At 47.6% G+C, this 110,677-nt stretch overlaps 5 protein-coding genes across 9 annotated transcripts; 2 read left to right on the top strand and 3 right to left on the bottom strand.

Moving 5' to 3' along the window:
- Positions 1-10,679: 10,679 nt before the first annotated feature.
- Positions 10,680-30,123, bottom strand: LOC121460359 (endogenous retrovirus group K member 24 Gag polyprotein-like). Its single transcript, XM_041670707.1, has 6 exons — positions 29,985-30,123; positions 28,115-28,197; positions 21,732-21,825; positions 19,779-19,919; positions 16,052-17,288; positions 10,680-10,790 (listed from the first exon to the last, which is right to left on the bottom strand). Exons 5-6 carry the CDS (start codon positions 17,186-17,188, stop codon positions 10,680-10,682), a joined length of 1,248 nt encoding a protein of 415 aa, XP_041526641.1. The 5' UTR covers positions 17,189-17,288; positions 19,779-19,919; positions 21,732-21,825; positions 28,115-28,197; positions 29,985-30,123.
- On the top strand, positions 30,086-44,012 carry Tgif2 (TGFB induced factor homeobox 2). Of its 3 annotated transcripts, XM_041670302.1 has the most exons (4): positions 30,371-30,507; positions 34,554-34,779; positions 43,491-43,590; positions 43,708-44,012. In XM_041670302.1, exons 2-4 carry the CDS (start codon positions 34,588-34,590, stop codon positions 44,010-44,012), a joined length of 597 nt encoding a protein of 198 aa, XP_041526236.1. In that variant the 5' UTR covers positions 30,371-30,507; positions 34,554-34,587. The 3 variants fall into 3 exon arrangements, with proteins under 3 accessions (XP_041526235.1, XP_041526236.1, XP_041526234.1); XM_041670301.1 differs by lacking the exon at positions 30,371-30,507 and adding an exon at positions 30,086-30,168 and having other exon boundaries at positions 43,491-44,012; XM_041670300.1 differs by having other exon boundaries at positions 43,491-44,012.
- An 8,139-nt stretch (positions 44,013-52,151) lies between these two features.
- LOC121460125 (respirasome Complex Assembly Factor 1) lies at positions 52,152-62,054 on the top strand. The gene is made up of 4 exons (XM_041670303.1): positions 52,152-52,449; positions 53,889-53,992; positions 60,607-60,736; positions 61,539-62,054. Exons 1-4 carry the CDS (start codon positions 52,336-52,338, stop codon positions 61,578-61,580), a joined length of 390 nt encoding a protein of 129 aa, XP_041526237.1. The 5' UTR covers positions 52,152-52,335; the 3' UTR covers positions 61,581-62,054.
- Positions 56,190-77,455, bottom strand: Sla2 (Src like adaptor 2). Of its 3 annotated transcripts, XR_005976038.1 has the most exons (9): positions 77,363-77,441; positions 75,424-75,559; positions 72,229-72,328; positions 71,806-71,892; positions 71,017-71,120; positions 64,387-64,536; positions 63,491-63,623; positions 57,102-57,239; positions 56,190-56,306 (listed from the first exon to the last, which is right to left on the bottom strand). XR_005976038.1 is itself a non-coding variant. In XM_041670299.1 (8 exons), the coding sequence occupies exons 2-8, from the start codon at positions 75,518-75,520 to the stop codon at positions 62,908-62,910; spliced, it is 789 nt and encodes a 262-aa protein (XP_041526233.1). In that variant the 5' UTR covers positions 75,521-75,545; positions 77,363-77,455; the 3' UTR covers positions 62,834-62,907. The 3 variants fall into 3 exon arrangements, 2 of the variants coding, with proteins under 2 accessions (XP_041526233.1, XP_041526231.1); XM_041670299.1 differs by lacking the exons at positions 56,190-56,306; positions 57,102-57,239 and adding an exon at positions 62,834-63,025 and having other exon boundaries at positions 75,424-75,545; positions 77,363-77,455; XM_041670297.1 differs by lacking the exons at positions 56,190-56,306; positions 57,102-57,239 and adding an exon at positions 62,834-63,025.
- A 634-nt stretch (positions 77,456-78,089) lies between these two features.
- LOC121460385 (protein NDRG3-like) lies at positions 78,090-110,182 on the bottom strand. The gene is made up of 13 exons (XM_041670746.1): positions 110,061-110,182; positions 107,584-107,646; positions 106,678-106,738; positions 105,446-105,532; positions 99,815-99,871; positions 89,600-89,703; positions 88,637-88,702; positions 88,482-88,533; positions 86,425-86,472; positions 81,714-81,749; positions 80,828-80,879; positions 80,008-80,213; positions 78,090-78,177 (listed from the first exon to the last, which is right to left on the bottom strand). Exons 1-12 carry the CDS (start codon positions 110,141-110,143, stop codon positions 80,032-80,034), a joined length of 891 nt encoding a protein of 296 aa, XP_041526680.1. The 5' UTR covers positions 110,144-110,182; the 3' UTR covers positions 78,090-78,177; positions 80,008-80,031.
- Positions 110,183-110,677: the final 495 nt, after the last annotated feature.

The following is a 110,677-nucleotide window of genomic DNA, read 5'->3' as shown; positions in this document are numbered from 1 at the left end:
CTCCTCCTGCCTGCCTTTGCCTACCAAATGCTGGGCTGATAGGCATGTACTGCAGAGTGTGCATGTGCACGCTCTAAGACATGCATGTGGAAGTCAGAAGACAATTTCCAGACTGGGTGCTCACCTTCCACCCTGAGGCAGCAGGGTCTCTTGGCTCTGTGCTGCACTGTAAGTCCAGGCTAGCCCAATTTCTTCCAGCTACTTCTGTTTCCTTTCTCACCACAGGAATTTAGGAACTACAGAAGCACACCTAATTTTTTTTTTTTTTTCGAGACAGGGTTTCTCCGTAGCTTTTGGTTCCTGTCCTGGAACTAGCTCTTGTAGACCAGGCTGGCCTCGAACTCACAGAGATCTGCCTGCCTCTGCCTGGGATTAAAGGCGTGCGCCACCACCGCCCGGCCACACCTAATTTTTTTGTTGTTACTTTAATATGGGTGATGGACCAGCCCAACTCCATCTCTAGATTAAAAGTCATCTTGTTACAAGATCAAAATAAGCTTTTTCCTGTTTTCAAGTTTGGATTTGACCAAGTCTTGACTAATTTTCTGGAATTTGACATGACCTATAACCTAACATCCACCCTGATAAGATGTTTTGCCAAATAATTTTGAGATGTTTTGCCAAGTTTCTATGTAACCAAAAACCATTGGAAATCCTCTAGCCTTGCAGTTTTGGGGGCTATATAGGCCCCACTTTTTCCTATGTTCAATGCTATTTTCTCAAACACTGCTTTAAGGAGATAGCCCTGTGTCTTAGGTAGGGTTTCTATTCCTGTGAAAAGACACCATGACCACAGCAACTCCTATAAGGAAAACATTGACTTGAGGGAGTGGCTCACAGTTTGAGAGGTTCAGTCCATTATCATCATGGTGGGGACCCTGGCAGCAGGCGGGCAGGTGTGGTGCTGAAGGAGCAGCTGACAGTCCTACATCTTGCAGGCAACAGAAAATTGACTCTCATAACTTTTCCAAGACCTCCTGAATACGGCATTTAAAATGTTTACAGGAGAAAGCTTCCTGTGATAGAAGGCGATCCTAAGGTCTCCAAGGAAGACAGATGGGGCGCAGACCGCGACTGTGGTGACACCAACCACTGGGGAAACTGCTCCAAGCCTTGCTTTTGGCCAGGTCCTGCAAAAACTGTGGAATTATTGGGTTGACTGCTCTTTTCTGCCTAAGTCAAGGTGGATCGATTTCCCCAAGTTCCTCATCCACAGGAAAATCTCTCAGACCTTCTGTACCTGGGAGCTGAAGGCACATGCTCAGTGCTGACCTGTGTTGATACATGAAGACTGACCTCTGCCCCCAATGAAATCACCCCTAGAGCTTAGGGTAACCGTCCAGGTAATGGCAAGTCTCTGCTATTTTAACTGATAGACAGGGCATTTGGATTCTCCTTCCTGCTCTAATGTGTCCTTCTCAGATCTCTGATGGTATTGACAGCTAACTCTAGCTTCTTCAACTTAGCACCAGGCAAGGTGTTTCAGTTAAAATCCAGGCTTACTACTCTAGAGCTATTAGGTCACCTGACAAGAAAGGCAAACTCACAGGCAGGATGGTCATACTAACAGCTTCACATGGAAGGATAAACAGGTCTTAGGTGTAACTTTTACTATTTAAACGAACTCGCTTTGCAAAGACTGTTCTTAGTAATCAACCACTGTGTCTAATGGGAGATAACTGGATAAAGATTTTAAGTTTTGTATGTTGTAAAGATCTAAAAACAGTTTTATATAAATGCAAGTTATAAATATCTGAGGCTATAAAAGCTTGAATAAACTGTAAGGTTCTAAAAATGATTTAAGATATATAAATACAGGTTAAAAAGGTATAAAATGATCTAAAAAAATTCAGATTTCTTTCTCCTTCTATGCTATTGTTATATGGAGATTTCAAAAGTCCAGAGTTTAGCCGGGTAGTGGTGGTGTACACCTTTAATTCCAATACTCAGGGAGGCAGAGGCAGGAGGATCTCTGTGAGTTCGAGGCCATCCTGGTCTACAGAGTGAGTTCCAGAACAGCTAGAGATACAGAGAAATTCTGCCTCGGAAAAAAAAATGTCCAGAGTTTTACATTGATCAATGGAATTCTGATGAGCATATCAATCTCAAGTTCAGTCTCCTTTGCTTGTCTTCTAAGGACAGGCCCAAAGATACTTCTTATCAGGCTAAAAACACCCCTGCCCCATCTGTATGCCCCACCCTCTGGACAGAGGAAAGAATGTTTGTGCTTTTGAACCTAAAGCCTTAGCTTCCACTGTGACTTGAAGGCATGCAGCTAGTCCAGTCGTTTTACAGATACCTGTTGGCAGCTTTTTCTACAATGTGAATTTCAATATTAATTATAACAATGGAAACAATAATGTATCTAAAACTTTGATCTTTTTTAAATTTATTTATTATGTATACAATATTCTGTCTGTGTGTATGCCTGAAGGCCAGAAGAGGGCACCAGACCTCTTTACAGATGGTTGTGAGCCACCATGTGGTTGCTGGGAATTGAACTCAGGACCTTTGGAAGAGCAGGCAATGCTCTTAACCACTGAGCCATCTCTCCAACCCAACTTTGATCTTATTTATAAACTTAAAGGTTCCTATAAACTTCAGGAAATCGCAACTTGAACCCAGCTGGCACAGATCAAATGGACCCCAGATAAGGACTTGTGCCAGGTCAGTCAACACCTATGCCTATCACCTATTCCTGAGGAGAAAGCTCCAAATGTAAGATTTCCCCTTAATTTCCTTAACTTTAGCTTCCCTAGGGTATATCTGTCTCTGTAGACTTCTTGGCTGGTAGACACCATCAACTTCACACTACAAACTGCTGAGTCCTGCCTAGGCTCGGGCTCAAGTCCTGAGATGGGGAAGGGGCATCGGCGCAAGGAAAAGTAGGACCAGCTGATGGACTGCACACAGGCTGTCCAAATAGCTTGAGCCACCTTTATTTATACTTTAACAGAGCTTGTTCTACCACGTTTACATCAACAGTTTTATTATTGGTTTCTATTTTTGACTTCTAAGAATTACATCATAGACACTGTGGGTCTCTGTCCTCCTCAGGGATCATTGGCCACAGGTCCACAAGAGAAAAGGGAACAGATGCAGCAAGCAGGGATTAGACAGTTATGAGTACGACAGAAAGAACCTTCCAGAGTCAGCTTCAGCGAGACAGCTCAACTTTATTCCAGGGAGTAAGGGATATACAGACAGGGATGGCAGCTGGGGCATCACCCATAGGTGCTCATAGCGTGTTTCATTTGCATTTGACAGCTCAGTCCTAGAGCGGAACACTTAGTGACCATAAGGGCCGCAAAGGAAGAGCATCTGCAGGGAAAGTGTCAAAGGTCACGCCTAAGATAAGTAAACCAGGCCAGACTCAGGGACAGACTCCAGATAAGGTCAAGCAAAGAGCAGGAAGCCCTACTGGGGGAAGGGAGTCTTCCATTTTGCTCAGAGAGCTGTCCCGACCTGGAGGATTGCCACTTTAAGCAGCAAGACCTTCCAACAGTCTTCAGAAAAGCCTCCCTTGTTCCCCTTTATGCTTCCCCAAACATATTTTACCATCCCCTACATAACCTCATTCTAGACACATAGTTCAGCATTTTTTTTAAAGCTTCACTAAATTTGAACCAGGCACAACACATGGCAGCTACTTGCAGTTTCAAAGTTAAAGGGCTACAGACATGAGGATAGTTTTCTAAGGATAACGATACTCAAACCCAAACAATTCTTTTGTGTTAAGTTACGCTTTGATATAGTTCCCTGGTCTACAAGAGGGTCCTACTCGTCTCGTTCTTTCTGTAAAGGGCGGACTCCGATAAGGAACTTTTCCCATCCCATCATCCGGTTCTTCTTCCACCAGTGTAAGCTCCTGTGTATGGCAACCGTAGATCTGCCCCTCCCACAGTTTGCACTGCAGTTTTTCCTCTTGCCGCATACCAGGTCCCACCATTGATTCCATATGCTTGGTATCCAGGGCCCCTAACCTCAACAGTGGGCACTGTGTGTCCCCGAGGCCTTTGCTCTTTTCTGTGTTTGCATCACCTTAATCTCCTTCCCAGACTGTGAGACGGGGCTAATGTTCCAGGTGCTGTCTCCTCATCTGTGCCAACATTTCCTGCCACTACTGTTGTGAGTCCCTTTCTCCACAAGGTGATGCTATCTACCTTTCCCTTAGAATAATTATGATAGCCTCTACTGAGTCAGAAAAGTTCCCAGGATTAGGAGTTGCAGTTAATAATTCCAGATAAGAAATTTGAGAAGCAGTCGCCCTGTGCTAAACCTTAGGGGAAGATATTCAAGGAAGAATGGAATTTCCAGGAAAAATTTACAGCTGTCGTAAGTGATAGAGTGAAGCTAAAAACCGCCCAAAGAATCACCAACATAAGGAAAGAGAGAAGAGTCTGCCAGCTGCAAATCCAGCTGTGTCCTGAACTGCCCTGAGGGCCACTGTCCTTGCCAAGAATAGACCATCTCTGCAAGATTTGCTTCACAGAGACTTGTTGGGCAGGCAGGCGTTCATACGCTGATCTGCACGGCTCCCAACACATCCAAGCGGCTACAAAGCCTGGACTTGCTGAAAGCTGATGTGAACAGTCCAGCTGATGGGAACAGTCCAGCTGATTGACAGCTCCCTGTTTCTTTAGCTGGGTCAGCAAGCCAGATGCTTCTGCTGAGCGCCCCACTGCCCAAGTCACCTCCCAGCCTTTGGCTATCATTTCAGTCCCAATTTCAGCTGAGAAGCAGTTACAGAAGAGAATCTATCTCCCCTTATCCTCAACAAAGGCTGGAGGTTAGGGCCTATGTAAACTCCCCGGCAAAGGATACAAAATGCCCACTGACTCCCTCACTGTCAGAAAGATACCTCTTAAAACCAAATAGACCACAATCTATCACAAGAGATAGATTCGTTAGCTGAGATAGTTCTGCAATATGATAAGGAACGTGACTGTTCCATGCAAAGAGGAGAGGACAGCTTTAGGAAAAATGCATTATTACTCAGGAGGCAGAGGCAGGTGGATCTCTGTGAGTTCGAGGTCAGCCTGGTCTACACAGTGAGTTCCAGGACAGGCTCCAAAGCAACAGAGAAATCCTTTATTGGAAAATCAAAAAAAAAAAAAAAAGGAAATAAGATGTATTCTTTCTATACTAATCAATCAAATGTAATTAGAGACCCTAGCCATGATACAAATTTTGTTTCTTGACAAGTAAGAAATACTAAGATAATACCCCCACCCCATGCTGGCATCACCAATCCACACAGCAGACAGAAAAAACTGTTCCCTAACAAGGATTTGAAAGGGACACTTTAGCCAAGTGGGAAATGACGGACCAGTCTGACTCCATCTTAAAATTAAAAGCTATCTAGTTACAAGGTAAGAATAAGTTCATTTACATTTTCTGTAAAACTTAGGTTTGCCCAGGTCTTAACGCATTTTCTGGATTTGACAAGTTTCCATACTCTATACACTAACCTCCACATTGATAAGATGTTCTGCCAAGCAATTCTGAAATATTCTGCCAGGTTCCTATATAGCCAAAACCCCTTGGCGATCCTCTAGCCTTGCAGTTTGGGGGCTATAGAAGCCCTACTTTTTCCTATGTTTAATGCTATTTCCTCAAACCATGCTTTAGGGAGATCGCCCGGTCTGACAGAAAATAAAGCTTGCTTATGTTGACTAACAGAATCTGGGAACTGGTCTTTCCTCCTGTTCAGTGGATTTACATGGGTTCTGGGGATCAAACTTGGCCTCGGGCTTGTGGCTAACACTTGACCCACTGGGTCATCTTCCCTGGCTACTGAGAGAGCTGGAAGCTGTTGTTCCTCCAAGATTCAAACATTCCACCCTACAAGAAGCTCTTTAAGCAAGAAGGGGAAGCATTCAAAACAGCTTCAGTGAGTCCCTGAAACTGGATTCACTAGATTCCTCCCCGCTAGAGTAAGCGATAAAAACTGCGAGCCCCTGGAAGGAAGGTAAGCCGCTAAGGTTCTGAGATTAACCAAGCCGCAAAGCGGAGTCTGAGACCAGCTGCTTGGAACAGACAGACCAGCTGTGAGCTGCCAGGGACGTTTAGACCAACTGAGGCACCGGAAAGGACGCTATCCAACCTGCTGAGCTTCCTGCGAGCTGTGCAGTGTGCTCCAGGTTCCCAGCTTTTGTCATCTGTCACCCCTGCTGGCGTAGGCTTTGTTGACGCAGCTGTCTCTAAGTTGTTGCTGCTCCTGTAAGTAACCCCAATAAACTCACTGGTTCACCAGGCTGGACTTTGGTGAGACCTGTACTTCTGTCTGTTGTGGGTTCCCTATCTGGGGTGAGTAGATGTGTGTCGGGTGTCCCCAGGAAAGCTGTGTCACACAACAGAAGCCAGTCTGGGCTATGTGAGACCCTGGTCTCAAAAATGAAAGTGAGCAGCGAAGAGAGGAAGGCAGGCGTTTTGAACTGGGAGGAAAGAAAGGGAAAGGGCAGTTCTAAGTTGAAGCTTTGTTTTTTTGTGGCAGCATCCCAAACTCCATAGCTAACATATGTTCAGAACGACTGGTATTCATTGGGGGGGGGGGACAGATTAAAAACAAACCACTTCATGCTGTCACATTGTCAAATGTAAAGCAAGAGACAATACCAAACCCTGGCAAAGATGAACAGGAAAGGAATCATCTCTCAGTGGCAGTGGGAGGAAAGCCTGCATTGCAGCCAGGCATTTAAGTACAATTTAGCACTTTTACATCCATCACATGCAGGAAGAAACACGGCTGAAGCGGGGAGCTGGAACCTATGTAATGTCTAAGGACACAGAGGCAGGGGGATTGCTCACAAGCTCCAGAACAGCTAGGGGCTGTCATGACACCCTATCTCAATCAAATCAAATTAAAAGTAAAAACCAGCAAAGAACCATGCTTTCTTTCCCAGATGTAAACGGTTACTTGAGAATCTCCCAAGCAAGATAAGGCTGTCTATAGTCAAAACACGTCTGAACTCCTTAACTCCATACAAGAAGAAAGTTCTTTAGAAACCTTTTAAACAATCAAGCCTCAGAAGCCGCCAACATGGCACATGCACTTTTACTGAGACATTTAAGCAAGACTCCTAAGGAGTCCACACGCGTGTGCATGTGCCCTGTCAGACACCTGTGCTGTCACGTGCGCTGTCCCAGGTGCTTGCGTGTGCTGTCACGTGCGCTGTCCCAGGTGCTTGCGTGTGCAGTGTCCTGTTCCCCAGGTCCCCTCTCACTTGATCTCTCCACCTCCCCCAGCACTTGAGAAGTAGAGGCAGTTCAAGGTCATCCTCAGCTATCTAGGGAGTTGGAGGTTAACCTGAGCTACAAGAGATCATTTCCAAAATCATCCTGACCATCATCACCTAGAGCTCCACAGGCCGACAAAGCAAGATGAATCTCCTGTTCCTGATGAAGTGGAAGTCTCCTGAATTAAAAAAACAACCCAGGAAATATAGAGAAAAGATTACCCAATTAAAAAAACAACAAACAGGGGCTGGAGAGATGGCTCAGTGGTTAAGAGCATTGCCTGCTCTTCCAAAGGTTCTGAGTTCAATTCCCAGCAACCACATGGTGGCTCACAACCATCTGTAATGAGGTCTGGTGCCCTCTTCTGGCCTGCAGACATACACACAGACAGAATATTGTATACATAATAAATAAATATTTAAAAAAAAAACAACAAATAATAAGGTGGTATTTTGTTTGTACTTTAATAAATAAAGCGAGCCTGGAGATCAGAATGCAGAGCTAACCACACTGGTTAGCAGCCATGAAGCCAGGCAGTGGTGACACACACTTTTAATCCCAGCATTTGGGAGACAGAGAAGGAGGATCTATGTGAATTCAAGGCCACCCTGGGCTAGTGAGATTGAATCTATCTAAAAGAGAAACAGAGCCAAGCAGTGGTGGCTCACACCTTTAATCCCAGCACTAGGGAGGTGAAGGCGACGGAAGTGGTGGCTGAGCTGGGAGAGGACTGTGAGGTGGGAGCAGACCGGAGCCCAGGATAGACAGCATTCAGCATGAGGACTTGTGGAGACAGGTCACCCATGCGTCTGAGGATTTCGTAGAGGTAGGAACTAGTGCTTTGGCTGCTCTCCTTCTTAGATCTTTCACCTTTCTCCCCCTACTATCTGATGCCAGGTTTTCATTACTAACACCAATTAAAATTCGTGCTACAGAACGGTGTGGTGGCCACGCCAGGGAGGCAGGAAAATCAGAAAGTCAAGGTCATCCTTAGCTGTAGTAAGTTCAAAACTCGCTTGGAACATGAGACCCCATCTTTATATCAGAAACAAAAACAAACAAACAAAAATATATTCTGGTCTGACGAAGACTACCGTACCTCCATGGTTGGGGCCCAAAAGAGCTAACAGAACTCACAAACGTTCCAGTCTCTCTAAAAACGATGGTATCTGCCAACATTGTCAGAGACCCTTAAACAAGGAGGGTCAAGAGCCCAGGACCAAAGCACCCAGGGTTGAGAGTCTTGTTGCTCCACATGTCCTGTAACACAAACTTGGATGTATAGCTCTGAAGAAACAACCCTGTGGAAAACAGTAAGTTTTTGGCCAAGAGAATCCAGGAAGTCAAAGAAAAACGTTGGTGGGGGTGGTGGGGAGTGAGGGGTGGGTTGGGGGGCTGCAGAGATGCTCAGCAGTGAAGAGCATTGGCTGTTCTTGCAGAGGACCCAGGTTCAATTCCCCGTACCCACACAGTGGTTCATTTCCATCTATCTATAACTCCAGTTCCAGGGGATCCAGTACCCTCTTCTGACCGCCAAAGGCATCAGATATGAACTTAGTACACATACATACAGACAGTCAAAATATTTACACATAAAATAAAGTCAATAATTTTTAAAAATTTAGGATAAACGCCAGGAACAGATTACCAAAAGATGTAGGTTATCCTCGCTGAGAGTTTTTACTTCTAAGCCAGAGACCAGTCAAAAATAAGAGTCTTTCTTTTTTTTTTTTAGAGAGAGTTTCTCTGTGTAGCTTTAGAGCCTGTCCTCGCCCTAACTCTGTAAACCAGGCTGACCTTGAACTCAGAGATTCTCCTGCCTCTGCCTCCCAAGCGCCTGTACTGCACAGCTATAAGAGTCTTTAACATGAGGAAATAAATGGTCAAGCCTTGAAGAAAAAGAGAGAACCTGAAGCCAACATGGATCTCCCGAAACCCCTGGGACAGCCTTGCGATGCAGTAACAAAGAAATTACAGGCATGATGGAGTTCAGAAAGAGCAGGAGCCGTGCAAGCACAGAGCTAGGCAGTAGAAAGAACTCACTTGCCCGGCCCCCTGCTCCAAAACAACAAAGAAAAAGAAAACAGGGACCTAAACCACTTCCTTAACTAACGCCCACCCTTACCGGCTCACACAAGCATGGAGATGCCTCCTGAATTCACACACAAGGAGGAGCAAAACCTTGAAGCCAGGGGAGCACAGTGAACAGGATAGAACTGGGGGGCGGGGGGGGGGGGGGATCAGCGCGCTGGCCTGGTGCATGTCGGGTAAGTGCTCCACCATGGAGCCATCCCACTGTCCCAGGCGCTTAGATAATCTTTCTGAGGCTCAGGTTTCATCTATAAACCAAAGATCTCTCTCAACGGGTACCTCACACAGCTGTTAGCAATACTAAATGAAGTATATTTATTCGCCACAACTGTGGTGGTTCACGTTCAACCCCAGCACTCAGCAGGCCGAGGCAGACAGATCTGTGTGAATTCCAGGCCAGCTGGGGCTACAAAGCGAGATTCTCCCCCGACTCCATCTCAAAAAATAAAGCAAGCACGAAGGAATATCCATCTAGGACTGGCAAAAAAAGTAAATGTACCGTGGGGTGGAGAGCTGCCTCGGTGGTTAGGAGCACTGGCTCTTCCTCCAGAGGAGCCGAATTCCATTTCTAGCACTCCTAACCGCAAATACAATTCCAGGGAAACCCGAGGCCCTTTTCTAGCCTCGGAGGGCAAAAGGCTCACATGTGAGGCATAAGCCTACACGCCGGCAAACCACACATACACATTAAAATAAATGTACAAGGATGCTGGAGAGATGGCTCAGTGGTTAAGAGAACACACTGCTCTTGAAGAGAACCAGAGTTCGATTCCCATCATTCACACGCTAGGCCGCTCAAAATTACCTGTAACTCCAGCCCCAGGAGCAGCTGATGCCTCTGCTTTCTGAAGGCACCACTGTCAGTATGGAACAGACCCACACACATATACATAAGTTAAAGAAAGTCCTTTAAAAAAGTGAAACTCGGGCTGGAGATGGCTCAGCGGTTAAGAACATTGCCTGCTCTTCCAAAGGTCCTGAGTTCAATTCCCAGCAACCACATGGTGGCTCACAACCATCTGTAATGAGGTCTGGTGCCCTCTTCTGGCCTGTAGGAATACACGCAGACAGAATATTGTATACATAATAAATAAATATTTAAAAAAAAAAGTGAAACTCATCAACAAAACCCGTTCCAAAACAAAAGGCCTCTGTGAAGAGCAGTCATCCTAGGTAGCAAACGTGCTGAATTGGCCGGCAAAGGGAGTTGCAAATGACCCGACGCGTGCGGGTAAGAAGGACCCGGAGCAGCACACCTTTAATCCTAGCACTGAAGGCTGAGGAAGGAGGGGCAAGAATTCAAAGCCCATCAGGGTTACATGAGACCCTGCCCCCAAAACACAAGGCTATTACCAGACGTGGCCACTAGGTGTCGGCCAAGGACACTGCATAAACTGGTAGCCTTGGCCACAGAATTCTGAGCTGGGTTGGTGCACCAGCTTCCTCTTTCGACTCCAGTCCTAGAAGAACCCTATCAGAAATTCTCATGGTCCCCCACACTCTCTCAGAGTGTGACGACAAGAGGTGGTACCTGCTGTTTTCCCGCATGCCCCCCATACCACGTTCTGTCTTACCAAGGGCCCAAATTCGAAGCCAAGGCCTATGGGCTGAAACAATGATTCCCTTCTTAAATTGTTCATGCCAAGTGCTTTGGCAAAGTAACACAAAGTCTGACTAACAAAAACTTGACACTAAAGACATGAGGAAGACACCACTGGGATGACCTAATAACCTGATCCACCAAGCCTCAGACCCGATCCGTGCTGAGTATTTGGAACAGTTGGAACTGTGAGCCAGAAAAGCCAGAGTGTTGCAGACACATTACATTCTGTCCATGCCCTGAGACTTTGTAGGAAGCTGAGTTTAAAGGTGAGGACATTCCAAGTCACCCCAGCATGCAGGCTGTGGCCCTGTCATCCAGGTCCACGGAGAGAATACAGAGCAAAGAGAGCAGAGCCCCCAGAAACCACCCACCAGTCGGAAAAGCCTGTGTAAGGCTGGGGACAAGGATAGTGAAGCAGTGTGGAGAATGTTAGGGTCCGAAGATCACCCCACAAAGTCCACCACTCACACATGCAATCCACACAAGGAATTCTGCCCCAAATGTAACAAAGGCGCCCCCTGGGCCAGGGACTGTGGGACACAACCTGTCACTGCTCAGCAACTCCAGAGGGGGCACCCCTCAGCTAAAAGGAGAACCCCCTAGGGTGTTTTGGACACTGCACATTTTTCCACACCCTCCCATGATGACCATACCTCTCAATGGGCTGGCAGTGAAGGGACTTGGGGACCCTGGGGTACACATCACCATCATCTGGTGTAGGAGGTCCTTGTGTCTATGTGTTGTTTTCGTTGGTTAATGAATAAAGAAACTGCATTGGCCTTTTGATAGGGCAGAATTTAGGTAGGCAGAGAAAACAGAACTGAAGGGCAGAGAAGCCATGGGTCCTCTTCCATCCTCACTGAAAGTTTAGACCCAGTTCCTCCATCAGCAGAACAGGAGAGAACACCCATACTACTGTCTGCTCAGTACACTGGAAGGACCTAGATGACACCCAAGGCTCCTTCCCTCCAGTCAAAGCCAATGTCACAAGCAATCTTGTAGCAGTAGACCTTCTGCCATCCCTATCTTCCTGTTTTGAAGACCCAATCAAGTCAGATCAGCGGAAACCTGCATTGATGAGTCTTTTTTTTTGTTTGAGACAGGGTTTTTCTGTAGCTTTGGTGCCTGTCCCAGAACTAGCTCTTGTAGACCAGGCTGGCCTTGAACTCCCAGAGATCCGCCTGCCTCTGCCTCCCAAGTGTTGGGATTAAAGGCCTGTGCCACCACCGCCCGGCCATTGATGAGGTCTAGATTTGTGTTATGCCTCCTGTCTGCGTACAGATCCAATTTTGGAGACTCTACCAGAATTTGTTTCCTCTCTTCTATAGTGACAGAGACCTAGAGCAACTGGTAAACAGCATCCCAGGTTGGCTGATGTAGAGCGGACAGAAACTAACAGGTCAAAGAGCATAGTGGGTTTCTGAGAAAACTTGGGATTCTGTAGCTTCCAATTGTACAGGTTGCTAGTGGAGAAAGGTCAATGGACCAGCTTCTATCATAAGCATCAACTAGAAGGGTCCATGATTGACAGGGGAAGAGTCAGCTTTAGCCTGGAGGCTGCTCCATCCGTGAGCAGGGACATGTTTGGAAGACTTAAGTTCTTCCTTCACTCCCTGCCCCCAATTCATCTTTGGTCCCCCTCTGTGCAGTCGACTCTTCAGGTGGGCTCTTGTCTTGAGGTCTCAACTGTGTGAGGGTTTAAAAAGATAACTAGCTAGAGCTAGATTTAGTCTTTCTTAGGTCTGATTCTTCCTTATTAGTCTTTTCTTTATATTGGGAACAGAAATGCTTACCCTGCCATTGCATATTGGAAGTACAACTTTACATGGGATTGGAGCCTGTAAATCTCAAAAGAGACACTGAACTTTTGTACAAGGCTGGCAAAAAAACACCAAAAGATGTTGGGGCAGGCTGACCTGTTGAACAGTCGTCACCTGAATAGGGGAATGAGGACTAAAAAAAGAGATAAAGATGGAATCAGGAGGGCTCTCAATACTGTAGCAGCCCCAAGTTTACTTCATATAGCCCTTTTATACCCAGAGCAAAAGACCATGGTTGAAGGAACAAATAAAAAGCATAATCACCTCCCTAATTCACAAGATATCTAGAAACCATGCCTTTGGCCTCGAGGAGGAAAACATCTAGTGACCATACCTTTGGCCAGACATCCTGCCATGGACCAGCTCAGGGGAGGCACTCATACCAAGGGAGAAGCAGTATCTTGGTACACAGGAAGGCACAAGTTTGGCAAATGACAGACAACACACAAGAAAGTAGTTGAAATCTCCTGCGATTTTACTCTATTCATGTTTTGATTATATAGTATTCAAAGAACACACCAGAAGGTCATGTATCATTAGTTGGCACAGTATGAAAGCTTCTTTTAGTCACATCAGCGATTTATAAGAAAAGTGTATTATCAGGGACAGGTGTTAGACATAAAACATCCTTAGAAGAGGAAATCTTGTCCTTGGGAACGTAAACCTCAGACAAGTGGTCTCATCTTATGAATAGAAAGTGTCTCATTGTTATCGTGGCCCTTCCTCTTTCTAACCCTTCATCGCATCTAGTGACCAAATATGCCTAACAGCTCTCTGCAACAGTTGAAATACTTTTTTGTACCTCCTTATGCAGCAGAAACCATGGGGGTTGGGATCTAGCAAGCCTATCCATAAAGTTCAAAGTATAACACTGTCCATCAACATTAACCCATCTATTCCCTTGCTCATCATATAACCTGTGTACAACAAGGGTTCTGCTGTAGTCTTATATATTACCATACTGTACTTTCCTATCCCAGAGCTGTTCCTGAAGAGATAATCCTTGTCTTGTAGATAGACTATCATTATTATAAAAGAGATTTTTCCCAATTCACCTCAGCAACAGTCACTTGAATGCCATCATGCCAAAATCTATCCGTGGCATACTGCTCACGAGCATCCACATTCAAAAAATTGTAAATAAAAAGGGCATGATTTATACATTATATGCTGAGTGAGGATATAACTCATTTTTTTTATTAAGTTGTATCTTAGATTGCCATGCGATCGTTCAATAGTACCTCATCCTTGAGGATTGTAAGGAATGCCTGTTTTATGCTCAACTTACCATTGGGTAAAGTAAAATGCTTTACTAATATATACCGATCTATTATCCATTTTCATTTTAGGAATCCTCATATAGGAAAAACATTTTAAGCAATGAGCTATCACCAGTTTGTGCAGTGGCTATCAAGAAACTTGAATAGACTGTCATTTGCACATACTTTAGTTTCCCAAATTCTGAACATGACTAACATTCATTTGACATAAATGATTAGGAAGAAGGCCTCAAGGATTTACCCCTAAGAAGGCACAGGCAAATACTATGGGCATATATCACATTCCTTTACAATCTGATGAGCAACTTCCCTGGTAAGATCAAATTGTTTTCTTAAATTTCTGCTATTATAGCCGGGCGGTGGTGGCGCATGCCTTTAATCCCAGCACTCGGGAGGCAGAGGCAGGCGGATCTCTGGGAGTTCGAGACCAGCCTGGTCTACAAGAGCTAGTTCCAGGACAGGCTCCAAAACCACAGAGAAACCCTGACTCGAAAAACCAAAAAAAAAAAAAAAAAATTTCTGCTATTATGATGAGGAAGGGCATGAGACTGTTGAATCAATTCTACTTGGGACAAGGCGGACCATCTGTATTAATATTATCAGCCAACGCATTACTGTCTGCTAGAGGGCCAGGAAGATTAAAATGAACCCAAATATGGCCCACAAAGCAGGGCATTGTTTCTTCCTAACCCCATCAGGTAGGACATCTGCATTGGGGCTATACAAATACATTCCCATTTGGCTCATAACATCTTGACCCCACAAATTTACCAACAAGTGGGGGGAAATGTATGGTGGAAAAGCTCCTTCATGACCTTCTTCATCTTTCTAGGGAAAGCCCAATGCTACTTTGCTCAGGACTCTGAGTCTGGCCAATCCCTTGCAGTTGTGTAATAGAATCCATCTTTGGCCACACTGAAAGCTATTGACTGGCAGTAATAACACACACCTGCACCAGCACCTAGAAGGTCAGAAAAGCTCTTTTCATTTATAAACAAAGTGAGTTCTGGGCACTGTGAACCAACAGGCATCAGATGAACCAAATCTAGCCTCTTCTTTTACCTCTTGAAACTTGATTTACTGTTTACACTTGGGGAAGTAAAATTAATTGTGCAGATTTCAAGCCCTTCTTTACCACAGAAATTCGATTAGGCAAGTGGCTCATAACCTTGATTTCTCCTTCATAATCAGCATCAATAACACTGGGAGCAACAAACCCCGTGTGGTGGTACCACTCCTCTCCATCAATAACCCTACAGTGCCTTTTGGTAAAGGCCCATAAACACCAAAAGGGAGGGTTTGCACGCCCATTTTGGGAGTTAAAACTGTGCAGAGCGAAGAACTGAGATCCAATTCTGCACTGCCGAGGTACCTTTTCCTTGCAGAGGAACAGACTTCTGAAGCACCCCACAACATTGTCTCGGGCCCTGGGGCAAGCCCCTCTGCCCCCTTCCCGGCAGTGGATTCCCATGGGCGTCCTTCTTTGATCTACATTCATTAGCCCAATGTTTTCCTCTCTTGCATTTTGGGCACAATCCGGGTTCCTTCTTTGTCCCAACACTTTTTCTCTTATCAGGACATTGCTTGACCTTGTGCCCCATCCGGCCACACCCAAAGCAACTTCCAGAATAGCCCACAGCTCTCCCTTTTCTCAGGCCTTGATTTCTTTGTTGGAAGAGAATATCCTTAACTGTTTTTCCCTGTAATGCAGCAGCCATAGCTAACCCCTGAGTATATGAAGGCCCAATATCTGAGCAAAGTCGAATATAATCAGAGATGTTGCCCTTGTATCTATAAGGTCTCAAAGCAGCCTGACAGACAGCATTAGCATTTTCATAGGCTAGCACTTTGACAAATCTATCTTCTGTAACCCCAATTAACCTGCTTGTTGCCTCCCTTAACCTAGAGACAAAGTCCTGAAATAATTCATCAGGTCCTTGTCTTATTTTTGACAAGTCCACGGTGCGCATCCCAGTAGACGGAAGCCTATTCCAAGCCGTCTTGGCAGCCATCTCTACCTGGGCATACGCTGCCAGATCAAAATTTAACTGCTGATCTGTTGTCTGATAAATGCCTTCTCCGGCAAGCATATCAAAAGTAATGGAACTTTGCTGGGCCTGATTTCTTGCAGCTGTGGCTTCACATTGTTCCATAAATTCAGCTTTCCACCATAGGTAACACTCTCTTGACAGGCAAGTTCTGGCAATCAGTTTCCAATCCCCAGGGGTCAAGATCATTATAGTTATGTCTTCAAGCAGACCTATTGTAAAGGGTGCAGTGGGCCCATAGAGAGAGCATGCCATTTTTAATTCCTTTAGTTGTTTAAACAGAACCGGCATACGCACCAAAATAATATTGCCCTGGGCATCTCGCTGCTCAATCACTTGGAACATCTCAAACCCTTGCATATCCTCCCCTCTGCTAGCTGCTTCTTTAACACTAGCTTCCAGGGGAGACATATGACTAACAGTGAGTGTTTGCCATACCCTGGGAAGTCTTTGCACCACAGATGGCTCCCCAGGCGGATCTAACCCAGCCTTGACAGTAGTAGGAAGAGGAGTGCCCTTCTGAGGAGAGACCTGCAGACTCTCCAGTTTTTGTGAAAGGGAAACCACTAAATTCCTCAAGCCCTTCAGCTCCTCCTCAATCTCATCACCGAGTTTCTGCCCTTTGACATTCACAGTCTGAATCTGGGGAGGTGAAAACTTCTCATTACTGTACCCAGTACGTTCTTCCTCAAACTCAGCTTCAACAGGATCAAACTGATCATCATCCAACAATTCTGTAAAGGTGTCCGCATCCAGGGGCCCCTTCAGCAGCGCAGAGGGTTTTGTTTCACTTTTAACTGTTTCAGGAGGAAACACCTTCTGCCCTTCAGGGTGCAAATTCAAACTGTCCTGGATAAGTGCCCACAGACTGGGAGCACCAACTGAGACCTTTCCAGGCCCATGCTTGTTAGAATGCTGTTGGATTTTTGCTCCAATTCTCCTCCATGTGTCTGCATCCAAGGTCCTGTGCTTGGAAAACCACGGGCACACCTGCTCGACAAACTCTAAGAATTCTTGAACTTGCTGCTGCTCCACTTTAGCTCCTCTGGCTTTTAAAATATCTTTAATCAAATGTATAAACAGCTGTCTACTATTACCCTGCTCCATGTTTACAATTTTGCTCCAATCACTTGCAGTGTTCTTCCTGAGGTTCCACGGGTGGGTGCCACCTATCAGGACCAGCAAGCTTGTCAAACTGAATAGGGGACTGAGGATTAAAAGACAAAAAAACAGAAGACAGAATTAGGACTCTCAGTGAATATGCAGCAGCCCCAAATTATTTCCTCACAGCCCTTTTACATCCAAAGCAAAAGATTTCCTTAACATGGTTCAAGAAACAAACAGGCATACTCATCTCCTGAATACTCAAAAAACCTAGAAACCACACCTTTGGCCAAACATCCTGTTATCTGGTCTTGAGGAGCAAGAATAAGCTTGAACTCTCTTACCTTAGGTTAAGATGGGATGGAGTTACTGTGGGCTCCCACAAGATTAAAAAGATGTTGGAGGCACTTGAATATGAACTAAATGTATTTTGCATAATAAAACTGCCATGAGTTTTTTTAAAAAACATTTATTTATTTATTTATTATGTATACAATATTCTGTCTGTGTGTATGCCTGCAGGCCGGAAGAGGGCACCAGACCCTATTACAGATGGTTGTGAGCCACCATGTGGTTGCTGGGAGTTGAACTCAGGACCTCTGGAAGAACAGGCAATGCTCTTAACCTCTGAGCCATCTCTCCAGCCCCTGCCATGAGTTTTTAAGGTAAAATATGATTTAAACATGAAGTGTCTCCCAATCAGGCTTATGTATTGAATACTTAATCCCCAACTAGTGGCACTAGATTCAGGAAATCTTAGGAGACAGTGGAAGAAGCCAGGTGGTGGTGGTGCGCGCCTTTAATCCCAGCACTCAGGAAGCAGAAGCAGGTAGATCTGCGAGTTGAAGGTCAGCCTGGTCTACAAGAGCTAGTTCTTCCAGGCAGGTTCCAAATCTACAGAGAAACCCTGTTTCAAAAACCAAACCAAAGGAGACAGTGGAAGTAGGTCATGAGAACACAGCTTCAAAGTTTATCTATCCTTGGTTCCATGTCCCTTTTTGTCTACATCTGCTATGCGAACCTTAGCCACTTACTCCCAGTATCAACAGAGTCAAGGACTACGAAACTGAATGTCTGTAATGACTTCCTCTGAGAGGGAGAAAGAGCGAGAACAGAGTCCAGCCCTCAGTTCTCAAATCTGCCATGTCTGCGGGCCCTAGACCTCTCCCTCTTGAATGACCACCAGCCAGTTTGAAGACCAGACTACCAGCTGCACCAGATCTGTACCAGGGCTCCCACCCCTACCTAGCACCTGGGCTTTATGTGGATCACCATGATTATTCTTTCTTTAAAATCTACATACAGGCTGGGCGATGGTGGCACACACCTTTAATCCCAGCACTGGGAGGCCAGAGGCAGGCAGATCTCTGTGAGTTTAAGGCCAACCTGGTCTACAAGAGCTAGTTCCAGGACAGGATCCAAAGATACAGAGAAACCCTGAATTGAAAAACGAAAACGAAACAAACAAATCTACATACAGAAACATTAGAGAGTTTGAGTCACGTGATATTATGAACAAAGCCCCCTGACAAGCTTCCTGTTTCTCCCCAGCAATGCCTCACATCTACCCAAAGGACGTTTTTAAAAAAAAAAAAAAACAGATGGTTGTGAGTCACCATATGGTTGCCGGGAATTGAACTCAGGACCTTTGGAAGAGCAGGCAACGCTCTTAACCGCTGAGCCATCTCTCCAACTCCCCAAAGGACAGTTTTAGGACACTTGTCTTTGTCTTAGTCATGACAGCACCCTGACCAAAACCTTCTAGAAGTTTCCTGCTCTAAGCATAGATCTAAGTGTTCTTCACCTTTGAGGAAGAAACACACTTTGGTTAGACAGGTGGCTCAGTGGTTAAGAGCACTACCTACTCTTCCACAGGACCCAGGATCAATGCCCAGCACCAGTCACCCTTAACTCCAATAACAGGGATGCCAATGCCTTCTTGTGCCCTCCTTGGAAACCCACCCACGTACATGCATGCAGGCACACACAGGCACAGCCACCCCTTTGGGGGAAAACAAAACTCGGATCAAAATTGGTCTTCAGGAAAGGAATTCAGAGCTGGAGAGATGACACGGAGGTCCTTGCAGAGGACCCTAGTTACACTCCCACTATCCACATTGGAGGTTCCAATCTGCCTGCATGAAACTCTGGCTCCAAGGAACAATACACGCATGGCATAAAACATACAAATACACATAGATTAAAACAAACAAACAAAAAATGGACTCTTAGAGGCTAAGAGAACTGGCTGTACTTTCAGAGGCTCTGAGTTCAAATCCCAGCAACCACATAGTGGCTTACAACCATCCATAATTCAATCTTGTCCCTCTTCTGGCCTGCAGACAAAACACTGTATACATAATAAGTAAATAAATTAAAAAAAAAAGTCAAGTTTCTCAAAACAAATAACCAAACAAACTCAGTCAGGCCTGGTGGCACACACTTTTGATCCCAGTTCTGCAAAGGCAGAGGCAGGCAATTCTGTGAGTTCAAGGTCAGCAAGACCTAAAGAGACCCTCCACCAAAATAAGTAAATAAACAAAACCTAAAATTATCAAAAGGATGTGCAAAAGAGATAAAGGGAAACTCTTACCTTAACCGACTGTCTATTCAGATGCAAATCTTTAGGATGTCTCCACCTGGGGTGTTGAGAAAGCAAAGTCCTTAGTCAGCAAAGAGTGACCGTGCTTAAGCACACAAGCGCCCGTAGCTCACTGCAGACACACTTCACCATCTACTAATTAAAAATATTTATTTATTTGTTATGTATACAATATTCTGTCTGTGTGTATGACTGCAGGCCAGAAGAGGGCACCAGACCTCATTACAGATGGTTGTGAGCCACCATGTGGTTGCCGGAAATTGAACTCAGGACCTTTGGAAGAGCAGGCAATGCTCTTAACCACTGAGCCATCTCTCTAGCCCCACCATCTATTAAATTTATAACCAAGCCAGGCGATGGTGGCATATGCCTTTAATCCCAGCACTCGGGAGGCAGAGGCAGGCGGATCTCTGTGAGTTCGAGGCCAGCCTGGTCTACAAGAGCTAGTTCCAGGACAGGAACCAAAAAGCTACAGAGAAACCCTGTCTCGGAAAAAAACCGAAACAAAAAAAATTATAATCAAGAGAATTTATTATTACTTTGTCTTTGTCCCAAGCAGTTTTAGTGCTTTTCTTTTTTAGAAAGGGGCTCTCTTGTTCGTTTTCCGGTCAGGGAACCAAAAAAAAAAAAAAAAAGAAATGGGCTCTCTTGCCATGTGGGCTGACCTCGGACTATACAGATGATGACTTTGACTGGATTCTCTTGCCTCCACCAGCTGAGTGCTGGGTTACTGGCGCTGTGCTGGGAACAGAAGCTGGTTCTTCAACACCACCAAGTGAGCTACAGCTTTCCTGCTGTTTTCTTTTTGAGACAGGGTATTACATAACTCTGAATTCATGATCCTTCTGAAGCCTCAGTCTCCTAAGCTAAGAGTGCCTATCTTTAAACACCGTCATTTTCCCACCTAAGTTCATAAGATCAATACCTTGTTCTTCAACCCAGACAACCACCTTCATTTTCAGATTTGCTTTTCCTAGAGTTTTATTTGAGAGGGTCATACTGTTTTGCAGCCAGCTTCTTTAGCAATCCATAACCTGTACACATTTTCAGGGTATTTTCTCTCCTATGTGCACTGGAACACTTCCTCTGCCCTTCAGTGGGTCGTTTATAGCCTGGAGTCTCCTATGACTAGGCTTCTATGAACACTCTTGTGTAGGCATATGCTTTGACCACTTGTCTGTGGTGCTTCCTGCCATTCCGTACAAACAGCTCTCTGCTGTCAAAGTGACTTACTGCTGAGCACCCTGTTTCCCGTGAGACACACACACACAGTGGTCTGTGAAACAAGACTGCAGTCACTGCAGGAAGCCATAAATGTAACCAGTAACCCTGACCACCAACATTCAATAGTGCAATGTAAAAATGCTGTGGCCCCACTGGGTAAGTAGCCATGGTGGGTGAGGGACAGGGATAGGAGTGGAAGAGAGAAAGGGGGAGGAAGGAGGCTTGTCTCTTAAAGGGACAGGACAGACCATTACAAATAGGGTAAGAGCTAAGCATTTTTCTTCATTCACTTATTTACTTATTTGTTTGTTTGGTTTTTTGAGACAGAGTTTCTCTTTGTAGCTCTGAAGCCTGTCCTGGAACTCAGTCTGTAGACCAGGCAGCCCTCAAACTCACAGAGATCCGCCTGCCTCTGCTTCCCAAGTGCTGATAATAAAGGCTTGCGCCACCAATGGCCAGGCATTTATTTATTTTTACTCTGATTTTTTTCCAACAAGGTCCCATGGATTTGGCCTCAAGCTTATATAGCTGGGAATGATATTGAACGTCTCATCTTCCTGCCTCTGTCTCCAAAGTGCTAAGATTACAAGCACAGACGACTGGTTCTGGAGTTCATGCACGCCAGGCAAGCATTAAGCAACGGCACTTCATTCCTAGCCCTGTATTTTTTCCCCTCTACTGGGAACCAAGGGCCTCTCACTCACACTTGAGGCGAATTACCTGTCAGGACAGCCTTGGGAGGAAACAGCATTGTTATTCCCAACTCCTGGATGGGAAGGACCCGAGGAACTGGTAGAAGCCTTCCCTGAGTTTGCTGGAAGACTCAATCAACATTCATGGGCTTTTTACACCTTGACTTCAATTCTGCTCCCATAAATAATCCAGATGGCCAAGAAATGCCATTACCTCACCCACCCTAAGCAGACAGGCAGAGACCCCTGCATGGCGACTGTGGAGGAAGACTGCTTGAGCACGCAAGTTACAAGCTGGCTTTTCTAAAACTAATAAAAATACAAACACGAAAACCAAAAAAGCCCCACATGGATAGTCAGAGGGATGGATCTTTCTTGCCTGGCTGGTTACTCCCCGAGCCCCCCCCCCCATCACTAACTTTGGCCAAGGAGGGCACTAGAGCCTGAATCTCAAGGGCCCAAGGGAACAACGACAAAAACAGTAAATGGCTCTGTGGGGGGCAGAGGGTCTGCTCCAGGGAGGCAGGAGGCTGGACAAAGGAGGAAGACCGGAGCCTAGTGACAAGGAAATGGGTCTTCTGAACGGGAGGGGTTAGCCCATGGTACAGAACTGAATTTTAAGATCCTGGACAGGAGGGTACTGGTTAGGAAGGGGAGGTCTATTAGGGTTAAGAGTTAAAGGGTTGACAGAGACGTGAGGACATGCCCCAGAGGCTGGGCTGGCAGAGTGAAGAGGAGCTAGGACCTAAAAGCCCATCTCTGTTTATTCCATTTATTTTTATTTTGTGTTTGCATGTGTGTTAGGGCCATGAGGGACCTGTGGAGGTCAGAGGACAATTTAAGAAAGTCAGTTCTTTCCTTTCACCATGTGAGTCCCGGGATCAAGTTGGTAAAAGGAATTTTTACCGTTAGTTGTCTCACTGGCTCCCAATCTGTTTAAATACCATCTTCTCCCACTATTTAGAGCACGAGGAATGGGTCAATACAACAAGAGATAGAAGTTTAAAAACTAACTAAATGCACCTGCCAGGTGTGGGACACATGTTTTAATAGCAATACTTAGAAAAGATCAGCAAGAAGACTGGGCTACAGAGTGAGTTCCAGGCCAGCCTGAGCAATTAGTAAGACCCTTCTCAAAACCCAAGACAGCTGGAGTGGGAGCTGGCTTGTTTGTCAAGAATGCGAAAAGCCCTGTGTTCACTCTCGAATACAGCATAAATAAAATCAGACGTGGGGCAGACGTTTACAGTCCCAGCTCTAGGGAGGTGAAAACAAGGAGGAAGAGAAACTCAAGGTCATCACTAACTAAGGAGTGAGTTCCGGGCTAGTGTAGGCTACCAGTAAATTCCAAGACTTGGAGGCAGAGGCAAGAGGAATGCCTCAAGTTCTAAGCTAGCCTTGCCTACATAGAAAGTTCCAGGTCAGCCAGGTCCACTCAGTAAGATCCTGGTTGAAGAAAAAAAAAAAAAAAAAGCAAAGAATAAATAAAACAATCTTAAACAGAGCTCTGTGTAGTCAGGCTGCACTTGCTCTAAAGTTAGAACAAATGTGACTACTTAAAGTAAAAAAAATTGCATTTTTTAAGCCAGCAATAGTACATGTCTTCAGTCGGGCACTTAGGAGGTTGAAGTAAGAGAATCCTGAGTTCGATGCCAACCAGGATTAAAGGCAAAGGCACTATCTAAAAAGGAAAGGAAGCAGGCTGGCAGGCGCCTACCACAAAAATCTCAGAAAGCAACGAGTATCATCATCACCATTCCTGAGACAGTCTCGTTTATGGCTCTGCTGGCCACCAAAGATACACCCTCAAGTCCTCCTCCCAGACCCAGCTCATAGGACTATCAAAATACTCCTACACATCTTTTAACTTCTTTTGGGGGGGGGGGTCATATTTTCATATCCTCATTCTCTCTCTGCCCTCCCTTTCCCTTCTCTTTTTGCTGACAATGCTAGAGACCAAACCTATGCAGTTAGGCACACCTTCTATTCCACAGAGGAAGCCTCACCTTGCTGCCCAGCTGGCCTGCACTCCTCCTTCGTCAACCTCCTGAGATCAAATCACAGACACACACATATAATCAAGCCAACTGGACATACTTTTAATGTCCTATGATGGTTTTATAAGATTGTGTTATATTGAAGCAGTGAAAATAATTCCACCTTTTTTTCTACCCTTTGTAATTGCATGTGCTGTGTAACTGTGTGCCTAGCAGAAGAAAACTTTTGCTTTTTAGTAATTATTGTGTAAGAACAAAAGTCTAGGGCTGGAGAGATGAATCAGTAATTAAGAGCATCTGTCTGCTCTTTCAGAGGACCCGTGTTTGGTTCCCAGAAGCCACATGAAGGCTCACTTAGGTCTGGAACACCAATTCCAAAGGCTCTGAAGCCTTTTTGATCTCTGTGGGCACTGCATGCACACAATGTATAGACATGCACGCAGGCAAAGCAGCCATAAGCATAAAATATAATAAATCTTAAAAAAAGGAAAGAAACCAAGTCCTAGAGTGAGTGGGTGGGCTGACACATGCCTGCAATCCTAGCACTTGGGAGGCGAAGGCGGACAGTCAGAGGCCAGCTACGCCTACGCAGCAACTTCAAGGCCAGACTAAGTGAGTGACAGCCAATCGCAGAAGTTTTGTTGGGTGTTTTTGGTTGAGTGTCTTGCTCCCCCCCAGGACAAGTTTTTTTTTTTCTGTGTAGCCCTGGTTGTCCTGGAACTCACTCTGTACACCAAGCTGGCCTCAGACTCAGAGATCTGCCTGCATCTGCCTCTCAGGTGCTGAGATTAAAAGTGTGCACCAGCACCACCATACCAGGCAAGAACTTTTCAAAAATTAAATTCTAAAGAAAAAAAAAAAACATACTTCTTCCATTTTTATTTGTATTTCATGCCTAGAATAATTTTCTACAGATTGGTTTCTAAGTCAAACACTCTCAAATTATTTTTATTTTACTTATAATATTTTATTTTTATTTTATATACACTGGTGTTTTTGCCTTCACGTATGTATGTATCCTGGAGTTACAAGCAGTTAGTTGTGAGCTGCCAAGTGGATGCTGGGAAACGAACCCGGATCTTCTGGAAGAAGTGCTCTTAACTGCTGAGCCATCTCTCCAGCCTCTTAAACTCTTTAAAAAACAATAACTGCAGCCTCCATAAATAAGTCAAAACTAAATGTGTTCCTAACTCAAGCTTTGGCTAGTTCAACAAAAATGTCCAGGGCTGAATGAAGGCCACCAAGCAGAAAAGAACACCGGGAGAGAAATCACAGCAGACAAAAGCAATGGCTTGAAATGGTTACAATGAAAATTTCTAAACAACCAGAGAGCCAAGGCCAAGTGGTGGCACGCTACCCGGACTGGATGGATGAAGCCCCTAAAAACTGTCTCACCAAAACCTAAGAGGGCAGCTATTGCAGCATCCAGTTCATCTTGATGATTACAATAGTCATAAAATATGTTACAGTTTCAAAAAAACAAACAACAACAAAAATAAATAAAAGCTTTCCCGAAGTCACTTGAGTCAGCAGTGCCCTTACAGTACAAAGGTCAGCCTGTCACCACTATCATCCACATCCAGTGGTTTTCCACTACTCTACCATCTATGTACCCTTTGTACTCCTTGGTCATACAATGAAAGGTGCTTTAAGATAGAGGATAAAGAAAAACTAATAGCTGGGTTTGGGGGCACAGGACTTTAAACTCAGCACTGGGGAGGCAGAAGCAGGAAGACTCTGTTGAGTTTACCCTGTATAAAAGAAAACAACAAACCCTCATAAAAAACAAAGACAGAAAACTACCAAGATTCTTACTGCAAGCTGTAATCCAGGTTAAATGCCAGAGGCAACAAAGGACCAGTTACCACAAAAAGCCATTAAGAAACGCAAGGAGGGTGCCTGGAGGGCAGGGGCTAAAGGTACAGCAAACACGCGCAAGGCCCTAGCCTCCATCACCAGCGCCACCAGGAGACAACAACAGAAAAACAACAATAAAACGAGATGTGCAGGCCCGCAGTATCAGCACTTGGGAGGTAAAGAGGCAAGGGGTCCTCTCCTACGCAGCAAGTTCAAGGCCAGCCTGGACTGTAGACTCCGTATAAAACTACGAGCACTTACCCTCCAAAAGAGAAAACTTTGATATTAATTCTCTGACTCAGGAGCCTATTCCTACTTGACTTCTACAGTCTTGCTGGGGGTGCTGACAGGCACGAGAGAATGCCACAAGGCTAGAGCCAAAGAGGAACACGTGCTTCTCTCTCAAAGGACCGAAGTTGCATTTCCAGCACCCACATCCGGTTGGTTGACTAACTTAGCTCTGGGGAAATCAAGGCTTTTCTGGCCTCCATGGTAACTGCACTCACATGCACAAACCCACATTCACACACATACACACATTTTAAATAGCAAATAAATAAAGGTAAGTGAAAAGTTTCTGCGCCCCGATAAACCTCTCCGCCGACACAATAATCCGAATCAGACCAAGTCAAACCGAATTAGAAACAGCCCAGGTTTAAAATCAGACCAAATCAAACCAAATTAGAAATAGCCCAGGTTTAATAAATACCAGCGCTCCTGGGTGCCTTTGAGTTCCTCAGAGAGAAGAGAATGGAAGACCGGAGAAGCACGTGTTTGTTCTCTGGGGGGCATCTTAAATACCCTGAGGGGGTGGTCTTGACCCTCCCTGGGGAGGGGTCATCGTTTGGCGGGCTTTCTTGATCCTCCCTAGGGAGGAGTCGTCGTTTGGCGGGCTTTCTCAGGGGTGGAGTCTGGACTGATGCAACTTCCAGGGTAGGGGACTTGGGAGGAAACTTCCACCATAAACCATAAACTCCTTTAACCTCAGTACTCAGGAAGGCAGAGGCAGGGGGATCTCTGAGTTGGAGGCCAGCCTGCTCTGTATTCCAGACAGCCAGAGCTATATAGTGAGACCATGTCTCAAAACAGCTTTCTCTAAATCCCTTTAAGGTTTATTATTGTGTGCATAGATGTTTTATGCGCATGCATATCCATGCACGTGCATGCAGTGCTCTCGGAGGCCAGAAGAGTGTCAGATAACCCTCAAGTGAAATCCTGTCTCAGGACAGGAACCAAAAACTATGGAGAAACCCTGTCTCGAAAAATCCAAAAAAAAAAAAAAAAGACCAAATAAATAAAAGGAAGAAAGAAAAATTAAATAGGGGCCCAACACGATAGCTCACGGGTAAAGAAAGGGGTCTTGACGCTGAGCCTGGCAACTTGAATTCAGTCTCCAGAGCCCTGCGAATTATGTTCTGACCCCCACATGCACCCAAACACACTAAATACACACAAAAAATGCTTAATTAAATAGGGGCTTGCATGTGGCTTGATGGGAGAAGACTTGCTTGCATGCAGGATCTAGATTTCACCGAGGCACCAGGGGTGGACGCAGGGAAATTAGGATAAGTGAAGACCCAACAGCCAAGTGAAAGCTAACCGCATGTGACTGACCAACAGCACAGCAGACTCTTAAGACGCAGTTCAGTGGAAATCCACAATGAGATAAAGACAACCTCGGTGTGCGCCACAAAACTCAATCCTGAAGATCTCTCCTTCCAGGGATGCAGCTTCTCCATCTGTTTTTGTTCTGAGACAGGGACTCCTGCTCTATAGCACTGGCTCTCAACCCCCTTGGGGCTGCACATCAGATTATTTACATTACGATTACTAATAACAATAAACTTGCAATATGAAGTAGCCATGAAAAACTTTTATGGCTGGCAGTCACCACAACATGAAGAACTGTATTAAAGGGTCATAGTGTTAGGAAGGCTGAGAACCACTGCTCTTGAGCTAGGACTGACGTTGAACTCACGATTCTCCTGCCTTTACCTTTGGACTGTAAAGGAAACCAAGTGGATGGCTTCCTTTTTTGGTCGTTTTTGTTTTATGGAAGTACTGGGTATTGGCCTTATGCATGAGCAGAGCCCCAACCCTAGATGCAGCCTTTTTTTTTTTCATTCCTCCTTTGAGACAAGGTCTCTCTATGTAGCTTTGGCTGGCCTGGAACTCACTAAGTAGACTCTCAGAGATCCACTTGCCTCAGCCTCCAAGTGCTGGGATTAAAGGTGTGCACCAACACGCCACACACATACACATACACACACACACACACACACACACACACACACACACGTACGTATGTATCCACACACAGTATACATGGTGCTAGGTTTCAAATTCACGTGTGTTAGAGAAGAGTGCATGTGACAAAACTAGATGAGAGCCAGGTGTGCAGGGCACAAACAGAGTCCTGGCACCCAGGTGTGCAGGGCACACACAGAGTCCTGGCACCCAAGATGAAGTGGATGAGCTTAAGCCCAAGGATTCCAGATTAGACAGACAACATAGCAAGACTAGCCATCTTATTAAAATAATAATAACAGTAACTTACCATCAGGCATGCTGAGCCATGTACAGCATGCTGTCTGGGAGTCTGAAGCAGAATGTCGTTGAGCTTGGGAGTTTGAGGCCAGCCTGGGTAACAGTGACATTTTGTCATAAACCAAAACAAACACCAGTTGGAAAAAGTTTTCTTGTCAAAATTATCAACTAGTCTGGCCAAAGCCCTTCTAGGCACAACACTATAACCATATCTGGCTTAGAGCACACAGATTTACACCGTGACATTTTTCAGTGGCTGACAATAACCATCCAGATCCCAGAAGAGCACCCAGCCGTAGGAATCTTCCAGAACAGAGCTGTGGAGAATCACCTCAGGCGGGCTTTAGCTTCGCAGTGAAGCCTCCTTAAAAACATTAAAACCCAGTGGGATCCCGCCTGGTGTAGCAATGCACACATCTCACTCTGTATTTACAGACAAGACTGACCCAGCAACTGTCAAGTTCACAGTATATTTAGACTTGGGAGTTTGTTTATGTGAAATTCAGACACAGAGCCAGACTCCCTCACAACAGCCAGGTACCCTTCCGTGAGGGTCAGGGAGACTTCAGAGCTCTGCCGCAGCTGAGCAGACTTGGGAATACTGGCCTAGCAGGGCTTCCACTGATGTAATCTGTGGGGAGTTCTGTGTGCTTGCCCCTGGCCACCAGGGGCTCCTGCTCCATAGAGAAGAGATAGATGGCTCTCTTACCTGCTGCACTCGCTTAGCAGCTAGGAACCAGGTCTGATGAGACCACTTTCCCTAGAGGTTCCTGCCTCCAGCACACAGCTAGCCTAGTGGCCAAGGCCCATTAGGTTTTACCTTGTTTACCCAAGTCTCCCCACTTCCTTCACTGTCTCACAGGTCCATGGGTGGAATACCACTTAGCCAAGAAATGGCTGTGCCCATCTCTGGGTTTTGGCTTTTCCGTTGGTGAAAAGGAGGATCCTGGGAAATGTCAGCGACATTTTAGAAGGGCAGCAGCGTGGCATTGCTGGTAGATAACGTTTTCAGTCAGACTGGCTTCCATGAAACTTAGGATTTCACACTCTATCACCAAAGCTTAGGACTTTCTGGGAGGAAAACTTAACTTTTGCCCCCAAAGTTTCTGCAACTAGAGTACAATTTAAAAAAAAAAAAAAGCAAAGCTGTTGCCGGATGTTGTAGGGACAATTGTAGTTTCTGTCGCTTAGGTAGCGGAAGCAGCTGCACAGATCACAAGTCTGAGACCAGCCTGGGACCCCAGCTCAACAGTAAAATAATGATGGTAAGATAATTAAAGAAAAAGAAAAACGAAAGACTGTTCCAATGCTGTTGGTACCAGCACAAGGGTCTCAGGTTTCTGGGCCTATACGACCACAAACCCAGAAAAGGCCTCTCTGATCTGGAGTCAGGGCCCGCCATACTTAGGTAGAGAGTCAAGAGACAACCGACTGTCGGGGAACTTGCAGGCAAGGAACGCATGAGGGAAAAGACACCGGCCTGGACCGCTGGAAGAGTCTCGGCTCGCCTTCCGGCTCCATCTAAGGCTAGCCACCAACGGAAAGGCTCGGGCTCCATCATGAGACCCACCTGGGCCAGGGCACCGGCAGGTGTGGTAAGGGTCGGCACCCAGAGCCTAACTGCGCACACCTCCCAGTGCGACTCGCTGGTCGCCTCAGCCGCACTCCTGGGCGCAGGCTGCACCCGACCCGGCCGACCCTCGGCGCTAGGCCCGAGGCTTAGGGTTTTAGGCAAAGTGGCCTCGCCCCCCCGCACGCGACCCTACGGACTGACAAACCCACAGGTCCCCGAGCAGCTGGGTGTTACATCTCCGCAGCTCCAGAGCCTCAGTTTCCCCAACCCCACACGGACAAGCACCCCGACGAGGGAACGAACTTACAGAGGTCCGGGGACTCGCACCCTTTGTGGCCTGGCAGCGCCCCACCCCCAGCGAGGCGCACACAGTAGGCGCTCCGGAAACGCTCTCCGAAAGGAGGAGCGGGCCACTTCCTGCCCCCGAGCTGACTCCTGGAGTCCGGGTCCCACCGCTCCGCCCCCGGCCCGGGCCATGTGGCATTCCTAAGGTGGGTGGGCGCAGGAAGGAGGTGCCGCCGGCCCGCCCCCTCCGGCGCGTGGGAGGGGCAAAGCCCCCCGGCTCCGCGGACCCGCCCCCGGGGGTGGGCGTAGCTGGCCACGCTCCGCACAAAGTTTGTTTCTGCCTCGGGGCGGTGGGGGAGGGTGCGGCGGGCGCGGTGGGAGGAGAGGGGATCTGACGTCAGGTCGCGAGGTGCTTTCCAGCCGCGAGCTGTCAGGCGGGTGTCAGACCCGGCAGGTACGCGGCGCGCTCCCCCGGCGCCCCCCGCCCCGGCCGGGCCGTCCAACACCCCCTCGCGGCCGCGTGGGCCGGAAAGTCGCCGGGGAAGGTGAGTGCGGGGTGCTGGAGGGCTGGGGACGAGGGCGGGGGCGCGCGGACAACTTGGAAAGTTTCTTGGGGCGGCTGGGCGGGGGAGGGGGCGTCGTCCCGGCGCGTGCGACAGTGGGTGTGTGAGCCCGGGGGTGTGTGTGAGTCCTGACCGCTGAGCTCTGGCGCGGGATGTCCGGGGGAGTGGGTTCTTTCGGGATCTTTTGGGGGGAGTCGGCTCCCAAAGATCCCATCCTGGGAGAGAGCGGCCGGTGCCCCGCAGCGGAGTGAGCGCGCGGGGAGCGGGTTTGTTTGGTTTCAAAAGTGCACGTTGCTAACCGCCGGCTGCCCCCCCCCTCCCCTCGGCGGCCGAGCTGGACCGGGGGCCGCCGAGTGACAGCTGGAGGTGGGGGCCGCGGGCGGGGCCCCAACGAGGAGGGCTGGGGAGCCCGCGCGAGTTCCCCTTTCCTTTGGAACAAAGGAAAGTCTGTCTCCGAGGCATCTGTCACTCCCGGGCGGGCCAAGACTGTGGGACTCGTGGGGCTGGCGACGCGGAGAAAGTTTGTGCGCGCCGGGACCCCGGGGCCAGGCGAGGGGCAGTCGAGCCTTCTGCGGGGGCTGTGCGCGTCCCCGGTGCAGGGGGGCGGCCAATATGGAGTCTGGGCGCAGAGCTGGGGGGGCGGCGCGGAGGTTGGAGCCCAGCCCCCTCTCTTCCCCTCCCCCTCCGGGCTGAGTTCGGAGCACAAAGCCGAGCGCGCACGCTCCGACGGCCCCGCGCCCCAAGAGTCAGCCTGCGCGGAGTACCGGGGAAGGGTTTGGGAGCCAAACTTTTTCCTGCCCCAGAATGGACACGTGAGTTTTTTTTTTCTTGCAGAGTTCCCCCGGGCCAGGTGGCGGGCCGGCAGAGGAGCTGTTGCATGCTTCGTGAATCTGGAGGGGGCGGGGAGTTATGAGGGGTGAGGGTGCCTTGAGCGCGGGCCGATTCGGTGGCGCCCCATGAGCCATGTGCTCCGCTGCGCCTGGGCCGCGGGGGAGGTTGCGCGCTTTGTGTGAACTGCTGAGAACTTAAACCTCAGTGTGCGGCCCGGGGGAGAGAATCTGGAGCTGGGAGAGTTGTCAGAAAGTTCCTGTGGGAGTGGCTGCAGCAGATGGTATGGTGGGAGTATGTAGGAGATTGCTTGGGGTGCAGGGTCCAAGAGGTGCAGCCAATAACCCAGTTAGGGTGAAAGCTGATGGATGACTAGTATGATGACGTGCGTGCTCCTCGGTCGGAGAGATCGTGGGTGGGCAGGTCACTTGGAGTTCGTGGGTGGGCGGGTACAGGAGTTAGGCTAATCTTAAGAGTCGTTGTAGTCGTTGGTCCTAGGTATGGAGTGTAAATTGTGTGCGTTCGTAAAACTTGGGGAGCTTGTGGGATGTGAGCAGTGGGTCGGGTCGGTTGTTTGAGCACTGTTAAACTTGCACGGCTAAAATCGAGGCATTACTGGGATGTGTTTGTATGGGAAACCTGCAGGCGAGCTTGGGGTGCAGGATGCAGAGGTGGAAAAGTTCCCTCTGAGGGGTCCTCCTCTGGCCTCACACTGGGAACTCTGAAGACTGGATTCTTGGCTGGCAGCCAGAGTGGAATTTGTAAAGATGACCTTCAGTAAACTTTTCACAACTGCCAGGGCTGCATCCCTGAACTGCTGTCCCAGCTGTCCTGGTGACTGAAATGCAATGTCTGCTCTCAGAAAGCAGACCATTTGTGATACTTTGAGAAACAGTACCTCTGAGCAGTGCCCGGTTCGCCTCCAGGTGGCCTGGCTGAAGGTAGACCCTTCCCTCGAAAGTCTGGCTTAGCCAGCCCAGAGATCTGGGCTCAGGCCCAAGTCGAGGAAACAAAACCTGAGCGATGCCAGACTCTGTTGGCTAGGCCTGCTGGGGAGCTGTTAAAAGGCAGAGAAAGGGAGGAGCCTTGAGATTCTGGCACAGCCCTAGCCTAGAACTTGTGCTTTTAAAATGTAAATTTCTTTTGCTTTTGTGAACAGGAACTTTGGTGGAGGAGCAGCTGATGTGAGCTATCTAGGCAGAAAACTTACTTCGTTGAACAGGGAAGGAAGGAGGGCTTCAGATTCAGAGAAAGGAGGACACCTAACTAGGATCACACAGCACAGCGGAAGCTGAAGCAGGGACCAGAGCCACACCTCATTGCTCTGGATCTGAGACCCAACCCCCCGGAGAGGGTCTAAGAACCAATCATAGGAATGACTCACTACTCCCTGCACTCCACAGTAGCTGGCCGCAGGACCATCGTGAACAGTTTCCAGGCCTGCCTCTAGGCCTTGGAAGGAAAACTACCCGATACTAAATACTACTTTATAATTTTTTTTTAGTATTTTCAGGTTTAATCTTTCTAAACTTTATGTGTATGAGTGTTCTGCCTGCACATACGCATGTGTACCTCAGAGGTCAGAAGAGGACACCTCACCCCTGGAAGTGGATTTATGGATGATTGTGAGCTGCTGTGTGGGTGTGGGGAAGGCACAGCCCCAGAAAGTCAGTTTTAAATAAGAGCAAGCTGGGGGGGGGGGGGTGGCGCTGGAGAAATGACTCGGTGGTTTTAGAGCACTTGTTCTTGCAGAGAACCTGGGTTCAGTTCCCAGCACAGACACAGGCTCACAACCATCTGTAACTCCAATTCCAGAGGATCCTCCTCCCTCTCCTGGCCTCCCAGAGTACTGCATCTGTGGTGCCCAGGCATATACTAGGCAGAACATCTATATGCATTAAAGAAAAGAAATAAAACCTTGGGAGGAAGAAAGAGTAGTGTAAGAAGATAATATTGATCAAAGAATATTATAGTATAGGGGGCTGGAGAGATGGCTCAGTGGTTAAGAGCATTGCCTGCTCTTCCAAAGGTCCTGAGTTCAATTCTCAGCAACCACATGGTGGCTCACAACCATCTGTAATGAGGTCTGGTGCCCTCTTCTGGCCTGCAGGCATAGACACAGAACATTGTACACATAATAAATAAATATTAAAAAAATTAAAAAAAAAGAATATTATAGTATATAAAATTTTAAAATAAATAAAAACAAAGGCTAATGCCTTTCTGTCCCCCCAGCCCTAATTAACTGCTAATCCAGCCATGTTGTAGCAAGCACCGAAGTGTACTCTCTTTTCTAATTATTTGTTTTATATGTATGAGTGTTTTGTCTACACATGGGTGCCCACAGAGGTAACAAGAAGGCATTGAATCCCCTGGAACTGGAGTTACAGATGGTTGTGAGCTACCATTTGCGTGCTGGGAACTGAAGCAGGTCCTCTGGAAGAGTAGCCAGAACTCTCAACTGCTGAGCTATTTCTCCAGTCCCACTGTACTCCTTCTTATGACCAGATAATTCATTTGTCCCGCCATCTGTTGAAAGTCTTGATAGTTTCCACCTTTTGGCCGCTGTGAACATTTGTGCACAGGCGTCAGCATGGCCCCGTGTATGTGTTTGAATTCAGGGTCATGTGGTAACTCCTGGTGCCTTTGGCAGCTTTCTTAATCTGCTCCCTCATGTATAAAATGGTAAGTTTCTCCTTATTACCACAAGAGGTAATAGTAAGTTTCCAGGACAGCCTGGAAAGCAGAATTCAAACTGGGCATTGACAGTGGGGAGAGGGGGAGCAGAGACAGGATCATGATTTCAAGACCTGCCTGGCCTTTTAGTGAGACCCTGTCTCAGTGGAACTACAGTGGAAAGCTGTAGTCCTTTAGAGTCCTATTCTGTTTTTTTTTTTTTTTTTTTTTTTTTTTTTTTTTGGTTTTTCGAGACAGGGTTTCTCTGTGGTTTTGGAGCCTGTCCTGGAACTAGCTCTGTAGACCAAGGAGGTGCCACACGTTTGAGTAGTCCCTTTCTTTGTTCCATGAATTGGTATTTAGTGTTTGTCCTTCCTTGCTCAGCTTTGCTGAGCATCCATCCTTGCTCAGGCTATGGTAGTGTCCAAAATTTGGAACTCTGACTAATTTTTATGCTGGTGGATTCGTTAGGGGACAGGCTTAAGTGGTAATGTTATTCCCATCCCCTTTGTCACTTGCCCTAGGCTCCCCAGAGGTCCAGCCTAGCCCCTAGGCACCATGTCGGACAGCGACCTAGGTGAGGATGAAGGCCTTCTGTCACTGGCTGGCAAGAGGAAGCGCAGGGGGAACCTGCCCAAGGAGTCGGTAAAGATCCTCCGGGACTGGCTGTATCTGCACCGCTACAATGCCTACCCTTCAGAGCAGGAGAAGCTGAGTCTCTCCGGACAGACCAACCTCTCGGTGCTGCAGGTAAGACAGGACCATGCACTAGTCTCTAGCTCCGCCCTTGCTCCCCTGTGCAGGAAGATGAGAACACACAGTCAAGTGGGGTCACTGCAGCTGGACTTGGCTGTTGGTCTTCTGAAGGGATAAGGAATTGTTACTAGTGCCATTGCTGACCTTGAAGGTGGGAAGGTGCTGAGCAGCTGAGATTCTATGCAGCCCACTATGCTATGACTTGATTGCAGGACAACAGGGTTCTGCAGTGGGCTCAAAGATTGAATTGAAGGGACTGAAGAGATGACCCAGTGGTTAAGAGCACTTCCTGCTCTTCCGTGGATCCAAGTTTGATTCTGCACCGTTATCAGCCAGCTCCAACTGATGCAACGGTTTCTTGCCTCTTGAGGCTCACATACTCCCATGAATAATTTTCTTTTTGTTTGTTTTGAGACAGGGTTTCTCTGTTTAATAGTCCTAGCTGTCCTGGAACTAGCTCTTGTAGATCTGACCAGCCTCAAACTCACAGAGATCTGCCTGCCTCTGCCTCCCAAGTGCTGGGATTTAAGGTGTGCGCCACCACTACCTGGCTAATTTTGTCTTAATAATAATAAAAAAATTTTTAAAAATTGAGCTGGAGGTAGACAGGTTGGTACATACCTATGATCCCAGGAAGAAGAGGACCCTGATGTTTCTCTCCAGTGCCTGGTGGAACTGTTCGGAGGAACAGATTTTGGACTGGCTATATAAGAACCTTTGTAAACAACACACAGGCCACACTCGAGATGTTTGCTCTTGAAGTAATGTCTCTTTTTAGTTGTCCTGTTGACCCACAGAAGGCTTTGCTCTGTTTCCATAATGCTGACCTGCTCAGGACCTTACCTCCCTAGGAGATCATGCAGTGGGCCCTTGGCCTGGCACCAGGGACTTGTCCCTGTCGTGCTGGCTTCTCAGTTCCTTTCCTGAGCCAGTAGCTTTCCTCCTGTCCTTTCCTCCTTTCTCCAGCTCACTGGCTCCCTCCTTCCTCACTCCACTCTGACCTTGCTACTTCTTTCCCAACTCTTATTCCTCCTTCCTTGAAAAGGCGTGGTAAGCTGTCAGCCTGCAAAATTCAGCCTAACCTAGTGGCTAGCCCAAGTCTGTCCTGAGACCGGGTCTGGATTCTTAAAGGGCTGGTTGGCATCCTACCCCTTCCTAAGAGGACTCTGGCCCTTAGCCAGGCTGCTATTGTCTCCCTCAGCCACATTTCCTCAGCTGACAATGGGAAGAAGCTTGGAGCATTCTCAAGATTTCCAACACCGTTTGGGGTGCTTGCCTCTCCTCTCGTTCTTGTCCTCCAGGGGTTCATAGCCAGGGCACTCTGCACCATGGAACATTTCATATTTACATTCTGGGCTCCTTCATTGGGCCCAGCTCCTATTTCTACCATACCTTAAGGAGCATCTAGTCTGCAGGGGGAGGGGAGCAGTGGGGTACAGATTGATGATTCCTGGGACAAAGGCAGAGGAGACAGGGGCAGAGATTGGGGTCTCCCAGTAGGAACCCCTCGGAAGTGGCTTTGAACTTACAGGCCCTAGAGGCACATAGGCAAAAACAAAAGGCCTGGAACTTGAGAGCAAAACTGCCTAGACAGTCCCCTGGTCCCCCTGCCTCCTGCCTTTATCCTTCAGTCACAGAACTACAAATCTGCTCATGCCACACACAGGGACCCCACTATCCTCATGGGATCCAGACTTCAAAGCACCCCAGCTTCCTTTTCACTTCTTCCTGGGACTGGCGTCTGGTCATGAGCATCTGGGCACATTTGTTTCCCCCTGGCAGGGTGCTTGTCTTGCGGACGCTCTGGCCTGCAGCCTGTTTTGAGTCATTGCTGACATTCCTATGCTCCTCACACCTGTCCCTGTCAAACCACTTGTCAACTGTATTGGAACTGCTTCTTGTCAGGGACACTAGTTCTCAAACCTGAGGGATGTCCTGCCCCTTTTTGGGAAATTGGGCTGAGTAAGGCACTTGCCTAGCGCACCAAAGGAACAGGGTTGCCCAGCATTGCATGAAAGAGCTGTTCTTGTGGTCCTGCCTCCCCTCAAGATATTAGCTTAAATCATTCTTACTATGTCCTAAGTGTGTACAAATACAAAACTGACTTAAAAACGTTCAATTTTGTTCTCATATATAGCTATAAAACTAATTTTCCAAAGTAGGAAAACAAAGAGCAATGAAATTTCCCCTAACTGCTCTGTGTATTCTGTCACCTGCCCCTGCTGTGTCATTGACATGATGTGCCTACTCATGATTAGCTTGGAGAGAAAAATCAAAACATCCTTGTAAAGACCAGTGGGTTCCCTAGGACCGCAGCATCCAAGTACAGGGCAGGGATCAGCCACTGGATCCCAGTGATGGCCACCTGTTCTGGACTATACTGAGAGTCAGGGACCAGTGGAGACCATCAGGCAGTCCCTGAAGATGCCTACACTCAACCCACATTAGCCTCAGAAGTGTGCTTCTCAAGACTCAGCCTAAAGTACCTGTGTGAAAACTGTCAGCTCCTGGCTCCCTTTTTCAGAGACTTGATCCCATGCGTTCCCTTGTCATCGCTGACAGATCGCCTGTCACTCAAGACAAAATCCTATGGCTCCTGCCAGCCTAACTCCCATCACTTACCTGGTTACTATAGGTCTCTCTGACCCACATTCTGGCTGTGTACCAATTACCACACTCCTTACTCTGACCAGGGAATCCCAACCTCTAAAGAAGTCAGGTGTTTCCACAGAATTGGGGCATTCAGATGGCAGAGTCCCGAGGGGGTGGGGAGCAGAGGCCTTAGTTTTGTTGTTATGGCTCCACCCTGGGTGGTTTTGATCCTTATCTGAATGGTCAGTAACTGTGGCTGCAGAAAATGGAATGTTCAAAGAGAAAATGTCGGAGCTCCTCAGTCACAAATCCCCAGATGTCCCTGTCCGTATTCGCTTTCAAAATGTCCTTTGCTCTTAAGGAGGCTTCCAAACTGCCACTAAGCCACAATCCTTGCCCCAAAGGAAGAGAACTCAGATGCACTCACCACTGGCCCCAACAGGTGTCTGCAGCCGCCAAGCTGGTTTCTTCTCCAGGGAGCTTCTCTTTTGATTGTCTCTTTTAACTTGCCCTGGAGCCATGCATTAGCAAGTCAATGAGTCATGTAAGTAAATGGTTTGCTGGGTTTTGCCCTGAGCCAGGCAATTGGGAGACAAACCCTAAAGAAGATCTCTTGTGGAGGATTTTCACTGGTCCTTTTGACAGTTAATACTCAGTTATTGGTTGGACTCCTCCAGGCTCCTGTTTACTGGACTGCCTGGAGGGTCCCAGCTTCACCACCACCTGGTCTGCACGGGAGGTCTCTGTGTGCTGAAGGCAGCCAGGCAGGCTCCTCCCTACTAGGCCCTCCCTTCATTTCAGTCTCTCCTGAGCAGCAGGCCCCTGGTAATGCCCTTGGGTAATAGAGGAGCCTATGTGAGCCGGATGGAAGGTGTGGCTTGACCCCCAGTACAGGTAGACACTGTATGTACTGTCCTCACCAAGCTGGGGCTTCCACAGGCAACATGTCGCCTGTTCCCAATACCCTTTGGTGTATTTTTTGAGCTTCTGTGTGACATTTTTTTACTTGAATAAAAGAACTGTCAGCACTCACAAGAACAGGTTACACCAGGGGAGAAACGGATGTTCCTAAGCCTGGATAACAGCTCTCTGAGGCCCTTGTTTAAAAACATGAAAGCATGTATTGTCAGATGGAGGTGGTGGCTCACATCTGTGATCTCCAGAAGGATTGCCACAAGTTCAGGGTGGCCTGAGCTATAGAGACTCTGAGGGGGAAAAATGGACCTAGCAAGTTCTATGGGCTACATAGTGAGACCCATTTTTAAAGAGGTAGGTAGGTAGAGACAACAAAAACAGCTTGTCAACTCCACCTCGTTCTCCCTGCCCCAAATCCATAAGCCAGATAGGAAATAGCTATTCTAACAGATTTTTTTTTTAAATCTCTTCAAGGAGTAGGTGTGTAGGGCAGTGGTAGGGCACTTAACTAATATGCATGAAGCCCTGGGTTCAATCCCCAGTACTGGGGTGGGGGATGGTGGAAGAAATCTATGATGAAGGGTTGAGCATGTAGAGCTTAGCCAACAATCACAGAGTACTGCCATTAGTTCCCCGCAGATGTGCAGTTCTATGGGACAGGAAGGCAAAGCGATAGTCTACAATACATCTGTGCATCGGGGTACTGGGGAGGGGGGTGTCCTGGGACTGTGTGCCCACACGGCTGCTGATTGGTACCCAGAAAGCCTTCCTACTTTCTTCACAGTGACATTCCTCCCAGCTGTGCTAGACAGGTCACCAAAACAATCCCTGTTCCCTGCTCCCTCCACCTCACACCAGAGGTAAAGTTAGAGAGATGTATGGCTCCTATTACAGATGACTGAGGGAGGCAGGACTAGGAAGCAGGTGGGCAGGTGCTGCCCTTGGTGGGAGAAAGGGTCTTAAGTTCACTCCCTGTAACTGGCCAGTCATATTGCAGCCTTCAAACCTGAGACCTACGGGAAAGTTACTGGACTCCTAGCAATGGCTACCGCTTCAACAGTGGAGGTCGTCACAAACCCCGCGTCATAGAATGGTGATGACCAAGTGAGCAGGTCCGTGTGGAGCTGAGGTTTCATGCTTGAACGAATCTCTTAAGGCTGTGAGAATTACTTGGCTGTCCCTGTAGGGGACGAGCAAAGAGAGAGACCTCTAACCAAGAGGGCGAGCATCCCAAGGCAGTGCGACTGGGCACATCTCTTCATCTCTACTCCCTCCTCTAAGGCTCTCAGGGTACTGCCTACTACCTCACAGCCTTGCCTGCACATTCAGCAGACTGTCCATGAAGTGGCTGGGAAGACACCGATGCTAAAGGTGCTTAAGCTTGTTTCTCCTACCTTCCCACCCAGCCAGCAGGGCAGCCCACCTGGCCAGTGTCTGCCAGTGCCGTCCTACTGGTGTCTGTCTACGTGGGTGTGCCTGGTGACCCTGGGGAAACCAGCGAGGTGAGGTACAAATCCTCAGGGGCAGGCCCTCCTGAAGGTAGAGCAGAGAGGGAAAGAAGGGCCACAGGTGCCTGTCTCCGGTCAGCCTGACAGGGCTCTTCTGTGGGATGGTGTAACTTGCCAGCTGCGCCTGCTGCAGATCAGTCTCCAGCACGGCTAGACATGGCAGAGAGCCCATGGGAAAACTATACCCAAAGGCTTCCTCAAGAGACTACCAAGAAAGAAGCCTGAAAGCAGGGACAGAGATGGGTATGGGTACAAGAGCCTGGGTCTCTGGTCTCCTAAGCAGACAGTAGGGAAGTATGACGCATTGGTACAGCTCTTGGGAAGTAAGAAGAAAGCTTTCCTACTGACCCTTCTTTCCTTTCCTATAGCAGCTGGTACAGACTCTGAGTGTATCTGCTGATCAACTAACAGGACAACAGGATTTAGCATGTAAACCTCAGTCAGACCACATGGTGTTCCCAACTAGTGAGGTCAGCCCTGCCACCAAGAGCCCACCATTTTCCATGTCCTCTCTTCCTTGTCGATTTTGTTGTTGTTGGATGTGGGGTTTGTTGAACTTGGTTGTTCATTCTGCCCAGACTCCTGGGCAACACACATTCACAATCTGTCCATTAGTCCTTTTGCTTGAGGCAGGGTCTTACTAAATAGCCAAGTGGACCTCAAACTCGACCAGAACTTCCTACCGCAGCCTCCCAGTATTGGTATTACAGGTGCAGACCATCTCAGCTGGCTTCACTGGCTCAGTGGCCTTCTAGCATTTGCTACCGTTTCCCCGGTGCTCTATGTGATTGGTCCTGGCCTTAATGACACTTTCACACAGATCCCTTAGCCTGTCTCTCTGATGACTAATACTGATTTTAATTAAGGAAGGGTTTGTTTTTATTGCTCATAGTTGCAGGGGCCTGGTTCGTGGTCACTTGCTCTTTGTTTCTAGGTTAGTTAGGAAGCGGTGGCATTACAGTAGTGGGGGGGGGGGGCGTTTCATGGCCAACAGGAAGTAGTTAGAGAGGGATCTCTTGGGTTTATATACTATTCCTTCCTGTTTCTGGGTCATTCACCTATTTGTTTACTACCATTGCACAACCAGGTAGATGTTAGCACCTCAGGGCAGGGGACACAAGTGTTCTATGGCAGCCCCAGCATGCACCAGTGACTGCCTGACACACAGTAGGCAAACAAATGATGTGAAAAGAAGCCCTGAAAGAGAGCAGGGAAAGGAGGGGGCTCTAACCCAGCTATTCTAGGCCCTACAGCAGCTGGGCTCTGGTCCTGAGACAGATGTGGAGAGACATTTTTCTGCCAGGTGGGATCATGGTTCCTGCCTCACTGAGCTTTAAATCGGCTCACCAGGGAAACTGGAGACAGCCCAACCCATTTCATGGTTGGAAGGAAATCCTATGCACTGTGCTGAGTGAGTGGCGGCTGTTGGAGAACTCTGCCTTGGAGACATGGAGCCTTGCACCTCTGTCCACCAGTAGGCGAGAAAGCATCCCAGAAAAAAGGGACTGTGTTATGTAGAAGGGATAGAGTTGTTTGGAAGCTTGATTTGGTTTGGTTGTCACAGCTTATCTGTGCAGCCCTGGCTGTCCTAGAATTCAGATCTGCTGCCTTTGTCTCCAGAGTGCTGGGACTAAAGGCTGGCTTGTGTGTTTTGTTGTTTTGTTTTGAATGAGCAGGGCCCAAAAAGCTGTTTCACATGCTCACAGCAGAAGAGTAGGAGGGAATGGTTTGGAGATGGGGCAGGAGGGCTTTAGTGCCTGGCTCAGGAATCTGGACCCAGGCTGGCAGTGGGAGACAAACAGCCTCTTTCTAGCTGGGATCGCCAGCCATTGCCCTTTGCAGAATATTACACTAGCCAAGAGGTCAGAAAGAGAACCGTGAAGCTAGGGGTGTTTTGTTGTTGTTTCTCGAGACAAGGTTTCTCTGTGTAGCTCTGGTTGTCCTGGAACTTGCTCTGTAGATCAGGTTGGCCTCGAACTCAAAGAGACCCACCTGTCCTGAGTGCTGGGATTAAAGGCATGTGCCACCAGCGCCCAGCAGAAATTGGGGGTATAAAAGAGTCTTAGGCTGGGGATTAGCTCAGTGATATATCACTTGCCTAACATGAGCAAGACTATGGGTGCTGACAGGGCAGCCTACAGGCACCTTGAGCTTTGTAGCATGTCACACCATACCACGAGGGGTAGCAAGCCTCATGGTCCTGGTGTTGCTTGGAAACAATCCTTCCTCTCCCTGACAGCTCCCCTGGTATCCCTGTGTCCCTCTGATCTAGAACAGCTCTATAGGCTGAGGAGTAAGTCACTCTCAGCATCGTTCTTGCTATACCCGCCTACATCTGGCCTGGAAGCCAGTTTCTAAACGGATCAAACCTTTTCTTCCTTCACCTCCCCTAATGTAATCTGAACTACCATCCCATCTCTGCTTCCAGTCTGTTGTCTACATAATAGGTCACTCCTTTGCTTAAACCCTTCTGTGGGGCCGGTAAGGTGGCCTGAGGGTAAGATGGTCCAGTGCATAAAGCCTGGTGACCTGAAGTTCAATGCCTAGGTAGGCCCACAAGATGGAAAGAACCAGCTCCCACAAACTGTCTTCTGAACTCTACAGGCAGATGATGCATACACTCAAGTGTGAGTGTGCATGCACACGCACACATTGATTCAAAAAACAAAACTCAAGCAGGATGGTTACACACCTTTAATCCCAGCACTTGGAAGACAGAGGTAGGTAGAGCTCTCTTGAGTTCAAGGCTAGCCTGGTCTATAGAGTGTGTTCCAGAACAGCTACCAAGTGAAACCCTGCCTCAAAAAAGTAAATAAATAAAAAACACAACTCACAGCTCCCTTTGTTCATAGAAAGACTAAATCCTCACGCTAAGAGGTGACCTCAGTAACCACACTGAGCCCAGCTACACATGCCTGCCTTCAGCAGTGTTTTCATAAAGTACTCTACTGCACTGCTCCTGCTCCCTACCCATCTCCCTTTTCAACGCTTGCCTTCCAGATTTCCTATTTATTTTGAAATAGAGTCTGATTATTTAGCCTTGGCTTTCGTGGAACTTTTATCTAAACAAGACTGGCCTTGAACTCCCAGAGACCCCCCCCCCTTGTGACTCCTAAATTCTGAGATGAAAGGTGTGTCCGGTCACACCCATCAGCCTTTTAGATTTCAGCTGAAGAGCCACTTCCTCAGAGGCTGTTTCAAGTCCACACCACCATTAGCTTCCTCAACACCACTGCCCCATCCCTCCACTGGCCAGCATCTTGTCTATTGTTTGCTGCTGTGTCTTGGTATCTGGAACAGTGAGCACTGTAGAGTTGTGTTGCAGGGTATTTGATTGTGTTGTGACATCCCAAGACTGTGTTACTTAACAAAGTTAACTTTGAATCGGGGCGGAGCCAGCAACTCATTAACAAGAGTTAGTGATGGAGAATATGGAGGACCTAGGATTGGAGAGTGGCATAGGGAGAGACTTGGAGATCCTCGGCTTTTTATTGAGCCCCGTTTTGGTCTGGGAAGTGCAGAGAGATCAGCAGGTCACTCTTTCTTGACTTCTTGGATCTAGCAGGTTTTCGCTCCGATATCTGAAATATCTGACTCCCGAGTCTTTACTGGTAATAGAACAACTTAGATAAACACTACATAGCTGTTTTGAATGGAGCTAACTGATGAGTCTCTTAACACTTGTTTTAGATATGTAACTGGTTCATCAATGCCCGGCGTCGCCTTCTCCCAGACATGCTTCGGAAGGATGGCAAAGACCCCAATCAGTTCACCATTTCCCGCCGTGGGGGTAAGACCTCTGATGTGGCTCTCCCCAGGGGCAGCAGCCCCTCCCTGCTGGCTGTGTCTGTACCGGCTCCCACCAACATGCTCTCCTTGTCTGTCTGCTCCGTGCCGCTCCACTCAGGCCAAGGTGAAAAGCCAGCAGCCCCCTACCCACAAGTGGAGCTGGAATCCCCTAAGGCTCTGGTGACCCCTGGGAGCACGCTCACCCTGCTGACTAGAGCTGAGGCTGGAAGCCCCACAGGTGGACTCTTCAATACGCCGCCACCCACACCCCCAGAGCAGGACAAGGAAGACTTCAGCAGCTTCCAGTTGCTGGTGGAAGTGGCGCTGCAGAGGGCCGCTGAAATGGAGCTTCAGAAGCAGCAGGGTCCGGCACCCCCATTACTACATGCTTCCCTTCCTCTAGTCTCAGAAAATGCCAAGTAGGCACCTGCTACCAGGCGGCTTGAGGTTCAAGCCAGCTGTCCCAGGTTCCTGGTTCACTTCCCCTTCATACAGAGGGCTATCTATGGATCACTGCCAAGCATCGGGATCATCTGTCCAGAGGTCTTCAGCAGAGAGACAGCAGCTGGTGTCTCTGCACTGTTACGGGGCCTGTGCTCTGCTGATTGCATTCCTTCAAGCTTCCTATCGGAGGAGACAAAGGCACCAGAGCCAGGCATGGTGCTGCTGCTGCTTCTCCAGAGAGCCCTGGGACACCTGCACTCCGACCCGCTTTCCTAGGCAGGCTCAGGAAACCTGCCAAGTTCAGACTTGAGCTGGGTCCAAGCTGCCCTTAGGCTGTGCCTCTTTTGGTCAAGCCAGGTGTGCGTGCACATTCCAGCTTACTCGAAAGAAAAGGCCCAGCAGATGTCACAGAACCGACTTCAGTTGAATGTTTAGATTTTTGCTAAATTGTTTCTTTTCTTTTTGCTGTGCTCTGTCGATGGCAGTAGGTAGCCCGGAAGCACAGGTGTGGGGAGAGAGCACCTTATGCGATGGAGCTTTATAGACGGGTGATCTGCCGCTGCACCGGGGTGATTGTATAAGGGACCAGCAGAATAGCTGCAGCTGTGCTGAATTCCAGCTGGAAGTGGTTGTTTGATTCTTGGTTTGGATTACTCTATTGTAAAAGACAAGAAAAATACCTACAGGTGTTGGATTACTACACCAGGCACAGAAGGGGATAAAGCCACAGCCAAACCCAGCTGAACCAGATAGCCATTTAGACACATCAGAGACGGATGCTAAAACCCAGAGACACACTTGTTTTTATTGTATTTGGGGGTGGCTGAGCTAGACTGAAACAGCTTTTGTTTTCTCTCTCTCTTTTGAGAAGGGTGTTGTCTCCCCCTTCCCCTTATTTTTTTGTAGCCTGTTTGGAGTCATTCAGGAGTTTGGCCAGATGTCGAAAGCACCAGCATCTCCTGCTTTGGGAAAAGTGAGCCATCTGCTGGTCAGGAGGCCCTTCAAACATGCCACTGTTCACAAAAGTAGCTGGGACCTTCGTGGGGAAAGGGGCCCAGCACCTGGGAGCGGGTCTCTTTCACCTCCTTTCAAATTGGAATTGCAAGGGCCTGCCTAAATTTCCCAGGGAAACAGATCACACGTGGTTTTGATCTCTTCCCTTCCCTCCCTTTTTTACTTTGCTGTTTTGTTAGTTTTCAGCAACAGTATACCCCATCTTTATATATCTTAAGAAACACTAATCCTAGGTTTTTATTAACCAAAATATTTGTGTTCTGAATAACCAGAAGATTTGAGAAGCCCTGACTATAATTTCCTGACGTTTACTAGGTTGTAAACACAGAGAAGGGGCTCCTGGGTGTTCACCGACTTAGAGTGCCTGTCCCAGAGAAACACAACACCATTCTGGCCTTTCTAGGAAGCCCCCTGCCACTCATATAGGCTTCCCTACCTCTCCTGAGTGGTTTAGCTCCATCCCTTGCTGTGCAAGTGGGAACTGAGAGATTTGCTCTCTGTAGGGGATTGCTTTCCTAGGCTGGATCTCTTGCCTCCCTCCAAGAGATCTGGCATCCTCACCCCCTCAAGGCACTGCTGGGGAAGGATGAACATGGCAGCTTTGTAGAATTTGCTGTTTGCCCGCTTGTACCCCACTGTCCGTGAGCCTAGATCCCGTGATTGCTGCAGAAGGCCTACAGTAGGGGTGATACTAGGATGAGCGGGAGTTTTCTCCCCCACAGTGCACTGAGCAGGGGAGGGGGGAGGGAGCCATGCTGCTGACATATTCTGGCATTCCCCCCTCCTGGAATAAAATGGGGCATCTGAGGGGTGGGACAGTCTCTGCTTAGGTTGCTTGTAAAGATAAATCTGGAGAAGCATGGTTGTCCCATTGAACAATATTTGAGCAAAAAACTACTGTAAATAACTGGTTTTTGTCTTTTGTCAAATAAAGTTGTTTGTTTTTATTTTTAAAGTCAAACTGAATTCTTTTTAATTATTTTTATTTTATGAACATTGGTGTTTTGCTTGCATCTAATATCTGTGTGAAGAGTTGGATGCCCTGAACAGGAGTTACAGTTGTGAGCTGCCTTGTGGATGCGGGGGAATTGTACCCAGGCCCTCTGCAAGTGCAGCCAGCGCTCTTGACCACTGAGCCATTTCTCCAGCCCCAAACTGAATTCTTGATTGGACCCACTGTGCTTTTGAGACAGAGCAGTCACTAAGGTTTTTGTTGTTTTTTTCGAGACAGGGTTTCTCTGTGTGTAGCCCTTGCTATCCTAGAACTTGTTCTACAGACCAGGCTAGCCTCAAACTCAGAGATCCACCTTGCCTCTGCCTCTGACCAACCACTACTATGTCTTTACTCTGCCTCGTCTACTCTTCCTCTGACCAGCTAGGTTTGTGCATTTACTTCTGATCACAGGTAAACACTGGGTTTGCTGAGTGATGAGTAGACTTGGGAGCTGGCAGATTTGTTCCCGAGTGAGGAAAAGCATATTGCAATTTGATAATGCACACAAAAAAGCATGTGTAAGGTCTGACCACATCTGCTTCAGCCCCAGCTCAAGTCAGGGTGACTTCCACTTCCCTCTGTGTCAGCCTGGAAGTTCCACTTGCTCCACCAGCTCTGGGTGCATTTTGCCACATCTAAATTATAATTGTGCTGTAAAGTATGAAAGCCAACAAGAGTAGGCTCTGCTGGGTGCCTGGGCCTCTGTAGTGATTATCTTAAGTCTCTTGCTTCAGGGTCACTGAGAGATAGCCAGACCCAGTTCATGTAGTGGTGAGTGGCTAACCACTGCCAGGCATCCAGCTATCTTTAACATCAGTGTGGGCTGCGAACTTCTACAATCTAATCTACTGGCTGGTTTTTTTTTTTTTTTAAAAAAAGATGTTTTAGATTTATTTCATGTGTAAGAGTGTTTTGCATGCATATGTCTGCCCCGGAGGTTAGAAGAGGGTGTTGGGTGCCCTAGAATTGTAGTTATAGGAGTTGAATTTGGTTTTCTATCACCATGTGGGTGCTGGGAGCCAAACTCAAGTCCTTGGCAAGAGTAACAAGTGTTTCTAACTGCTGGGTCATATCCTCAGCCTTGGGTTTTTGTTTGTGTGTTTTTGTTTTTTTGTATTAGACTCTCCTGTGTGAACATAGTCTGGCCTTGAATTCTTGATCCTCCTATATCCAAGGTTAAAGAACTGAACCCCAGTATTTACCAGGGCCTGTTATCACCCCCAAACTAGACACTGAGGCCCAAGAGGAAGAAGTAAACCTCAAAAGAGATTTGTTTTTGCTGGGCATAATACAGTTCCAGTACTCTAGGAGTAGAGGCAGGAAGATGAGTGGCTCCGAGGCTAGCCTGGGCTACATATACATAGCAGGATGCTATGGCATCTGAAGAGTAATGTTCCGTGTTGTGGTTTGGGCCTGAAATGTCCCCTGAAAACCCTTCAGTTAAAAGCTGCTGGAACCTGATGGGCTTTTGGGAAGGGGCTTTTTTTTTCCAGATCATGAAAGCTATAATTGATTAGTTGATGGGTGTTTTTATAATTTAGTGGCATAGGGGAGTAGGAACTAAGAGGCGAGGACTAAGTAGGTCCCTGGATGGGCCTGCCCTGGCAGAGTCTATACCGTGGCCCCATCCTTTTCCTGTTTTCCTTTCCCTTCCTTGCTAGAGGACAGTAAATACCTTTGCTCCCCCTGAAACCTCTCTAGTCAGGCCTGAGCCAACATAAAGCATCCTTTAAATTGGCTCTGGTGATGAAAATGTGACTGCTAAACCTGAAGAGGAGCAGTGCTTAGGATGGATCCACTTCGTGAGGAGAAATAACTTCTATAAATACTTTTCAAAGAACTAAAACTGCTGGAAGCTACAGATGTAGCCCGGTTGGTAGAGTAGCTGCCTGGCATTCATGACGCCCTGGGTTCGATCCCCAGCACTCACAATGGCGACATAGTCCAGGCATGGCAGCTCATAGCTGTAATCCCAGAACTCTTGTAGAGTTGACAATCAGAATTTCAGCCTGTGACTTGCCTGAGTGTGTAAAGGTGCTTGCTGCAAAGCTTAATCACCCCGGTTCAATTCCAGGGGCCTGTGTGAGAAAAAGATCTGACTACAAATTGTCCTTTGCTCTCATGTACTGTGGCACATGTGTCCCCCTCCTCATGCACACAAATATAAGTTGAAAGTCATCTTCAGCTATATACCCAAGTTGGAGGCTACTATTTTGTTTTGTTTTGTTTTACTACTTTGGGTTTTTTTTTAATATTTATTTATTTATTATGTATACAATATTCTTCCTGCATGTATGACTGAAGACCAGAAGAGGGCACCAGACCTCATTACAGATGGTTGTGAGCCACCATGTGGTTGCTGGGAATTGAACTCAGGACCTTTGGAAGAGCAGGCAATGCTCTTAACCGCTGAGCCATCTCTCCAGCCCCCTACTACTTTGTTTTTAATCTATGTAGCTCAGGCTAGCCTCAACCTCCAGGTGCCTCAGTCTTCCAAGATACTAACTACATTGGTCTTTTACTGTGTGTTGGGAGGGAGGGTTGGGATCAAACTAGAGATTTCCTACCTGCTAGGTATATGCTCTACAAGTGAGCTATAACCCAGCCTCCAATCTTAACAGTTACAAGATAAAGGAGAAAAGGTCTTCCAGGTGGTATTGATGAACTTTAATCCCAGCACTTGGGAAGCAGAGGCACGCAGATTTCTATGAGTTCAAGGCCACCCTGGTCTGCAAATTGAGTTACAGGACAGCCAAGGCTACACAGAGAAACCCTGTCTCAAAAAAAACAATAAAAAGATCTTGGGGGCCAGAGAGATGGCTTAGCAGTTGAAAGAATACTGACTGCTGTTCCAGAGTCCGGGGTTCACTTCCCAGCACCCACATGGCAGCTCACACACACCTGCCTGTAACTCCAGTTCCAGGGGACCCGACACCCTCACATAGGCACACTTGCAGACAAAACACTAATGCACATAAAATAAGAATAAATTTAAAAAAATAAATAAAACTGGGCAGTGGTGGCAAATGCCTTTAATCCAAGTGCTCAGGAGGCAGGGACAGGAGGATCCTAAGTTCAAGGCCAGCCTGGTCTCCAGAGTTAGTTCTAGGACAGCCAAGGCTACTCAGACTCTGTCTCAAAAAAACACATGGATGGATGGACAGATGGATAGATACAGACAGACAGATGATAAATGGATCCTCCCTGAACTGTCTGACTTCTTAGCCCTCAGCAGTCTATAATGACCTGAAGGCCACCTTCCTGCCATTGTCACTTAAATCACTACCCTCTCACCCTTGGGCTCCACATCATAGATTGAGCCAAAACTACGCAATACACAACTACACCTGGACTTCCCTGTCTTCATCACTACATGGCATGAGCAGTCACTTTCCCCACAGTACGCAGGTTTCTGTGATCTGTCAGTGTATCTGAGGCCAGCTGAGCTTACCTTCCTCTCCAACCTCACTGTAAGCCGTCAGGGACACGGGCATTCAGTGGAAAGGAAACAGTCACGGTTGAGACCATATGTTTGACATGCTAAAAACCCCACACCTTACAAAGACAAATTGTGCTCTACTTCCAAATCTGTCTCCCATCCCCAAACCTGTTTTCATCAGGTTCTTTCCCATCTTAGACCACCCAAGATGTTTATTTTAACCAGATGGATGCCCTGGGATTCAGCCAGATCCCTCACTTCCTAAGATAAGAAAGCCTAGAGAGAATTCAGAAAGGGAACCAGTCAGTCTCACGCATGACTCACATACCTTCTAGGCTAGGGCTTACCAGGGCTGCCAGCTAGGCTTTGTCCAAAAACCTGAAGCACAGATCAGGTTTCCAGCACCTTACTTAACATCTAATTTGCTGGTCACCTTGAGCCACACAGCAGATCCTTCCGACCACAAACCTTCAAAAATGTCCCAGATTCTTTTGTAAAATTCTTATGTAAAAACAAAATCTGTTAAATCTAAGAATTAAAATTGAACTTCACAGTCTATAACACAAAGAGTTGATGGGTTTTTTTTTTCCCTCCTGTAAAAGCTATTTGCAGGAGTTTAGGGTTGGGTGTGGTGGTATGATCCTGTAACACTTACACTGCGGATATGCAGGCAGGAGGATCAAGCGTTCGAGGCTAGCCTCAGCTATAGTGAATTTGAAGTATGGACTACATGAAACTTTGCCTCACTAAATAAATAAATAAATTGTCCTGAACATATTATGTAGATCAGGCTGGCCTTGAACTCACAGAGATCCACCTGCCTCTGCCTCACAAGTACTGGAATTAAAGGCATGTGCCACATTTAAAAAAAAACAGCTGAATCTCACGCTGTAGCTTAGGCTTGTCTTGAACTCCTGATCTTCATGCCACCACCTTCCAAATGCTAAGATTACTCCAACTTTGAGCAATCCACATGGACACATCTGCACATGCATACACACACTCACACAAACATACACATAAATAAATAAAAAGCTTGGGGCTGGGTAATGAAACAGTCTCATTATGTAGTCCTAGCTGCCTCAGAACTCACTCCATAGTCCAGGCTAGCCTTGAAGTCACAGAGATAAACCTGATTCTGTCACCTGAGCGCTGGGATTAAAGGCATGGACCAGCACAAATGGCAAAATAAACTTTTAAGAGTATACATAGGTTGGGCATGGTGAGGCATGCTTTTAATCTCAGTTCCCTGGGGAGTCAGAGGCAGGTGGATCTCTGTAAATTTCAGGCTAGACTCGTCTGCTATGGGCTACATAGTGAAAGCCTATCTATAACACACACACACACACACACACACACAGAGGGAAAGGGGATTGGAGAGATGGCACAGTGCTTAAAAACTCTGGCTGCTCTTCTGAGGTTCGATTCCCAGCACCCATGTGACCGCCCACCACCATCTGTAACCCAGTTCTAGGAGATATGTCACCCTCTTCTGGGCGCCAGGTGCACAAACTGGTGCATAGACATACAATGCAAGCAAAGCACCCATGCCATGGAATGAAATAAATTATAAAAACAAAGCAAGTGAGAAAATCATGGGTTTAGAGTCAGATAGACCCAGAGAAGACCCAGTGAATACAAGCTACTTTGCTGCATAAGAGTGATGTTCCTTGATCTACTGGCTCAGTAGTAACACACTGTGTGTGCGGGTTGTTTTTGTTCATTTGAGACAGATTCTCTCACTTGTATGCTAGGCTAGCCTTGCTAGGTAGCCCAGGCTAGCTGTGACACAGGATCTTGCAGGGTAGCCAGGCCAGCCTAAAACTCCTGCCTGGGCTGCCACGGCATGGGATACCCCAGAATGTGTACCTCTGTACAAGTTCGCAGGGGGTGCAGCTGCTACCGGCCGCCCAAAACATACTCTGTGAAAGAGCAACAACACACAGCGAGGGCGCAATACATATCCTGACAGCTACTACACCTACTACTTTTCTACGTCCCCTGCCAAAGTTCTCTGTTGGTTCCAACTTGCCTTACCCTTTGAAAAGCATTTTTCCCCCCTTGGGATCTTAGCCTCACGTTTGTCAGAAGAGCATGCTGGGCAAGCTGAGTTGATAAGTTATACAATTTTTCCCCCTTTTGAGACAGGCCCTGCTATATAGCCCAGGTTGACGTGGCCTGGGACTCACCATTCTCCAGATGGTAGATAGACTCGAGCCATTGCCAGGCGAGGTAACTTTATTTTTTTCCATAGTCATGACGGTGGATGGCGAACAAAGTCTTGAGTAACTTGTAGGTTTGGGGCAGAACTCACAGTCGCTAACTCCAGCGGGGCAGCGTAGGGCTCCAGGGGACCAAGGACCTGGCTCTGAAGGCGCGCAAGTAGCAAGGCCCCTTCTACTGGGGCTCAAGGGGACGAGCCCCGCGACTCACTCGGCAACGTCAACCTCGGCTTTCCTCAGTCTCCACAGCGCCTCCTCGAGGTCAGAGCGCCTCGGCGCCGCGCTTGTCCCTTCTCGCTCACCCTACCTAGTGCCTGATCGAAGCTTTCCGTCACTTCCGCTCAGCGGAAGGCGCTTGCGCCGAGGCGTCGCCAAACTTTCGGACAGATGGCTGCGTGGCTGCCGATTGGCTGCGTGCGCACGCCGTAGAGGGCACGCCCCTCCCTCCGCGGCGCCTGCTCCGTAGAGCTAGCGAGCCGGCTGCTTGGCATAGCGAGAGGCTTCTCGGCGTGCCTCGGGAGTTCATTGCTTAGACCGCCGCTGCCCCGCGCGCTGAGACCCGCCATCCCAGACCCGACTCCTTTTGGCTCGGCCCGCGCGCCCCAGGCCCGGGTCGGGCGGCGCGACGGGAGGATGAGCGGCGGGCGGCGGAAAGAGGAGCCGCCTCAGCCGCAGCTGGCCAACGGGGCCCTCAAGGTGTCCGTGTGGAGCAAGGTGCTGCGGAGCGACGCGGCCTGGGACGACAAGGTGCGGAAGGCCCCGCGAGGGTGAGGGTGCGGGCTCAGGAGAACGGGTCTGGATGTCCCTCGTCCCGGCCGTGGGAGCGGGGAGCGGGTGGCGAGGGTGCCGGGGTGCAGCGGACGAGTGCGGGCCGGAGCGAGGGGAGCCTCGTCGTCCTCTGCCGTTTGCCCTGCGGGATCCGGAGTAGTGAGAGCTTTTGAAGACTGCGAGCGGGCCGGGTGCGGAATCCCCAAAGTGGGTTTACGTCTGCACATCGGGAGGGGTGGTACATTCCCTCCTCGATTGGATGAAAAAGACGAGATGCCCCGTGAGAGCGGGGTCTCAGACCACCTTAGGAGGGTGGGTGTTAGGAAGAAGTGTCGCTGGACGTGGGTAAGAAGTGATTGGGGACTTAACGATGCTCTCGCTGGTCACCTTCAGAGGATCTGAGCGTGGACGCTTCCCACGTTTGCCCCATTCTGTGATCTCGAAGACTGTCACCATGCAGATTCCAGATAGTTTGAAAAGAATGTTGTATTTGGAATCCTTCCGTTGTTTGAACTACTGAAGTTGGACTTTCCCTCAGTTCCGGGGGCGGGGGATGGGAAGCACTTCCTGAAGGTGCCCTTGGCCTGCCCCCAGCCCTGCCCAGCTCTTGCAAAACCTGCAGAGTCTTTATGATCTGCTGTGTCATTTTTTTCCTTCTGCTGCTTCTTCTCTGGTCCAAGGACTGGTGTTTGGAGTCCAGGGCAGTTCACAAACCACCAGTGTTCTTCGTGCACACGCCTGAAGCACTCCGCTTCCCACACCACCGTGCTTTCCTTCCTGGGTGGCACAGAAAGGGGTACTGAGACTAATAGCCCCCCGCCCTGGACTGTCTAGAACTTGCCTGGTAAGGGAAGAGTTACCAGTGGCCAGGAACACAGTGCCCACATTCCCTGCCTTCTAGCAGCCTCTTTTCAAGAAGTAATGGTTTCTCTAATCTCCTAATGTCTAAATACATTGTCTTTCACCACACCTTAGTAGAACTCATGACAGAACCACATTCGGGGGCTAGAGAGATGGCTCAGAGTACTGCTTACTTGGGCAGAGAACCTGGGTTTGATTCCCAACACCCACATGGTGGTTCACAGTGGAATCCAAGGCCCTCCTTCTCCAGCCAGCGTCCATGGGCTGCAGACACACATGCATACATTCAGGCAAAACATCATACATACCAAATAAAATGAACAGATCAAAAAAGAACCACATACTAAGCTGGATCGTAGTGGGACATGTCTTTAGTCCAGCACGCCACAGCCAAGGCCTGGCTTACATAGCAGATTCCAGGCCAAGCAGGGCTACTTAATGAGAATGTCTTGGGGGGGGGGGGGATAAAGAGCTATTTAATAAACTTTCGCTACTTCATCTATAGCTGTTCTGTGGCAGCCACTCCAGATAATGCATACATTGTGTCTCTTTTATAGGATGAATTTTTAGATGTGATCTACTGGTTCCGACAGATCATTGCTGTGGTCTTGGGTGTAATTTGGGGCATTTTGCCCTTGCGAGGCTTCCTGGGAATAGCAGGGTAAGTCTCGGGTATCTCACCCTCTTGTTTTGTCTGAGGCGGGATCTCACTTTGGAGCTTAGCATGTGGTGGTTCTCCTGCCTCCGCCTCGTAAGCAGCTGTGCTCAGGACCCTCATTCCTATTTTTATTTTTGTAAGGGACAAGGTCTCATGTAGCTTGGGTTGTCACTTGAACGCCTGTCCTCTTGCCCCGACTTCCCAGGTGCTGTTGATGCTTACAGGCATGTGTCAACACACTTTACTCCTGGTTTCTTTTCAGATGGAGGCTCCATTCTCGTTATGACTGGCACCGTGTGCATCTGACTGCTGAAGCAAAGTCAGCATTAGCACTCCTAGGCCTGGGGCAGTGTTCGTTAGCTGGCAGGCTGCTGTCCTGAATCTGGGCCAGTCTATGCATTTGTGGGTCTAACGTGACTCCTTGCAAGTGGTTACCATACTACTGTGGGCAACAAGTATTCTTAATTGTGGCCTGGCCTTGGTGCCTGTACTAGTTTAGGAAGTAGAGGACCTTTGTAGTTGATGACCATTTTTTTATGCTTTGAATTTTGCCGATGTATAGCTTTTGGCTTTGGGCAGGAATTACTCTCAGGTCCCTACATTTTAAAAGTACCACCTTCACCCCCACCCCAAGTAGGAGGCTTGGCCTTGCTCGTTTTACTTCACTTCTGGGCAATAGCAACACCCTGTGACCCTGCTCATGATGATTCAGGTTAGCAAGTTACTGAATACAAGCCTGTGCCCATGAATGCATTTGAAAGACTTAAAACTCCTAAGGAGGAACTGTGAGCAAGCTCTTCTGCAAGTTAGGAGACTTGCCTGGTCTCTTTTTATCCAGGAATACAAGTGAGCACTCCTGTGTCTCACCCCTGCCAATGGAAAGCCATGCTGGCTGTTCGAGGACTGACGGTGTTTCTTACCAGTTTCTTTAGAAAGTGAGGCATGAGTATGCTTCAGAACCAGATTGGAGAATTTCTTTGACAGTACTAACCCAAAAGAAATATATAGTAGTCCCTCCTGCTGACAGATCTATTCAAAGACCCTCAGTGGATACCCTCAGCCAGTTACATAGCTTTTAGAAAGTTCAAGTTCTAAATGAGGAGCTCGGCACGATGGTGCATATCTCTATGCCTAGGAGGCTGAGTCAGGAGGCTTTCTATGAGTTATGCCAACTGGGCTACATAGGGAGTTCCTGGCCAGTCAGTAAGGGATACGGAATAAGACTGTCTCAAAAAAACAAAAATACATTTTAGGCAGTGGTGGTGCATGCCCTTAGTTCCAGTTTTATGCGTCCACTCTGATAAGATCATGAGAGCGGTGGTGCTCACCTTTAAACCCAGCAGTCAGGAGACAGGGGCAGACGGATCTCTGAGTTCAGGGCCAGCCTGGTCTACAGAGTGAGTTCCAGGACAGCCAGGGCTACACAGAAAAACCCTGTCTCAAAAAAAGAAACTAAGAAATTTTTTTCAAATTAAGAATCATGAGATATTAACAATGGTAACTGATAAAATAATTATATCAATATGCTGTAATAAAATTATATGGTCCTTTCCTCTCTCAAAATACCTGTTTTATGCTCCTCCTGCTAGTGATAATAGGAGATATTTGAAGAAAGTATTTCATGGCTTTTATGGTGTATCCAGGTTGCTGGCATCGCTATTCTCTAACTTTGAGGCCATTACTAAGTAAAGCCAGGATTGTTTGGGCACAAGCCCTGATACGGTTACAGTCTGATAACCAAGCCCCTGTGTTACTAGAGGGAGGGAGCACATGCAGCGTTAGGGTGCTGGATGGAGGGGGAGGGGTGGTGCGGTGAAGCAGGGCAGCGTGAGATTTCACACACTGCCTGGAGCAGCCTGTAGTTGAAAATTGGGCATTTCACTTACATGGTACATGACATGTTCATTTCTGGAACTTCCCATTTGTCCGTGTTGATGGTAGATAACTGAAACCACACAAAAAGTGAGCAAGAATAAACTACTTACTATTCAGTGCCTCTTAGCTAAAAGATTTTCTACATTTTTTTATACTGAGCAATGCACTGTACAAGGAAACCATTAAGAGGCCATGCTGTGTATCATCTTTGTTATTGTTGTTTATTTTTTGTTTCTCGGGACGGGGTTTCCTTGTGTAACAGTCCTGGCTGTCCTGGAACTCACTCTGTAGACCGGGCAGAACTCAAACTCACAGAAACTCGAGTGCTGGGATAAAGGTGACGCCACCACTACCCATCTTGCTGTGCAGGGTCTTAATGGAGTGGACGTGTAAGACTGTTTGGGGTGGTAGGATATCAGTCCTGGGGTTCATACAGCTCTTCCTAGGTAGGACAAGGTAGAAAGATAGAATAATGTGAGTTAAGGAGAAGGCAGGTAAGAATAATGGCAGAGGAAGAGGAGCTTGTCCTAAAGACCAGAGTAATTGGAAGGCCACAGTGGGGAAGGGGTGGTGTGACTTCAGAGCTTCTGCACCTGTTAGTCTTAAGGGATTTCCCCTTTGGTGTATGGTTCATGCGCATGGTGTGCCATGTGTGTACATTCAGAGGCTGGGACAGGATGCTGGTGTTGTCCTCTATTTGTGCAGTGTTGCCTTGTGACAGAGTCTCTCACTATCCCAGGTTGGTCTGGCTGTCTGCAACCCCCAATCCTGGGATAACAGGCATATGTTGCCATGACTGGGCTTTTTATGTTTAGAGAACCAGAGCTCTTAACAACTGAGCTTTTACCACAGCCCTTAAAACATTTTTTTAAATTTTGTTTTTTAGATTTATTTTTATTTTATGTGCATGTTTTGTCTGTGTGAGTATGTCCTGGAATGGGAGTTACAGACAGTTGTGAGCTGTCATGTGGGTGCTGGGAATTGAACCCAGGGCCTCTGGAAGAGCAACCAGCTCCTAAAAATTTTTTTATTACACTCTTCACGGCATATGTATGACAACTAGAGAACTGCTTCCAGGGGTTGGTTCTCGCCTTTCACCATGTGGATTCTTGTGGTTGAGCTTGTGCCAGGCTGGCTTGGCTACAAATGCCCTTGTTCACTGTGGCCCTCCTGTAAGGTTGTGTTGTGGTTTCTGTTTTTGAGCTCACTCTGTAGACCAGGCTAGTCTTGAACTCACAGAGATATCCTGCTTCTACTTCTCTAGTGCCAGGACTGAAGGTATGTGCCAATTCCTGGCCCTTCTGTAGCATTCTGAAAGGATTTCTCTGAGATCATTCAGCGTAGTTCATGGCTCTTCTTACTGTGTACAAACAGCCTTAAAAAAAAAAATCATAGGCAGTGATCGTGCACGTCTTTAATCCCAGCACTCAGGAGGCAGAAGCAGGCAATTCTGTGAGTTCCAGGCCAACCTGGTCTACAGAGTGGGTTCCAGGACAGCCAAGAACACCTAAGACTACAGAGAGAAACCCTGTCTCAAAACAACAAAGCCGGGCGATGGTGGCGCACGCCTTTAATCCCAGCACTTGGGAGGCAGAGACAGGCGGATCTCTGTGAGTTCGAGGCCAGCCTGGTCTACAGAGCTAGTTCCAGGACAGGCTCCAAAGCCACAGAGAAACCCTGTCTCGAAAAACCAAAAAAAAAAAAAAAAAAAAAAAAAACAACAACAACAAAACCACTTCATAGAAAACTACATTCAAGTTCTTTAGATCTGTTTCTTTGAACCTGTATAATCTTGGGTTTACCTAAGATCAGTCTTCTCATCAGTAAAATAGCAACAGGGGAGTGACTGACAGGTGAATTAAATGGATGATGTAAGTAAATTGTTAAATGCAGACTTGTGTTCATTGGGCATTCCACGAGTCAGCTCACCACTATAGTTATGTGATTAGATTTATAAAATGTGGCTGAAAGAACAAGAAACGAGTGCGCTTTGGACTGGCTCACCCAGTGTGCTGCCACTATTCCATGGTTGCTGTTTCTGGGATTCAGTCCCACGCTGTTGGCACAGCCAATTTTTCACTCTGGACAAACCCTACCCTCTTTTGGGTTGGTACTTTCCACCTGCTATTGGAAAGGAAAGAATTTGTTTATTTTTCCATGACCCATCCCCAACTTCCCTTGCTTGAGGCATGACTTCCTAGTGCTCATTTCTAGTGAACTTCCCTTCTCTCTCCAGAAACTTTGGCTGCCCTCTAAGTCCCGTCTTACTTTATTTCATCCTGTTGTGGCCCTCAGCATCAGCTACCATAAAACTTCTCATGTTTCCTTATCTGTGATTTGCCCAAGAATGGCCGACAGCTATTTTGTGTACTAAGTCTTTGCATTGATGACCCATCTCTGGGTCTCAGCTCAGCACATAATCCATATGTGCGCAGCTAATGATTAACCTTTTTAAAACTGGTGTTTTCGTTTACTTGTATATGTTCCATGCATGTATTTTGTGTATATGAAGGGGGACACCCATGTAGAAGTGAGAGAACAAACAACTCAAGGGAGTCCTTTCTCTCCACCAGTGGCCTCATTGATTGAACGCTGATGGACAGGCCTGGCCCTTTGCTACTGGGACAGGGTCTCTGTATTACCCAGACTGACTTTGGACTCCTGCAGATACCTCCTCCCAAATACCAGAATGACCTTGAACCCTTAATCTTGTTTTACCTCTCAAATGCTGGATTTGTATGTGCCAACCATACCTCACCCACCCTGTGGCTTTTGGGATCTTGCTAGGTAGCCTAGGCTGGCCTCTATTTGGGACTCAACCTTTTTCATATTCATTCTGTTACCCTAGTCTACCACACTAATCCATTGACTTCTTTGCTGTGTAACTTTTTGTCCCTCATTTAGATAATAGAAACTCATCCTTGAAGCTTAGTCAGTGTGAGGCCCTTCTAGTCCATTCTTGACCCTGCCTCTAACCTCACCTAAGATTAGATTTAAATACCTTTATTCCTGTGCCTTCTGTCTGCATCAGGTATTGCTTTGGAAAGGTAGTGCCTATGTCAGCCTTCTCTTGCCATCCCCAATTCCTGACTCCATGGTCCTTCTCCATCTCAGCCTATTGTTGTAGGTTGGTTTGGTTTGAGTTTGATTTCTTTCAGTGTGTCCGTCTCCGTTGTTTCCCCTGCCACTCACCACCACCACCACCACCACCTGACAGGATTTTTCTGTGTAACAGCTCTAGCTGTCCTGGAACTCATTTTGTAGACTGGGCTGGTCTCAGACTCACAGAGATCCACCTGCACCGCTACCACCCAACATCTGTCTGTCCAGGCTGGCCTTGAACTTCCAGCAGTTCTTCTTGCCTCAGCCTCCCAAGTGCTGGATTGCAGACATGACTGACCATGTCCAACATGAGCTTATTTAACAACTGTGTTTCCTGTGAACTCCAAGAACTGTTGTACACCTAGTCCATTGGGTTTAAAAAGCCTTGAGCACTAATTACCTCTTCTAAGACATGCTTGCTCATCTCCAAGATGTTTGCTCTTAAATCCTGAAACCTGAGTAACATGTGTAAATCAGACTTCCTCACTCCTGTTACTTCTACATATGAGAAACCCACAAACCTTACTCATGAAGCCTCTCACCTCTCCTAGGATACCATTAATTCCACCAAGTACCAGTGTACTTCCTTAGGTCACCAGTCTGTGAAACAATCTCTGCTTCCCACCCCTGTTCTTTGTGCTCATGTGCTCCAGTCCCTACATCAGCTTGCACATCATAGGACTCAGGCCTGCAGGGGAGGTCATAAAAGTTTCAACTCCATTCCCATTGCTGTTCCGAGCCACCTAATAATAGATGGTAAGCCGAAGGCAAGGGCGTTGTGTTCACCAATTCATTCCAAGCAGGTGAAGTTCACAAATGGCCTTTTAGGAATTACCCAGAGAGAAACAGTACTGTTGCTTGCTTTATCAGGCTATAAAGCAATTAAATATATGTCTGTCCCCTGACCAACACTCAGTTGGAGCTTTGCTGAGGCTCATGGCTGGTATAGTTCCTGTTTGGGGTAGCATTGCAGCCATTGTGATTTCTTCAAGGAGGCTGAGAAAATCTGTGTACTTTAAATTAGAGAGTGGTCTGGATGTAGTGGCATATGACTTTAATCCCAGCACTTTGGAGATAGAGGCAGGCAGATCTTTTATGAGCTTGAGGCCAGCCTGGCTACATAGTGAGACCCTATCTCAAAAAAACAAAAACAAGTAGATTGAAGAATTGGGCAGTGTTAGAAATGGAACCCAAAGCCTTGTGTGTGCTAGAGAGGTACTCTGCCATTGAGACCCCTGCCCCATGCTTTAGATATTTTATCACATGCTTTTGACTAAAAGTAGTTGTTTCTTAAATTTCCAGCTTAGGTGGGAAACTCCACTGAAGGTCTAGACATTTGTGTGTATTCTGTTCACCCCTCCCACCGTAATAATTAGCCAAACCCCCCCCCCCCATTTTAGATGAGGGAGTTGAGGTTCCTCTGGAGAAACTTACACATACTCTCATAACGATGAAGTAAACAAATTGAGCCTGTTTTCCTAAGCTTGGAGCTTCTCTCTCCGGGTCATCCCCTGCCTGGGTGGGGAGACAGCAATACACATAAGCAAAGTATAAACTGGAACTCAGTGCCCTAACAGCTGGGAGAGCGTGCAGCTTCAAAGCTTATGGTTTGTTTGTTGCTTCCCCCCCCTCCACTCCAGATTCTGCCTGATCAATGCAGGAGTCTTGTATCTCTACTTCAGCAACTACCTACAGATCGACGAGGAAGAATATGGTGGCACATGGGAGCTCACCAAGGAAGGGTTCATGACATCATTTGCCTTGTTCATGGTATGTGTAGCTGGAAGCTCTACAGTAGCTTCTGTTGATCATGAGCCGTCCGTCATTCAGGGAGCACACTAGTTGACTTACGCTATATGGTTGGGCTACTGTTCTTTTAGTGGCACATCAAGGAGATCCTCCAAAAGATGTGGTCTGGGGTGCTGTACACTTGTGTAAATCCAGGGCCTACTATCAACTACATATTAGAAACTGGGAAGTGTTTTAATACTTATTTGTGGAGCTAGGTATAGTCATTCACAACTATAATACCAGCAAGGTGGATTATAAATTTGAATTCAGACTGAACTACATAGAGAGACTTTGTCTCTAAAAGAAGAAAACCAAAAATGTAGATAGATATGTGTATATTAAGTATATGCATTATTCCTAGTAGGAAAAATTAAACTACCCACATGTCTGTTATCTGGAGTGTAAAATGTTTTATATCCATACAGTAAAACATTCTTTCTGTGGTATTGCAGTATAGTTGAACCTTGAAAACATGCTAAGTGGAAGAACCTAGACATAAAAGGCTGCGTGATTCCACTTAGTGAAATGTCCAGAATATACAGGGCCATGGAGACAGAAAGTAGGTTGGTGATTGCCGGTAGCTGAGGGGAGGGAGAGATGGGAAATGACAAGTGACCACGGGAATAGGCCTTCTCTTTGGTGTAATGTTTTGGGATTAATGATACTTACTCTTATGAAATCCTAAAGACCTCAGAATTATACATTGCCTTTTTCATGGGGGGAAGGGGTGCTGCTGTGTTGATCCAGGTGACAACATGAAACTTGCTTGTGTCTCTTCTAGGTCATTTGGATCATCTTTTACACTGCCATCCACTATGACTGATGGCGTCTGCTCCCATCTCTTCTGTCCAGTCCGAAGGACCCTTTTATTACAGCACAGACACATGCTTGTTGGGGCACTCCTGCCATGTGGAACTGAGAAGACCCATGTCTTTTGGACTTAGAATCAGCGTGTTGGGCATTGGTGTTTTCTGCAAGGGTTGTGAAACTTTTCAAAGAACCATCTGCCTTTGGGGAAGCATTTCTGAATTTGTCCATCGCCAACCATTTTTTTTCTTGGATACCATCATGTAACAGCTGTTTGCCAAGTGGAGCTGCTGTTTAATCTGATGCGCCTCTGGATCCGGATGAAACATTAAATTGTCTTCCTTAGTTCTCCGTCAGGTGTACAGTCTTTAAACTCTCAAGTCTTCTGAAAACACCATGCGTGTGATCCATAGCGCAGTATGAGCAGCCGTCTAATAAGTTTCCACTGTAGAGTGTTTTCAGATACTTGAATAAACAAGTCTAACAAAGTGTTGGCATGCCTGCTAAACTAAAGCCTTGCTTATCTCCCCCACTGGCACCCTCAGAACCTAGGGAGAGTGTTAGACAGAGCTTCAGCTTTCCTCCTCCCTCTGTTCCCATAGCTGCTTCAGTCAGGCCTCTTTCTCTTTATGGCTGTCAGGGAAACAAGGGGCTGGAGTTGGTAAGGGTTACTGCTTTGGCTTTAACATTGCGGACAGGGTCTACTACCTGATGTTCTGGCCCAGCACTGAGATAGGTGGGACTTAAAAGGTGTCATATTGTGTCTGGCCACCAGATGGCAGCACTAGGGTATGGCTGGGCAGTGGATGAACACTGAAGTAGAGATCTGAGAGTTTGGCTGTCAAGGGACTTGATGTGAGGAATCATGGGAAGATCTAAATTGTTGGTCTTGCTCTGCTTGGGGGTAAGATGGTGGCTGCTGTGTTAAGCCATCAGGTACTCTGCCTATCTTTGTCTTTGCTTTGAGCCATCCTACCGTCTGAGATGTGTTTGCATTCTTAATGAGTCTTGTAAATTTCCCTAATAGTTTTTCTCTCCTTATGCTAGTGGTGATCTCTGCCTTTTTGTCGGGCTGATTAGCAGTCGTAATGGACATCCTTCCTAGGAACACCAAACCTCAGAAGTAATTTACTCTGTAGAGGCCTGGCTCTGCCTTGAATTGCGATGCACATGGACTAGAAATTGTAGGCAGGGTTAAGGCCTTGGGAGGAAGATAATGAGAGGAAGGAGCAGAAGGTCCATGTGAGACCCTGGATGTACCTGCATCCCAGCCTTGCCTCTAGGGTGCTTCGTCAGGTTTGACCGGATTTGGGTCCTGGGTTCCCCTTTGACTTCTGTTTGGACTAGGCATTGTCCAAGGAGTTATCCTCAGTGAGGCTGATGTAGGAGCTGAGGGATTCTCGGAGCCCTTCACTGAGAAGAGATGCCTCCCCACTGGCAGGCGCTTCCAACAGCAGGCTGCTGTGGATGGGGAAAGTGGGTAAGGGAGCCACTTCTGTGTTTGCCACACAGTTTACCACCCCAGAATGGCACCAGGGACCTCCTGCTGACAAACTCCAGCTCAACCTTTTTTTTTTTTTTTTTTTTTTTGAGACAGGGTTTCTCTGTGTTGCTTTGGAGCCTGTCCTGGCACTCTTTGTAGACCAGGCTCTCCTTGAACTCACAGAGATCCACCTGCCTCTGCCTCCCATGCTGGGATTAAAGGTGTGGGCCACCATTGCCCAGCCTGGCTCCTCATTTCTTAGTTGATCTAACGCCATCTTGACCTCCCTGCTCAGGACTCTGTTCACCCACGCACTCCAACCTTCCTCTCCCCTTGGCTGAATTCCCCAGAAATCCATGCCTGCTTTTTCCTTACTACTGCCTTGTCCTCACCACTGCTCAAGCATGTTCTGGGCTCTAGAAGGTGTCCCTGGCTCCCCTTACCTATCCAGCTCTTTCCAGTTGAGTGATGCCGTCTGCACAGTCACAGGTAGAGGTATATCTTTGCCAGGTAGTGGGCCAAGCTTCTGCAGGACACAGGGCTCCTTTAGCACACAGCAGATGTCATCTGCCAGCTCTATGAAAGAGACGCAAGCCCTTGATGTGATACCTGCCCTGGCAGTGTTCTGTGGTTAGCACGTTAGGAGCGTGGTCACCAAAACGTAATGGGAAGTGAAGTCTCAAGGTATTGGTCTCACGACAGCTGAGATGTAAAGTTCATCTGGGGCTAAGTTATGTGATACTGAGTTCAGTGTAAAACTGAGAAAAGCAAGCTGAATGGTCAGCCTGTGGCCTATCTGATCTACTGTGGGGAGCCACCTTTGTTGTTTGTTGTTACTGACTTTGTTTTTTTTGAGACAGTTTCTCCATGTAGCCCTGGCTGTTCTGAAACTCAGTCAGTAGACCAGGCTGACCTCAAACTCATGAGATCTGCCTGCCTCCCAAGTTCAGGGATTAAAGGCCGTCATGCCCAGTGAGGTTTTCCCTATCTCCTTGACACTTGGTTACAGGGCGGGAACCAGAAATGCTCAAGATTGAATTGCACCCAGGAACAGCACTATCTGGTTCTCTGCTGTAGGGCACTTTGATTTTGGACCACCACCATGGCAGTGAGATTTTGGCCAAACTCACAGTTGACTTCTAGTCAGTTCTTTGTCAGCATGGGATAGACAGTGCTCACCCACATCTCAGCACCAGGGCTGCATGGGGATAGATGGAGGGCATGCCTCTTCTGCCTAGATAGCCCCAGCAGTTCGGGTTTTAAGGGCACAACTGACGACCCCCTAGGACCCTCATACAGTCTGCTGTGGAGGAAAAAAAAAGAATGAAGGATGTCACACCTGAGTAATGATCCACCAGGGCCTGGAGCGAGGGGAAGGTGAGGCGTGGTGAGATGTACAGCCAGCCGTTGTCGAGGCGCTGTATCCTGTAGTGTCTGATCCGGTCCCAAGATGCTGGGCGACTGAGTCGGACGGACAGGGAATAGCAGCCTGAGGAAGAAAGGGTCCAGTGATAGATCTGAGGCCCCATGGAGACTCAGCCCCGCCCAGGTTGGAAGAAGGAATAAATAATGGCCACAGCCCAGCCTTCAAGGAGGTGTTGGGGTCAAAGGCAGGACAACGAGAAATGGTCGTTATATATAGGATTCTGTGGTCCTCAGGATGGGTAAGGTGTCAGTGAACCGTAATATTGGCTGTATAAAGACTCAAGGATTGGAATGTGAAAATGTGTCTAGTAGATGTCAGCATGGTCACAGAGAGAAAACCACCTTGGAAACAATTTGGTGGAGTTCTTCCTTCAAACCCAGCAGTCCCATCTCATACACAGGGGAGAAAGGCAGCCTTGCTACCAATAGACACCATAGTCACAAGCCCTGTTTGAGCTCTGTGTACAATAAAGTGCAGAGGATGTAGCTCAGTGGGAAACCATTGGCCTAGGGTACACACCACTCAGTGGGAGGTAGTCCTCTCCCTCACACAAAGTAGAATGGAGCTTTATAGAACGCAATGCTGATTGTGTAGCCGAGAGTATAATCCCAGCATGAGGACGGTGGAGGCAGGAGGCCCTCCTTGGTTACATGGTGAGTTTGAGACCAACCTCAGCTGTGTGAGACTGTCAAAAAAAAAAAAAAAGAATGAGCAGCAACAAGTGTACGTTCAGTAAAGTTCAGAACAGTGAAGGGTTTTGCACAGGGACACTTACACAGCAAGCTATTGAAGAGAGGCTCAAGGCCAGCCTGGTAACCGTCTCAGGCTAGTCAGGGCTACATAGGAAGACTGTCTCAAAAATAAAACAAAGGCCAGTCCTGAGTAACTGCTGCACTCTCAGTTGCCTGGTTCTCATACAGCCGTGTTCAGTAGGACCTGTGCCACTCTGTTGCTAAGGCACACCTAGACACACGGTGTGAAGGGGGCTAGTGATTATCTCAACAGCTCTGAGCATTCAGGTAGTGAACCATGTTTGGCATGCAGCAAGCACCCATTATTTTCTGTATTCTGGCCGTGTCCCCACTGTTCCTTTGTGGTAGCTTGAATAGGAATGGCCCCCATAGGCTCATATATTTGAATGCTTGGTCATTAGGTCACTTCATTAGGGAGTGGCACTATCAAGAGGTTTTACCTTGTTAGGGTAGATGTAGTCTTGTTGGGGGAAGTGTATCACTGGGGGTGGGTTTTGGGGTTTCAAATGCTCAAGCCAGGCCCAGAATCTTCTTGCTGCACGCCAACCCAGTTATAGAACTCTCAGCCCCCTCTCCAGCACCATGACTGCCTGTGTGCTGCCATGCAGCCCACCATGACAGTAATGGACCAAACCTCTGAACCTGTTAACCAGCCCCAATTAAATGTTTTCCTTTAAAAGAGTTGCTGTGGCCGGGCGGTGGTGGCGCGCGCCTTTAATCCCAGCACTCAGGAGGCAGAGGCAGGCGGATCTCTGTGAGTTCGAGACCAGACTACAAGAGCTAGTTCCAGGACAGGAACCAAAACCACAGAGAAACCCTGTCTCGAAAAAAAAAAAAAAAAAAAAAAAGAGTTGCTGTGGTCATGGTGTCTCTTTAGAGAAATAGGAACCCTAAGACATCCTTCTGCGTGGAACATTCTACCGGCAAGATGCATACCTTCCCTTAAAGAGGGAAACCTTCGGATGGATGGTTCTGATTTATCCTCCTGCCATCTTCCCATTTTCATAGACAGCCTTCAACCACCCACCCATCCACCCATCCATCCACCCATCCATCCACCCACCCACCCACCCATCCATCCATCCACCCATCCATCCACCCATCCATCCATCCATCCACCCACCCACCCACCCACCCATCCATCCATCCACCCATCCATCCACCCATCCATCCATCCACCCATCCACCCATCCATCCATCCACCCATCCATCCACCCACCCACCCACCCATCCATCCATCCACCCATCCATCCACCCATCCATCCATCCACCCATCCATCCATGCACCCATCCACCCACCCATCCATGCACCCATCCATCCACCCATCCACCACTAAGCCCCAGACTCCAGAGTCACTGACTGCTTCCTCTCCCACTATCTTGATTTGGATCTGAAATGCCTTCACAGAGCCCTGGAGTGAAGGCACAGCTCCCGGCAGCAGTATTCAGAGCTGGGGCCTTTGGGAGGTGATGGGATCATGAGGGCTCAACCTTTTCCTAGCAAGCTTTTCTGTTCCATGGCTGTCACAAAGTGAGCAGCTTTTCTCCACACTCTGACCACATTCCCTTGCCACAGGCCTAAGCAGCTGGGCCAGGTGACTGTCACCAGAAACCTCTGACATCAGGGGCCGAGATCAACCTCTTCCTCTGCCAGCAGCGGAAAGCCCTACTGGCTACACTCAGAGCACACCTGGACTCTGACCACATCTCAACCAGACAGAGCTTGTGGCTGCTTCCTGTGTAGCTTCCCACTTCCAGTTTATCACATACACCAGTAGGTCACTCCTCCTTGGAGCCCTCCCTATCACACTTAGAAACAAAGTCCTCATCACCTTTGAAAGGCTTCTCAGAATCTGACCTCTCCTTGGACCTGCTCCAGCCCCGCTGGCTTAGGCCCAGAAGCCCTTCCTCAAGGCCCGTGCACTTGCCCCACAGACACACCCTCATCTCTGCTTAACGTGCTGGGCACTGTCCGCTTTGCCGCTGAGACTGTGGCTAGGATCTTGTATTTTATACCTTGGATCTTGGGTGTCCTACTGGTTGACTTTTGACAGAAGCTCACTACGTAATTGAATCTGGCCTGAACCTTGAACAGGGGTCCCCTCTTCCCCTGCCCTAGCCTCAGCCTCCCAGGGCTAAAATTACAGTGAGCCACTTGAAGACTTACTGCCCTTGGATTTCTTGTAGAAAACACACACTGAACATTTGCCCCCTACTGGCCATGGGTCTAGAGGGCCCTTCAGGAGCTCCACCCTTGCTTAGTGCACACAAGACAACATCTGCCTGAATGGATGAGGGAGCTGGTGGTGTGCGAGGCAAGTCGGGGCCTGTCTGGCTGTCTGGTATTAAACTGGAAGACAGTTTACTCCAGCTTTCTGCCTATCTAGGCAGACTCATTCATTTCTCCAACAAACGTCTGAGCCCCTACTACAATGCCAGACAGTGCACAGGCCCAGACGGAGATGTAAGGATGATAGGAGCTATCTGCCCACCCATCTCCTCACAGGGATTGTCCTTGATGGTCCTCAATGGACAAGGAGCTCCATTGTTCTCAGAACACAGCTTTCAACTTTGTTGCAAGACACTAGTTCCCTACAGCTGCAAGGGAGAACCGGTCAAGACGCTGTGGGAGCTTAGAGGACTGGCAGCCTAGGGAGGTGACAATGGCTGCTTGGACCATGAGGATGAGTGTATATTTGCCCAGGGGAGAAGTCGGGGGGTGGGGGGTGGCTTCCAGGCTGTGGGACCACGTGCCAGGAAGTAGAATGGAAAAAATGAGTACCTGGTAGGCAGTGGAACTAGAGGGCACAGAGGGTCTAGAAGATGACTTACCAGACCAAAGGCAGTGTAGGTGGTCCTGGGTGCTCTAGCAGGCTTAGGCACTCATGCCCAGAACTTCTGGGATTGGGCATTCTAGTGGTGCTGGGAGAAGCTAGGGATGCCATCAGGATCTACCTGGGGGAAATACCTGGCAGACCCTGTCTGCACTTCCTCCACTGAGATCATGAAGGAGCCAATGACCTAAAGAGATGCTGAGCCCTAGGTCCTCCCATCTGCAGCTGGAGACTGGGAGCCACAGTGTGGAGAATGTGACTCAGCCACCACTAGGGAAGTGTTGGCCACCGGAGAGTGGGCAGAGCTGAGCCCAAGAGGAACAGCCACATCTTGCTCACTCATTTCCCTCACTGAATCCAACACAAAGAGGGCACAGGGTGACGGCCAGAGAGTGAGGGAATGCTGCTTGTTGGAACCTGTCCTAAATCCCGGGACAGCTTTCCGGAGCAGTCCTGTGACCTGTGTAGTGATTAGGACCTCCTTCATAGAGCAATACGCAAGCCTGGCTCTCCCCAGGCCTACAGCAGAGCCAGATAAGTTAGAGGAACTCTGAGGAGGTGTGGAGGGTGGCTGAGAGGGTGTTCTTGAGTTCTCAGGGCTGTAGGCTTTCCTTGGTGCACACACAGGCTCCACTCCTCTAGAATCTCAGCCTGATCCTGGAACCAGGTACAATGGGCAAAGCCCATACCACTCAGGTGGAAGCAGGAGGATCATAAGCCCTGCCCAGGCTACAGAATGAATTCAAAGCCAGTCTGAACAACTCAGTGAAACCCTGTCTCCAAAAGTATCTGAGGATTTGGGTTTGATTCCCAGTACTGCAGAAAAACAGGAGAAAGGGTGATCCTGATATCACCCAGTCAGTGGTTACGATGTCATATGTGACAAAATGCACAGAATATAAGTAAAAGTCTCTCTCTCTCCCCGTGATCGACAGGCAACATGACTTCTCTATTACTTCCTTCTGGGTTTTCCTCTGTCACTTTGAAAGCACACCCCTAGTATGTCTGTAGTGGCAAAACCAGCACTGTCACCAAGTCCAGAGCATCCCAGTGACCCCTGTGCTTCAGAGAGCCACACTCTATGACATCATTCAGGACCCTAGAACTTAGCATCGAATTTCACAGTCACCCAGGATATACTTAAGTATCTGAAACAAGTCTGACTGCCCCCAGCACCTCCGACTCCAGCATATGCCAGGGATTTCTTGCTCTACTTCACTACAAACATGCCCTGCCCGGTGAGGGGTCTCACCCCACAGCACCCTTTCAGATTCCAGATTCTAGGACACATCCCTGACCAATTGAATCAGAAGCTCAAGCCTGGAGTGCAGGCATTCATGTTACAGGCTCCTCCGGGTGATTCCAATGTGGTCTCCAAGCCAGCTCCCCAGGCCAGCAGTGTAAGAGAAGAGGATGTTCAGGCCCGGCCTCAGGCTTAGCATGCTGGGTGTTGGGTAGCCGGCCTGCAGGCACGTCTGTGCATCCCTGGACAGAGACCCGCGGGTCTGTAAGCAGTGAACTAAAGTGATCTTTTCCCAGGCTAGGTAGGGTATGCCCTTCAGCAGTGCTGTCCAAAGGAAGCCTTGGAGAGACAACCATTCTACAAGGTCAGCATGGGAAGTTTTTGTTTGTTCTGTATGTGTAAGCTAGCACGCCTCAGGGATCCTCCTGTCCTGCATCCCTAGTACCGAGATTACAAGCATACACCACCGGGCCAGACATTTTACATGGGTGCTGAGCCTCGAACTCAGGACTGACTGTGACTGAACACTTGCTCCTCTGGGCTCTATCTCCCAAGTGCTGGGATTACTGGCATGCACCACAGTGCCCTAACACGGGGTCTTCTGTTTCTGATGAGAGTTGTTTCCTGAGTGACCCCCCACTAGGTGCTGGCGACAGGGACACTGGTCCTAGAATTCCTGAGGACCCTTCCAGGTGTTTGAAGATCTTCATGGATCCTCTTGGCTTCTACATGATTTTTCCTTGTGATAGCTCCTTCTTAATCAAAAGGGAGGGATAATGGCACAAGGGGTGGTCACTATGCTCTTGGGACTGCACCAGGTCAGAGGTGGGGTGGGGTGCTAAGCCCTGAGCACTTCCTGTGGCTTTTCTAGCTCACAATTGGTAGTTCTGCAGGGCCCCTGTCTCAGTCACCACCACTGAGGTTTCCTGTGCAGCTGCCACACTGGAGCCAGGTGCCCCACCACCGCCCGCAGCAGCAGCCAGTGGTGTTTAGGAGGGTGAGGGGCTGGAGGAAGGTTAATCTAGGAAGCTCTTGAGGGGGAGGTGCAGAGCAAGGACCCCCAACAGACAGCCCATGCAGTAAGCTCAGTCTGTCTGCACTGCAGGGACTCCTCTCTAGACTGTCACAAGCAGACTGTATTTTTGACTCTTGAAGTCTTTCTCGGGTGCATGGCTTGTGATGAACATTTGCCAAGAGGTCCTCTCATGTTCTGTCTTGTAAAGAAGGGTTCCCACTGCTGGTCAGAGTAAATCCCATGTGGTTTTTTTTGTTTGTTTGGGGTTTTTTTTTGTTTTTCAAAACAGAGTTTCTCTATGTAACTGCCCTGGCTATTCTGGAACTTGCTCTGTAGACCAAGTTAACCTCAAACTCACAGAGATTTGCCTGCCTCTGAGTGCTGGGATTAAAGGCCCAGCAATCCTAGTCGTCAAAATATAGACTAAGACCAATTTTGCTCTGTTGTCCAAGGACCCTCATGGAAGCAGCGTGGCTCAACTCCAAGCTCAGGAACCCACTCCACAAAGTCTCCCGCTGATTGTTCCAGGTCAGCTGTCTTTTCTTTTCCCTCACAGCCTGGCTCCACCTCAGGGCCTTTTACAGTCAGAGCCTAACTGGACTCAAGAAACCTCCGCTGACCTTTAGGAGTGGTGACAGCGTGTCCTCTAGCCTGAGCCTCACTCTGGAGAGGTGTCTAGTGGAGGCTGAGTTTACCCACCTCTCCTGCTCTGGCTCTCTCTGATGAGGAAGGCCCCTCCGGGGTTCCCAGGCAACAAGAGCAGTTCCTCAGCTCTTTCCCGACTCAGACCCTCATACAGCCACCTGGGGAGCAAGGAGAGGAACAGGTTAAGCTTGTGGGCTTTAATAGAATTCTATTAAAAGGATTTAATATACCTCTGCCTGACCTTGACAAGCTCTCCCCTCCCTTGCCCTCTGGGCTTCCCTCTGAGCAGGCCTCAGAGGCTCAGAGGTCCCTCCAAGAGTTGCTCTCAGGGTCCTGACTCCAGAGACTTTGGGGGAACAGCCCTATAAAGGCAGGGTCAGACTTTCTTTGCCTGGAGCCTTCATTACCAAGTGTCTGGGAGGTAGTGGGATGGAGGAGGGACTGTGGGCAGGGCATGGCAGGGCAGCACAGGTTGCCCCAGCCTCTGGCATCACTGCCCAGTCCTCCAGCTCCACGGCTGATCCGCACACCCTTACAAGAAGTCCCCCTTGATTTCCCACCTCAGGATGACCTTACAGACTATGCCTGTCTCCTACATGTCCCCTTCAGGGTTCTCTACACCTGATCCTGGCCACCTTCCAAAGGCCCACACCACAACACCTCCTCTACGGGGCCTTCTCTGGGCTCCCAAATCTCATGGGCCAACCCGAACAAGACATGACAGTTGTCTGCTCCTCTGAAGGCCAGGGCCCAGGCTCTGTTCAGTCTGCAGCTATGCATAAAGAGGATGCTGTGGGAAGAGTATAGGAAGGTCCTCAAGGTGGGACTGGGCTGGGTACTCACCCATGGGAGACTTTAGCCACGTACACACTGGGGATGTGGTACTCTCTCCCCGAGACTTCCGATATGACTGTCCACCAATCTCCATCCCTGTGGAGAGATCACGGAGGACCACCTTCATTTTGCATCTGCAGGGGCTTCTCCAAGGGGAACTTGTGGCACCCTTTCTACGTATTTCCCAGAATCCCCACACCAGCTAATCCAGGCTCCTCCTTGGGTGAGGGCCTAGCAGGTGCAAATGATCCATGGTTCTTGTTCCAAGACCTGATCCCACTCCCTCTCTCCCTGTGAGTGTGTCAGGCTGCCAGAAAACCACCCAGAGATACAATCACATGGGAGCTTTTAAAAGTGGCCCTGTGCCTTCCTGCTGGCAGTGGAAGGGCCCTCTCCCACAGTACCACCTCAGGACCCAGTGTGTAGACTTACTCAGAGACGATGGTCAGTGGCTCCCCAAGTCTCAGAGACAGTCCAGCCTGTGTACCTGCTGGAAAACTGCCCAGGGCCACCGCTGTGACCTTGCTTCTCTCTAGACAGACAGAGGGATAAACACATTTGCCCCCTTAGTCAGTGCTTCCTCAAGGCATGAGTCAGTAGATTCTTGCCTTGGTCTGGCTCCCCTCATTCACCCTTCCCACGGGTACCCTGAAGTGAGGGGGAGGGAGGGTAACCCCAGAGTCTGAAATGCTCCCGGCAGGCTCTATAGAACCTGGAAGAGCCCACATAGCTTTGGGGGTCCCATGAGGGCCTTCAGTGCATGTGGCTAGAGGACCAGGCTCCTGGCCGAGCCCCCCTATACGTATAACTTCTACAGAGACCTTGATGAAGGATTCCACAACTGGGAAACCGAACACCTACAGGGCTGGGGATACAGCTTAACAGAGCAGCATTTGCCTAGAATGTGCAAGGCCCCGGGTTCCACCCCGGCCCCATGACAAAACTAAAATCAAAACAAACGCCCAGGGCAGCTAGAAGCCCCTATCAACACAGATCTGAGTGGGCCTCTGAGAGGGGTGGCGTGGCCGCACAGCTCTGAGGGCGGGCTGGGAGGAAACTCAGGAAGGCTAATAGCTCGGCCTGGGGCTCCAGGAAGGAGGGCAGAGCTAGCACCAGCAGTGACTTGCGGTGAGCAGACAGAAAGCAGGGTCTGTGAGCTGAGGCTAGCCACACCTGACTCTGGTGTCCCAATTACTCCTACGTCAGGCCCCTGGAGAGATGCCCCTGTGAACAGGCTCTGTCAACCCAAGAGCACTGCACACAGGCACGGGCTGGACTCCCAGTAGCCTATGTCCAGGGCAGCGAGTGAAGGCCTGTGCTGTCCCTGAGAAGTGCCACCAGAGGCTGCTATTGCAGGCCTGACAGGGCAAGTGCCCCACGGGAGCATGTGACTAAGAGTCCTGATAACCCTGACTGTACCCCACACATGGGGCCCTACTGGGGTCTTCCTCTATCACCTTACCACTGCCCTGACATCGGTGTGCCTAGTCATCTCTACTCTGCAGAAAGGTCTCAAGGCCTTGATGTGGCTCTCAGCAAGGGGAGGGGCATATTCCAATTCCATACCACCCTGTTCACAGGCCCAGGCTGGGGAGAGGGGAGAGTGAGGGGCTGGCTGACGGCTGCACCTCTCAGGACTGGCCCCAGCTTCCTGGGAGGCAAAGACTCCAGTGGAGGAGTGACTGGCCCGAGTCACGGAGCTAGAGTGAGGCTAAGACACTGGTCACCCTAGAAACGGCCCCGAGGACTCAGTGGGCATGAAGTCCAGTTCGGAAGTGGGGCATCAGGCGGCAAGCAGGGGACCCCCACTTTCCTCACATGAGCCCGCACAGTCTAGCAACCCCTCCTTAAGCTTGCAGGGCCTGTAGGTGTCTGTTGAAAACTAATTCGCCGACCTCACTTTCCTTTCTTCCTCCGTCCTTTCTTAGTAAGGGTCCCCAAAAGAGGGACTTGCTAACATATGGACTCAGGATGCCAGGAAAAGTAGTCAAGGTCAACGGGAAGGTTCTTTGTCCCTAAGGAGCTCCCAAAGTACCAAGGTCCCATAGGACTCTGGGATGCTCTCAAGAGGGAGCTGAGGCTCCTGTGGGGAAGGGGGAGACGACAGATATACAAGGATCCATGAGATAGGTAGGGGCTGAATGGTCTCTCCTGTAGGTAGGAGCACCCATTACCACGTCTTCTCTCTTAAAAGGTTAGTAGAAACCCTCACAGCAGGAAGCTTTTCAGATGGGGGGGGGTGTCCTTTCCTGCCCAGAGTCTGGTGTCCCAGCAGCTGGGAATGCCTGATGCCTCCCTCCTATGGAGGTCTCTCTTCCATAAGCTTGGAACAAAGAAGCTGGTAAGGTTCCTTGCCCTCCTGAGTGGGCAGTCTCCCGAGTAGTTCCCACTGGCCCAGCGGCTCGCCTTCACACTTCTCTTCTTCAGAAAGGCTACTCTGACCTGCCCCTCTGCACACTCTCATCCCCACAACACTCGTCACAAACATAACATGGCCACCGCTCAGTGGTTTAGCTTCTGTCTCTGGGCAGGGACGGACCCATCTTATCCGTGGTGTCTTCAGCTCCTGTCACATAGCTTGGCACCTGGCAGAGCTTCAGTAAGCTCCAGATGGAGCCAGGTCTGGGGGGACAAATGGCTCCTAGACTAGGCTAGTGAAAACCCATATTCCTCTAGGACAAGGAGTTCCACTGAGAGATGATCGGCCTCCCTTCCTTGGAGGCCATATGGAGGGAAGAAAAGGTTCTCCGAGCCAGGTACATCTTCCAGGGGTGGTCACTACCCTCAGAAGCACCCGGATGACTCAGTAGCCTGCCACCTGCCTCTAATTAACTCAGTGGAAAAAGGGGCGGTCGGAGTGGTTTTCAGGGCTCTTCCTGCAGGTCTCTCACTGTAGATGAGGGGGCGCCCAGGGTGTCTGGGTGCTGGTAGCAGGGAGGTAGGGGCTTGAGTACAGAACAGGAAAAGACACTCTGCCACTTTAAGGGATCTGGGTGTTGAGGAACAACAGTTTGTGCCTAAGCCAAGATGCCCAGCCGTCTTGGTTCTGCAGTCTCTAGTGTAGGTTATTAATACTCCCTGCACCCCTCCTAACAGTGCCTCTGGGTGTAGATGATCTCCTTATCCGTGATGGTTAATTCTCTGGACCACCATGGCTCCACACAGCATTTAGATAGTATCTGGTCAAACCAGTCTGGATGTTTCTGTGAGGAGTTTGCAAACAAGGCAACCCCCCCACCCCCACTGCGAAATTAAAGACAGGCTCTTTTAGTGTAAGCCAGGCTAGACATAAACCCACAATTTTTTTCGCCTTCTAAATGAAGGATGTATAGGCTTGCATTGCTGCAGCTAGCATGATGCCCAACTTCAAACACATTTTTGTGCATGTGCTGAGGATGGAGCCACAGGCTCTAACCCCGAGTTCTACTTCCAGCCCCTCACATTAATGTTCTTACCACTATTGCAAGTTCAGCAGAAGCTGGGAGCTCGTGGCTCACTGGCAAGAGTGGTCATGGCTCTCATTGAAGTTTGGGGTTGTGTTGGGGTTGTTGGCCAAAGACCCACAGGTGATGAGCTCTATGTCCCTAGACCTGGGAAGGGCCTGGTGGCCCCACAGACATAATTTACCTGCTTGTGTGGACACAGGTCCCTGGACTGGACCAGAGGAGATGGTGCTGGAGCTTGTGGGCAGGCTTTTCTCTCTGCTGGGCCAACTTCCCATCATTCCTCAGCAGACTCTCAGGAGCACACTGCTGAAAGAGACCTGAAAAGTGTGCTTGCTGCTATGGGGACACAGCCCATGCTAATCTGTGAGATGCTCCTTCCAACTTTAAACCCTTGGCCGTGCCTGGCACAGAAAACAAACTCAGTGAATGGCATTTGAATGGAACCAAAAAGATGAGATTAAAAGCTGTCCTACTATAATCAATGAGATATCTGGAAAGGATTAGCGAGCCAGCCCCCCTCACTGAAACACTTAATAGAAATTATTGGAAAATCAACATTTCTCTAGAAACCAAGGATGTGCTTAGTCCGAGGACAGCACTTTGCTCACTTTGGTTCATTCTGTTGATGTGTATTGGGAGCCTTCAGTGGGCCTCACAATGCTGAGGACAGGACATGGAACTGTAGGGTAATGGCGGATTGAACAAATATTCCAACTGAGCCTGCTGGCAGTCACAGGACTGTGAAGCAATGGGACCAGTTGACCCTAAGAGTTTGGGGACAACCTAGGGAACACAGTCCTATAGCTCATAGTCTCATAAAAACAAAAAACAAAAACTTCTCAGGAACACAACAGAATAAGTGAAAAAGGAAAAGCTCCTGGAAGAATTTGTAACAGGCTCTTCAAAACCAGGAAGGAAGTATGGCCCCAGGGCTGGTTTTCCAGGGCATTATCTATCACACCCAAATGTTGGGTGTGGTTATCCCCACTTCTCAGATGAGGAAAGGGGCACCAGAGTGGAAGTGACACTCAGAGCCTTGCAAGTCACCTCTGTGTCACATGGACTGACAGATTCCCGGCTGTTTGCACCAATAACTGTTCAGTGTCACCTCTGCTGTGACTCCCATCCCAAGGCCTCTTGGCTCCCCCTTAGCTCCTCTCTAACCCTAGGAAGGGGCCATCCAGAGCCAGTCATGGCCTTGCCCTAGGGCCACACGCTGCCTGGATTAGGGTGTTGTCCATCAATGCCATGGGATGACATCCATGTCCTAGAACAGTCCCCATGGAGTGGACCCAGTCGTGCTGGGAGGACTGCTCCTCTGTGCCAGCCCCCACTCCTCTGCCCACCTGTCCTGCAGCCCCGTTTCATCAGCTGGAGAAACAGAGCTCTCTGCTACCTCTCTGTGCAGCTCAGAGTCCACAGCAGAGCTCAGGAGCACCAAGCAGGCTGGGGCCCCACGACTGGCTCTGGATGGCCCCTTCCTCTCAGACTCCGGGGACTGGGTGGCCTTGGTGAGAGGGGTGATTCTACTGCCTCCTGAGGGCTGGGATTCACTCACTACCAGGAAAAGTCTTCCATTTCAGCTGCCCATGAGTATGAGGTTCAAGTTTAGTGCTTGGCTTTACATCTGCAATGGGTAGCATGGGTGACTAACTCAGACCAGCTGTGTGACCTCAGGCAAAGCATGCAGCAAAGCATGCAGCAAAGCATGCAGCTCGTAGGGTCTCCTGCGATGAAGGATCATAACACTGACTCCAGTAGGCTGAAGGGAGGATTGGAGGTGATTAACTTCCTGACTCTGGCTCAGCAGGGCCACAACCTTTAGGACCCTTGGGGCCATAAAGGCCCTGCTTTTTGCTGGACACATCTCCAGGACTCTGCAACTTTCTCTTCCTGGTTTGGATAAGGCACGGTAACTAGTGGGGAAGACGAGGCCCAGGCAGTGGCAGTGAGGCCGAGGGTAAACAGGTGTTGGCCACATTTACAGACGAGATCGGATCGTTTGGTACATGTCGTCCTGGAGCCTGACTACAAAGCTCACTCCCAGTCCCAGAGGAGACCATTCTTTCTCACTTGTCCCAAGTCTACCAGAAAGAAAGAAAAAAAGCAAGCATACTTACAGGTTTGTCATCAGAAGTTTGGTGAGGGTACTTGGGCAACTCACACTTGAGCCTGACAGGTCAGGCCTTTGCAGGTGCTAAGTTAGTTGTCACTGTAGATACCAGCACATTCAGATCTCAGCCTGGAGGATCACCAGAGGCGTTTGGAGTAAGCTGGGGTAAGCTTAGTCTTGTTAGTGGACAGCCATTTCCACAATACTGGCGCAGGCACCTTTTGCTTCTCGGGGAAACCAGACCAGGCTGTCCTAACCAGCACTGCGGGGCCAGAGAGTGAGGCCCAGGGATCTGAGCCCCTTGTAGACACAGGTGTCGCTCCTCAGAGCTCCAGCTCCCAGCTGCAGACTCTGTGGTTCTCATAACCCCACAGCCTCCCCGCCTCTGTTTCCTCTGACGGCATCATAGACCATGGAGGCACCACATTGCCCCTTTCCTGTTCCTGGGAGCAGCTGCCCCTCCCATCCTCATGCTGGAGCTCCTTCTTGGCTTTTTGAATCCATATGATGCAAGGAATTAAGAATGAGGAGGGATGAGCAGGAGCTTCCCATGCAGGCCTGTCCACAGAAATCACCAGAGAACTTAATCTTAGCAGCTTTGCGTCCAAATATTCAGAGGGGAAATCTAGGCATAGGAATCACCTAGGATCTTGTTCCATGAGGGACTCTGAAGTGGGACTCATTTCTGGGCCAGTGTGATGGCTCAGTGAGCAAAGATGCTTGCCACCAAGCCTGATGACACCAGCTCAATCCTCAGGACCCAATGGTGGAAGTAAGAGAAGTGATTTCTGGAGGTTGCCTTCTGCGTACAGCCACATCACCCTGAATTTTTAAAAAAATTCATTTTACATACCAACCACAGTTCCCCCTCCCTCCCCTCCTCCCACTCCCCTCCCATCAACCTCCCATTCAATTCTCAGAAAGGGTAAGGCCTCCCATGGGAGTCAACAAAGCCTGGCACATGGAGTTGAGGCAGAACCAAGCCCATTCCCCTTGCATCAAGGCTGAGCAAGGCATCCCACCATAGGGAATGGGCTCCAAAAAGTCAGCTCATACACCAGGGATAGATCCTGGTCCTAGTGTCAGGGGCCCCACAAACAGATCACATAACTGTCACCCACATGCAGAGGGCCTAGTTTGGTCGGTCCCATGCAGGCTCCCCAGCTGTCCTTGAGCTCCCACTAGCTCGGGTCAGCTATCTCTGTGGGTTTCCCCACTATGATCTTGAAGCCCCTGCTCATATAATCCTTGTCCTTCTCCTCGACTGGACACCCCGGAGCTCAGCCCAGTGCTTGGCTGTGGATCTCTGCCTCTGCTCCCGTCAGCTTCTATGACAGCATATAGGTTAGTTAGAAGGTCAGTTCAGGCACTCTCTCCACTATTCCTAGGAGTCTTAGCTGGGGTCATCCTTGTGGACTCCTGGGAATTTCCCCAGCACCAGGCTTCTCTCTAACCCTATAATGGCTCCCTCTATCAAGATATCTCTTTCATTGCTCTCCCTCTCCATCCCTCTCCCAACTTGACCATTCGTTTCCTCATGTTCTCATCTCCCATCCTCTCCCTTCTGCCCCCCAATCCCTAACTCACAATCCACAGCCCAAGAGGAGCTAGGGAACAAGGAGAACCCAAAGAGGGACACATGGATTATCCTGGGAAGAGGAAATAGACAGGAATCACTGACTTTAAACAACAGATAGTTCTTTTTTTTTTTTTTTTTTTTTTTTGGTTTTTCAAGACAGGGTTTCTCTGTAGCTTTGGAGCCTGTCCTGGAACTCCCTTTGGAGACCAGGCTGGCCTCAAACTCACAGAGATCCTCCTGCCTCTGCCTCCCAAGTGCTGGGATTAAAGGCGTGCGCCACCACCGCCCGGCAACAACGGATAGTTCAAAGTCTAGGTGCTATAACACTGGAATTCAAGCCAGATGCCATGACTCTGTGGAATCTCTACAGACCCTGCTACTGGTCCCAGCCAGTCAATGGTCCACACAGTAACTACATCCCCACATCCCTCAGACCCGCTCTCTCCTAAAATCACTGCAAATGTTGTCCAAGTGAAACCAAAATCCAACCTTGTGGCCCAAGCCATCCAGATATCTGCTCTGCATATTTCCCTTTAAAACGCCACTGAGTGCAAAAAAGTCCCTTTGCAGAAGTGCTACAAGAAAGCATGTCTAAAAATCACAGAACTATGCACACACAGACACAGACACGCGTGCTCGCACACACATGGAGTTGAGAATCAAAGAATCTCGTCAGATACATATTTGAGGGAGCACAGGGAAAGGCTGGCAAGAGAAGATATGGAGATCAGATCGGATCAAGATGTTGGAATCTGGGGCTTGTGCGATGGCTCACTGGGTAAAGTCACCAAACCTGATCACCTGAGTTCAATCCCAGGGGTGAAGAAGATAACCAATTCATGAAGGTTGTTCCCTCACCTCCACCCTTGCACATACTAACTCGATAAATGACATTGAAATGTTATAGCAAGGGCATGGGTGTGGTTCTTAGCACAGGTGGAAAGGGGTATGTGGAGAGACTGGCAAATCCAAGCTACTAGAAAGAGAGAGAGATGCCGTGGGCATGCATGAGGCCAGCTGATGCAGAACAGAAATGTTCTATTATGGAGTGGTCCTCTGAAGGAGGGGCTTACATGATCCAGAGAGGACCTATCTGCTTAGCGGGGCACCTTCATGGTCTGGTGTGTGTTCGGGAGATTAGGGGCCTCACAGGCTTCTTGAACTCCATCTGACTGAATGCTGGCCACAAGTTGGTTGAAATAAATTTTTTCAGATCCGATGTTACTGGGGGCTGAGTACGTTCGTGATCGGGCGAGCCGGGTCATGCTGGCAGATGGTACTGTAACAAAGAACCAGGAGATCAGGAGGAGGAGCTCGGAGAAGCTCAAGTGCTCTACAGGCTTCACCTAAGACTTCACCTTTCCCATCCCACCTAAGATGATGCCAGCACGGCATAAGAGGTGCCCCCTCTGCACCCTTTGCTCTAGGTGAGTGACTGTATGCAAGGCTGCTGTGATCTCCTGCATCTGGATTCTCCCCAGATCTGACTTCAGAGTCTGACGGGAAACCCTAAAGGCAGAGTAAAGCCTCTTAGCTGTGACCACACCATTCATACAGTGATTAGGAAGGTGGCTTTGGGAACACACACTGGTCACCAAAACCTGCAGTGCATGCAAGACTAAACCAAAGAACAAAAGGACAAACAAGTAGGACGTGTTCTACAGTGTAAGTCCGGAACAGTGCGATTGCTGTCCGTGCCCAACGACCTCCTGACGCAGGTAAATGCTGATGAGCGGCTGCCCATCTCATACACAGGCACAGACGAAAGCCCCGCACTCATTGGTTTCCACTTAAGGCTGATTAGTTGATGGGTCGGTTATATTCTGAGAACCGTGAACTCTCAGATGTCAAACTCACTCCATCACCCATAAATAGAGAGCATATACTACTTACTGTAGCCCATCCCCTGCAAAAAGTACTTGAAGGCCTCGGTGAGCTTCCCAGCCTGGGAGGACAACACAAGAAGTCATCAATCACTGTGGTGGTATTCTATTTGTATTTTAATAAATAAAGCTTGCCTGAAGATCAGAGTGCAAAGCTAAATCACTAGAGGCCAGGCACACACCTTTAATCCCAGGACTTGGGAGACAGAGGCAGGTAGATCTCTGTGAGTTCAAGGCTACCCTGGGCTACACAAGATCCATGCAGAAACAGATCCAGGTGGTGGTGGTGGCTCACACCTTAAATCCCAGTGTTTGGGAGTTACACATCTTTAATCCCAGCACTAGGGAGGTGGAGACAGGAGCGATATGGCTGGGCAGAGACAGGAACTCACTGGAGTGTAGAGTCTGAGGTTTGGTGGAGACACAGTGCAGTCTAGGCAGTCTGAGGATCGCCCCTTTGGTCTGAGCATTGACAGAGGTAAAAGGTCTCTCTAATGGCTGGCTGCTCTGCTTCTCTATCTTCAACTTTAACCCGTATATCTGTCTCTGGATTTTTATTATTCGTGCTACAAATCATCTGGGCATGGAGGCACAAGCTTTTAATCCCAGCACTCAGAGGCAGAGGCAGGTGGATCGCTGTGACTTCGAGATCAACCTGGTCTATGTAGTGAGTTCTTGGCTGGCCAGGGCTACATAGTAACGGCCTGTCTCAAAATGAATGAATGAATGTATAAATAAATAAATAAATAAAGCAAACAATAACAAACGAAAAATTTAAAAAAGAAGGCATTGCTCTTTGCATAGGTGGAGAGGTAGCAATGACTCTCTCCTCTCTCTCTCTCTCTCTCTCTCTCTCTCTCTCTCTCTCTCTGTAATTATTATGAACACTTTCTTACCTGAACCACTTGGGGCAGTCCTCCACAGTCTGCCATCTAGAAGAGGAAGAACACCTAAGTCAGCAGGACCTCCACAAAGGGGAATGTTCTCGGTATTCCATGTCCTTTAGAAGGGGCTACTTGACGGACTTGACTGTTTGTTTGTTTATTGGCAGGGGCTCTCTGTGTAGCCATAGCTGTTCTGGAACTCTCTGTGTAGACCAGGCTCACCTCAAATTCACAGAGGTCCTCCTGCCTCTGCCTCCTGAGTGCTGGCATTAAAGATGCTCACCACTATATTTGGCTTTAACTTGTCTCTATCTAAAGGGATATGAATTCCATGGTAGCATAGCTAGAAAACTTTATGCCAGGCATGGTGGCACATACGTTTAATCTTAGCACTTAGGAAGCAGAGGCCAGTCTGGTCTACAAAATGAGTTTCAAGACAGCCAAGACTAGACCAAGAAACCCTGTCTCAATGCCCCCCCAAAACAAACAAACAAACAAACAAGCAAGCAAAAACTTTATTTAAAAGGGAACTCTTAATATTTAAGATATGGACTGCTACAGAGAGCCTAAGAGTGTGAGGCTTGGTTAGTTAAGTGTCTGCTGTGTAAGCATGAGGACCCGAGTTCAGATCCCAGTACCAGCGTTGGTGGTGCCTGTTTGTCACCCCAGGGCTCTGGAAGAGGCAGATCTCTGCATTTATTAGCCTGCCAGAATAGCTAAGTCTATGCAGCTCAGGGCTGCAGAGATGGTTCGTAAGAGCACCATTCCTCTTGCATAGGACCCAGGTTCACTTCCCAGCAACTACAAGGTAGCTCAAAACATCTGTAACTTCAATTCCATTGAACCCAAAGTCTCTTCTGACCTCCACGGGCTCCTGCCGATACATGTTCACGTAATACACTCACACATACATACATACACATAATATAAAATAGGTATTTAAAGGAGAAAGACCCTATCTCTAAATATAATGTGGAGAGGCAGGCATGGTATCCTGTACTTTTAATCTCAGCACGTGGCAGAGGCAGGTGGATCTCTATGAGTTTACATAATGAACTTCATAGCTAGGGCTACATAGTGTGACTCTCTCTCAAAACAAAATGAAGAAGAGAATAACACCCAGTGTTGGCCTCTGGCCTTCTCACATTGCATGTGCATCCCAGGCATGTTTGTACACACCCACAAGAGTGAACCCGTGCACATATACGTGTGTGTATGAGTGTGCGAGTGCATGCATGTTTGTGTATGTGAGTGTGTGCATGCATGTGTGTGTGAGCACGCATGTGTGTGTGTGTGTGTGTGTGTGCATGATGGTTCACGTGTGGCGTGTTTCAGGGAGCAAACCCAGGTTGTCAAGCTTATATGGCAATGCTCCTCAATGAGGAGGCACACTTGAACCTGTCTCGGACACACTCAGCACACATGGGACAATCATAAGGCCTGCTGACATGTTTGTTCTAGACAATCTCATGGGGACGTTAGGTCCTAAAGCCCAAACCCTCGATGTATGTCAGGCACACACAGCATTCAGATTTTGATGTTTCCTGGCCTTCTTGGCATAAATGTGAACAATCCTATTGCCAGGGGTTTGAGACAGTCTAGTTTTCTTTTTTTCTTTTTTTTTTTAAATATTTATTTATTTTGTATACAATATTCTGTCTGTGTGTATGACTGCAGGCCAGAAGAGGGCACCAGATCTCATTCCAGATGGTTGTGAGCCACCATGTGGTTGCTGGGAATTGAACTCAGGACCTTTGGAAGAGCAGGCAATGCTCTTAACCTCTGAGCCATCTCTCCAGCTCCCCAGTCTAGTTTTCTTAAAGGCTGTATTGTAGGGAACCTATGATGGTGTCTCAAAGGCTGGACCATACTGAGTGCCTCCAAGCACTGTCCAAGGAAGAAGAAAAAGAAAAGGCAATTGGGAGAATCTTCACATTAGCTCAGAAATTGAGGTAAAAAGTAGCTGTCTGTCAGCCAGGATGGCCCATGCCTTTAATCCCAGCATGTGGGAGACAGAGCAGGCAGATCTCTGTGAGTTTAAGGCCAGCCTGGTCTACATAGTGAGTCCTGGGCTGGCCAGGGCATTGTAGAGAGACCTTGTCTCAAAAAGAAAATAGATGGCCGGGCGGTGGTGGCGCATGTCTTTAATCCCAGCACTTGGGAGGCAGAGGCAGGCGGATCTCTGTGAGTTCGAGACCAGCCTGGTCTACAAGAGCTAGTTCCAGGACAGGCTCCAAAACCACAGAGAAACCCTGTCTCGAAAAACCAAACCAAACCAAAACAAAAAAAAAAAAAAAAAAGAAAATAGATGAATAAAAAAGTCCAAGAGTTGTTGTCTGGGTGTGGGGCTGTAGAAATGACAGAGTGCGTGCCCGACCTGTACAAAACCTAGGGCTTAGGGCCCAGCATGATCCCCGGCACTGCATATGTTACACACGGTGGCACACGCCTGAAGTCCCGGCACGTGGAGGGTGGAAGCAAAAGGACCAGAAGCTCCAGATCATCTTCAGCTACACAGAATTCTGAGGTCATCTTGGGATACCTGAGACCTTTCCCCCTAAAAGAGTTGCTGTCTGCCTGCTGAGAGTATACCTATCCTAACTATCAGAGTGTTTCCAGAACTTTCTTACCAAAACAGCGAGGTTCAGACTCTAAAAAAAATAACACTGAATCATTAACATTTTTAAAAAACATTTCTTCTTTTTTTTTTTTTGAAAAGAAAAAATTTCCGCCTCCTCCCAGCCTCCCATTTCCGTCCCCCTCCTCCCACTCCTCTCCCCCTTCCCCCACTCCTCTCCCCCTCCCTCTCCAGTCTGAAGAGTAGTCAGGGTTCCGTGCCCTGTGGAAAGTCCAAAGTCCTCCCCTCTCCATCCTGGTCTAGGAAGGTGAACATCCAAACTGGCTAGGCTCCCACAAAGCCAGAACATAAAGTAGGATCAAAACCCAGTGCCATTGTCCTTGGCTTCTCAGCAGCCCTCATTGTCCGCCATATTCAGAGAGTCCGGTTGATGGCTCAGAGGTTAGGAGCACTGGCTGCTCTTCCAGCGGTCCTGAGTTCAATTCCCAGCGACCACATGGTGGCTCACAACCATCTGTACTGAGATCTGGCGCCCTCCTCTGGTGTGCGGGCATACATTGAGGCAGAATGTTGTATACATAATAAATAAATAAATCTTTAAAAAAAAACATTTCTTCTTTTAAAGAACCATGGACTTCTTTTCTCCTCTGAGACAGGGTCTTACTATGTAGCTCTGGTTGCCCTGGAACCCACAATGTAAACCAGGCTGGCCTCCAACTCACAGAAATCCACCTGCCTCTGTCACCTGAGTGCCGGGATTAAAGGCATGTGCCATTACACCAGCCTAGCGAATTATTAACATTTTTGTTACAGTTTTTGTTTTATAGACAGTCTCCCTATGTAGCCAAAGCTGGCCTCTAAATAGAGATGCTCCTGCTTCCACCTCCCAAATCCTAGCATTACAGATGTGTGCTACCACAGCTGGCCATTCAGTTTTGATGATCTAGGGAAATGTTTATGTCACGAATGGGAGCTATAAATGAAACAGAGCTATAAATACCCTTTGGGGGGCATTTTGAGTAGGTTTCTTTCTCTGTGTAGCCCTGGATGTCCTGGAACTCACTTTGTAGACCAGGCTGGCCTTCAACTCACAGAAATCCACCTGCCTCTGCCTCCCGAGTGCTGGAATTAAAGGTGTTTGCCACCTTGCCCAGTGCATACCTTCTGATTTTTAATGATATAAAAGAGTACAGGAAAAAGACACCAGTACTGGGGCTGGAGAGATGGCTCAGTGGCTAAGAACACCAACTGCTCGTTCAAAGGACCTGGGTTCAGTGCCCAGCACCCACATGGCAGCTCAAAACTGTCTGAAACTCCAGTTTCAGGGGACCTGACACCCTCACACAGACATACATGCAGGCAAAACACTAATGCTCATAAAATAAAAAAATAATAAATTTTTAAAAAAAGACACCAATACCTTTACTATATATAATCTTTTGTACTATGATTATGAGGAATTTAAAGTTTTGTTCTGTTTATTCTATTTTCCAATATCTATGAGGACCGTGGCGGTTTGAAATAAATGGCTCCCGTAGGCTCACATGTCCGAATGCTTGGCTCCTAGTTGGCAGAACTATTTAGGAGGTGTGGCCTTGTCAGAGGTGTGTCACGAGGGGTGGGCTTTGAGGTTTCAAAAGACTTGCACCATTTCCAGTGTGCCCTCTGCAATATCTGTGGCTGTGACCTCACAGCTGTTCCGGCCACCATGCCACCTTTGCTCCATCATCACAGACTTAACTCTCTAAACTGTAAGCCCAATTAAACACCTTCTTTAATATGCTTCCTTCGTCGTGGGGTTTTACTGAAGCAAAATAAAGTAACTCCCACAAGGAGAATATCCTCAGGAAGTTCTGCTCCTTAACCTGCGAACAACAGAATCAAAAGCAGCTTTTCTGCAAGGTTTCCTAGGAGCACCCTCATTGGAACAACAGAATCACAAGCAGCTTTTCTGCAAGGTTTCCTAGGAGCACCCTCATTGGAACAACAGAATCACAAGCAGCTTTTCTGCAAGGTTTCCTAGGAGCACCCTCATTGGAACAACAGAATCACAAGCAGCTTTTCTGCAAGGTTTCCTAGGAGCACCCTCATTGGAATCGTGCTAACTCACTCACACATGGTCGGCAGTACCAGAACACACATTACCTTCAGTAACGTCGTATTTATCGGGTCAAGGCGAGAGTTACATTCAACCTTTCAGAATAAAAAGGAGAAAACAATTTCATAAACTCTTAGGAAAATAACCAGGGGCTTGGCGTCAGAATGAGCCTACAAGATCGACAGCTCGGACTGTTAGTGACTGCCCCCGTCAAACAGAGTACCAACATGGACTGTGGGGCTTCAAGTGGGTCTCCTATCGGATCCTCCAGAACACATTACTACTGGGAATGAGCTGGCAAGTTAGCTTAGCAGCACGGGCACTTGCCACCACCCGGATGACCCGTGTTTGATCCCCAGACCTCAAATGGTGGAAGAAGAGAACCAGTTCCTGCACACTGTTCTCTCACCTCCACATGTACACAACACGCACACACACATGTACACATACATGCACACACACATATATACACACACATGTACACATGCACACTGAGTAAATTCTCATCTTTCACAGCACATTATTGCAATTGCTAGAAAAATGGACTGCCACAACCAGAGATGTCACAGTTCTGACAAGGCAGGGACCAAGAGAGGCTTGTAAGAAATGGTTCTATAGAAACATGAGACCAGATATAACTGAAAATATCGGAAAGCCAGGTGGTGGTGGCACACACCTTTAATACCAGCCCTCAGGAGGCAGAGGCAGGTGGATCTCTGTGAGTTCGAGGTCAGCCTGGTCTACAGAGTGAGTTCCAGGACAGCCAGAGCTACACAGAGAAATCTTGTTTAAAAAAAGAAGAAGAAGAAGAGGAGGAGGAGGAGGAGGAGGAGGGAAGGAAAAAAGGAAGGAAGGAAGGAAGGAAAGAAGGAAGGAAGGAAGGAAGGAAGAAAATATTTCAGACGCAAACTTACAGCTGAGACTCCAGTCGCCTTTACTATGCTCTATATTGTAGGATATAAAATTAACTTTTGGGCTCTACCTTCCCCAGTAACTCAGCCTCAAATCTGGCATATTTAATATAATCAGGGCTACATTAAAGAAAAGTTTGTCTTGGGTAATTGGATCATAACTACCCATCCTTCTGCTTTGTAACATTTTCCTCATTCTTTACACTGAGCATTTTTCCAATGTGCAATGTACTTTAGAAGTAAGCAGAGAAAGGCTGCAAGTCCTCAGTCGCCTTCCATACTGTGGGATTTGTAGTAACGTACCCCAGGTGGAAGGCTGATTCTCTGCTAGAACTCTGACAATAAGTATATAGCGTTTTATTGTGCTAATTGCTACAGAGTTGACAGCAGCTCACAGAGCCATCAAGGTTCACACAGATCAATCGATGAGACCTGGTCACTGATGGGTGTTGCAGAATATTTGTTTAACTACGCAAAGATGTGCCTGGTGGTGGTGCATGCCTTTAATCCCAGCACTCAGGAGGCAGAGGCAGATGGATTTCTGTAAGTTTGAAGCTGGCCTGATCTACAGAGCGAGTTCCATGACTGGCTCCACAGGTACTGAGAAACTTGTCTCGAAAAACAAACAACAACAACAACAAAACCACACAAAAATATGTTGCATTTGTTTAACTATGTAAAGATGTGCTGCTGTTTTACCTTGACTGCCTAGAATGGCCCATAGTGAGGGTGGAGGTATAGGCAGATCTTCTGGGCAGGGAGAGTAAGTAGGAGGAATTTAGGCTTGAAGAAAGGAAGAAGGAAAAGGAGATGCCAGGGGCCAGCCACCTAGATGTGGAGAAAGCAGGATGTACAGAGTGAAAGAAAAGTAAAAAGCCCCAAGGAAAATGCAGATGGATAGAAACAGGTTAAATTAAGTTAAAAGAGCTAATGGGATAAACCTAAGCTAAGGCCAAACATTCATAATTAATGAATGTGACTTTATTGGGAGCTGGTTGGCGACCCAAAGAAAATTCCAATTACAGCTGAGGAGCTGATTTTCAAAATATGTAACAGTAAAACCTGGTAGGTGGAATTAGATACAGCATGGCCTTGTGTGGCCATGTTTCCATGACACACTGTGTCAGCTGTGTTCCTGACACACACACTTGACTACACTTCAATCCCAGCTGCTCACGTCAGGACATACTTACCACAGCCTCCACAGCAGGTGAATTGTCCCCTACCACCAGTAAAGTAGAACACCTAGGAACATGCCGAAGAGGAGATGGTCAGCAAGTAAAAGGACAATGGACTCGTCATGACAGGCAGATACACAGCCATTCAGAGGGGAGACTGGGGCACTTACTTTAATGTTTTCAACCTGTTATCATTTTGGCCTGGTTTGGGTCTTTTAAGCTTCAGGTCTCTGCGTCTAGACAGACAAAGCAGAATCAGTATCGTTTGCAGGAGATCATGGTTCTTCATGTGTTTCCCAAACATGTAATCCAGAGTATGACAGTCTAGGAACACTGTCTTTTCTTCACACCTCAGGATGGAAGGGCCCTGAGCTATTCTCCTTAGCAGCTGTTTCCACAGCTACAGAGCAGGAATAGATTTTACGGATGCTAAAAAGGGAGAGAACTTTAAAACTAACAGGAGCCCTACTGAAATTCTCAAGTCTAACTTGAATTTTCCAAGTGGTCTGTAGGAATGAGTCCCTTAGGAGGAGGGGATGACATACCTTTACTTTTTGGGACTGAGAAGAGGAAAGGACTTTCTTTGTAACAGTCTAACATAGGATTTTACTTTCAGTGCTGGGATCAAACACAGACCTTGTGAATTGAGACAAGCATTCTTCTAATAGAATTTCAACTAAAAATAGGGACACCCTGGAGAGCTGGCTCAAGCCTGGCTGGGCTCCCTGTTGGCTGTGTAACTGGGGAAAGTTACATTGACCCAATTCCTCAGGCTTTTTCCTCCTCCCAGAGAGGGAAGAGGAGCCAGGGTTTTCACCCTGAGAGGCAGTTCCCAGGACAGAATCAGCACACCTCCCTCACTCTCACAGTGGAGGAAGATGCGTGTAAATTCTGGAATATAACAACTTTTTTTTTTTTCGTATTTCAGCACCCACACGCCACTTCTGCCTCTGAAACAATTCCAGCAAAAAGCAATTAAGGTACAGCTCAAGAGTTCTCCCCTTTGTTTTCTATACACATGGGCAAATAGCACATACAAGTTATCACACAACATGGGGAAAGCTCCTGCCTCCTTTCTCTTATAGATGTCAATCATCCCTTTGCCCTCGTCTACAGGAATGGGAACACTGTACCTATCATAAGACCGCAGGAAAAGCTCTAGGTTTCCTTGGTTGATATCTTGGGCAATGCGTAGTCTGTAGCTTTGAATCAGTTCCAGGTTGGTCCTCAGCTCTTCCTAGAGCAAGTAGAAGACATTTTCTAAGCTACAGAGAATACAGTCTGAGAGGCACACACACACACACACCAGAGCAATATAAAATTTTAAGTTTAGTGGGTATATCGAATGGAAAAAATTTCTTTGCATTGGTGGGAAAAGGTGTATCAGGAATAATTGGGAAGATAATAAATCCAGAACCTATGTAAATATCACCATGAAGTCTTATAGAGAAACAAAATAAGGAAAAAAGCTTGCAGTCTACAGCAAAGGCATGAAGGGAGCCAAGAAGATAAAGTAAGGACAATTTCCTGAAACAATTACTCTCAGGAAATGTGGCTGGGGTACCAACTGCAATCAAAGAAAGATTATGATGAGAAAAATGAATAGTGAAGTTGAGGAGATGACTCAGTCACTAAGTCCCCGCTGTGCAAGCGTGAGGACCTGTGAAGGTGCACCCCTTGCAATCCCAGACCTGAGAGGCAGAGACATGGAGATCCCTGGGCTCCCTAGCCAGCCAGTCCAGCCTAACCAGCCAGGAACGGGTCCCAGTGAGAAACTCTGACTCAACAACAGGACAGTTCCTAAGCAACAGCACCAGATACACACACACACACACACACACACACACACACACACAAAGTAAGTGGAGACTGCTCATTCATTTCCTGGCTGCCCAGACCCAAATAATCATACAAAACGTATATTAATTACAACACTGGTTGGCCAATGGCTTAGGCATATTCCTACCTACCTCTTCTATCTTAAATTAACCCATTTCTCTTAACCTGTGTATCGCCATGAGGCTGTGGCTTACTGGAAAGGTTCTTGACATCTTTTTTCTTTGGCAGCTACATGGTGTCTCCTTGACTCTGCCTACTTTCCCTATATATCTCTGTTTGGATTTCCAACCTGGCTGTACTCTGTTTAAGCCATTGGCCAAAACAGCTTTATTCATCAACCAATAAAAGCAACACATATACAGAAGGACATCCACAGATATCTCCCCTTTCCTGTCTATTTAAAAATCAAAGTTTTAACATTAACATAGTAAAATTACATATACAAAACAGTTATTGATGTGGGATTCCCCTCTGTATGCTATGAATATGTTTTATTACCATTGGTTAATAAAGAAGCAGGGAGACACCATGTAACTGCCATAGGAGAAAGATGCCTGCTAGAATCTTATTGGTAGGCCACAGCCTCGTGGTGACACACAGATTAATAGAAATGGATTAATTCAAGATGTAATAGTTAAAAATATGCATAAGCTATTGGCCAAACAGTGTTATAATTTTTTTTAAATATTTATTTATTATGTATACAATATTCTGTGTGTGTGTATGTCTGCAGGCCAGAAGAGGGCACCAGACCTCATTACAGATGGTTGTGAGCCACCATGTGGTTGCTGGGAATTGAACTCAGGACCTTTGGTAGAGCAGGCAATGCTCTTAACCACTGAGCCATCTCTCCAGCCCCCCAAACAGTGTTATAATTAATATAGTTTCTGTGTTATTATTCGGGTCTGGGTGGCTGGGAAATGAACGAGCAGTCTCCACTTACAAGTTGTTAAACAAGAATTATAGTTACAATATTTAGTTCATTTACATTTGGTAAATTAAGGATAATACTTTATCATCTATCTTATCTTTATGAGTCTAAAGTTTCATATCTAATTTATCTTTTATCATAAATAAGAAAAACTATAACTATCTGTCTTCAACTCCATCAAAGACCCCAGAAGGATATAATATTACCTAAGTAAACAAGAAGCACATTGTAAGCAACTTCCAAAACTCTAGAGTTGACAGAGACATCTTGCTGCCTGGACAGTCACCCAAAGTTTTTCTGTATTATGGGGGCACCCATCTTCAGCCTACAGGCCCATAGTAGCTGGCAGAATTTTCCATGAAGCAGGAAATTTGAAAGAGTATTTTGCCTATATTGGCAGTTTGTGAGTCACTTTCGTCTTGTCCTGAAGAATGGCAGTCTCTTTCATGAAGTAGGAGCCCTGAAGGACTGTTTCACCTTTTGGCAACTTCAGCAGTCATTTTTCTGTGGATCCTGCATGTTCAGTTTATACAGCATACCATCAAGCAGTCCAGACAAGAACAGTTTCTTGCCCAAATGGCTAGCCTTGTCATGTGTTTCTTCAATGCCCATAAACTTCTCTGATGTAACTGGTTCCACCAGAAGCAGACATGTCTCACTGTCAAGAAAAATCTAAGTTCTCGGCCGGGCGGTGGTGGCGCACGCCTTTAATCCCAGCACTCGGGAGGCAGAGGCAGGCGGATCTCTGTGAGTTCGAGACCAGCCTGGTCTACAAGAGCTAGTTCCAGGACAGGCTCCAAAACCACAGAGAAACCCTGTCTCGAAAAACCAAAAAAAAAAAAAAAAGAAAAAAAAAGAAAAAAAAGAAAAATCTAAGTTCTTAAAACCTTTAAATGCCATATTCTGTAGATCTTTGTGTGTTGAAGATTATCTTTCTGAAATATATTTCTGTATATATAGAAAACCTAACTAACATGACTAAAAGTTTGGTTATTATAGATGACCTTGTATTAAACTATATTTCTTAATTATATATTAAATTTTAAATGAACTGTCTAAACATAATACCTTAAACAAGAGTAGAAATAAATATACATAGTATAACAAAATTGGCCTTAAATTTGTATCAATAGACCAAGATCCATACCAATGCAAAATATTTATCTCGGGCTGGAGAGATGGCTCAGTGGTTAAGAGCATTGCCTGCTCTTCCAAAGGTCCTGAGTTCAATTCCCGGCAACCACATGGTGGCTCACAACCATCTGTAAAGAGGTCTGGCGCCCTCTTCTGGCCTTCAGGCATACAGACAGAATATTGTATACATAATAAATAAATAAATTTAAAAAATATATTTATCTCTATATCATATCCCCCTTATTAATATTTTTTAAGAAATTGACTGTGACCATTAGTCATTTATAATCAATCCTTTTAAAATGAAAATAAATATTTAAAAACAATCTTTTTTGGAATTTGGATGTAGTTTGCTGTTTGTTGGGAGAAGTATTTTTAGGGTTCACAGAGACCTTTTGGGGGGTCTTGTTGCATCAAACAACATTAACCTGGAAGGAATCCACAAGTTCTCATTTTCTGTGGAAACAAAAGCAGAACCTCTTTTCCAAAGCAACCTACCCTTAGACTCAAATTTTGAAGTCAAGATACCTTTATGTTGGTTTAACTTAGCAGCCCCCAGAATCAAATGTCTCTCTGCAGTCAAAAAATTCAAAGAAAACACAATAATATATATAACCAGGCTCTATGTGCATATTCCATCTTTAAATGCTTATTTTTTACTCTATTACTTTTTATTATTTTATTATCTTTACTCTTAAGTCTATGACTGTCTTTTTATAACTGTCTATACTCTTTTTCCTCTCTCTCCAAGCCAATGTACATTTTTTTTTAAACAACTGTGTCTAGAGGTCTTTTATGTCTGAGTCTGTCCTATTGTGTATCTGAAATCCTTTTCTTACCAAGCGCTTTTTTTTGTGGTGTTTTTTTTTAATTTATTCATTATGTATACAATATTCTGTCTGTGTGTATGTCTGCAGGCCAGAAGAGGGTACTAGAACTCATTACAGATGGTTGTGAGCCACCATGTGGTTGCCGGGAATTGAACTCAGAACCTTTGGAAGAGCAGGCAATGCTCTTAACCACTGAGCCATCTCTCCAGCCCCTTTTTGTGGTGTTTTGAGACAGGGTTTCTCTGTGTAATAGTACTAGCTGTCCTGAAACTAGCTCTTGTAGACCAGGCTGGCCTCGAACTCACATAGATCCTCATGACTGTCTCCCGAGTGCTGGGATTAAAGGCATATACCACCACTGCCAGCATTCAGGAGCATTTTTTTTAAACGGTAAATGGTGGGGTTGCCGCAGTCCTGGACGCTGGCTCTGCTTCGCTCAGTCTTTCAATATGGTGGAGGTAAATTTACAGCCAGCTCTGCAAGCCATGCTCACTGCTCCGGCTCCAGGAATGCAGCGGGTCTATGTTGCCGCCATTAAGCAACTTGCCCCGTTTAAGTGCTCCATAACAGGACCTCCAGAAAGAGCCAGAGCAGTTTGTGCAGCCAGCACGAACCAGGCAGCCCTTTCTTTTTTTCTTTTTCTTTTTTTAGATTTTCGAGACAGGGTTTCTCTGTAGCTTTGGTTCCTGTCCTGGCACTAGCTCTTGTAGACCAGGCTGGCCTAGAACTCACAGAGATCCGCCTGCCTCTGCCTCCCGAGTGCTGGGATTAAAGGCGTGCGCCACCACTGCCTGGCAGGCAGCCCTTTCTTAAAGGAACCATGTATCTGTTCACCACCAGCAAACAGAGCCTGGAAAAAAAATGCAATTACCAAGAAGCTGCGCTTGGCTCCCTTTTTTTTTTTTTTTTAAGTTTTTCGAGACAGGGTTTCTCTGTGGTTTTGGAGCCTGTCCTGGAACTAGCTCTTGTAGACCAGGCTGGTCTCGAACTCACAAAGATCCGCCTGCCTCTGCCTCCCAAGTGCTGGGATTAAAGGCGTGCGCCACCACCGCCCGGCCTCTTTTTTTTCTTAAGCGTTTTTAGGTCTTATGTGGATCCATGCCCAAGATGGTGGGCACCATTATGTAAGCGGTGACTGCTCATTCGTTTCCCGGCTGCCCAGACCCAAATAAACACACAAAAAGTATATTAATTACAACACTGGTTGGCCAATGGCTTAGGTGTATTCCTACCTAGCTCTTCTGTCTTAATCTGTGTATTGCTACGAGGCTATGGCTTATGGGAAAGGTTCTAGGGCCTTTCTCTTTTGGTAGCTACATGGCGCCTCCTTGACTCCACCTACTTTCTCTAAATATCTCTGTTTGGATTTCCCACCTGGCTGTACTCTGCTAAGCCATTGGCTGAAACAACTTTATTCATCAACTAATAAAAGCAACACACACACATGCACATGTTCATGTATGTACACATGCACACACACACGTGCATGCACACACAAGCACACACTTGCACATACATACATACATGTGCACACATGCGTATATGCATACACACACACATGAATAACAAGAAATGATTACTATGACAGACAATAGTACAAATAATAGTAATTAGTGTGAAATGACCAGCCAGTTTCCCTAGAGAGGAACTTGAACAACAGAATTCGAGATAGAAAAGGAACAAATGCTACTCGAAGACAGGTAGAGATTGCTGCAAGGGGCAAAATGCAAATATCTCTGAATTCTTCACATATGACCCGATGAAGCTTCCGATAGCTTTCTCATTAAACACCACATTTAACGCAGGCCAGAGAGTTTGCAGACCCAGAGTGCCTGTGCCTGGATCAAGCTACAGAACGAGTAGGATCTGAGAAGCCACACAAACGTCAAAGGCAAGGGGAAGCTGTCACTAAAGAAAAACCAAATTACCCCACCCCCAGCTTACTGACCCTTAATTGACTTAGATAGCACTGATTTTTGAAAGTCACATAGCTTGGCAATAAATCATTACGCCCACTCTAGCTTTGCGGCAGATGACACCTCTGATGTGTGGATTATGATAACAGTTGCCTAGGTAACAGCAGAAGTTTGAAGGCTGCTTTCGCTGAAAATGCTGACCCTTCATTTGAGCCTGTAACTACCTGATGGGCAATGAAAACAGGACAAGAGGCTCGGAGCTGCGTCTCTGCTTGTTGTTCTGACATTTGGATCAGGTCCCCTTTGCAGAAATGTTACCTTGGAGATGGCATGTTCCTCTGCCTTGTACATGGGCTCCTTCAGCATCTGTCACAGCTCACGTCCTTCAACACTACCTAAGGCCCAAGCTAACTCCAAGGTCAGGATGTTTGTGCAAGACAATCATGTCGTCAGCAGGAGAGACTCAGCAGTTCTGGGGTAAGTCATTGACCGAAAACATTAAGACCAGGATGTTCCTAAATAAGGAAAACGTCTTTTGAAATGGTACCCATCCCAAGCAGAACACTGCTAACATTTAACTCACCCCCGAAGACCAAGGGCTTGCTGCTGCCTTTGTTCAGTGGTCTCCACTGTGATCACTACCGTCTCCTTTGTTTCAGCTATCTGCAGCCAAGTCCTAATAAAGTCTTACCTGTCATGGTCCTAATATATGGCTTTGGTCCCCTTTCTCCTGTCTCCAAAGTTTCAGAGCCTACCATACAGCATTATTGGTACATGAAGGACAAAGGGACCTAGTCACTAATGCAAATATTTAAGGCAAGACTTAATTATAGAAATTTCCCTCCCTCTACCAATACACACGGATCTTTTAAAAAACACAAACTGTACTCTTATACACATGCTACTAACATTTATTTTTCTACTTCCACTTAGGCCTGGTGGTTCATCGCTTTAATCCCAGAATTTGGGAGGCAGACACAGGTGGATCTCTGTGGGTTCGAGGCCAGCCTGATCTACAGAGTGAGTTTCAGGACAGCCAGGGCTACACTGAGAAACCCTGTCTCAAAAAAACAAAACAAAGCAAAACAAATCAAAACAACAAACAAACAAAACCCAACACTACCACCACCAACAACCAAAAAAAATCCACTGAAATCACTTTTTGTTGTTACTTGAGGCAGGGTCTCATATAGCCCAGGCTGACCTTCACCAACTCTGATAGCACAGGAGCACCACCGATGACCTCAGAGAAAATCGTTGTTTAGAGACAAGGGGGAAACTGAGCTACATTCACTGATGAAAGCAGTGGTGATGAAGGCCCAGATGCTTCTTATGCATATTACCTATCTGTCCACTAGGTGAAGCAGTCTCTCCACCCTTGACTCCTGCCAGTATTCTGGTGGTTTTTCTTAGGTACAGGCATGCAGTTAGAGCGTGAACCTATTTAGCTTTATCAATAAAAACCTGAGTCAGATATTAGGGTGAAAGCTGAAAGATCAGAAAAGCAGAGTAGCCAGCCATCAGAGATTTCTACCCTTTACAGAATCTCAGACCGAATGGGGGAGATCCTGTCTCTACCAGTCTTATATTCCAATCTCTACCTCCCTAGTGCTGGGATCAAAGGCATGAGATTCTAGGTGCTGGAATCAAAGGTGTGAGCCACACACCTAACAGCACTGTTTCTCTTTTATTTATTTATTTTTTTTAAATATTTATTTATTTATTTATTTATTTATTATGTATACAATATTCTGTCTGCGTGTATTCCTACAGGCCAGAAGAGGGCACCAGACCTCATTACAGATGGTTGTGAGCCACCATGTGGTTGCTGGGAATTGAACTCAGGACCTTTGGAAGAGCAGGCAATGTTCTTAACCGCTGAGCCATCTCTCCAGCCCCCACCGCTGAGCCATCTCTCCAGCCCCCCACTGTTTCTCTTTTAGACTGGTTCAATCTTGAGTAACCCAGGGTGGCCTTGAACTCCTGATCTTCCTGTTTCCTCCTCCCAAATGCTGGGATTAAAGGTGTGTGCCACCACTTCCTGGCTGCTATGGTTAACTAGTGGTTAGTTCTGCCCTCTGATCTCTAGGCAAGCTTTATTTGTCAGAACACAAACAAAATATCATACTGTAGAACTTTAAGACAATTCTCAGTACTTCCCTTCCTCCCCTGGGAACCAAGGACATAACAGCTATGCGTGCACGTACTGAGATGTTGGGAACTTTCCATCTCCCTGAATAGGGGCAAGATAACCCTTAGGTGTTGACTCAGTTACTGATGTTTTGACTTAGTCCCTGGGAAGGGGCAAAGTGACCCTCAGATGTTTTCCCTTACTTCATCTGATCTGGTAACTACTCTCCAGCCAATTATTGGTAATAGCCTTTTTGAATAAGCCAATCATAATAGTTAAAGAACAACCCCCAGACACCCCTTCCTTCTGTGGTTTTTCCCTTTAAAAATAGCCTGTACCAGACATTCAGGGTCTTCTAGCCTCCCGACTGCTGGAAGACCCTGTCATGACAGAATTAATAAAATCCTCATGCTTTTACATCAGCTGTGATATGAGAGATGGTCTCTTGGGGCGACTCCTCCTCCTCGGTGATTGGATGCTAGGGTCCAACATTACAATATGCATCTCTCTCTCTCTCTCCCTCATCTCCTTTTATTTTTTCTTAAATACTTACCTGCTTCAGGTAAGTGATATAATCAATGTATCAATCTAGTGACAGATGACCAAACCAATGGCACAGTGTCCCAAATCCATCAGGAATATAGCATGAATAAGAGAAAGGAAATTTTAGCTGGGCGATGGTGGCTCATGCGTTTAATCCCAGCACTTGGGAGGTAGAGATCTCTATGAGTTTGAGGCCAGCCTGGTCTACAGAGTGAGTTCCAGAACAGCCAAGGCTATACAGAGAAACCCTGGAGAAGGCTACACTCACTTCCAGTGACAGGCACACAGGGAAAACCACATTTGCACACTCTGGTTTTTGTTTCATCTTTTCTTTAGGTCTGGGCACCTCCATGGCAAGGTGGACACAGATTAAGGATGTATCTCTTCCTCCTTTTGGTCAAAACTAAAAACAAGCTAAATTTTCCATATGAGAATCTATATGTCATACACACATAATGTTGTTTCCTCTTAATATGGGCAAATAAATGTTCAGGTCAGGAGCCCTGGTGATAACTGGATAATGCCTACAGCTCATAATTAACTAGTGGGAAGTAGCTTATCTGGAAAGACACCTATGCTAACCTCTGACCGCCATGATATGCACACATATGTACACATGCACCCACGTGTATACATACAACACATATACATATCACACACACACACACACAAAGAAAGAAAGGATACAGAGGTGACAAAGCTTTGGAGGTGACCTTGGATTCAAAGGTCAACTCCAGGGAAAACAAGGGGTAGAAATGAAGTAATACATGTGGACTCAAGTATGAAATTCTCAAAGAACTAAAGCTAAAATTAAAAACTATTTAATTTACAGGATGGGTAACAGTAAATCTGGGCTTCAGTTTCTCTACTGCATAATTAGGCCACCAAACCCGGGAAAAGTACCTGAGTTTGGATACTGAAGCAATAGTTATTTGATTTGTTCCGTAGAGACAGGGTCTGTATGTAGCCCTGGCAATCCTGAAACTCAGTTTCAGTCTCTGAATCCTGGAACTCACAGAGATCCTCCTGCCTCTGACTCCCAAGTGCTGGGTTTAAAGGTGTGCACCACCATGCTCAGATTTTCTTTTAATTTTATTGAAAATTCTTACTTTATGTTTGGCTATTTTGCCTGTACATATAGCTGCACACCACAAACTCGCAGTCGCAGTGCCTGCAGAGGCCAGAAGAGGGCGTCTGATACCTATGACTAAAGGTTACAGACAGTATACAGAGCTGGGACTTGAACCTGGGACCTCGGGAAGAACAGACAGATCTCTTAATTGCTGAGCCATCACTCCATCCACCTAAAGCAGCTTTTAGAGTACGTAGCAATACATAATCATTAAGTAATAGCAGCTTGGTATAGCCTCCCGTTTTCCTTGAGGCTTATTCAGAATACTAAGTACTCTAGACTGGCTAGCCTCTGCCCCTCACTGTAGCTGTTCCTCCACACCCCAGCCGCCTCACAGCTCCTGACCTCACTGCCCAGTTTCTCATCACTCACTTTTCCCTCTGAAAACAGGACTGCAGGCCAATCCCCACCAACAATTATCCACAGCGCAGGTCACCCCTGCTGCAGATTTCAGTGTCCGCCAGTCCGTGAGGACAGAATGAGATCATCTCTAAGCTCCTCTCACAAGAACATCTCAGCGCTCTTTGTCTTCTCCTTCTGAAACTTGTATTTCTGCGAGGCCTTCTCTGAACCCCCCCCCCCCCCCCCCGGTGGCTCTAAGGATGTCTGGTGAGCACTGGTGTTGTCAAACACACAGATGGCATTCTGCTCACAGGGGACAGGTGGGGAGATGCTGTTTTCTGTCACTCTCCAAGTGCCAAGATCCATGAGCTAAGAGAAGCCTCCCCGCAGGCCTGGCCTTGGCAGGGCCACATGTCCTTCTGACTGCAAGGAACATGTTATCTGCCAGGATCCAGGAGATTGCAAGGTACCTCTCTTTCTTTTCTAAAACACAACAAAGCTTCACACACAAGCCGGTAAACCCAACTCTTCCAGTGGTACAGGTGCTTACCTGCCCAAAGTGATGAGCCAAAATGATGTCCACGATGTTGGTCGTCAAGCCTGAGAGCTGGAGGAGAAAAGCTGTGTTAGGAGAATGAGCACACGGGAGCAGTCACAGGCTGTCCACTAAAGGAGGGACACACAGTGTCTTCTAAAGCAAACAAACACACAGACCAGTATCACTTCAAAGAAATGGTGGTGGTGGGGTTCCGGAATACAAGGAAAAACTAAGTATTCTTTCCATGGCATGAGCACAGCTTCCTTTGAAATAGGGCTGGAAGGAATAGTGGCCATTCCTTCAAAAACAGGGAGCCCTAGGGGGCTGGAGAGATGGCTCAGTGGTTAAGAGCATTGCCTGCTCTTCCAAAGGTCCTGAGTTCAATTCCCAGCAACCACATGGTGGCTCACAACCATCTGCAATGAGGTCTGGTGCCCTCTTCTGACCTTCAGGCATACACGCAGAAAGAATATTGTATACATAATAAATAAATAAATATTTAAAAACAAAACAAAACAGGGAGACCTGAGACCCGTGGCAGTCTGCCGCTTCATCCCTGCCCCTGTTTCTGCATCTACACTGGGTTGATGGCAGCAGAGATCGACTTACAACCTGGCCCAAGACATGCAAGAGACAAAGGAAAAATTCCTTCCAGTTTTAGCCATCTTTATTTCAGGCAGTGGGAGGAATAGCTATATTTACAGCTCACATTTTGAACATTTTTCTCCCAGTTCTTCCCATTTCAAAATGATGCATCTCACATCTAATAAACGCAGCAATCTGTAAATCTGGAGACAGTCTATTTTCAGAAACATCTCCAGCTCAAATGATCTTGCCAGTTCCCCTTTAAGCTTTCTTCCTGGGCTTCAGATGGAATTCCTACTGAGGACTTGGATTGTAGGTGACATACTGAGTTGGAGGTGGGGATGCAGAAGAGGAGGTGAGGGAGAGACAGGGACACAGGTGAAGGTTAAGGAAACAAGATGGCCTGACATCACCCCGTGGGCTGTCAGTGAGCCACAGGCTACAGAGGAAAGAGGAGGAGGATTAATTACCCCGCTCACTTCATGTGTTGCACTATTCAGAATGCTCAGACTCAAAGTGTTCTATGAATGTCACTAGGTTGTTACACATCTAGGTGTGAGGGTCGTATACTAGACAGGTAAGCACATTTTACAGCATCAGACTGAGAGAGAATTCCAATGCTGCGGGCACCAGGATTGTTAGTACACCCCATCCAAAGCTAGGGAAGGCAACAGTCCCCCAATGTAAATAAATGAGGGGAGGCACAGACAGACTGTGCAGAATCTAGTTTTTTGGTAGGTAGGATGTTTATAAATAATTATAAAAGCATACATGCTCATTACATAAAATTAGGAAAAGAAAAAACATGAAAAACTGTCACTTGTAATTAATTACCAGAGAAAGATGTAACCACTACTCCCAAACTCTGTCCCTCTTTTCTTACGTATTTAGTATATATTCAGCATATTAGTTATGTAAATAATAATCTATTATTATTTAGCATATGTATTAACAAAATCAAGATCATATTGTGGGCCTATTTTGATCTAATGTAAGAGTTTTCTCATCTCCTTTAACAGCCAAATTACAATAATTTTTAATTTGGAATATGGTGTAATTGTGCGACCCAGATGTATGTCCATATTTCTGTATGGTGTGACAGCCAGGCTATAAAGCCATAGGTCCCATCCGAGGGAGTCTTTAGCTCTGCAGACAAGCTGTCTCTGCCTAACAATGGTCAGGATGTTTGGAGGATGTCTTATAGAGATGCTAATTCAGGCCTACGTGACAGCTAGCATACAGGTAGAATGCGGACATGACTAAAGGCCATTCACTTGGTTATCTAGCAGACAGCCTAATGTATCCCCCCCCCCCCCGCCCAATTTATGTGATGATATATAAGCTGTTTGGATAATAAACCCAGGAGATCTTCAGGAGATCATCAGGAGAAAAGACCCTGAGATGCCCTTCCATGATGACCGTGTAAGCTGTGTCTGATTATTCCTCGCTACTCCGTACCAGTTCCGTTAGGGGAAATAATTATCTGTGTTGGACCCACACGGGCTTCAACACCCAGGCTAGCCTGCTACTCTCGATTTTTCTTCCTTACAAGGTCTGAGTTTATGTGACTGTCACCATCCTTTCCTCAAGTGACACACTTTTATCATTATATTTTACCATTGCATAAAAATTTTGTTACTTTACTATTGTTACTTTAGATTCTTTTGCCATCCATTTGACTGACAACCAATGCTTCAATGTTTATATTGAGTCCTGGACCTTTTAGCTTAGGTAAAAGTCATTTCTCTATAGGATTAACACATGTCACTTCTCTGAGTTGTACTGAGAACAAGAAGAATATATATATATATATATATATATGTATGTATATGTATATGTATATATGTGTGTGTATGTATATGTGTGTGTGTATATATATATATTAAAGAACATTAAAGAACAGTGTCTCGTACTCAATAAATATTACACAGGCATCAAATTCTCTACTAAAAAATTCTGGGGACTGCTGAAGTAGATCAGCCAGGATTCCAGGCCCAGCACGGTAGATAAAGGTAGTCAAATCCAGAGTTTTCTGATAACTACAGGTCTGATACGGCATCTCTGTGTGTGTGCATACACACACACACACACACACACACACACACACACACACGCACGCACACACAGACCAAATGGGGTATCCTGTCTCTACAAGTCCTCAGACTGAATGCCTTGAACTCCTGTCTCTTTCCCCCTTATATACCTCTCTGCCCAGCCATATCCCTGTTTCCACTTCTCTAGTTTTAAAGATTAATTTCTGGGATTAAAGGCATGAGCCACTGTTGTTCCTAATTTCTGACTGGCTTTCTTGTCTGCGGGTTAGAGGGTAAAGACGTTACACGGGGAAGAAAACACAGACACGCGGAGGTCCCACGTGGGTGCACTTTTAATGGGGAAGGGGTAACAGCAGGCAGGTAAAGGTGTGCGGACACGACAGGAGAGCAGAGAAAAAGAGGGAAAAAGGGATGGGGTCGTAGCGACCCTCGCCTTTTAAGGAGGAATGCAAAGGCTTCTGGGAAATGTGTCCATGGTCCAGGGGAACGCTGGGAGCTGTAGTTCCGCAAAGGAACAACAGCCACCACTGTCTGGCTCTGTTTCTCTTTGGGACTGGATCAATCTAGTGTAGCCCAGGATAGCCATAAACTCACAGAGATCCACCTGCATCTGCCTCCCAAGTGCTGGGATTGAAGGTGTGCACTACCACTGCCTGGCATTAGGTGCAAATTATCTGTCTGTCTGTCTGTGTATCTACCTATCGACAGGGTCTCTCTGTTTAGCCCTGGCTGCCCTGATGAGGTTCACTTATTTCAAGGATTAATTCTGTTTGCCAGTCTGACTGTACTAAGGAATACGTAGGAAGCCAAGCCTGGCACTGACACCTGTGATCCTAGCACTCCAGAGGTAGGAGGATTGCTGCAATTTCAAGGCCACACTGTTTTGCCTGACAGTTCCGGGTGATCCAGGGCCATGTACTGAGGCCCCGTTTCAAAACAAAACAACAAACACAAATACTTAGGGTAAGAGTAATGAGAGATGGTCAAGCAAGGGCACTTCCTGCCAAGCCTGAGAACCTGAGTTCAATCCCTGGACCCCACAAGGTAGAAGGAGAGACCCAATTTGTGCAAGTTATTTCGTGACCTCAAAAGGTGCATCAAGGCATGCATGTACCCCTACTTGTATACACACATAACACACAACAACAACAACAACAAAATCATTTGCCAAGTATTTGTGCCAGGATCTGGCTAGGTGGATCAAAGTGATAGCTGCTTAAGCCTGATGACCTGAGTTAATCCTTTGCACCCAGGGAACCCCTGGAAAAGCCAGATGGCCTGCAGTAAGCAGCACAGCAGCACAAACGAAAGACAAGCAAGGAGGAAGGTAAACCTGACGCCCTAAAGTTGTCTTCTGACCTACACACACACACACACACACACACACACACACACACACACACACGCCTGCTGTTTTAGGGCTGGGGCATGGTAGTGCAGACCCGTATTGCCAGAATTTGGGAGCTCAAAGCAGGAGAATCAGAGGCTCAAGGGCATCCTCAACTACTATAGGGAGTTCAAAGCCAGCCTAGGGTATATGATGTCCTAGCTCAAAACCAAGCAACACATAGTGGGTAAGAAGATGCATGCCTACAATCCTGGCACTTGGGAGGCTGAGGCAGGAGTGCCACCAGTATGATGATAGCCTGGACTACAGAGCAAGATCCTGTCTAAAACTACCAAAAGCAAACAAAGATCCCATTCAATAAAAATAAATACATAAAACTACAAGCAGTAAAAAGAGAAATGCTTAGATAATCACCAAGGCACATTTTTCAGTACGTATCTGATGGGCTTTCCCAAACAACTGGATCCTGGGGTTCTGACCTGGTGAACGGATTAGTTTCTTGGACTTGTAATGCCCTGGTATTATTAGAAGGCAATACAATGTAAAGAGAGAAACTAGGCCACAAGGGAGGGTAGGGTGGTGGGTAGCGTGGGGGTGGGGAGTGCACCTGCAGATTGTGTCTTGGCTGCTTCCTGTCTGTACCGCCTCTTCTTGCATGCCCGTATGTCAACTGCCACGTTTTGCCACCCCATCTAGGCCACAAGAGATTCAAATGTCTGATACTCTGGGTCAAAAAAGATTTTTGCTTCTGTTGTTCTCTTGGGTAATTAGGTTCCAGGCCTAAAACTACCAAAACTAATCCAAGAAATACATGTGTCTAGCAAAGGACATATATGCAGAACATGTTTTAAGAAGAGATACATGGTGATGGGTAAAAGACATTTTTAACAGTACTCACGAAAGGCTGGGGCAGGAAAGATGGCTAAGTAGTTAAGAGAACTGGCTGCTCTTCCAGAGGACCCATGTTCAGTTCCCAGCACCCAACATCAGCTCACACACCTGCCTGTAACTACAGGTCTAGGGGACCCAACACCCCCTTTTGGCCTCTGGGAACTGCACACACATGGTGCACAGATATACAAACAGGCAAAACACCCACGCACATAAAACAAAAACAAATAAAACTTTATAAAAAGTTAAAAAGCCAAGCTATTCTTATGAAGGAACAGAAGTCCAGTTTAGTGACCTGGGTCTGACACCCAAGCTGCTTAGACTGAAGGGTCACAAGATCATGGCTAGCATGAGCAATTTAGTGAGATCCTGTCTCAAGGTAAAAAGTAAGTGAGAGGGGCTGGAGAGATGGCTCAGTGGTTAAAAGCACTGCCTGCTCTTCCAAAGGTCCTGAGTTCAATTCCCGGCAATCACATGGTGGCTCACAAACATCTGTAATGAGGTCTGGTGACCTCTTCTGGCCTGCAGACATACACACAGACAGAATATTGTATACATAATAAATAAATAAATAAATATTAAAAAAAAAAGTAAGTGAGAGCTGGGGGTGTAAGAGCAGCGATAAAATGGTACCTACCTGGTATGCATGAGACCGTGTGCTTAATCTCTAGAACCCACCAACAGGTAGGAGAGGAAGAAGAAGGGGGAGCGAGGACAAGGAGAAGCAGAAAATGAACAGATGGACACTGTCATTGAAGGACTTACTTTGGAAGCTGCCCAGTCAATCCAGCCTTTAGCACACGGGTCAATGTTAATGAGCACAAGGCCTTCTACTAGCTCTGGATGATTGAGCTGAGAGAGAGACAGAGACAACTGTGTGAGATGCCCACTCCCCACTCCTTTAAAGCGGCAGCCATGCTCAGCAGGTCTGGGCTAGGCCTTGCTCCTGGAGTCTGGAAGGAGGACTGCAGAGATGCTCTGGAGCCCTTACAGATAATTCCTCTTGACATCTGACCCAGCACCTGGAAACCAGGCTCTCAGGATGCTATTAGGCCATCTTCCCTTCACAGGTGCTGAGGGAAGATAAGATTTTGTGGCTACAGCAGGGGAGAGCATGCTGCAGTTGTTTGACTCACAGGGGGACTTCCTTATGGACGGGTGTGCTAAAGCACTTGGCATAGGGGCTTCTGTGGGCTGCTGTGGGACAACATGGGCTCCTGATTTTTTTCTTGAAGCTGCCTGAATAGGCAATGCCATCCCAAACTCCCTCCCCTGTGGCCCAGGAGGGATCACAACAAGAGTCCTCCCCTATGATGCAGGAGGGATCACAACAGGAGTCCTCTCCTGTGGCCCAGGAGGGATCACAACAGGAGTCCTCCCCTGTGGCCCAGGAGGGATCACAACAGGAGTCCTCCCCCATGGCCCAGGAGGGATCACAACAAGAGTCCTCCCCTGTGGCCCAGGAGGGATCACAACAGGAGTCCTCCCCCATGGCCCAGGAGGGATCACAACAGGAGTCCTCCCCCATGGCCCAGGAGGGATCACAACAGGAGTCCTCCCCCATGGCCCAGGAGGGATCACAACAGGAGTCCTCCCCTGTGGCCCAGGAGGGATCACAACAGGAGTCCTCCCCCATGGCCCAGGAGGGATCACAACAGGAGTCCTCCCCTGTGGCCCAGGAGGGATCACAACAGGAGTCCTTCTACAGGGTTGGGAGGAGACTGCAGTCCTGCTGTTTAGTCACATGATGGTGTCAGTTTGTCTTCTCAAGCTCATTTTTCATGGCTTTAACAATCCCCCCAGAAGCCGTATCTGGGTCTCTTTACAACGTTCTGGCCTCATTTGTGAATTTTCAGCCACACACACACACACACACACACACACACACACACACACAGGCTGGAGCAGCTGGCACTTACAAAACCAACACAAGCAGGCACCCAGCTGGGACCCACACACTGCCTCAGGGAGTTGAGACTAATCCTTCCTGTACTTACTGCAAATCGGCTGAGGATGTAGGCTCCTGCTCCAACTCCAATACCAATGATGCTCTTCACACTGAACAAGGCAGATGGACAGTTGACAGTGTCTTACTCTGTGGTGGCATTGTATAAAGGAACTGTTGTAGTCGGGCTCCAGTGCCCTCCTTATTTGACAAAACCAGTGCCCCCTCTCTCTCCTCCTCTTTCCCTTTTCCCTTCACGGCCCCACCCACTGAGGATCGAACCTAGGACCTCAAGGCTTTCTGTCCCAGCAGGCAAAGGAGCTATTTTAAAGTAGTGGTTAAATCTGCAATTCATCTTCATTGTCCCACTGCCTCAGCCTCTACCAGCAAATCCTGTCAACTGTGCCTGCGATTGTTGCCCTCCATAACCACCATCGTGGTCATCCCCCGATTTCTCTGTGTTGAGGTGCTAAGGTGCAATCTCTTGCTGGGCTCTGTCACTGAGCTCCACCCCAGCCCCACTTTGTTTAAGGCATCTTATCGTGATTGTTTATCCAGCAGCCAATCTCCTAACTAAGGTCAATAAACAGTGACTTTTCTGTTTTGCTCGTTAAATTGCAGTTGCAGGGACACACACACACACACACACACACACACACACACACACACACGAGGAAGAATGGAAACCAAGAACCAAGTGGTGGGGGTGGGGAGCTCAGTGGGGAGGATGGGGAACTCAATGGGTGAATGGGAAGCTCAGTGGGGGGATGGGGAGTTCAGTGGATAGATCAACAGCAGACCATCTTCAAGTAGTGGGGTGGGGAGTGCAGAGGCAGAGCACCTACAGAGTGGTGGGGATGAGCACCTCAGTGGCAGAGCATCTGTTGATCTGGAGTGGAAGCCTGGGTGTGACTTGCAGCAATGAGCAGAGCCACGTGAAGATATAGTTCAGACTCACCTTAGTTGCGTAAGAATGTGAGGCAGCATTGTGGCCAGCTCATCCATGGTGGGGTACTGATACCTGAAACCCAGAAGGACACCTTCGGAATTAGAAAGTACCCACAGGCCGGGCGATGGTGGTGCACGCCTTTAATCCCAGCACTCGGGAGGCAGAGGCAGGCGGATCTCTGGGAGTTCGAGACCAGCCTGGTCTACAGAGCTAGTTCCAGGACAGGCTCCAAAGACACAGAGAAACCCTGTCTCGAAAAACCAAAAAAAAAAAAAAAAAAAAAAAAGAAAGCAACCACAGTTCCCAGTCTCTAGGAAACCTTAACCAGTCCAGATGTCTTGGAGAAACACGAGATTTTTCTTTTCCTTTTAACCAAGGGCTCAAAGGGTGTGGTTTAGTTGCCTGAAAACAACTGTGGCCTGATCCATGATCCTCCACGGCAGCCATGTGAGGAAGGAAGTAAGAGGGGCCACACCCCTTATAGCAGAGAAAGCTACAGGAAGAGAACTGGCGAGATGGCCTACTGTGTGCTATTTCCAAACTCTTAACATTCATTTCCAGGCTCAGGAATGTCCAGCAGCAAGAGACTACTCAGGAAGTAGCTTGCAGTCTGCCAATCATATTTAGGAAGTTAACTGTAACAGGAAATATCACTTTCCTGGGCCTATGCACCATTATAGAACTTGGGTTCTCGGGCTGGAGAGATGGCTCAGTGGTTAAGAGCACTGCCTGCTCTTCCAAAGGTCCTGAGTTCAATTCCCAGCAACCACATGGTGGCTCACAACCACCTGTGATGAGATCTGGTGCCCTCTTCTGGCCTGTATACTTAATAAATAAATAAATCTTTAAAAAAAAAAAAAAGAACTTGGGTTCTCAAGAATATCCTCATTTATTTTATTTAGGCTGGCGGTTCTCAACCTTCCGAATGCTGCAACACATTAATACAGTTCCCCATGTTTGGTGACCCCCAACCATAAAATAATTTTGTTTGTTTGTTTGTTTGTTTGTTTTGGTTTGGTTTTTGGAGACTGGGTTTCTCTGTGTAACCGCCCTAGCTATCCTGGAACTAGCTCTTGTAGACCAGGCTAGCCACGAATTCACAGAGATCCGCCTGTCTTTACTTCCCAAGTACTGGGATTAAAGGCGTATGCCACCACCGCCCAGCCATAAAAGTATTTTTGTTGCTAATTCATAACTTTAATTTTGCTGTTGTTACATAATGCAAATATCTGATATGCAGGGTATCAAGTATGCGACCCCTTGAAGGGGTCATTTGACTCCAAAGGGGTCATGATCCACAGGTTGAGAGCCACTAACTTAAGTATAAGATAATATGTTTATTTTATGAACTTAAGTATAAGATAATATGTTTATTTTATGAACTGCTTATTATGATATGAACTGGTTCTAAAATAACCAGGCAAGCCCAGGGGCTGCCCCAGAGGAGAAGAGTAAGGAGAGAGTCACAGAGAGGACAGCATCAGTGAGAGAGAGGATATTTTAAAATGACACTGATTGTGTGTGAGCTGCGTGCGTGTGAGGTGCGTGTGTGTGTGTGTGTGTGTGTGCCTGTAAAATAATCGCCCATATGCGTGTTAAATAATCGCCCGTGTTTGGCGACCTCTGCCCTCTGCTCTACAATCAACAGGCACTCAGTCTGCTTCTGCTGAACACGGTAAGGAATGGAGCGCTCTCACACCACCTGTGCACAAATTAGGAAAAAAATCTTGGTAGATATCACTTGGGGGAATAACAACTCCTATCTGAGAGACACAACAGCTTGGAAAGAGTCAACGAAGATTCTGGAACAAGACTTCTTGGGTTCGAATCCCAGCTCGGCTACTTATTTGTACAGTGACCCAGATCCTATAGGGTTGTAGGGATCGAGTGAGCTAACAAACATGAGCATTTAACGGTTTCTGAAAAGCCTGGGTTCTATGCAAGTGCAGGCACTCCCTTGGGAATCTGTGATGCCGACATACAGAGCAAGTTTAGCATGATGTTGAATGCCAAGGTCAGTCATCTTGTCTGTCAAGATGGCTTCAGAATAAATGGTTCCCCAGGTGTCCAAAATCCATCTCTAGGTGGGAATTCCAACCTGCACTCCCAGAGCAGGTTCAGAGGAGTCTGGGCTCTGCCTATGTGTCTGGCACTTTAGGAAGAGACACAGAAGTGACAAGTGTACAACAAAGGAGTCGGGACAGATGGGAGTCCGTGAGAAGTGGGAGCTCCAGACACATTCTGCCTGTGACTACAGGTACATAGGTCCCGGCCATGCAGTGGCAATCCTGGTATGTGAAAACACAGCAGCCCTCAACACACTTACACACAGGCTTCTGAGACCAGGAGCAGAAAGACAGGCAAGCAGCACCACTTGTAAGTGTGATACCATCACAGGGAGGGAAACACACCAAGAGCCCCTACCATCCACCCATTTGTTCTTTGGCCTCAAGCCTCCCAGAAGTCTTTCTTCCCTGTGGCCTTACCCTGTTGGGAAGGAGGGGGCCCCTTCTTGCTGGCCTGGGGCATCCACGTGACAGACAGCAAAGTGCTGGGTGATCTCCTGCATATCCTCGAAGTTGAAGAAGGTGTTGAAACAGGATTTATCTATGAGACGAGAACACCCGTGGATCACAAGCTCTCCAGCTCTCCCCAGTTTTCCTCTGCTCAGCAATGCTGAGCCCATGCTCTTTCCCTCCCTTCTCAGCCCCAGTCCACTTAAGTGAGGAGTCTGCACACAGCCTCACTCAGGCTGCTGAAGGAAGACTCCACAGGAGGCACCTCTGTGCCTGGAGAGCAATTGGTTCTCAACTCTACACCATGGGTTCAGAGTAAGGACACTTTGTGGGTGTTTGCTGGGTTTCCTGGTGGTGGACAAAATAATCTCCTACCCACATGCTGTCTTTCATGCACCTGACGAGGAGACACTGACCTTCCCCTGACCCTGTCTAGAAGACATTCTCAGCTGCTGTTCACCACTGAGGGCTTTGTCAGAACTGCTATGTGCATGGAGGAGATGCTGCTTTATTTCTTTCCTCTCATGCTAAATCTCAGCCCTGGGCTGTCAACTCAACACAGGCCACCTCTAGAAGCCGGAGCAACA

This window comes from Microtus oregoni, unplaced genomic scaffold (assembly GCF_018167655.1).
Source record: "Microtus oregoni isolate MIOR12 unplaced genomic scaffold, Mior012 000020F_ref0000438, whole genome shotgun sequence".
Classification (NCBI taxonomy): Eukaryota; Metazoa; Chordata; class Mammalia; order Rodentia; family Cricetidae; genus Microtus; species Microtus oregoni.
Note: the sequence above shows the minus strand (reverse complement) of the source record. Positions and strands in the feature narration are given on the sequence as shown.

Bases quoted from the DNA above. Each gene is read 5' to 3' on its own strand.
- Sla2 (XM_041670299.1), bottom strand. From the start codon at position 75,520: ATGATGGGAAGTTGGCCCAGCAGAGAGAAAAGCCTGCCCACAAGCTCC. The intron at 71,893-72,228 runs GTAAGTCTACAC...ATCTCTCCACAG, and splicing joins CCACTGACCATCGTCTCTGA to GGATGGAGATTGGTGGACAG. The intron at 63,026-63,490 runs GTAAGGGGAGCC...CCCCATCCACAG, and splicing joins AACTGGAAAGAGCTGGATAG to CAGCCTGCTGTTGGAAGCGC.
- LOC121460385 (XM_041670746.1), bottom strand. From the start codon at position 110,143: ATGCAGGAGATCACCCAGCACTTTGCTGTCTGTCACGTGGATGCCCCA. The intron at 105,533-106,677 runs GTAAGTACAGGA...TCTCTCTCTCAG, and splicing joins ACATCCTCAGCCGATTTGCA to CTCAATCATCCAGAGCTAGT. The intron at 99,872-105,445 runs GTAAGTCCTTCA...TTTCTCCTCCAG, and splicing joins TTGACTGGGCAGCTTCCAAA to CTCTCAGGCTTGACGACCAA.
- Tgif2 (XM_041670301.1), top strand. From the start codon at position 34,588: ATGTCGGACAGCGACCTAGGTGAGGATGAAGGCCTTCTGTCACTGGCT. The intron at 34,780-43,490 runs GTAAGACAGGAC...CACTTGTTTTAG, and splicing joins CCAACCTCTCGGTGCTGCAG to ATATGTAACTGGTTCATCAA.
- LOC121460359 (XM_041670707.1), bottom strand. From the start codon at position 17,188: ATGGAGCAGGGTAATAGTAGACAGCTGTTTATACATTTGATTAAAGAT. The intron at 10,791-16,051 runs GTAGAGATGGCT...GGGTTCTTCTAG, and splicing joins ATCTGGCAGCGTATGCCCAG to GACTGGAGTCGAAAGAGGAA.
- LOC121460125 (XM_041670303.1), top strand. From the start codon at position 52,336: ATGAGCGGCGGGCGGCGGAAAGAGGAGCCGCCTCAGCCGCAGCTGGCC. The intron at 53,993-60,606 runs GTAAGTCTCGGG...CCTCCACTCCAG, and splicing joins GGCTTCCTGGGAATAGCAGG to ATTCTGCCTGATCAATGCAG. The intron at 60,737-61,538 runs GTATGTGTAGCT...TGTCTCTTCTAG, and splicing joins CATCATTTGCCTTGTTCATG to GTCATTTGGATCATCTTTTA.